General features: G+C 43.6%; 1 protein-coding gene and 1 long non-coding RNA gene across 2 annotated transcripts; one reads left to right on the top strand and one right to left on the bottom strand.

Moving 5' to 3' along the window:
• Window positions 1-587: 587 nt before the first annotated feature.
• FOXO3 (forkhead box O3) lies at window positions 588-88,972 on the top strand. The gene is made up of 3 exons (XM_088161934.1): window positions 588-1,558; window positions 72,129-73,560; window positions 84,831-88,972. Exons 1-2 carry the CDS (start codon window positions 965-967, stop codon window positions 73,524-73,526), a joined length of 1,992 nt encoding a protein of 663 aa, XP_088018060.1. The 5' UTR covers window positions 588-964; the 3' UTR covers window positions 73,527-73,560; window positions 84,831-88,972.
• Window positions 88,973-98,999: 10,027 nt separating this feature from the next.
• Window positions 99,000-109,338, bottom strand: LOC148224404 (uncharacterized). Its single transcript, XR_015802521.1, has 3 exons — window positions 104,728-109,338; window positions 103,523-103,716; window positions 99,000-102,444 (listed from the first exon to the last, which is right to left on the bottom strand). It is a non-coding gene; the product is annotated as an uncharacterized LOC148224404 (long non-coding RNA).
• Window positions 109,339-119,874: the final 10,536 nt, after the last annotated feature.

Genomic DNA, 119,874 nt, shown 5'->3' with positions numbered 1-119,874 from the left:
GGAAAAACTGTCAAGATGGCAGCAGCAGGAGCAAGGAGGTTATGAATGTGGTGTTGATGCTGGAACAAAACCTATTCTCTTTGGCAGCCCTAGGGAGGGCTTAAAGCTACTGGACCTGTTGGAAGACTGGCGATTTGATTTGTTCCCGTTGAGTTTGCTTTTTCCCTGCAAGAAGGAGGATTTATTACTATTTTTTTTTAAACGACCAGCCCCCGAGGTGGCCTTCTCCTGCCCCCTGCTCCGTCGACTGTAAGATTTTGGGGGGTTGCTTGCTTGTGGCTTGGGGGCATCGCAAAGTGACAGGTTTACGCTAGTGTGCAGTTGGATGTACTAAGACTTCGGCTCCCTTTAGGGCGTTTTGAAGAAGGAAAAAGTCTTCGGCATAACCCAAAGGACCCCTCTCCCTGCCCTCCTGCCGACGGAGGGCGCAAAGGACTACTCCCCCCCACCCCAAAAGGCAAGACATCTGCGGAAGCGACGAAGAGCGAGCTCGGAGGCGCTGGGGGCGTGGGGGGGTCCTCTCCCGGCTGGATACAGCGCGGTTCCCGCTGGAGCTACTTCTGCATCCGCATGGAGTGAAACATAAACAAACGCACACACGCACCGCGGGAGCAGCCGCCGCTCCGCCGGCGCGGAGGGCAGCGCCGCGGGCACCTCCGGCACCGCCCGGCCCGTGCTGCCGCCCTGCGCGGCCGCTCCGGCTCCTAATCTGATTTTTTTTTTTTCCCTCCCTCCCTTCTACCCCCGCCTCCCAGCTCCGGCGTGCGCATCGCCCGCGGGGAGCGGGGCTCGGGGCGCAGCGGAGAGCCGGCCAGCCCTTAGCGGAGCGCGGCATGCCCGCCCGGCGGCTCCCCGCCTGCTAGGCTCCCGTCGGCACCGAGGAGGCGGCGGAGGAGGAGCGGGGTCGGCGGCCGCCCGCCCGCCCCGTCGCAGCGCCCCGCAGCTGCCCGCGGGGGAGGCCAAGATGGCAGAGGCGTCGCCCCCCGCCCCGCTTTCGCCCCTGGACGTGGAGCTGGACCCCGAGTTCGAGCCGCAGAGCCGCCCCCGCTCCTGCACCTGGCCCCTGCAGAGGCCCGAGCTGCAGGCCAGCCCAGCCAAGCCTGCCGGCGAGTCGACCGCCGACGCCGCCTCCATGATCCCCGAGGAGGAGGACGACGAGGAGGAGGGGGCCGGCTCGGCCATGACCGTCGGCAGCGCGGCCCCCGCGGGCGGAGAAGCGGCGGCGGCGGCGGCGACCACCGCCGTGCCGGAGGAGGCGGCGCGGCTGCTGGCCCCGCTGTCCGGCGGCGGCCCGGAGGGGCCGAGCCTCTCGCCGGGGGGAGCGGCGGCGGCGGCGGCAGGCGGCGGGGGGCTGAGCGGGGGCCCGGCGGCGGCGCCGAGGAAGTGCTCGTCGCGGCGCAACGCGTGGGGCAACCTCTCCTACGCCGACCTCATCACCCGCGCCATCGAGAGCTCCCCGGAGAAGCGCCTCACTCTCTCCCAGATCTACGACTGGATGGTCCGCTGCGTGCCCTACTTCAAGGACAAGGGCGACAGCAACAGCTCGGCCGGGTGGAAGGTGAGGCGGGATCCCGGGGCCGCGGCGCTCCCGCCGCGCCGCCCCGACGGGCGGGCTGCCCGTGCAGGATGCGGAGCGGGGTTCTGGCGGCTGGCCCCGACAGCAGCCCGCCGGGCGATGGTGCTGGTGGTGGTCGCCCTGTCCGCTTTGCTTTTTTTTAAGGGAGGGATTAAGGAAAGTTTTGTCTCTTTCCTGTTGCTGTACAGTACAAGCGGTGAGGGCTGTTACTCTGGGGGCAGAGTACACGCTGGAGCGGAGCTGGCTTTTGTGATGCACAAGCGCATAAGCAGGGAAAGAGGGAGAGAGAGAAAGAAAAAATGAAAAAATATTTATAAGGTGTGTGGGGTTTGTTTTGCCTTTTTTTTTTTTAAGAGTTATGGAAACACCAGAGGTAACTCATGATGGAATTGAACAATTGCTTTTATGCATGGTCAGTCTGAGTCTCAAAGCTCAAATACAGAACGGCTTCATTATTCTTGTCAAGAAAACGCTCAGTTTTTTGCCCATGTGTTCCTCAAAGGCAGTGGAGGGAAATTCAGGTTTTGACATTTCTTCATGAAGTTAATCAAAGCATGGGGCTATTGGCTGATCAGCCACGGGAATGCCTGGTTTGCGATTCCTGCGTTGCCAGTGTATGAGAGCACCGTCTACTGATAGCCCAGCATTTTCTGTCCAGCACTGCGACAGTGAGCAGCTAAGAGTACTCCGTTTTAATAAGTGAGGGGGGAAAAAAATCTGGTGTTGTGGCTTGTTTACTCAGTGCGTGCAAAAGCACGTTGCAGGCAGGCAGGGTTTTACCCTCAAAAAAGAGTCTTATAAGGCCTACCAGGAGCCAGAGCTGCACGTAAAGCACATTTGAAGTGATTTCCAGAACATCTTTTTTTCCTTCTCGTTTTCCTGTTCATCTGTCAGCGTCTGTTGGACGCCGAAATGTCACGTACTTGAAGCTGTGCAGAAATGCAGGTGCTGCTTGATGCCGATACTGTTTGCAGAAGGAAATCCCGGCAAGGTTCAGTTGCTGCTTGGGGCCGATACTAGCAGCATCTGACACGGAGTTTTTGAATGGATGGCTGAAGGTAAATTTGCCAGCAAGTTCAATGCTTTTACGGAGAAATTAATTTTTCTCTTTGAATCTGTCTAGGTTTAGATCAGGTGATAACTTTCAGCATACAAATTGGTCAGAAATACCGTATAGATGAAACATTTCTGGCAGTTTCTGTACTAGCAGCCCTGTCTTGTATTTTGGTGCCTGATTAGGACTTGCTGCTAGGAATTGAAGTGCGGCTGTATGATTTTACCTTCCAAATGAAGCACAGTAGAGGAAGTATTTAGTTGACAGATTTATCTCAGACTGGGGAAAATACAAACACAAAGTTTATCACTGGCGTAGGTAGTTGAAGACAAGGCTTTTAAAACCACACGTCTTTTTTACAGCATTTGTGTCTGTATTAGGTGTTGGATTTTGATCTGACTTTATCTCACTCTGCGGCACACTTGTAAAGGGTTACATCTTCCAATGACAGCCTGTGCCTTCATAAGTTGTTCAATTTCACACAGAAGCAGTGAGTGGCCTTAGGTCTCAGCTGCTATGACAAATCCAGAATTTTTATCTGGTACTTTGAATTTTCAGTAAATTCTCAATATCTGATTCAAATGAAGACTTACCAAACATTAGGGCTGACCCTTTTTTGCCTGAATTTGGTGGCAAAACTCCTTCTCGCTTTAGCAGAAGCAGAATCTGGGCCATAACATGAAGTGCTTACATTGATTAGTATCCTTAATACCGTCACAATTTTTTCTGACGATTTATACTGTTAATTTGATATTGATTCCTTTGCTGAGCAGCATTAACTGGTACTTGGAGCTAATTAAAATGTTAAAAACTTGGATCTCTTGAGACTCTTCTGTTATAATTTAGTTCAGAAGTTTCTCACAAGCCTTTAGGATGACCTTTCTCGGGAGATGCAGGCACATTGGTAGTGGTAAATTCTGCCTCTAATGATTGTGAATTGTCTCTGAAGTTAGGGTAATTCCGTTGCATTAACGGTGGGTGCAGCTGTGAGTGGGTGGTAGGGGCATACTGGAAGGGGCAAAGGGGGGGTTAGGAGATAATAGTTTGCCAGGCATCTAAAACTGGAGAATGTAATTCCTTAGCAAGGCTAGGATTTCTTTTTCAAGTGCATATACATTCAGAAGGGGACTACTTCAATTCCTTGGCTGGAGAATAGCTTAGTTTGTGCTGAGGCAACACTCTTGATACGGGGTCTCCATCTTTAACATCCTGATGTTAAAACACATTATATGTTATTATCATCTTTGTTTCCTTCACAGGTGATGAATACAACTCTTCAGGAACTAATGTCAGCTTTTCACATTAGACTTCTTCAGATTGCTAGTTACACTGAAACTTTAAATGAACAGAAGATAGTTCTTTGTTAGGAGGCTTTTATCTTAATTTAGAGTATATTTGCACAGCTAAATTCATCGTTGAAGGTAGCAAGCCCACTTAACAATATTCTGCTCTGCCACTGAGTGGAAAAATTGTTTTTTTAAACAAAGGGAAGAAGTGAACTTGGTCTTATTACTTTATGTATTATTATATATGAAATATTAATACTGTTTCCAGTGAGATGTGCCGAATACCATAATCCATAAACATAGGCGGGATTATTCTCCTCAAACAATTATTTTAAGAGCTATAAATTAAAGTTACAACTATCACGGTTTTTTTTTTCTTTTTTTTTTTCCTGCCTAGGGCATTAAAGCAGAAGTGAATATTTCAGATGTGGTTAGGAAGGCATATATTACGTCTCCGGTAATTCGGATAAGGTTTGCCCAATACCGCCCCCCTCCCCCAAACAATCTCCTTTGCTTCCCCCTCCCCCTGGCCGCGGTGGGACGTTGGCTAAGCTAATAGTGCCTGCAGCTAACTAGGGCAGTAGTGTACAGTGCAGTGCTGCAGAGGTGCCACACTCTGGACACTCCCGTGTGCCACGGGTGGCCCCAGTTGGTGTGCAATCCCGTACACTTCCAAACCACTGGAGAGGATTTCCATGTATGTTCCAATATCTGCTTCTATCTTGAATATTTAGGGAAGGTCGGCATTTATCTTCGTCATCACTGGAGCAGGGAAGATGATCCCAGGGTGAGCTGGTTTCGCCCTTGTGAAATGCACTGTGCCAGGTGACTGTTCCAGGTACTTCTACAGATCTCCTCGATGACTAGATCTTTCCTCATTCAGGTATCTGTTACCTAATCAAATCCTGCAGTCACAAAACTAGTGTGCTGACTTAAAAACCAAGTTTACTTTGCAAGTATTTAGGGTGAAGCACTCACTTCCTTCAATAATCTTGAAATAGGAAACTGAAAAACCTTTTTGTCCTGTGTACGTAGTAGAGATGCCCAGTTTCACTACCGGTTAGATAATTCCATACCTCTTCCCACAACATTATTTTGTAATTTCTTGCAGCACTATCTTGTGAAACAGTCTTTTCTACATGGAGAGTACACTAGGGGGACTATTTTCCTCTTTGTTAAGGGGTATGGCAAGACTATGAATCTCGTCCTTTATACGGAGATACCAGCAATTCCCAAATTTAAATGCAGCTGATTTGTTTTGATTTGTTTTTCATATCAAAAGCCTATTCTGTTTTATACCTGTTGTAGTCATCTTCCCCATAAAAGATTAACACTAGCTACCAGGGTGTTTACTTTGAAGGGGATGTTTTGTACATGGACATGCCATCATTTCTTTCCATGTTTTATTGGCCAGTATGCACGAAAGGGCTGCAGTCCCTTCAGTGTGGCAAATGCATAAGTCCCATCTCTAATTACTGAGACTTGATAAGGCTTGAGAAATTTGCCAGTGATGTAGACAGATGTCTAAATCTGTTAGCCAGATGCTGATACACAAGATGTGTCGTACTCTTTTTATCATCTTCTTGCAAAGATGTGAGAAGAAAGTAACACCAGTCTCTTTCTTCTTATTTCTCCTTGGACTGACACACAATGTCTTTATCAGGAGTGGCAATGTAAAACTGGAGTCTGCATCAGTTTCTTTTTTTCCTCTGCTGACTTTTAAACTTTTTTTATTATTTGTTTAAAGGTTCTGTTTCCCAGTTAATTGCTAGCAAGAATATTTTTTTCCAGCCTTCTATTATATTTTTTAATATTCATCTGTACAGAAGAGTTTGAGTTATAAGCTGTAGCCTGATTATTTTAAGTTTTGACCTACCAAGGAGAGCATGGATTTAAGCACGTGAATGGATCCTTGGGACTTCACTGGGATTACTTGTGTGCTTAAACTTGCTGCTTAAGCATCTTACCTGATCAAAGCCTTACTGTGTTGTGCTTTAACAAAATAATCAGAAACATTTGTAAGTGACTTTTGTGCTGAGCAATGTAAAGAGATGTGTGGTTCCAGTGGTTGAAACCACTAGATAACAAATGTCTTGCATCAAAGAGGAGTATATACTTAAATATCACAGTAACAAATGACTTTTTAAACTTTTCAGTAGAAACCGTATGTAGATAATAGTGCACATTATATTTCGTATCTGTAATGTACATTAAAGATCTTACTTTTCCCCAGCTCGTGCAGGCAGGTGACATCTATTAGAACAGTGAGAAAGAGAACAAGTAAGTAGCTCTCCCAGAATTACTGACATTGCTTGATCTACAGTGTGACAGTGAGGACCACCTCTGCTGAAGGGCTTGTTAAATAAACAGACATAAACACATCACCTTGGTGAATGTCTTCAGCTGCAAAGAATCACAGGCTCTGATAAACTCAGCTTTTGATGTGAATGGGAAACTTCCAGTCAATGATTATGTGGTATTGCTGGATAGTATTGCTGCCAGGTAGACCTGCATGATGGAATGGTGATGAAATGCTGGAATCAATGTCCCTCCATTGTTTGGAGACAGGAGGTTACCTAAAACAGTCATGCAGCAATTGACGTTGTCTATAATAGGTTTATTAATGTCAATATTTATACGTATTTAAGATTTGAGCATATTTAAAATAGGAAGCTTGGGAGTCAGAGGCTGGCTTCTACTCTTACCTCTGTGTTTGAAAGTACACAGTTAACGCTAATAGAAATTAAATCACCTTAGTGGCAGCTATATCTGATGTATTGTACTGGCCTGAGCAAACACTGTCTGAGACTATTAAGGCTGGGGAGAAGAAATGTGGCACTGCTGCCCTGGGACATCCTGCCTCTGCTTGGTGTTGTCCTGGTGAAGCGAGCGGTGTCTTACTCTCGAGGCCATTTTGTATTCGGGTCATTTTGGTGGTGCTACACTACTTTGCTGTAATCCTGGGAGATTAGGGGAGGCTGGGCACGTGCTGGTGCATTTAGAAAAGCGAGTGATTAGGGTTAGCCGTGTGGTTTTGTGAAAGCTCTTTGTGCTGATGTGGACAAAGTAGCAGCCCAGAGTGGAAGGTAGGCAGCTCTGGGGCAGGCCCCCCACACTCTCCTGCAGTGGCTGGGTGGGTTTCAGCCAGGTCGCCTGGGGTGGACAGGGTGAGCAAGTGTGAAACCACCCCAGAAATTTACGGTGGGTGTGCTGGCTTCAAAGGGAGGCCGAAGGGATTGCCTTGGAGATAAGGGAAAACTGAGGATAAGCAGCCAAAGCATTTCTCTAGGTGGCAGCCTCCTAAAAGTGCCCTGCTAGATTTTGGCAGCCAGCTCTTTTGCGTGGAAGTATGGAAAATCTTTTGTGAAGATTGTTCCTTATTTGCAATGCAATTAAAGTGGGTCTTGGTGTAGTGGCGGCTTGCCAAAGGAGAAACTGAAAGTGTTTCCTAATGCAAGTTGCTACTTAGACTAAAGTCTCTACATGCTCTTGTTTCTCTCCCACTTTTTAAAAAAGCCTTACTACTATGTCTGTCATAGAAAATGTGCCCAAGGGCAGCATTGCAAAATGGCAATATTAGTTTGTTTTAAAAGCATTTGGAGGTACTCTGTCTGGAGAAGGGCAAGCTCTGAGCATCCCCCAGCTGCTGATTCGTTCCCCTTGCCATGGGAAACTGTGATTCTCGATTTGGCTCTGGACAGGGCCACAGCGTGGCCAGGTCCTGGAACAGGAGGTGCATCCAGATCCTGCACATAGCGACGATCCCGATAAAGGCCTGGCTGATCACACAGCACTTAGGGTGCTGCAGGGTTTTTTTTGATGTGGCTTTTCTTGGGACTGACAATATGTGCGTAGCGCAGCGGTTCAGGAGCAAAATGAAGTGTTCAAGTAATGTGCATAGTCATGCAGTTTTCTGTGCTGCTGGCTCAGCACACCGTGAGTTAAGTGAAGATTATGCTTAACCTTTTATTTGCTCTTTTTTTGTGCTTCTACAAACTTAGACTGTTCTGTTACAATTTCCTGAGCATTGCCACACACCAAGCTTGGAAAATGAGGTGCATTTAGCCAATTTATGGCCTGACATACGTTAATTAACATTAATTACCTGCTTGAATAGTCCATTTAGCACTTATTATTAAAAAGTGGCTTGTCTACAGAAGGGGATTTTCCTTCAGAGTGAGATGTTTGTTCTAACTTGCTTCAGACCAAGTCAGGTTGGGGTATCCCGTCCTCCTCTGCATTACTGTACCAATTTCCTGATGTTCCAGTTGTGTGTGTGGGATACAGTTGTACCACTGATAGACACCAACTCCTTACTCCTTATTTAGCATTTATTTGACAACAGCTTAGCTTCCCAAGCAAATTAGCATGCTTCCAAGCATTTTCTGTTAGTGGTGGGTACAGCTCTTGCTCGTCTGCTTGAGAAAGAGCAGAGAAAGAGCTGTGCTTCTCAGCCTGTCAGGAACTGCAGGGGCATCTGGAGTCCTGTGGTAATGTGACCCCAGCCCCTTTGGAGTGAAGCAGTAGGGAAAGCTCAGGTGTGCAAGGCTGGAGAGGGCGTGTAGGAGTTGCTGGAGCACACTGTGGTGCCCTGCAGGGAGGTCATCTTCAGCTATGTGTGGATGAGGATTATGGACCTTAGGGTTCCTGCAGCCATTGAGAGCAGGCCACTGTTGGAGTGTGATCAACTACATTACCTAAGTTATCTCCTGGGCAGTGTGTTGGGTAAGGGTTGTCACAGATCATTGGTCTAAAACCTGTGAGGGGAGTAAGAACCAGAGGGGACTTGTTTGATTTCCAAATACCAATATTAAAAAAAAAATAAATCCGTGCCTCAGTTCCCCATACCCCAGTTTCTCATTCTTGTCTTGGAGACTCCAGGGATGTTATGTCCTACTTCACCTTCTCCATCCTTCCCTTTGTAACAGGGTTGCATGGTGCACTTCCACGGGAGGTGGAGGGCTAGCTCATAGCTGTGCAGGGCATGTTGTGCAGTTTTGGCTGGGGATACAGCCATTGGAGACAATTAGGTTACAGGACTGATGAAAAACAATGGCAGTGCAGTGTGAGGAGCTGGAAACAAGTGAGTGATTGCATCAGTGCTCTGCCTCATCCCTGGTGTGAAATAGCAAGAGAGATGCCTTTTAGTAGGGCTAGAGAAGAGCAATGCTTTTTTCCAGAGTAGTTTCTCCTGGTGCTGTGCTTGGCTGTGAGGTTCAGGAGGAGCCCCTCGTGCCCTGCAAAGCCAGAGTCCTTTCTTTGTGCCACCCACCTTGCACCTTTGCTCAAGGATTGATATGCTTATAATTCTGCTTTGCAGGGAATTTGAGGCAGATTGGGAGTTAGCAGCATTGATGTGTTGTTAATAACTCTGTCTGTGTGTGACCTACCTGGACTTTGCTTACTAGAACAATTTTCTTTATCTATATGCTGGTACCTATTAAAAATAAAGGCTATTTAAATACTTTTTCAATACCTTCTTAGGATTTCACAGACAGAGAAATGCTGTTCTATGGATTTGTACTAGTAAAGAAATGCCTTGTGAAAATTAGTTCTTATAGCAGACTTGTGCTAACAAATTGGGTGGATTGCTTGCTCTATTCACATGCTACATACTTTGGAGTGGAATTATAGAATGCTGTGTTGTCACATGAACATGTTTATTTGGGAAGGTATTATCTTGCTTTTCCTTATTATTTTTCCCCTGATGGTGAAGTTTCTACTGGCTGCACATAAAGAGAGGTGTGAGGACGGTGCATGCTGGTACAGAAGGCTGGAGGCAGCCCATGGACCATTGTCAGTGGAACTGGTGGAAGAAGGACCACTTGAAGCACGGAGGCCATTCTGTGTGACACTGACAGCTTGTTGTCAGGGCTTTTGCATTGTGTACCTCCAGTTTTGGGGGTCAGGAGAGGCTGTGAGTGCAGGGCTCTGCTGTGCAGCCTGGGGCTCATGCACACCTGAGTGTGGTCAGGTGCATTTCTGTGGGTTGAGTCATTGGATCACTTCTGCGTCCCTTCACCCACTGCCTGTGCCGAGGTGAAGGGTGGGTCTGTGCTGACATCTCCATGCTAAAACCCGGTTGAGAGCTCTGGAATGAGGGCAGGAGGCAGGAGTGCTGCCAACTGAGCCATTTTTATTTTTCTCCTTTGACACTTAGCTCTCAGGCTGCATTCACATTCTGTGTTCTGCCTGGAGGCTCCTCATAACCCATCCCTCAGTCTTGCAGTGTCTTCAGGCCAGCCTGTCTCCCCATCCCTTTCCCAGATCTTAGCCTCTCTCTAGGGAGCAGCGGAGGCCATGGCACTCCTGGGATTGTGATCGGTCGGTAGGACTCAGTCCTAGGAAAAAGTTTTCAGTAGGTTTGCTGGCTCCTGAGTTAGGTGAGCAGAAAAGGGCAGGTCTGGGCTGCTTGCCAGGACTTGAGCAGGGAGGTAACATCTGCTTATCCCAGCCCTAGAGGGGTGGGAGACAGCAGATAAGTCGGAAGACTGATGAGGACAGACAGCCGTCTGCTGTGGAAGGACAGATAGAGGAACACCCAAAAACGTCAGATGTGTCTGCTGGGGCTTCACTCTACGTCCTGGCTGCTGTGACTGCTCGTTTTGGAGAGTTTGCATGGATATAGGTTTATGACAGTGCAACTTCCATGGGTGGATGAAGTAAAGAGGGCAGGTCTGAGTCTCATCCCTGCTAAAGGCCATGTTAAGGCAGGACCATGCATTTGCATTAGTGCTACACAGATTCAAGCCAGCAGTGCCAAAAATCTTGGTTGCAGCTGAGACTGAGACCTGTGTGAGGACTGAGTATGACCAGGGAGCGTTAGCAACAGTGTCATACTTAAGTAAACAAAGCTTTGTTTAGAAATGTTTAATTACCTAGCAATATCTAATACAAGCTGCTCTCCTAGTCTAGACAGTCAGCACCTCTGACTCTGGAGGCAATTTGCCATTATAACTTAATGTTTTCTCACAATGGTTTCTATGCTTTCTCCAAAATAGGATGCAAAAGAATAAATGTATTATTCTAAAGAAATGATTTTAGGACATGGGCCAAATTCCAGGGCCATATTTCTTTTATCTAGAATGTGGACTGAATTGTCTTGAATATGTACTCACATAGCAGTGCTTTTAAATCCTGCTGTATCTGGGTTTTTTTCTCTCCACACTATCTCTTCAAACACCTATTGCAGCTCTCCAAAGACACATTGTGACCAAGGTTAACTCCCCTTTCTTCCATGAAATTTGCAGTGTAAACATACCTTTAAATGTGAGACTTAATCCAGATCAGAAGTTTCCGACTTTCTGTGAACCCAAATCTTGTGTAAATATATTTGCTAATACTTCATGGAGGATTTATCAGTTTCACGTATTAAGTTCTAGGTATGCTTTAGTACATAAAATTTGGCATTTGACAAGTGAGAACGGTGCTCAAGAAAGAATGTCTTATTGTGAGTGTTTCACAGGCTCCCACATTATCACCTTTTTTGCTGATTGGTTTTGTGCAGAGAGCAGTGATGTTGTTTCCTGAAAGCCTATAACTTACTGTTTGTTCTGCACGACTGCTCTGGACCTTGACTAATTTTCAGAGAATGTTTTTTTCCAGGAATTTGTACAAGAAGGTGACACCAGTTCAAGTCGTGTCCTGAGATGCTTGTAAGCTGAGATGTGTAGAGCTGCTGTCCCTGTTTTTGTGCAACACGGTCTATTGTGCCTAAGAGTTTCACTGTGTGGAGGAACTCAAAACCATTTGTGTGAGATGTCAGGTTTCAGAGTGAATGGTGCTTCTTTAAGTATGCATCAAGACCTAGAATGCGAGGCTGCTGACCCTTCTATGCCATTGTAGGGCAAGAACTTTGGCACTAATAATGATGCTGTAAAAACACTGAAGCATTTTTTGAATTCGTAGCCTCAGCCATGGATGCGTCCCAGATAAGCGAGCTACATCTAAAATCTTCGATTTGCAAATGGAAGTCATGTCAGAGCTCTGCATGAATTGGGCCAGAGGTTTCCAGCCTAGTTTGTGCAGCAGCCAAAAGCTCCGACCTAGTATTATGTTAATCATGATGTTGACAGTGTGATTTTCACTTCTCATGGCATGTTGAGATTTATTTCTTGCCCCAGTGCTCTTGCATCCTGATTCATGCACGGCAAAAATACTTCTGATTAAAATGTGCTAGAAGGTTTGCATTCTTGGAGTAGGAGAGAAATCTTTTTTGAGGAACTGTTTTATATAAAGCTATAGGGAAGGGAGCTGTGGTGCTTAGGAAGGTACTTGAAAATCAATAGTGAGGCCATTTTCCATACAAAAAGAGGGGAAGTGTGTAGTCCATAAGGTAGTGGCATACGGGACTGGGAGGAGGAAGGAGTCTGTGAGCTAGCGGTAGGGTGTAAATCAACCTGATGTATGTTCATAGACATCTGATGTCTACTGGGCCTGGTGGGGTAGCTCAAAGCAGGTGGAAGAAGCATACTGTTTACCTAATTAGAAACATAAATAAAATCTTTCCAACATTCTTCTGAATTAAAATGCATTTGAAGCATATGTCAGACTTCTCACATCCAGGAAAGATCTCTTAAAACCCTGCCGTTCCTCATGAAGGCTGTTTCCAGCTCACTTTCTTCAGGGCTCTGCCAGGTAACGAGTCTTCTTGGTTGGAAGATGGAGTGGGATGTGCATTAGCAGCTGGAGATGGTGAGGTTCTTCTTGAGTGCACCTGTACTCCCTTTTAATCAGAGGGAAAAGGCCTATTGTTTGAGATGATAGACCAGGGAATTGGAATAACAAAAGAAAATTACTGTTGTTGAAATCATTGAAGACAGAATTTCACTTCTGTATTTATTGAGGAGTCAGTGATGGTGGGAAGCAGGGCCTGGGCTGCAGTACTGTCAGAGCAGCTTCATATCTCCAGTGTATTTTCGACACCAAGGAGACAAAGATGATGCTAATTGCAAAAGAAACTACTTAACTGCTTTGTATTATGTGTGAAATGAAAGGGGAATAACTCTGATTGAATGACCTATTTTGACTTTCTCAGTATAATATGTTTAATGTTTCAGTCTTTTTCTGGACAGTAAATTATAATTTTATCAAGTCCTACTGGAAATTAATATGTTGCTGGGCAAAGTTATTTTATCCTCTCAGTTTTAACTGCGAAGTTACATCTTGCCACTTGACTCGGTGGCAGGAGTTTTCTCTTTCAGCTGGAAAGGGCTTTTGCCGTGCAACACAGTGGCAGTAGTACTTCTTGTTTTATACAAAATAGGGACCTGTCAGGAGGAATATAAAATAGGGCACTGAAGTAGTCTAATTTAGAAGGAGAAAGGCCATAAATCTCCACCTCTCTCTGATGACAGAAGGCCAAAGTACAGCAGAAATGTTTCCCTGCTTGTAAAATGCCAGATGCCAAATGTAAAATACCAGAGAGGTTGTGCTGTTAAAGGCACAGCTGTATCTAGCCTCCTTACAAAATTTTCAGCCTTATTTTCGGTATGTAAGGGGGTTCTTAGACAATGAAGCAGCTCTGTTAGCGTCTTCTCTGCTTATTGTGCTCTTACAGAAATTGTTTGCTGTTTTGGACCAGTGTCAGGCAGAATAATACTGAATAAGTCCCAGATGAATGTGGGTGGTGAAAGGAGAAAAATAATTTCAAATAAAGAGGGGCATTATCAGCTGAGCAGCCAGTGTTGATCCTATGGTGCTGAAAAATGAAAGCAGGAAAAAGGCACTTTATTATTTTTTTTAAAGAATGGGAATTTTAGCTGAAAGATCTGTTCTGACCAGAGTCTGGTATTCTACTTAAACTTGCAGCAAATTGACATTGCTTTGGCAGTGCTGTGAAGCACTGAGAGGGAGAAGAGACGTAGGAACAAGCCTCCAAAACTTGAGAGGATCTTCAAATTCCTTGTCCATTTTGGACAACGTGACCTGTAGCTTGCAACTGACTTGCAGCTGCTGGGTCCAAGAGTATAAATAGTGAAAAGAACACTGATTTGGCCAGGATAAAATGTTCATTTTGGGTTTTTCCAACAGCTGTGTTGGGACTTAACCCCGGCAAAAGCTTCTCCCGTGTCATTTCTATTCAGGCTCATACAAAGTATGTGGAATGACAATGTTCTCTAATTGAAAGAAAGAAAAGAGGAAAAAGTAGTAAATTGAGAAATAGTGCATATTTGGTGTCTTCTCAGCCTGAAGGAAAAACACTGCTTGAACTGTATGATAGCAGTTGTTTGAGAAATTAAGTATGGATTTCCTTCAATTGTAGTTGAATCATGACATCTTACTAAATTTATCCAGTTTTAATTGCCTGCTTTCTGGTTTGACATTTTTGTTAGTGGCTGTTGGTTGTGTTTGGTTTAAAAAAAAAAAAAAAAAGCTTTTCATAGCCAGAGAGGTGGTACTTTCCTTATTTTTTGCAGGAAACTCTCAGGTATCAGATCACAAATTCTTCCAGGTGGTTACAGACTTGTGGGTCAGCAGCTTTCTCCCTAGAAGTATCACGATGCAGTGGGTGGGTTTGAGCAATGCCAGTGATGAGTTTTCCCCATTTTCTAGGAGCTGCCAGGAGATATTGCATGGTTGACCACAAACTGTAGATCACTGGAATATCTCTGTGGGTAGTTCTTACTGTTCAGTGAAGGGCCAAGCAGAAGTACTAAATAAGAGCATTCTTTATTTACCCAACAATCTACACTGAAAAATGTATCAGTATAAAAGTCAAGTGCTTGGGAAGTACAAAGTGCCAGAAATAAAGTTGCTTCTAACACTTGAATTTGCTTCTCATGCTGGCTATGACATTGTTATTAGTAAGGAGTTCACAGGCTCTATCCACCCCTACTCTCCTTGTTGGGCTGGATCCTTAAGGGGGTACTCAGGGTTTCAGCTCATCCCCTGTGCTCTCTGCGGGCCCTGTGCCATAGCTGTTGCACTTGGCTCTGAATAAAGAAATAAAGAAGCGCTTCCTGGTGTGCTTGTCTGTGTCATTTGCCTCCTCAGTATCCATAGGCTTCTCTGACGAGCGCTGTCCCAGCACCCAGTATCTTCTCCTGTCCCCAATCTCCTTACTATGTTCTCTCATCCCAGTCTCTTTTTCTGTGATTCCCAGTCTTGCTCCATGCATCCCTCCTTCCTTTTCCTGTGACCTTCTACATCTCTGCTTGCCCCCACTGGTTTTCGTATCTGTTCTGCTTGTCCAGCTTGTCTGTTTTTTTTGTCCAGCTCCCCATTCCACATTTCTCCTCTGCCCCAGGATTGTGTATTTCCTGTGCCTTGCTTGCCTATACTGGACCACTTATCCTGTTTCTAATCCCAGTTTCAGCTCAGGTTTGCAAATTTATTAGTGCTGAGGAACAAACAGGGTTTTGTAGTAGGAAGTGTTGGACAATACAAGGCGTAGGTGGGGCTCACAGCACTACCTATAATTTAGAGCACTGTTTATATTTTTAACTGATCCACCCTTAGGTAAGCAGTCCTGGTGCTGTCGGTGTGCAAATCCTTAGTCATTTGGATAATCCTGTTCCTTCTGCTGATACTGGGTACTGAGAGCTTGCTCATTTGTGTAAGAGATGGAGGGTCCTGTCTCAGAGAGACTCGGATGTCTTCCTTCTCTGTGGCCTGACCTAGGCATGAAACAGCATGTGAGATTCTACAATCCATAGGACTACCGAGCCCCTAAAGTATTTAATGGTATAGGTAGTAATTGCTCTTTTTTCCGTGGTGAGAGGGGCTGTTTCTTTTTCATTCTTTATCTGTGAAAAGAGAGGAGACATTCAAGTTCCTCACTGAAAAAATAGAAGTCATGACAGCATACAGTCCACAGTCATAGCATATTCTGTGTCCTCCAGTAAGGACCCTCTGACTTGGTGGATTTAGACTTGAAAGCATAATGATATAGCTTACCTTTTCTGCCATCACTTTATGGTTTCTTGTACCTTCTGCCTCTGAAGCTAACTTCACACCTACTCTTTAATGGTTCTGGTAAGATGTCTTCACATCTAGGGAAGCTGATGGCAGTGTTTGTGTTATCAGAATTAGATTGAGAAACTCATACTGAATTGTGGTGCTAGCTAGACCAAGTCATTTATTGGTGTGAATAACCTTGCATTGACCTATTAAAGAGTTTGTCATCTATGAGAACCTTGTTCCTTCATGATGAAAGTTCAAAACTTTAATCAGGTTAACAGCGTGTCCTGTCCTCTTTCCATTGCAATAAAGTGTATGCAAACACACACTGCAACAAATAGTGCAAAGGCAAATGTAGCACACCCTGCTTTTTCCCCTGCAAGAGTTTGCTCTCTGCTAGTGCTCTCCGATCTACTCTGGCAGCGTGGTTGGCTGAGGGATTTACTTGTGGTGGCTGATGCCTTTCAGGTGCGGTGCTTCAGTTTCCCAGGCTATTGATAACAGCTGTTTAGACACAGCTCTCTGGGTCACAACGGATGGGGATTTTCTGATGGTTGTGGTGACCTTGGGGGGAGAATTAGAGTGGATGTAATGTTTCCAAGAATTGGAGACGCCTGTGCCATTGAACTGGTCCACATTGCTGAATCGATTACTAACATTGGTGGGATTTTGCTTTAGGGAAACCTCACAGCTATATCACAGTCTTGTTATTAGTAACGTATTTTTAATTTGTTTTAATACAGTGCCAAATATTTGCAGGGAGAAGGAACCTCAGTAGTTGGTTTCTGTGAAGTATTTTCCCTATATGCAGCACTGTTGCAGTGAATACTCCATCACTGTGTCTCACTTTAGTTTCTAGGAAATTTTTATTAGCTCTTGTGCGGAAACGAATTTGGTTTGAGACTGTCATCCTCAGGCGAGGAATTGCAGCATGGTGCCCTTACCTCTTCCAAAGCCACTGATGACAACTAAAACTCTCAGCATGAAGATTTTCCAACTATTTTTTAATGTGTCACTTCGGTGATTCAGTCTGTGGTGGCATAGGCCCCTGGTGAGCTTTTGCAGAACCTGTGCAGCCCTTGATCTAAATCCATGTCACCAGCCTCTCCTGCACCCATTGCTGTCAGTTTACTGTGTTTGTAATTGATTCTCAAAGTGTTGCATTTAATTCAAGCACTGGTAGAGTTTTCCTCGAAATGCCTGTGTAGTGTTAAGCCAGTTAGGAGTTACAAATGTAAATATGTTTACAGAGAAAAGAGGAATGCATGAAAGATGGCATTGCCTAAACAGCCAAAAGCAGCATGATTTTATGCTAGAGGGACACTGGAAATGTAGGTTGCTGGAGTGTGCTTCCAGAAGTAAATCCCAACCAGAAGTGCCTGCAGTCCCTGCCTTCAAATGCACTGCCCATCTGCTGTAGCTGCTGACGCGACATGGGGGAGAGGGCTCAGGAGTCTGTGGGCATCCTGGTGGAGTTGTATAGGGAAGTTTGAAATGCCAGAGAGAAGCGTCGGCTGTATCTGAAGGGCTCCTTGTTCTGGATTTTCCCAGGCAGGAGCAGTACAGCTGGCAATGAAGTGACTCCTGACGCCGGTGTTTCATAACTGAAAGTTCAGCATTTTTCACAAGCTGTCTTATTTGGGGCTGTGAGTGTGGGCACATGCACACCCCTCGCACACCCCCCACACACCCCCCCAGCACATTGTTTACTTCCTCTGTAAGTTCTGGGACATTCAGTACTAAGGAGCATGATACGCTTGCATAAACACCCCAGCCAGATTTATCTCTCAAGCCTATCTTTCCTTTCCCATCTTGGAAAGTGATTAATCTGCAGCACACATTTTGTTCTTTGATTGCAGGGCATTATTCTGTAATCATTTACAGTTTTGCAGAGCTGTGGCGCTGCCTTGATGGAGAATTTCTGTCGTGTAGCCGGCGCTGCCGGCTGAAGCTTTAACTGCGTAATGTGGAGGGAGCATTACCCTGTGTCTCTGTGTTATGTTCAAACTGTTTTCTATTTACATTGCCTGGTTTCTGTGCATTCAAAAGCATTCAAATGTACACATTTAAAGTGCAGATAAGTGTCTGCAGCAACACATGCTGGAGACCGGTTTGTAGGTTTTAGGAGGAGTGTCACTACTGCAGCATGCTGACTGCCAGCTGAGGTTTTCCTTTGCATTTATGGAGAGTGGAGGTGTTTAAATAACTTTTCCGTGCTGCAGGTCTGTTGAAGCCTGCATCAGTCAGAAATGGGCAACTTTTGTAGATACAAGAATTGTACATATTTCTTAGTGTCTGTGGAAAACAAAAAAGTGAAGAGATTGAAGTTAAATCAGGAAATCTGTCCTGTCTGTACTGCACCGAGGCTTTCCCATGTGCCCTTTGTGCATTTCGTTTGTTTTCTAGCGTGCAAGGAAAGGAGGTGGAAGAGGTAACAACCTTGAATTAACATGTTGTGGGATTAAGATAAGGCTTTTGAACAGTGTTTTGTTTGATGCAACTCTCCATGCTGTTAACCTCTTCTTTCAGTAGAAAGATATGAGAAGTAGGTAGAAAAAAATCAAAGAAAACCATGTAACTTTGGGTTCTGACATGGTGGTAATTTTCTTTTTTGCAATATATGTGCACCTCTCTGGCCTACAAGGGGCCTGAAGTGGATGGGCCTGATTTAGTCACCCATGCCAATAAGCATCTTTTCCCAAAGTCTCTCAGAAATCTGGCCCACAGCATGTCAGATAAAGCATTTTTCTGTCACCTTTTGACAAACCAAAGTCTTATAGATGGATACCACAACAGCGATGTATTGCATGCAGATACCAGGAAAAACTGAAGGCACTGCAGTTGCAGCATGTCCGTTAAATGAAATATCCGGAGGATCCCATGCCAGAAGTCAAGACAAAAAGATCTTCCAACAGCCTTCCTTGTCGGTCTGATCTTGAGGGCAGGACAAAGAAGGGGGGTTTTCTCTGACTGCAAATCCAGCAATTGTTTTAAATGGGCAGGTGTCAAAAAGAGTACCGTGCTCTGCCTTGGGGATCTGACAGTGCTGGACCAGGGAGAGCAGCAGCTTCACTCCTCCAGCGGTGTGCTTTGCAGCAGGAAGAAGAGGCAGCACAGACCAGTAGTAGCATGGTATTTCAGTTTAAACTCCTGTCCCCTGATTTCTGATATATCAAGGTGTCTAGAACATCTAGTCACAAAATGTCCTTTTTCCATCCTAGAAATGTAAATGCCTGAATTCTAAATAAAAGGGAAGTTAAAAGCAAGGAGAAGGAGGGACAAGGATCTTTGGAAGCAGCAGCTGTTTAGGGAAACTACCAAATTGTGTGAGGAAACGACGGGTTCAGAGTGTGTGCATGTATGAAGGTATCCTACTTCTTGGGTTGTGCTAAAATCCAAGATTGAAGTTCACTTGGTGCAGCTGACTTTAAGCACTGGTTAAGTGAGGGGAGGTGACTCCAAACAGGAGGCAGAATGGAGTGCAGTGCTGCTGACGTGCAGCCTTGCAGCATTAGTGCCTGTGCCCTTCCGGGAGGGCTTGTGAGCCCAGCTTCAGGATCATTGGGAGCTTCCTCTTACTGCACTTGGATGCATGCCACAGGGTCATGGAGTCAGGGTTCAGCTTCGCTCACCCCAAATCCTTTATCACCTCGAAATGATTTGTAACAGTTGTATTTGTTTGTCTTTAACAGCGAGAGATGAACCCCTTTAATCTCTGTTGTTTATATTACTGTTTATACAGAGTACAGCTGCCCACAGAAAGATTTCTAGGACATACTAGGTTCAGTACAAAGGAAACTTCACACTGAAAACTTTAGGCCCCATTCCATGAGGCAGAAAGCAGCCTTTACCTCAATGTGGGTTAATTATTTAATAGTTGGCTGAGTAGACAGGGTGATCACAGGAATGAGGCTGGTCAACTATGTCCAGAGTAACATTTCAGAGAGTAGGAGGGATTTTGCTTAGCCCTCTAGAAGCATCAGAGCTAATGTCATGCTAAAGTTACAAATCATGCAAAAGCTTTGGGAGGAAAAGAAGCTTTGGGCTTCAACACATTAAATTATGGAAGAATACATGCACTGAAAGCAAAGTCCTCTTGACTGGAACACGTGCCTCTAAGGGAGGGTTTGGATAAGAACCAGGTGCTAAGAACATCTGTTGGAACATCAGAATATCCCAACCACTTGCCGAGCTTCTGCTTGGAGCTCAGTAAAAACTTAGTCTGCTCCTGTGTACAGCCTTCTCTGCACTGTAACTGTGGTGCTAATGCTTTACCTCCACTCTTGCCTGGTGCAAGGGTGGGTGAAAACAAGGTGCATTTTCTTTTCCAATCTGTGTGGGTGAGTTTAGAAGGTGATGCTGTGGATTTCAATGCAGAGAGGCATCTTCCAGATGCAGAGGAGCCACCAGCTCTTTTTCTTGCATCACATCAGCAGAGAACCCCTGAACCATGGAAGTGTCCCAGAAGAGTGGAAAAGTGTGCTAAATTACATGGCACTCTTTTATCCTATTTCAGTGCAACTGAAAAGCATGTGTGGTGTTCTTTACTCAATAAGTTTGTTTTTAGACAGAGTAAGATCCACCATTGCTAAGTGCCTTGCATAGCACCTGCACAATTTTTGACGGTGATGGCTGCAGTTGAGGCAGATCTTCAGAGAGGAAAGCCCCAGTAAGATATGTAACAAACCCAGCAGAGACTGGAATGGGCACTGGTGAAATCTGAAAGATCAGCAGATGACAGGCAGCTCCTCTTTAGCACCACCCCCTTAGCTAATTCCTGACTTTCAGTCCTTCCTGTTCCCTAAACTATGAGGCATCAAAGATAAGTCCTGCTTATAGGTCACCCACAAGGGAAACTGGACATTAAATTCTAAACTTCTAACCACGCTAACATTTTGCTTCTTTATTTCATGCTAGCGGCTAGTTCTGGTCTTGAAAGCACCTCCTGTGCAATGTAAAACAGGGCCCAGGGAAAGGAAATGAAATCAGAAATGGAGAAAAGTTATTTTAATCATAAATAGCTGTGGTAGGAAGGTAGATGTTTGTATGTGCAATAGTACAGTACCTACTGTGTGTATTTTAGGAGAACCTGAGAATAGCAGCTGTGCTGAAATATTTGACAGTGAAGTCAAATATAGTTTAGGTTAAAAAAAAAAAAAAAAGTGGCTGGGGAGGGTGGATTTGCAGCGTGAAGCCTGTCGGTGTTATCTCTGCTGCGTGGCACAGAACAGCCTGTGACTCTGGCACTTGTTTGTGAACGCACAGTTCCCGTAATGGGATATGTCCCGCTTCTATCAGTGTGCTATTGTGCCTGGGTAAACGCTCCCCACCTCCCAAATTTCCCCAAGAGCCACAGTCAGATGACAGCCCTGTTTCTCCAAAGGCTGCCTTTTCTGAAGCGTTGCTAGTTTTGCAGCCAGTGGACCTGTTGAGCTTTATATCTATAGAACTCAGAATCGAAGCTGCAGGCATTAAAACTAGAGCTCTTGCTAATGTGCCAAGGTCAAAAGGATCAAAACCTAAATTAAACTTGTCCCTGAAATTTGGCTGTGAATTACAAATTCAGGAAGTTGTACATGAAAATCGGTCTGGGCGCTGTTTCTTTCTTAAGAGTCCTTTAGCTAAAAATAATGTATTGCGCTATAGTTATAAATAATACGGGCTTTTTTTTTTTTTCTTCCCCTGTCTAATTAAATTGTTACTCTTGCCACAACGAAAGGAAAAGGATAAGATAATAACATGAATCTGGTTGAACAAGTACGTAGCTTGCAGGTTTCAGCTAGAGTGTTTGCAGCTGCAAACGATGCTGAGCCCTATGCTCATGTGTTTAATTGTCAAAATGAAAAGAGGGTGCTCTGGAGGGATCAGCAGTGTTTTCTATGTGTCCATCATTTGGGAACCCTTTCGAAAGCTTACACAAAGTGGGTTTTTCTTGCAATGTCAAAATACAGAAAAAAGGAATTTTTGTTTTATGGTGGTGGTTTTTTTTTTTTTTTTTTTTTTTGCTGGCAACCAAGTGAGTGGACATTGTAAAATTGTGGTTGAACCATATGGTAGGATGTTTTGATGGACTATGGTATCCTCCAAAAATGACAAGCAGTGGCTACAGAGCCAGTGTGACACTTTGGTAGGTTTGCTGTGGATAAGTAGTGGATAAAGCTGGATCAGTGAACTTTTTTGCATCTTGGTTATGGCATTGAGGTGCTCTTTGAAAGCCATGTGGGCAACCTGGCTGTGGCCTTGTGCCTGCTGAACAGCAGTGAAGGCCAGCCTGGTAAGACAGTACTTACCACACCTATTGCTGCTGCTGTGTTTACTCCAGGAAAGTTTTGTGTGTTTCGCTGCGAGATTTGTCAGTGACTTCTGGGGCATTTTTAGCAGTGTTCAGGTTTACGGTGGATTGTAGATGTTATTGCAGAGACCATGTAACTCACTTCTGGGAGGGCAATGATAATGGCCAGTGAAAGCAGTAATCCCAGGAGCCTAAGGGACAACGACAGGCAATAACATGGCTGCCAAACTTTAAGCTTAATCACGACATCTTTCAAGTAGTGAGAATGTTATTTTCCTCAAATGAGGCCATGCTGAAGGAGAAAGAAGGATCCTACAAAGCAGAGAAGCTGACCTGTGTGAGCATTAGAGCTGGGCACAGGCTCAGAGACTTATTGCACCGAAATTTGCTGTCACTTAAAAAAAAAGGAAAAGAAGCAGTGAGGCAGCTGCGTTATTTCACTGGCAGTGATGCAATGCTGATGACACACCAGGACGGGAGGGACCAGCACGCTCTGTGACAGCACAGCATGTACATGGTGTCACCCGAGAGTGCCCCACCAGCCAACAGATCCAACCAAGTGCCAGCACGTCGTATAGGGCTTCATTTTCAAGCCAGTATTTATACAGAACAGCTGGAAGTATGTTTTTGGAAGTAACACATTGTGACTGCACATGTACAATTTCCAAAACACCCCCTTTCGCCCCTCCTATATTCTGTGCTTTAGGGGGTTTTAGATTTTTTTCCTAGATTTATTTTATTGCAGTGCAGTCAAAGCATTTACTGATTTTTCATTCACTTGTCAGCTGCTCTGAAAGAGTGAAAATCTTACAGGAAAACACCATGCTCTGATAAGGTTGTAAACAGCAGAAATCTTGGTGTTAATGTTTACTGCATCATCCTGAAGATTTCTGCTGCCCCCAAAAGTTAGTGATGGCACAGTCAAAAAGAATATTGTAATATTGAAAAGAAAGACCCAAACAGAAGAAACTCAAGCATTTTTTGTAGAAAAATATGTGAAAGGGGTGAGGAAGAAAGCTGCTGGTGTATTAAGTGTGTGTGTTTGGTTAAGGAATTGAATGGGTGGCAAATACTTTTCCATGTGTGTGGAAAATCTGAGTTGGCTTTTGCAATAGCATTTTATGGGAAGAAAGATCAAGGGTTCAGGAGCTGAAATACTTATTCATAAAATGTAGGGAGCAAAGACAAGCTACTTGTTGTGCTTCTGCCCATTTGCTGTAAGTCCAATCTAGCTGAATCATTTCTAGGAATGGAGTGGGTAACTGGATTTCCAGCCTCCTCTCTGTCCTTGGCTCCTCTCCTGCATGGCTGCTCCTGATTAGTACTTGTTGTACTGAGCTTCATGTGAAGGGTGTGTTCCTGTCCACTGCATTGATAAAGCTTTTACCACCTTGGGATCTATGCACAGTCCACTCGAAACTGGATTAAAACAGCCAACTTGTTTCATTGAAGTTTTTTAACAGCTATCAGACAGAAGCTGACCCGGGTAGCATGTTGGTCTGATACTGGGGAAATGAAAGGCCTTTCCCCATCGCTGGTCCATTGCCACACTTTGTGAGTGGTTTCTGACAAAATCAAACCCAACCCAAGCATTTCCCCTGGTGTTTGAGATCTTCCGAAAGGCGGAAGACGGATGATCTGCCACATGAAGCCAAGCTTGCTGCAGGTGTAGCTTTTATTTGTTTAGTGAATGGGATTTTTGTAGTTGTGTATCTGAAGAAATTTGGTGTTAGCCTGTACAGACTGCTTTCCTGAAGGTTTTTGCTGTCTGTTCCCTGCACCCTGCAATGCCCAGACGATCTGAGCCCCACTCAGCTGCCGGGGCATGCAGATAGGTGTGTGCCAGGTCAGCACAGCAACCTGGGCTCGGCCCCTGCGCCGTCTCGTGCTTGCCCTTGTTTAATCTGGCACCTTCCCAGCTCACCTTAGACATTGCTGTGTGCCTCAGGGTGGTGTAGCTCTGCAAGGCTGTGCCGCACAGGGTGGTGGTTTTCCCCTCTTTCCACTAAGTGTAATGAGAGGGGGAATTAAGACAACTGCTCGAAACATTTTTAAGAACTTTTGAGAGCCTCTGTGCTTTCCATGGGTTTCAGGACAGGTTGATGGTGCATATGAAGGCTAAAGTTTGTTTGCCTGCCAGGAGGCAAAGGAGATGGGCTGTGCCACACAGGGTGAATTTGGATTGCTTTGGTTGGAAAAACAGCTGTGGTTATCTTGGTGATGAATATAAACCCTTCTGGTTGTTAACTGGCGAGTTTTAGTATTCTGTATTTTTAAACTTTGGTTCTGAAAAAGGCACAATTTGGATCTTGTGATCTTTTCCTACCAAAAGAAGGAAGTGTTTTTTTAGTGGTGGTCTTGATCCAAGGTGCAAATTGTTTTTTAGCAGCAAGTGAAGTGGCTTCCTAGACAAAAAAGGTTCTAGGTAAGACTGTCACCTCTCTGTCCTGCAGTTGCTGTGCATTTAATGAATATCTTGTGAGGGCTCAAAAAATTCATTAAAAGCAGTTTGTTTACCAAAGAAAATTTATGTGAAAATGCCATGTCTGAAGGAATTCAAAGCTCTCTAATGATGTAGTGGGGAGGAAGGAAAAGTTTTTTCATTTCTGTTGTTACTTTTAATCTTAACCATGATTGCCTTTCACCCCTGGCTTTTCTAGTTCTGCACCCAGTTGTGTGTGCACACTTGTGTGGTTATCAGCCCATGTGTGGTTCCAGGTCCCTCACGGCAGCAGCCTTTCCCTGCCTCTGTCTCTGTCTCTGAAAGGGCTGCACAGAGCCAGAAAGATCCCGGTTTTCCCAGAGGATTTACAGTTACCACCCTGTTTTTAACACATGGCTCTTGCAGGCCCTGCTGCCCAGGCAGTGCTGTGCCAGGTAGGAGACTACTCTGCTGCTTAGGAGCAGCTGTGGTACCCTGGGGGTGACCCTGCTGCCAGTGACTGTGCAGAGGATGCTGCCAGGCCAGGCAGAGCAGCTTTAGTCAGGATGCTGCCAACTTTCCATCTCCTCTGGTGGGGTGTTCTCACTTCTGTCAGGGGCAGCCCGAAGAAAAGGATCTGTACTCCCCAGCATGCTGTTGCAGACGCGAATAGGGGCACAGAGAAGGCCCTACATACATACAGCTCACTCCTGTATGTAGTGCTCCATTGTGGGGATATATGAAATATCCACCCCTATTACCAGTTCCATAGGCACTTCCTTCCCTTGCTGGCTGCCTCCTGGCTAGCCCTCTCATATGGGTATTTTGGCAGTCATAGGTTCAGCAAGGTTAGGGGAGCACTCACTAAGGCTGAGGGTCTGGCTGTCTCTTGCTGCAGGGGATGTTGAATTGTAAGGGGGAGATGATGATCAGCCTTTAGGGTGTGAGGAGAGACGCATCTTGGGCTGACACTCTCCATGCAGTTCCTTGTGAGGCCAGGTTTCTTCTTCAAAGCCAAGAAAATACTTCTCACTGCTCTTACTGCTCACCGTGCTGAACTTGAATCCTTCCCTGTTTAAAACATCCATTAATGTTAAAATTGGCCAAATCAGTGCCAGAATGTTGAAGATGGCAAAATGATAATTGGTGTCTGCTGTCTCTTTCCTTTTCATGGGCAAAGACGCACCACCCTGAGCTGTCAGGCGAGCCTGACCCCAGTGTATGAAACACATCAGTGCTGCTGTGCCAGAGTTAGGGTGCTTTCTTAGGATGTGTGGGTGCTTTGTGTGTCCACTGGGACTTCTGCATCCAATTGGAGGATCCAGTGGTAGGGATTTCCCCTCTTTCTCAGGACTCCCATTATCCTGTGAGATGTCCAAGTCAGAAGGTAGAGAGCCATAAAGGGAAGAGTGTAAATGCATGTGATATTTCAATCTGATGGCATGTCTGTGTTTAAATACCTTTTGGCTGCAAGAACTTGTCTTTCATACCTCATGCTGTCATTTAAAGAAATAAATAGCAAGAGATGGGACTGAATTGTTTTTTAAGTATCTTAAAGCTAGCCAAGATATAGATGTTTCCAAGACCTCTGGCAAAAAGAAATGAAATTGTTTTAATCTAGTGTATTAAGAGGATCAGAGGCAACCTGTCTTTAGGAACTTTCTGACTCTTCTTCTCCAACCACCTGGGGAAAGCAAGCCTCTTTCTTTAGGAAAAATAGTTCTTTACAGTGCTGGGACACAATTGTCCAGCCTTCCCATCTTTGCCGCCTCCAGTGAGTACTTTACTGAGGGAGTTATGTTTATTCTTTTCAGCCTGAGAGTTAATTTCAAATTAGTGCTGTGTTTCCACATAGAGTCAATTCAGATCCTTTGTTATTATCTGTAATATGTGAAGCAATTAAGATTGTTCAGTATTTTGCAAGATAAGCAAAATCCAAAGATGTTCCTCTTTCTTCCAGCCTCTTCCACCTTGTGCAAGTGGTTTCGCTATGAAGAGGTTGCACATTTCGGGAGCTTTTCTGACTTCCTTGTGTGTTGTGCCAGCAAAATTTTAATCCTAAAGGTTGCGAGGCAACTGCCTGTGTGCTCCTGGAAGTGTTGCCAGGTATGGGGTGATCCTGCCAGGCCATTTGAAGATGGAGGATGTTGACATGGTCTCGTGGGGTGTGATTTACAGCTGTCCTCCCTCAGGTGGGAAGTACCAGGGACAATCAAAGCCATGTGATCCAAAGGCTCTGTTCATTGCAGAGTGTAAGCGAGTAACTCAAAGACCTGAATGTTTCCTTTGCAAGATCTTAAAAATTTCATTCTGTTGTAGGTATGTAGGTGTATTCAGAGCAAACAAACAGACTGGGTGTTTTCTGCATCCTTTTCCTGTAGCAAATATTAGAGGATTGCAGTTATCATTGTTTTTGTCAGGACACTTTTCAGCTGCTTCTCCATACTAGGATGAAGATGTATTGATAATTATATTGGTGCATAATATGCTAGGTGAACTAATTCCTGCTCAGCAGACATAATTTCAGAATTCATATTTAATGGAATGGTCTTGAGAACAGTTTTGTTAATCCTTTGCTTATTTTAGGTACCTCTCAGTGGTTAGGTTTATTTTTCCTCCAGTAGCTTCTGTTTTGTCTTTGTCTTCAGTGATTATTTTTGTAGGAGGTTGTTTCATTAACCCAATGTGTGTGGTGGTCATAGAGTGCCACCCAACAGCAGTTACTTGGATTCTAAGCAGGAAAAAAGAGAAAATTAATTTGAAATGTCATACTTACCATTTTTATTTTATCTAAATACAGCTGCAGGATTATGCTAGAGAAGTCTTATATGTAGTTAATATTCCATATAGTTTTATTTCATGCAAGATGTTCTTCTGTGTCTTCTGACTCAGAAAGGAGGGAATGAAAGTTGATTTAATGTCATAATGTGACATCAGATTTGGACTACAATTTTTTTTTCACGGAAGAGTGAAAAGTTCTTAAGGAACAGTGTGAACAACTTTCCCAGACAATAAAAGTACATACTGAGATTTTTTTTTTTTTCGTTTACATCATTTAGGCATCATTTTACAAACTCTTGCTTTAGCATGACAATTGCTCCTTCAGTGTCAATGTGGCTGGGCATGGAGAGTGGTTTGGGCTGTGCTTTGAGGATGTTAAACACTTTCCCAACACCTTCTTGAGACAGAAAGGGGCAAGATGAGAGGACGTCACTGGGACATGGGGCAGTTTTACATCTGAGCCAGACAGTCTGCTCTGGCCAATGCTTGTGCTAAGGCAGCACAAAATCTGGCTCATTTGGTGTCAAAGGGCTCTGCCACTCTGCGTTGGGGGCTTCTGGGCTCGAAAAGAATGTCACTTGGGAGTCGGACTTCTATTATTATAGTTTTCAATCTGGCTTGGTAGGCTGCTGAAAAGCGGCTCAGACCTTCAGTGAATTATGACAAGCCGACTGAAATTAATACTGTATTTTACATTGTTTTAGAGAGTGACCTTTCCTCACTTGGGAAACATAAAGGAGCTCATCTTATTTCCCCAGCACTTCTTTCTGAGTCTGTGTTAATTTCTCCTTGGTTGGGCTGAATTTATAATGCTGGAAACAAAGACAGATGCAGAAGATTTAAAAGAGCTTGTTCGTGAACTTTAAAAGATCCTTTAAATAGACTGGGCACTTCTAAATGTCTCCTTATTTACAGTTAGTTTCTTTATTCTTTTTTTTTTTTCCCTCTCTTTTCCCTTTTGGAATTCCTGACTCAGATGAAGGAGATTTCCAGTATTACTGTGCTAGAAAATGCTGGAAATCTATCTGTGCTCTCCATAATATTTTAACAGAAAGGATTGCAAAAAACCACCCTATATCAAAGCTATATTTCTTTCCAATTGCATTGTTTATCTAATTGCTCAAGTGTAATCTTAAAACACCTGATAATCAGATAGAATACACAAACTTACTTTGTTGAATTTTTTAAATTGCACTGTATTTCTCAATCACTGGCACCTGAATAAGGACAAAAGGGCAGACACCAGAGCAGTCACCTTCCGTCTTCCTTTTTATGAAGGATGGGTGGCAGCTGTAACCTTGTACAGTGAATCTTCTTCTCTAGGGACTTGTTATGATAGAGTTGCAAGGTGCTCTTTATTTTCTAGTTTTTTGGGTTTTTTGGTTTTTTTTTTTAGAAATTGGAAGCAGGGGAGTAAAACTAAGATCTCGTATATTTAATCAGAGTTATTGCCTGTGGATTTAAATGTGTTAAACAGTGAGGAAGGAGGTTCTTTTGTTAATTCCTCCATTGCCTCTCTCAGAGCTTTGATCAAAAGTTTAGGGAGCAAGTTTTTCTTAAAAAAAGCACTGTATGTATCCTTCACGTGTAACCTGGTGTCTTTCTCATCAGCAATGTTTCTCAGTTAGAATTTGTGATGGATTAGATAATTGCAGTTTTTTTCTCTAGCAAGACTGACGCAGTGGAGATAACAACTTGGAGTTTTTTTTCCCGGAGGAGTCCAGGCCTTTGGACCCAAATCATCTTGATATGGATGCACTTTCTGGGAATCAAAATCAGAGTGATGTGAGGCTTTCAGGACCCCTGACAGCTGCTGGAGACCTCAAGTGTCTTTGTGATGTGCATGCCCCATGCAGTGTGTTGTACCCTTATTTGCAGGTTTGTAAGCGCTGTGAGTCCCGACTCTGAGGGACAGAAAGGTGAACTCTTGACTGATTTATATAAACCAGCTTTAGCTGTGGTCTTCATGGGAAGTGTTCTGTGGAGAGTTGAGATCTCTGTGTAGCTGGTCTAGCAGCTTTTTGAACAGTCAGCCTTTGCCTTTATTAGCAGACTAATGGTTATCACCTTACGATACCTTTCACGTTGTATTTTGTAATTCACTTTTAGTAGGAGGACCTGTTCAGCACGACCCAGCTCTATCATTGTCTCTCTGTACCCTTTGCATCTAACTGGGGAGGACAGCCCGAGCCTGGACCATGTGCTCTGACACATTTCTGCTAGCTCCAGGGTCTTCTCTAGGTGCTTTGAGTGACTGGACATCTTACTGTTTTACCTTCTTCTGATGTTCTCAAGATTTCCTGGATTCTAGGGCTTTTATTTTCCCTCTGTCTTTCAGTAATTCATATTAGAGCAGTGGTTGTAGATTGTGGACCCAGGCTCCTAGTCTCAAAAGAGTCCCATTAGTCAAAGAAAACAGAAATTGTGCTTCCCTTGCAGGACAGCAAAATGGCTGAGCTGAGCAATTCTACTCATTAGGTCTGGGACTTGCTTCATCTCCCTCCCATACAATTATTTGCAGAGAGAAAAACTCCCATTGCATATTTTTGTTCACATCAACCAAGCTTGAGGACTTGGTCTAGAAAGATTAAACTCGTGTTCTTGTGTTTCCTGCCAAGATGCTGCAATCCACTGGAGATAAAATTAATTCCCTTTTGCTGAGTGAGAATCCAAAGCTATTTATTAATAAGGAAAAGAAAGTGCCAGATCTTTCTCCTTCTCATCTCGTATATATGGGCGTGGAAAGGGTACTCATCCTGCTTTTGACTTTCCATTCCACCTTTCCTTTGTTTTGTACAAATCAGCATTAGAATCATCAAGTTTTTGAAACCAGGTGTGTCAGAAAATGCTTTAGTTTAAATGCCTTTTAATTTAAAGTCATTCATGCTTTCCAGTTTTCAATTTGAACAGTAATGAGGAGATTTTCAGGTATACCAGAAGAGTTAGTCTCTCAACTGCTGTTGGCTTTTACTGGTGGGATATGAAGAGAAAGCTCTGCTGTTGTCCTTGAAAGATCTCTTTGTGAATGTCTAGCATTTTGTGATGAGTTGGTGTTTCTCTCCAGGAGTCTTTGAAGCTAGTATTTTCCTGGATTGTTCTTACCAGAATTACCAAGCAAAGCTTTATATTCAAATATTTAAAAGATTGTAATTGCTTTAATTAAAAAAAAAACATGCACGTACCTGCATTTGATTTATATTACAAATACCTGTATTATCAGGTTGTATTTGCCAGAGTAAATACCTGAAAGGTTTTAAGAACCTCATTACATTGAAGCTCATGGACTGAGCTGGCCTGTTTCGCAGGTTTCACAAGGTTTTGTCCTATCTCCCTATGTGTGTGCATGTTTATATGGGTGTATATATGTCCTTGTGCTTACCCTACCAAAAAGCTAGCAGCTTGAAGAGCTGTAGTCATCTGTGGTGGGGATGAATACCCATTGCCAAATTTTCTGAAACTCCTGCAAACACTGGTGAAATTGCCTTGTATTGCAGGAAAAGGTTTGGTTCTGTTCCTATGGGTGCAATCTCAGTCTCTTCCGTGCAAACTAAAGCAAAGTTGAAAATTTCACTACAAGTGAGAACTAGGCTTGGAGTCACCATCCCTTTCTGCCCAGGTGTGTGTGTTCTCCTGGTTGTGTCACACGCTGTCACCTGAGAATTGCTGGCATGACTAAGTGTTGTGCAGGTGATCTTCTGCTACCTTGAGATTTAATTCCCCCCCCCCCCCCCCATATGAGGTTATACTGATTTCTTACACTCGCACTTAAAAATGCATGTTGGAAGAAAAACTAGGTAGGTGACAGCATTTTTGAACCTTTCTGTAAGGGATTTTATGCGCATTATTCTGTAAGGGTTGTAATGCACACTGTTGCCCAATGTATTGTATCACATATACACTTTATTTATACAGCTGTATGTAATGGTTTATCAAAATGCATTATGTTGGGGGCAGTTTCTGCTTGTGTTTCCAGATGAGTTGGGGACCACTATGAGCCAAACTAGTTTCAGGAGCTGAGGTCAAGGCAGGCACTTTTGAACTAAGCCTAACTTCAGAAAATCTCAAAAATTCAGAAGTTAAATTTTACTGAGATGTAAGTTAAGTAAATTTAATAAAGGGCAAATACTTTTTTCCTCAGAACAATACAACAGTCCAGCTGTTGTATGTGCTTTAAACGTGAAAATAGCAGGGGAGGCTCTAAATAGAAGGAGTGACATAAAGCAGGCTGGAGAGGAAAGGGAGTGGGAAGGTGGGAGCCTCTTTTTTTCCTCACCTTTGTCCAAGGAATGGCGTAGTAGTGGAGGGTCTCAGTGGATATGTGATGGAAGTTGGAAGGTACGTGTGTAAAATCTGGAAAGAGCCTTCAACTTTGAGCACAAAAAAAGCCATCTTTGGTTGGAAGTGGTCTTGAGAAGAAGCAGAGCAAACAACACTATCATAATGTGTCTTCTCTTCCTTGGCGTGCAGTTGTCACGAGAGATTTGTAACTCTTTTCTTGGTTCATTGTTCCCCAGCTAGTGTGTATTCTCCATTCAGTAGTGCCAGAATTAAGATGAAGCCTGCCTGTTTCAATAAGGCGGCTTTGTTGTCCAAATGGCAGCACTTGTATAGAAATTGGATTGACTCCAGCAGAGCTTGCACGATACACTGCAAAACTGTTGTCATATGATCCTTTTTATTACTAAGAAAAAGCCTGTTCTTAAAAAAAATGGACTAGACCTCTTTTTTTTTTTCTTGTTTTGTTAGGGGGGGGGGAAATCACCATAAAATTTTTTGTATTAATAAAATGCAAATTTGAAAACTATGCTTAATGCTTGAGTGAAATAAAGAGATTGGATTAAGTAAAGTGGCATTAATGTAGAAATATGATAGACCCCCATCTACTTCAATGAATGTATCAGGAGCTGTGATTAATCTACTCACGGGTCTAAGTAAGCATGTACTGTTCAACCTTAGCAAGAGGGAATGGGAGGTGATGGCACAACAGGGAATGAAACGATGTTGGAGTGACACAAAATACAGCTGCAGTGGCCAAAAAGTACGGTTCTCTCACCTACCTTCTGCATTTCCTAGAAATGTGGGGAAAAGGCAGCTTGCTCTAAACAAGCTGTTTGAAAGAGCAGACATTTCTTGATACTCTGTGTTCATGTAGCACCCAGCACTCTAAGTCTCTCATCCAGGCCAGCCACAAGGGAAGATGCATTCTTATGAGAAAGACATTAACTGTTAGTGTCTTTTAGTGCTAATGATGGAAATTGCTGTTGCAACTCAAAGTATTTTATTCTCTAAGAATCTTTTTTTCCTCCATTCTGGAATGAAGCGTCTGTAAAGAGAGCACTTCTTATCAACTAGGTGTTGGATTTGAAAAGAGACTTTTCCTCCCTTTATTCTTGGTTCTTTTCCAGTCAAGCAGCAGAAAATAGGTGAACACATTTCGTTATGATTATTGATACTATTTGTTAACCATGAAATTTTACTAAATAAGGTGTGTTTTAACAGTAGGGTAATGTGAGGAAGAATTGCCTTAGGTCTAGATGAGTTTTATAAAGCACCTTTAAAAAAAATTAGTTTATTAATACACTTTTGTTGTGATAAGAAGCCTCATTTTACAGTGTTTTGTGATTTATGAACTGTTTCTTGTTTAGCATGTCTTGCAGCAGTGTGATAATATTTATATAGGTTTTGATGGTTTACAAAATGTAATTGAGTTCCTAGCCCATGTAGAATAGAATTAATAGATTTTAAAGCTAGAGGGGCTGATTATGCTCATGGTCTGATGTCTGTGTCACATACAGGACATCAAATTTCATCAATAATACTTGCATAAAGGACATGAATTCTGGCTGAGCTTCAGGTTACTCTTAAGGCATCCAGTGATGACTTAAAGACTTAAGATGATAAAACTTCTGAAATTCTTTTTCCTAGTGGTTAATTACCTTCATTTTTTTTTATTTTGTTATAAGAAGTCTGTTACTTCTTTTCCTCTCCGAATTTGTTTAGACGTTTTGGTATTCCATTTTTGTGTGGTAACATCAGCTGACATCTGATATCAGAGACCTTTGCACAGGCAAGGTACAAATAACCAGGTGTTCTCTTAGATAACCTGAATCCTTGGACTCCTCCTGCTCGTCCTGAAAGTTGTATCTGTTAGGACTTTGCTCTCTTACTCCTTTACTTTCTTAGTAAAATTTATGTAAGTGTTGCTACTTCAGTGCTTCCTGAAATGTGCTTTCAAACACACTTCATAGTATTTGAGTCTCTTCACTTGCTCCAGCATCCAGCTGGAGTTTCCATTAAAGTTCAGTTCTATTAGAAGCTTTCTTCTACTAATAAATTTTTTAGTCAATATCAGGGGTTTTAGGTGGTTTGATTTTTTTCTTTTTTTAATTGAATTTAGTTTGTGGAATTTTGTTTGTTTAGCATTGTAATTGAATATATTGCTGATGCTAGAGTTCCAAAATCCCCACTTCCCTCTCTAGACCTCTTTATAGGGAAGGATAGCTTTCTTTGCCTACCTAAATAGGTTAAGTGTTTTGTTTTAAGTAGAAATAATGCAGGTCTTCCATTCTGTATTCTTGATCTATTTCCCTATTTTGTTCTGTGTGCGATGAAGAATTTGGGCTTTTGTAGATGCAGGAGCTGCAGTTTTTCTGAAGCCACTGGAGCTCCAGTCTCCGTTTTCTGCTGCTTTTTGTTTGCCTGTTACCTTGGATAGCAATTTGCAGGGAGAAGCAGCACTGGAGCTGCTACTTCTTGAAGGGAAGAAAGGAAACAGTGAGTTCCAGCATCTCAGAGCCACTTGCAGGAGCCTAAATGCCCTTTTACCACAGAGGTCAGCAGCATTTTTGGAACCTTTTTTGGCTGCGTGAGGGTGTAGAAAAAGGTAGTATAATGTCATTTTTTTTTCCCCAGACATTGAAAAGGGAGCTGCTATTTGTGTTGTACGTGGCTTCTGTTCCTTGAAGGTTAGCCATGGAGAGGGAGGTGCTTGTATCCACAAATGGTTACGGTACTGTCTCCACACAGGGAAGGGCACAGATGTCTTCTCTCAATGGCAGGCCGCTGGAAGCTCCATGACAATTTTGGTTTGCTTCTGTGTGAATTCAAATCCACAGCTTTCCAAGTATGTGGTGCAGGGAGGTTACTACGGGTCACTTGGCAGTTTCCAAGTTTGGTGAAGCTGCTGTGTAGTGCTTATTAAGGGGATGGGAATATAACAGGTAAGCCAAGTAAATGGATTAGCTGTAAGCAGTCCTATTGTTGGCAGTGCCTGGAGATAGGTTGTGAACCAGGCAGGCATGTCTTGCAAGCGATATTCTTTCATCCCCCGATTACAGAAGAGCAGCATAAATAGAGTGGCCTACATTGAAATGATTCCTGGAGGAAAAAGACGTTTAAAGCCAAGGATGGTTACGGGTACTCGGAGCAAACTGTTCAAACAAAATACCATTTCCAAGAAGGAGGGGAGGGGAGAGGGGAAGGAGCATTAAGCCAAGTGTCTCTCTGTCCATCTCTGTCTGAATGCCTGAAATGTTAGGGACAAATGATTCCTTCGAGGCATGCAGTACTGCTGTCGTCTTTAGAACCTTCATGGAGCAGCTTTTACCTTTATTTTTAGTGGTTGGTACTGTTGGCTTGAGGGGCAGTAAAACGAGGAAGGTCACTAAAGACGATGCCTTTGTATTTTATCAACAAGAATGGTTGAGGGAGGTAGAAGCATTGTCCACTTCCAGTGGTGCATATCGACATGTTTAGAGAAGGCATTTGCTCCAGCACGGGGATTGCTAGTAAAAGTCGTGGCTTGTGCTTTTGTGCCTGTAGTCCCCGTCCAAGAAGGGTATTTGACTTTTTTGTCTGCTTGCCCCAAGCACAAGAGAATATGGCTTTCCTGTGCCCACTGGGCAGGCGGGATGCCCACCCACGCAGTGCAGTGGCAGCTGTGGGGTGCACGGAATGGGAATGCCGGCTGGTGTTTGTCCCCGGGCAGAGCCCTGGCTCTGGGGAGTGAGCTCTCCTTTCCCCTGCTCTGTGGCTTCCCTTTCAGCAGAGCAGATAGCACTGATTAGTTCTCACTGAGGCGTGGTATTCTTGGTGATGTATTTCCCTTGTCTCCCTCCACCCTCCTGGCAAGGTTTAGCATTGCAAGTGCTTGACAGCATGGTTTGTTGGGATCAAAGGAGTTCAGGAGACTTAAGGTTGTATATTTATGTGGTTTTTTATTACCTGCTGTTGTCACTCATGTTATCTAAGATTGCTCAAACTGAAAAACTCAGGCAAAAGGGTTGCCTCCACAGTGTTCCTCACTGTGCCTGCTATGCTCCAGGCTTCTTTCAGGGTGAAGCAGTGTTACCTGGGGCTGCCTCCCCCCATCAGTTCCTCCAGGCGTTACTGCAATGGCTCTGTGTGTCCAAGGTGCTCTCTGCAGGCAAGGAGAACTCACAACACAGCTCACTCCTGCTGGGTTGAATCGTTCTCTTTTGGAAACTCACTCTACTCCCTGTCTTTCTATTATAGCACTTAGGTACCACTGGTATCTAAATTTGGTCTCTTTAGGTCAGATAAAGATGCTTTCCTAATCCTAGCATCAGTCTAGGCTTTCTACCTAGGTATAAACAAGCCCTTTCATGTGAGTTGAAGGGGACTCAGATACAGAAGAGGTTTTGGGCAGTTCCTGTCCTACCCTTGTTCTCGCCAACCTCACTCTGTCCTTTTTTTCCCCTCCTTTTATTTTATTAAGTTAATTGGATTTTGAGCTGATAGCAAGTCTCTGATGAAGATAGAAGGACATTTTCTATTGTGTGCATTAAAGTCACCTGTAAGGTAAATGTCTTACATGCAGACTACATTGTTTAAAGTGTCCTACTGTTTCTGCAGGTGGATTTGAAGTAATTAACACAGTTTTATCACTTAGAAACAATCTTTCACTACCTGCAGGCAAAAAAAATACACTGGGAGATAGAAGAAAAAATCAGGTAATTTATATCTGGAGACTAAGGCTGTTAAAAGAGCATTCTTCCCCTGTTCTTGGCATGGGTGATGCTGCACCTCAAATTCCGTGGCCAGTTCTGGTCCCCTCACTACAAGAAGGACGTTGAGGGGCTGGAGCGAGTCCAGAGAAGGGCAGTGAAGCTGGTGAAGGGTCTGGAGAGCAAATCTTGTGAGGAGCAGCTGAGGGAGCTGGGGTTGTTTATCCTGGAGAAAAGGAGGCTCAGGGGTGACCGCATTGCTCTCTATAACTTCCTGAAAGGAGATGGTAGCCAGATAGGGTTGGTGTCTTCTCCCAGGCAACCAGCAATAGGATAAGAGGAAATGACCTCAAGCTGTGCCAAGGGAGGTTTAGTTTGGACATCAGGAGGAATTTCTTCACAGAAGTGGTGGCTAGATATTGGAATGGGCTGCCCAAGGAGGTGATGGACTCACCACGCCTGGAGGTGTTTAAGCAAAGACTGGACATAGCACTTAGTGCCATGGTCTAGTTGACGTGGTGGTGTTAGGTCATAGGTTGGACTCGATTATCTCAAAAGTGTTTTACAACCTAATAGATTCTGTGTAACATGTTAAGTGTTAAAGGATTGCAGGGACTGCTTCCCTCTAGGACTTGTCATCTCCCCACTGTAAACCTGCTATATCACATGTGTATGTGTTGGAAATACAGCAATCTTTTAGAAAAAAAAATTGAATTTAAGCAATTGGTCTAAATAGGAATACTAATTTTCTGATGTGTTTCATTTTAAATCTTTGTAAATCTCCAAATGGATCATTTCCCCCTCAAAAGTAATGTTTTTCTTCCATGCGAAGTAGTCTACAGTTACATCAAACAGCATTAATATTTAGCATAGCATGGAGATCATGCAATTTGAGTATGTCCAATTTTCACTTGTGTTTTTTATTTAAAGGATTTCTATTAATGCAGCTCTTCAAATATCATGCAACACTGTCTGCAAATAGAGGCATGAAATCACTGTAATGCAGAGATCCCTGCAATTCTCCAGTGAGGCTGAAGAGCTTTCTCGGTGCCTTGCAGCAGGTCAGAGGAAACTACTTCAGCTGCATTCTTCCACTGCCATTTCTGTGATTGCTTCCACCGTAGGAACGATAAAGTGGTATTTCACATAACTTTGTTCTTTTGGCAGTTCTTCACATTGCAAGGCAGCAATGATCCATTTAAGCTCCACTTCAAGCACTGAGGGTGTCAAACAGTGGGTACATGCCATCACTTTTGGTCTCATTTTATGTGAAGAATTGATGAGTTTCATTTCAGGAATGTTAATTGAGCCATTTGAGTTCAGGTATGAAGTCTTTGCATAACTGCCTTCCATCGAGGGAGTGAATTCACGTGACTCTTGCCTGTCCTTCCTGCCTTCTGTTGTTTCATTTTTTTACCACAGCCCTGCTCCTAGTTTATTCCATAACCTAGATTATGGCCAAGGGCAAGACCTACATAAGCATATGGTGCACATTGCACGTTGCATTATCTGAAGTCATGAGGGTGTGATTAATGGGCTTAGGGTTTTAATTTGGTCTATCTTACTCTCGTGTCTCTTTCCAGTGAGGTTGCAAAGCCTGACCAATGACTGTGGCTGCGGGGTGTGTGCACAAAGTGGTGAGGTGACACTTACTTCCTTGAAGTGCTGGGCAGCTGCTGGAGGTAAACCTCTGCTGCCAGGAGCAGGGCTGAGCCTGCTTCACACTGGCTGACCTGGTTTGGATGGCACTGCTTTGCCAGATCCGAGCGTCTCAGGGCAGTGTGGGCTCAGCTGTCTGAGTGCCACTGGGAAGAGTGGGTGATCTCATTCATGGGCCACGCCAGTGATGTTTCAGGTGTTGCTTGGCCTTGTGCAGTGGTGTAGATGCCTCAGGTTTGTAGCAGGAAGCCGCTTCTGGTGCACTTTCTGTGATGGAGTTCAATAGATGGGCGGGTTCTGTTAGAGAAGAGCTCTTACAAGCTGGACTAGAACTCTCATCTGCCATGTGAATTTGTGATCTGGAGTGTGAAGGTTGTACCTTAGAGCATAAAATGGTTTGTTAATGCAATGCTTGGGTGTCCACGAAAAGTATGTTGGGTGTCTGTCCTGCATGCCCGGCAAGAGGCACTGGCTGGCCTGTCAGCTCTCCATGCCAGACAGACAGGGGCTTTATCTGCTGTATGGCACAGTGGGAGAAGATGAGTAGATCAAAGCAGTGAGTAAAGAGGCTCCTGTATCTACACTATATTCAAACTGAGCATTTTATTCCAGACTAGATTTTATCTGGTCCTTTGGACTAAATGTCCTTGCTGCATGTGTGGATAGAATCTGCCCAAAGCACTATTTGTTTCATATACTTCAGTCTTAATTCAAAGATATGAAGGCATTTGGTACGTTCCTGGACCTGAATTTCCTTTTAAGTTTTTTCTGAAAGGAATTTCATGTGTGTCCAGCAGAGCCACCCTGTGAAGAAATCCAGCTTGCAGTGGGAGGGATGACTAGGGGAGTTGCTTCAGAACTGCTTCAGACCACCCCCTTGTGTGGACACAGCCAGGGTGATCCTAGCTGGAGGTTTAAGAAACCCAGGTTTCCTTTGCATGTGTGATACCAAAGGGAGCCATGTGGCTTATGGGAAGCCACTGCACCTCAGGCTGCCCCATCTGCTTCGGGTAGGGTGATGTGAGCTCTCCAGGTGAAAGCTGCTTCATCACAGCCCAACACATCCTGGCTGCTGGGCTTCTCATAAACACTGCATGTGCTTTGTGGTAGGAGTTGGGGACCTTGCACTGCATTCATCATATATCTTGTTGCCTTTGCTACTTTTGCAACAACCCCCACACTTCATTCTTAAAATAATCTTGAATGTGTAGCAATGGGGCATGATTGTCAGCCTTGATGATAATTCAAAGGCTTGTATTTACTTGTAATAAGACATCTTAGAAGGAAAATGAGATGAAGCTTCAGTTTACAGCCAGCTTGCTTAAGGTAGTGAAATTAACTTAGAGATACAAAAATTGAAGTTGTATCTCTTTTATCAGTGGTGTTGTGTTGAAACAAACTAAATTAGAAGCTGTTTGTGGACTGATAGTCAGAATTCTAAGTTTTTATTTATCTTGGAAAAATCTAATAGTTTGTTTTTAGTAATAACAGTTCTGCTAATTTTTATGTTAGACAGTCAAATGTTGTTGGCTTAGATATCCATGTCCTTCAGAACTGCTGTTTTTAATTTTTGGATTTGGAACAAACCCAGCATCCTAAGTTAAAAGCAAAACTTTTCTCAGCAGGTTGAGACAAAAAATAAAGCGATTGTATCACAGAATATATGCACTTAACGGCCAAGGTTTTTGATTCCATGGTTACAACAACAAAACAAAAAAGCCTCACACATATAGCCAGTTGATGATTTTATTGTTCAAGTCAGATGGTCTTTCTTAAAATTAATTTTAATGGACAAGAAAGAAAGAATGTATTGCTGTACTTGTGCAACTGAAGTTTATGAAATAGGATTGGAAAAATACACAGAATAATTGGGCACATCCTGTACTTAATGAATCACCAAGCTAGTGCAATAAACATTGCTGCGTTTGGGAATTTAGATCTATACCGTGCTCTTGCCAAGAACAATGGGAATTGCTTGGGATCACAGGCTACCTAAACTATTTCTTGTGCAAAATTGTTCTTTTCTTTGGATATTCCGTGTTTTGAAGTAATTTCTGCTTTTGTAATGTAGGTGTTAGTCCAGTTCTATGACACCTTAGACTGACTTAGTGGAACCTGGGAGACAGACTAGGAGCTGTATGTGGTAGGACCTCTGCAGACATTGGTATTGGTAAAGGAAAAAGATTCCTGAGCAAGAAACTATGCAGTCTAACCAACATCTTCCTTCAGGGAAACAGTCTTTTGTCTTCAAAAGTAAAAACAAAAGCTACAGACTTTTGATAATTTCAATCTTGTTTGCCAGATAAGAAGGATAAACTTGTGAACATGTTTAAGAAATTACTAAGTTTCCAGAAAACAGACTGTTACTTATGAGGCATGAGAACCATTACAAAGCCAGAAACAAACGCAACATCCAAATCTGCTCTTGAATACACCCGTGACTCTTGCAAATTATGAGAGCTGCACATGCACAGGCTTAATGGAATCCTGATGGAAACCATCCAGGGCTGGAGTCTGGCTCCTGGTGAAATTAGGACTGCTGTCTGGCTAGGACTGAAGTTCGGGTCTCAGGAAAACTGATCGAGATATTTTCTTCCCTCAAGGAAATGTGTTTAGTCGTCGGCCAGAAAGACGGGATGGCCTGTGTGCAAGGTTTTTGTAGCATTGCTTAGTGTGAACTCTGGACTTCTTCCATCTTATTTACTTACCCAAAACATGATCATTCTCCTAAGGAGAGACTTTACTGTTTTTCCCAGTAGCAGAGGCAGTGAACCAAGTGTACACTGAACACTGTGCTCCTGTTGTTTCACCCTGTGAGGACAACAACCATCCAGCATTTCTGGTACCACTGAGCTGAATGGCAGAATTTATGTATTCAGCCAAACCAACCAATAGTTTCTTCAAGTGTCTGCTAATATGCATTGATAAGTCCCCAGAGGGTCTTTTACAGCTCTGCTCCATCTGAGGAACAAGAGCCAAGAAAGTAGGAATAGGCTGGAAAAGTCTCATTAGCCCCAGAGCAGTATTTTTAAGTAATATTTGAAGTGGTGGGAGAGACAGAAAGAAATAGTATTACTGAAATTTCTATGTTAGCACAGTTCATGAATGTTAAACTTTAAAACATGTTTTTAACAAAATGCGACCTTTTTTGCTAAAGATGTAGCTTCTCTTGAGGGAAGAGAGAAATGGATTCAACCAGCAGAAAGCATTCCCTGGTCTTCTCGCCCTCCTGGATAAACACCATTAAAGGTTCAGGACATTTCTCGGGAGGGGAAATCAATTTTCTGCGCTCCTCAGTTCAATGCAGATGCAGCTGTGGCCATACAGTAAGTGACTCACTCTGTAGCCATCTTTTTAATGATGAAACTATTATGTGCTGCACTGCCCATTCAGGCATTTTAGTTTCTAATTTTCTACCCCTGGCTCCCAGAAATATGAATAACAACACTTTTGCCAGAGAGGTGGAAATGCTCCCTGAGACACAGCACCAGGGCAGGACGTGCTGTTGGTTGATGCCATGGATAGTATTAGGGATATGGGAACATAATTGGCTTGAACTTTTGCTCACCCCTAGACTTAATTCCAGAGCTTTTTTATCAAGTTCAGATAAGGTCTCTACCTTTATTTGACTCCCGTTAGAGCTCTGTCCTTCTGTGTAGTTCCTGGTGGTGTCTCCTCCATTCTGTTTGGGGTTTCAGGTGGAAATGCCAGTGTCTTGTGGATGCAATAGTTGCACCCTGGCCTACAAGATCCATCCGGCTCAGATGGTAACAAAAGGCAGCTTATTACTTTAAGAGATGCCTTTCCCACATCAGGCATCAGGTAGATTTGCATCAGGCAATTGCATGAATCAGATGCTGATCTTTATTACCAAAAAATACAGCAAGGAAAATCCCATTTCTGAAAGTCTTTCTACTGTACGCAGATCCAGATGTATAGCACTGCTCTGTGCACAGCAAACAGGACTTGTATGTATTTTAATAATGTAAGTGTAATGTAATTATTCTCGTGTCCATCTGGCAGGTGGTGTTTTCATTAAGAAGTGAATAATCTAAGCTATAGGCTCTGTAGAGGGGGATGAGTATGGAGGAGATTCAGGTCATCTGCTGTGGGACCATAAATAGAAGCTAACAAGGGAGCCCTTGCTGTCCTTGTCCACTAAAACTGAAAATCTGTTGCTTTTATTTTTCCTTTAGCAGACTGCTTGCAGGCTTAGAATCTGGTCTATTAGTGAAAACTTTTCACCATCATGCAGTTTAATTCTCGTTTATGGTAGTGGCTGGAGGTACAGTGTGAAAAATAGGTGTTATATAAGAGAAAAAAACCTAAGTCCTTATATAAACCACTATGCATAGGAAGATAAGATTAAAATCACACTTGTGGAGGTGCCTGGTATGTCTCTGGGCATGATGTACTGGTTGAAAAAAGAAACTTAGATTACTTACATTACTTTTTATTCATGTAGAAGGTCCTGATTTAAAAAAAAAACAAACCAAAACACACACAGAAGAACAGCAAGCCTGAACCATCCTCCAAAAGAAAAAGTTTTGGGAGGAGTGTTGTGTGTAGCTTTCTAAAGGAAGTCTGGTTGCTCTCTGACCATCTGTGTGGCATCTTCTGTTTTCCAGACAAAGTTTTCTGATGTCCACATGGAAACAGGAGCAATTTCCTCTTTCCTTGTCCTAGCAGGACTTTTCTTGGCACAGCACAAGGCCTAGTTTGAGTTTTGCCCTGGAAAGATATAAATATCCTGGCCCTGTCCCAGGAACATTCAAGCAAGGATTAGGTTTTATTTTTTATCTGGTAACATTCAGAGAAACCTATCAGGTTGACCAGGCTGGGATGGATTTTCATTCAGTAAAGCTTGTAAGTAAAGAAACCTGACCCTTTAAAAAATTATTATTATTTTTAACCTATAATTTTAAATTTAGAAGGGAATGCTGAAATGGTGCTGAGCATCATTCATTCGTTCATGTGTTTTGTAGGCATCACCAGGCAGAAGGTTAGAGATTGTCGTTGGCCTTTTGCAAAGGCACAGATTTCCGTTCTCATGGGCTCATTCTTTCACGGAGGATCCTGCTTATTTTCCTTCCCAGTAAAACTCAGGTTTGGTTGCTGTTCAGCCAGGGTGGAACACAGAGGCTGTCACACCACCACTTCCAAGGAAACACCTCCTAGGGTGTTCATTACCCTGGCTGCAGATAATGGGAAACTAAAAACAAACCTGAGCAACAGGCCCTTGAAAACAGCTTTGGAGGCTGGGTGCCAAACTGTTCAGCGCTGTCTGGAGGTGCTAGTGTGTCTCTTCTCATTAAGGGTGCTGCTGAGCCTCTTTCTTTTGTGTGGGCACTGAGAATACTTGAAAGGAGATATTTAACTACTGCACATCTTACTCTGTACAAGGAGCAATGGGAGCAGGGACAGTAAATACAGCATCCCAGGCAAATGGTGAGCTAAAGCTTTGCTAGGCTGTAATAAAGCATGGGTGAGCCTTTGTCAGACATGCTTTTTTTCTCTCTATTTAAAGATGTTATTTACCCCCCCTGACTTCATGAAGCGTTAACTGGAAAGGTTTGCTGTGCAGATCAATCTTTGCCCTAAGTGTTCTTTGATACACTCTGCTTTAAAGGGGGTTCCTTGGGTTCTGCAGGAGTCAGTGAGCTCAGTGTTTTGTGGTTTCAAGCAAGTTTGTTTCTCTGAGTGCATCAAGCCTCAGTCATTTGTGTATGTGTGTGAAGGTCAGTGGGCTTGTCAGATACCCAATTGTAAATCCTGTCACTAAATCAATTTCTTTTAATTAAAAAAATGTGCTGCTCTTCAGAAGAAGCGCACCCTTTCAACTGGACAAAACCCATTATATCCCAACACAAATATGATAGCCGTAAGCTATCATCTGCTAGTCTCATGTTGGCTGCTTGTCTCAGCTGGTACATTGGAGGTTTGGAAATCTTGGTGTTCAGAGAGGGGCTGTGTTTTCCCTTCCTCTGAAGAAAATGACTGTCATTACTATTCTGACATCACCTAACTTTGCAGGCTTAGAGCCAGGCAGTGTTCATATCAGAAAACAAGTAGCCACACCAACAGGTGAGAGACATTCACACCCCGTTCCTGCTCCCTATGGTGCCTGCACCAGAAGCACGGAGAAGTCTGTCACAGGGGCTAAGAGCAGGACAGGATTTCACATTCATTTGGTAATTCCCTTGGGGTTATACTCTTAGATGACTTAATGACTTGGTGTATAGCCTGTCTGGAAGATAAGCAGGCATAATTCATTGCAGGCAGGTCGTTCATCCTTTGAGATAACCAGCAACTACACGCCATAGGGAGCAGGGAGATAAAGACACTAGGCATCAGCAGCTGTAGTTCAAGGTTTCAGCCCTTCCACCTCCTTCTGTGACCCAGAAGTCATTTACAGTTGATAATTCAGTCATTTGCTTTCTTTAGAGAGAAATACAGTGGCAGTGGTTGGCTGAAGTGAGTGCATTTTCCATTCTGCCCATGCCTTTCAACATAGCCACAGCACGTAGAGGCTTCAGGGCTGTGTTAAATGCTGGTTTTGAAAACTTACTGTAAATTGATTCCAGTTTTTCTGGTATTATTTAAATGGTGACTGTTGTTCATGTACTGCTTGAGATGCTTACATATTGTTAATTTTCAGTGCAAGTGAAACTTTAAGGGGTCCAGTTTATGTGTTAGGTCTAAACTGAGGCACAAAGAGAGAAAGAGTATATTACATAATATATTGTATTTGTTGACTTTCTTGTAAAAATACATTTACTTTCAGTATCAGCAGGTACATTTTAAAATTGAACAAGTCCCACACAACCATGCTGCTCCTAAGCCAAGAAGTATTAGGATCAAACATATGACATGACTTCTCCCTAGTTAATATTACCTCCTCCAAAAAAATCTGTGGTCTGTAAACAGCAATTTACATCTTGAGATCCCCTGCATGCAAAGATAAATGATTCTCTCAGTGGGTACTTCATGATGACTAGCTCTCAGTAAAACATTTTTATCTTGTCTGCATGCACAGCGAAAGAAATAACAAATACAAGGCTTTTGATATGGTCATATGATGGCCACAATGTGATTCACAGTCTGTGATGTTGCTCTATTTAAGGAGGAAGGGAGGGACAGAAGGAAAAGTCTATTTTTGTTTGTTTATTTTCGAATTACTTGGTCTATTTTTTCTTTGACTCAGCAACTCTGAAGAGTACATACAGTACTACAGTAACCAGCAGTCAGGGCTGGGAAGTGGAATGATGGTGATAATAGAAGTAAATATCCTGCATTCTTGGAGGGATTAGGAGGAGATGGAGGAATTAGTCTCGTTATGGTTTGGTGTGGTGTCACAATCCCTCTGCATCAGTGCTATCCTGTATGTAATCTTTCAATCTGTATTTCTCAAGTGAAGTATGGAGAAAACCAAGTAATCAGAATAGTTTTATTTTCACTTTAGGTTTTTTTTTTCCATTTATGAAACCCATGTGTGTAGATGATGAAACTATTCACCTTGCACAAGGAACCATGCAGCAAAAAAAATGGGTTTCTTGTTTTCATTACTTCACTTGACAAATACAGTGCTTATGGCCTGTCTTGAGTGTGTCTTAAGAACAGAAAGTGATTTTGACTGACATGAAATAATTTGATAATTGACATGAAAAAATTTGGGTGACAAGGAATGTGATGCTTTCCTGTCAGTCTGCATACTACACAGCAAGAGTTGTGGCATCATGGCTCATCATGGCACACCATGTCACTCAAAATAGTTTGAATCCTGCCTTCCAAGGTGAGCCCTTACTACTTTTAAAGGTGTTAAATTACATTTGTGATTTCAAATAATGAAAATGCTCAAGGCTGTAATGGATTGCAGGTGATTCTGTCTGCAAGGGTAAGAAGTGCAGCCTGTGGAGTGCTTTGTGCAGGAAGGGATCCTCACTAAAGCACTTGCCATCTTCTTGTCCTGTGTCAGCCTGCTCCGTTAATGCAGGACATTCACATGTCAGGGTACGTTAAATACAAGACTTTCTGGCTCCTTAGGGGAACAGCCTTGCTTTAGTGAGAGCTGTTCATTAGAGTTAGTTGGGTCTAAGTTTTAAGCAGGATGTGAATTTTAAGCAGGATATCCAGGCAGAAGAGCTGGTGTTGATGGTCGCTGGGGAGGAAATTCTGGAGACAGTCTTTCAGAGATGCATGGCCTCTCAAGAACTGGGATTTGAAAACTTTTTACTCTATCTCATGGTCTGCAAAGTGCATTTTTTTTTTAGCGCTGCAAAGTGCATTCTTCCCCTTTGCAATGTGCTCTTCTGAGAAGTTGCAAGTGATGAGGAGACTTTGTGGAAAGGGAGTGGGCTTCTTGCACAGGTAGCAGCTCCTGTCTGGTTCCTTTCCTGAGACTGCTGTTACAGATTTTTAATGATTTATTCCATGCTCTTGCTTCCAATGTTCATCACAGCACTGAAAAACCTAAATATGCCCTCTTGCAGCCTTTAATTATGTGATAAAAACTGTGTCCAATTTGAAGTCTGTTCTTTTACCAGAGAGGGTGACCTGATGGTGGCATTCTCTTGTGAAGGAACAGGACTTCACACTTGCTGTTGATGGCCTGCTCTACTTCTCTTTTTTTTACTGTATTTTTTTCATTTCTCTGGTGGTTGTAATTGCACTAAATGCATTTGATAATGCAGAAGTGACCTATTTTGTGCACAGTTCAGCTGATCCTGCAGTTGCCTGTAGGGCTTCCTAGCAATGTTCTTCAGCTGCTCCTTGGCTTACAAAAGCCTGATAAGTTAGGCATGGCCAGCACAACATATTTGAGGCAAGGAAAGTTCCAGGTAATGGAGGAGGATGAACCATACAGGTGTGAATGTGTTGGACCAAGTGTTAGTAAGGCAGGCTGGAGGAATAGATTGGGATGACTAGAATAGATGTCATTAAACACATTAAACTGTTGGAGGCCCTTTGTACAAGTTTGTTAATATCCAGTGACATGGCCAAACATTGTGCCCCTGTAGGCTCTGCAGTTAATGTATGGTACCTCTGGCATCTGCGGTACCTACTGAACTATAAAAAAAATAGATGAGCTGGGACCCATTACCATAAACACTGGCTGCAGCACTAACCCTGGTAACAGATTGTTCTGTGCCTCATTAAAAAGGAGATAGTGCTGTCAGAGGAGTCAGGGCTTCATTTTGCCATGTTTGCTACATAATCAGTTAATTTTGCTTAATAGTGCATTGCGTCGCAGATGTGCAAAAGGGCAGAGCTGCTTCCTTTTCTGCATAAAACCTCCACTCTGGTGCAGCTGCAGTTTTAACAGTGTTACAGCCAGACAGCTGACCTTAGGCACTGTCCCTGCCTTGACCTGTCCTGGGTTCTCCCAACAGTCCTCTGGACAAGGGGCGTGCATGTACAAGTTCCTCAGATGAGAAGTTAGACACAGATGTGTATGAGAGTGGTCATTCAATGTCTGCTGTGCTTGTGCCTTTTTTTTTAATCTTACATAAGGCACTGTCAAGGACTTCCACACATTTCATTGGAAAGTACATGGTGGCTGTCTTTCATCTAAGCATTTATTAGAATGTGAAAGTTAGCATTACTGATTTCCAATGAGATTAATCCAAATATGCCTATCTTAACAAGGATCTTTAAATTTTACTTTCCTTTGAGGGCAGCTTTTGGGCAGATAATTAACAAGTCAAATATAGTAAGACAAAACATACAGAGAAACCAAGTTTAGACCCCTGTTTAGGGACAGATTATTAAACATTACAGTTCGAGGTTTTAGAAGATCTGTGTAAAACAGCATATCCAACAATTAGTGCTAATCGTATACTGCTTAAATTTGTAGTGAAACTGGGTGTGTGTAAATGGTTTTATTCAGATTAGTTAATGTTAAAAGTTAATGCAAAGTTAATATATTCCAAGTAAGTAATTAAGTATATTCTGTATTCACATATCCCAGTCTGAGAATATTATAAGGATATAAATATAACTGAGTTTATAAGCTCTGTAGTGTGGTGTTTACATCTTGATTAAAAAAAAACAAAACTGAAAAAGTAATGCTAGATGTCCAGAGGGTCCTTGTTTAGAAGATAGATAAAGTTCATCTGCCTTCAGAAAAGCAAGCAGGCAAGTACCTACTTAAATCTAAATGAGCTTAAGTTGTGTTTACTTCAAGAAATACTTAAGTATTGTAGTTAACCATCCACATAAAAGATTTTCTCCAATAAAGACTTGTGCACACACAAAAGGAGAAAATTATTTCAAAACCTAGGTATGATTATAGGTGTAAGCACTGGGTTTGATTTTAGAAGAACCTGAAGGAAGTAAGCACATGAATCTAATTGAAATTCTATGAGTCTGTCTTGGGTTCCCCTGAAAGCTGTGGCCTCTTTTAAGTGCTAACAACTGAGGGAGGTTCTGGCCCTTAAAAACTGATTTCACTTCAGCACACCCAACACCTTGCTGGATGTTTCTCCCCAGATGCTCAGTATGAGGATGGAACTTTCTGCACATGATTTCTCCAGTATTGCCAAATGCGAGTCACTTTAAATATTTTTGAACTGAAAATCCACATCAAAATGCCAGTGTGTTTACAAACTTCACTGTTTATCACCCAGGGAGATTTGCAGAAGATAAAGGGTGGGATGGGGGGATGATGGTTCAATTGCAGTGCTGTGAAGTGAGAAGATCCTTTTGGAACCTAGCAGGTCCTGGTGAGAACTTGAATTCATAGGTGCCTGACTTTGCTCTCTACCTGAGTCCAGGCATCCCACATAAGAAGATTAGATCTAAATTTTGAATTTTGCTCTTTCTCTGCTTTTGAAAGATGAACCAAAACGTTTAAAAAAAATACTTGCAGTGCTTGGTTGATTTCATCTAAAGCCATGGCTGTGAATTCACAAGGTGCTCTCATGCTCACTGAGGCACGATGAAGAGCACAGAGAGGAGTGAAGAAGAATAAAAAAGAGACAAGTAGACTCTGGGAGCCCTGTTTGGCGCTGTGCCACCTAACATGAGCCTGCACTCACTGTGAAGCTGTGTGTAGGCAGGCAGCTCCCTAGACAAAGGAGCTACTAAGGGTAGAAGACTGATTTGGTGATTGCATGAGTGTACATCTCCAGAAAATCCAGGGGGACAGTCCAGGGCCAGGCCTGGGCAGTAGGTCTGTTTCACAGCTGTAGCCATGGAGTTGCCATGCTGCTCTAAACAGGTATAAAGAAAAGGAGGAAGATTTGGGGTTGGCTGGGGTTAGGTCTTAGGACAATAGGCTGAAAGTCTCATTGGTGTTCTGTGCCTGGCAAGTCCAGTTCTGATGATTGAGCTATGTGGCCCATGGTGTCCATGGCCATGGGCAGGCAGTGATGCATGCTACTTCCAAATTGCAGGTTGCTCAAATCAAATGGTCTTGCATAATGGGGCCTACAAGATCTCTGGGATGCTATTTTATTTTATTTTAAATTTTTATTTTATTTTTTATTAAAAATGACTGTCAGCAATATGCCCTTCTGAAGCTGGCATACTTCTCCATTAGCTCTTCCACTTGCACGTAGACACATACAGTCAAACTTGTGCAGCAGCTTGTCACATGCAATTTGTATTCTTTGTTTGAGAAGCAGCCTATAGACAAAACTCATTTGCTTCTCCCTTTTGTGGCATTAAGCTGTTACAGAGGGGATTTCGGAGGCGCGGATGGGTTAGGCACCTGATTTCTGCTGACTTGAATAGGAATCAAGGCATGTGCTGCTGCCTCTGGTGACTGAAAATCTCCCCACAGGTTTTGGCTTGCTGAAAGCTTCTTCATTTTGTTTAGAAAAGGATGAATAAGTCTTAAAATAAAGAGTGTGTGCTCTTTGGAGGTGAAGGCTTTGTCTTGTTAAAGCTCTTAGGACTGTACCTGTATTTTTTTTTCCAATTTCTTTTAATAGCTGCTTGTTTTCTGAGGTGCAACTTCAGCTTTCCCAGTGTTGATGGGGGGACTAATGGTCAGGATCCCAGTCGGTGCTGGGTTCTGTACCCGCTGCCTGGGAACAGTAGGTGCTGCCTGCTTTGGTCCTGCTCGAGACCTTCAAAATTAATCTGCTGTTAGGCTTGTTTGCACTCCCTTCTTGAACAATGTATGCTGTGTGCATTGTTTGCTTTTCAGGCTTTTAGTGAAGCAGAAAGGCAACTTTTGCACTTACTTTGTGCCAAAAACGATGGAAGTATTTTCCCCATGTTCATATTTGGACTCTGTAATGAGCTTAACCGTTTAGTAGCTGCTGTAAAATAAGCTCAGGGAAAGAGTTTAAAAATTACTGCAGTTTAAGCATGCACTGAAATGTACTTCAGCCTTACTTGGGAGGTGGGCAGGTATTCTGTAGGAAAGGGCAGCATGAAGGCTCTTTCTTTGGGATTGCTAATGACAGGGCACAATAGCCTCACTGCTGTCTTATTAGCTGAATATTACAAACATGTTTCATGGAGTCTCCATCAATAGCATTGCCAGCTTTCAATACATAGCAGGAGGAGCAAGGTCTCCATTAAGGCCTTGACTCACGGAGTTGTGGGGCAAAGCTCACAGCTCCTGCAGGCCAGGCAGGCGGCCGTGCTGTGCCATGCCAGCGGAGCAGGTTTGCCCTGGAGCAGAGCCAGGCAGCGTTGGTCCTGCAGCCCTGAGGGCTGTGTCCCACTTTGTCTTAGGGATAAGGCAGGAGACACAGCCTGATCCTGTGGGCGGGATTAGAGCCAGAGGCTGACAAAGGAGCATACTGAATGAGTTTATATCTTGGCCATGCACCTTGCTGGATAGTTGCACCCTTTTGGGAAGTGCTGGTGAACCTCCCATGCCAACAGTCCTGGGCTATACTTGTGGAGTGCTGTCTGCCCCTTCCAGGCTGGCTTTTCGTGACCTTTGCACACAGGTGATGCTGTTGAACCAGGGTCTTCCCTCAGCCTGTCCTCTTTTGGAAGCACTGGCAGAACCTTTCCCTTCCATCCTGTTAGACAGACAAGTTTCAGCATCCTCCTTCTCCTGCTGCAGCAGACTGAGGAGTGAGCCCTTTGGGGTGCTGGGGTAGCACCAGGGTGGTGGGTGCACAGCCTGAGCCCTTGCCCTGTGGGCAGCCCCCTGACATGGCATGAGCACAGTCAGGTGGCTGTTGTGGCTTGAATACTTGCTCACATCCCCTTGGGTCTGGGCTCTAATCCTGGCTTGAAATTTTATATTGACAGAGTTAATTCCTGAGTGCTTCAGACTGCAGGAACTGGTCTCTGATAAGGCTGTGTTTAATAAGGATATTCGTGGTAAAGAGCTTTGTTGGCTAGACAGAGCTTTACCTTGCTGAGCTCTGTTCTGTCAGACGAGAAAGAGAAGGTCCTCTCCCAGCACACTCCCTTCTTGCATCCTGGCAGTGTGGTGGAGTAGGAGACACAGCAGGGGTAGGGGGTGATACCTCTTTCTTCCTGACAAAGAAATAGCCACTAAATATCTTTACACGGTAGGCTGGAAGAAGCACACGGAGCCAGAGTAAATGTACTCCTGCAGTAAGCCTAAACTCTTAAGTAAATGCCAAAAATAAAGCAGTCTGCCTTACTTTTTCCACCTTACATAGCAGTTTCCAACCACATCAAGTGAAAAGTCAAGGTGGGTGTATAGTGTTTATCATCAGTGAGTAATACACATTGCATTAGCTGGGACGTTTATTTTGTACCTGACTACTGGTTTAAAAATAGTTTTAGTGAGGGCAGGAAAGATTATTTAAGTTTATATTACCACCTAAGAGATAGGAGTGTGTTCCTAATTTGGGGAGGAGAGCTGGGAATGTAAAGAATACTTTTAATTTTTTTTTTCCTTCCTCCTTCCACTACAGCTGTAAGTGGGTTGAAAGTCCAACTGTGGAAGTGCAGTATCCAGCATTGCAGTCTCACTTTCAGTAAGATTGTGTCAGAGTGGTTTCTATGCCTGCATTCATCTGCAGCAGCTGCATCCTCCAGTATTTGGAAGTTGTTTACATAGGAGGTAGCAAAATTTTATGTCCAGAGAAACAAAAAATTGTAAACAGTTTCACATCCAGAACTATACTGTCACTGGTACATGGCCAGAGATTGATTGAGGAGGTTCATGAAATTGGGGTGAGAGGTAAAGTTCAAGTCTACCATTTCTTTATGGCCTCTGAAAGTCAGAAATATACCAAACGCACACCCAGAGGATATATGTGAGAGTTAGCATAAGGGGAATGCTGGTGCATCTGGAAGTGCTGGACAAAGAAAACCTTGTTACCTTGCTCTGCCTTAGCCTTTGATGCATTCATTTCAGTCACAGGATGTTCAAGTTTAGCCAGGAGTTGGCAGCCAGATGGACCGCGAGGCAGTTCACAGAGTGACTCAGTCTAGGCGAGCTTGAAGAGTCATTCACATAAAGGTAACCTATTACAGTATCTTCATACAGTTTTTTTTTCCTTGGGTTTTCATGTTTTTGTGGTAGTGCTTGGGTTTTTGTTCATGGTAGTTTTCCAGTTGATCACTGCTTCCTGCCTTTTCTTCTACCTGGTCATGCCTCCACGTCGGTGGAATGGAGATAACAGGACTTTTGTTGGCCTGGTCCAATGCCTGGCTGTCGTTGGTCGCCAGGTGGCCTTGCCTTTTCCAGGACTTGTCAGGCAAAAGTACGATCAACATAAAAACTGTGACAGCAGCCCTGTATTTTCTCCCCACCTCCCCACTCCTTTGCTGTCCATGCTGGCACCATGGAGAATGGAGAAGCACCTGTGATGTGTGATTTAAGGCACTCGTCCTGCTGCTCATTGCTGGCTGCAATCCTGTTTCTGCAGTCAGGCAAGCTCTTTAGGAAGTGCTGCTTTGCTTGACCTTTCTTTCTTTCTAGAAAGCTGTGGTCTTGAGGCTGTATCACATGGTGGTGATGGTGTTTTTTTTTCCTAAATGAGGAAGGTAGGAAAAGCACTGTATTTATTTATGCCAGCTTTTCTCAAGAGGGAGCTGAACATGAAAGTTTCTCCTCTGAGTCAGGGTAGACAGATTTCTCCTTTGGACTGAGATTTATCAGTTTCTTATCTTGTCATTTAATGCCTGCTAAATCGCTGTGGAAGCACCAGAGTGAGGAGCTAGTGATCTTTTTTAGAAGTAAAAGAAATTTAAAAAATGAAAGATTAAATAGTTTATTCTCTGAGGTTGAAATTACAGATATTAAGTACGTTGTCTCTTTTATTGTTAGACAAACCTTAATTGTTTGTTACAAGTCATTTATTTAAGAAGAAAGTCTGTAGCACCTTTTTGTTGGTAGAGATGAATTATCATGTTGTTTCTACTACTAATTCCTTTTCCAATACCTTTCTGTCTGCCTGCTTTCCCCATCATTTGGGGCATAGGTGTTTACTTCCAGTCACCTTAATAGAAACACCATGATCTTGAGATAAATTTCTGTTTTTTCATATGCTAGTATTATGATTTGGTTTATTTCTCTGGGTATGCAAAGATGAGAACAGCTTGCACAGAGCTTGTAGTCCCAGCAATGAAAAGGGAGATACTCAAAGAAAAAATATCTTCAGGAAGAGAGGAGAAAATCATTATGGTCCCGCTTCAGATGTCTCTGTGTCTCACATGAGCAGCAGGGCATTTCTGATCTTGGGACCTCTGAAAGAAGCCTCATGTGCCAGGATGCTTCACTAGCCTCAACTCCCACCTTGGAAATCCAGGATGCCTAAAGGTGTGCAGTGGGGCTTGTCTCTCTCTTCCTTGCCTTCTGTCCCCAGCCTGACATGCATTTCCAGCTAGGGATGGAGAGGGTGTGTGCCCCAATACTGGGATGGTTGCTTCAGGGATGCGTACCTTGTTGGTTTGGTATCGAAGTAGTTTTAAAAACAACCAGGCAGACAAGACAGCTGCTTCTAGTAAAATAACTTTGGGAAGGTGCCTCAGGAGGGATTAAGATACAATGCCAAAGCTATTAACTGGGAAGATGCTACCTCCTCAGCTTCAGGTGTTTTTGCCAGTGTTAAGGAGGAACAGATCAAAGGAACTGCCAAGAGTTAAAAAACCAGGCAGGAAGTAGGCAGTTGTTCGAGAGCCACTCACCAGGATCAGACACCTGCCTGTAAGTGTGCAGGATTCTCAGCAGCTCCTGAAACATGCATTGGCATGGGACCAAGCTAGGAGAGACAAATACCCTCTTTTGAGTCAGTTTTAGAAAACATTACACTGCCTACCTTCTGTTACTAGTAAGTTATGCTTTGATTTGAGAAATCTGTTTCATGGGGTAACTGTCATCAGCAGCCAACAGGACTCGAGGTCCCTGAGTGCAGCTTCTCAGAGCTCTGGTCACTGAGCCTCAGTGGGCACTTCTGGACAGGGAGAAAGGATGCAGTCACACTAGGGAGCATGTCTGTAACAGCTTGATGCTCTGTTGTGCACTGACCCTTATTGCTTACTGAAAGGTTGGTAAGGCTGCCCAGGGAAGTGGTGGAATCATCACCCCTGGAAGCGTTAAAAAAATGTGTGGATGTGGCACTGAGGGACATGATTTAGTGCTGAACGTGTTTGGTTTAGTTTAGTGGTTGGACTTGATGATCTTAGGTTTTTTCCAACCTTAAGTATTCTGTGATTCTATGACCCCAGCATACCCCAGGGGAAGCAGTAAATCCTTGCTGGCCCTTGAGAAGGAGGGTGCAGTGAGACTTGGGCAGGTAAGGTCAGGCACCTCCCAGCCCTCCAGCAGCAGTGCTGCATCTTTTGTTCAAGGCAGTTATGGCCACAGGTACCTGCACAGCCTTCTGCTTAAGGCATGTAGCTCCAGGAAGCCTGAGCTTTTGCTGTCTACTTTGAAGTCTCTCCTGCCTTCACTGAGGGTTTTTTAAAATCTACTTTTCCAGTGAACAAAAGTCTTAGTCTTTGCCCTTGTGCTTCCTCTCCTATCCCACTCCAGACAAAAGAGTTGCTTGGCCTCACTGTCAGACAGTCTCTCATAAATCTCTGTGGGCCGGATGGTTCATCATTTATTACCTACTTTACCCCATCAAATATTTTCAAATTCCTCCTGTTACTTGCTGGTCTGATTCTGCTATCCATTTGCCCATTCTTACCCAAATATTCATCCAAGGCCTTTCACACATAAAAAAATTCTCAATTTAGATGCATCAGTTTTGAAGAAGTCTATATCCTCTGCTTTGGGTATGATTTGTCCTTCTTGACTTTGACTTCTCCCTAATAGAAATTGGTGTTGCAGAGGAATCTGTGGCTATTGGGTTGCTTCTTGCCTCTGCTCTCTTACTTGAAGCAAACAGCTTCTGAATTTAGGAGGCTTAAACCGTATCCTTTCCTGGATCTCTTCTGCCACATGTCATTTCTTGTATGTGAAGTTGTTTATTTGGGTAAATTATGGCAGTCTCTGGGTTTTACTATCTCTGCAGACACATATGGTCTTGCTGATAGAGTCGTGTGTGTCTGCCTCAGATTTGTGGGCGACAGTGGCATGTGCAGAAAGAAATGGGTGGAGTTGGCCGCACTGTACAGCGTGCAAGGCTCTGCAAAATCCCTATCTGTGGGAATTGCTAGTCAGCTCTTATCAGTCACGTCCCGATGCAGTGAGTTGTAGAAATCAAATTAGCAGACAAGTCAATTGCTTACGTCAGTCAGAAGTTTTGCAGTGGGGATGATGTGATAGCCCAGGGCCCCTCGCTGGGTCACTTTCCTGGATTTGATTGCAAGAAAGAGTGAAAACCTGACAGTGCAGTTTCGCTTCTGTTCTGCTTTTTGGTTTTCCTTCTTTCTTGCTCAAAAGACTTTTTCTCGCTGTCATTTGGGGCAAGCAGAGCAGAGACTCTGTCCTTGATATGAAAGTAGAGAAAGCTCTGCCCTGTTATTTTATAAAACAAGCTGTTGTGGCATACTACATGGTTCCTCACATCACTCAGTAGTTCATTAGTCTGTCACTGTACAAGCATACTAAATAACAAGTTAAAAAACAGAAAACAGTACAAGAGTCCATTAAAATTCATATAGGATATCAAATATTCAAAGTAAGGGATGTAAAAAGAAGCTGCTTGCTGTAAATACTAATACCTGTAATTGCATAAACATAATGAAGAAGTGCTGTGCACCACCAAGCAGTGGACTGCTGCTGACAATGCCACAGCTGCCTGGGAATCCCTGTAGTTATTTATTTCCAGAGAGTTGCTACCACTTCAGGAAAAGATCTCCTTCAGAAGCTCCAGCTTGTCATGTGAGCCTCTTCTCCTAAACAAACACCGTGGCTAGCTTGAAATTGGAGGCAGGATCAATTACTTTCAAGCTCTCAGTGTCATGGAGTAACGAGACATGATGTTATTCATTTCTTGTGTCCAGGGCAAAAGCAATGGACCTCAGGCTTAGCATTTTGGAGAGGTTCTATTTTCTTTTTTCCTGTACTGCTTTCTCTGGAGAGTTAACATCATATGTCATTATATCCTCTAGTAATTCTTAACTTTCTTTGAAACTGCAAATGCCTATATCAGCAAACTGGGACTTAACTTCCCAAGCACGGGCAAAAGGCAAGCTTTTAGGTTTTCAGGGCAGGACTTCTGAGTAAAAGTATCAGAGCTCCCATCAGATCTTTCAACGACAAATCCCAAATTCAGTTTCAGCTTCATCTCACCTTTTGTAAGAATATCCAGCCTTAAATGCAAAACCTTAAGGCAATGGAGAATCCACCCCACCTTCAAGTGTGTTTTTCAGACGGTTTATTACCTTCAGTGTTAATATGTGCACACTATTCCTGCTGTGGTTTTGGGTTCCAAATACTTGGGCCTTGTTAAGGCTTTGTCTGCTGTTAATATATCCCCAGCCTCCTCTACCCAAATCAGTAATAAATTAGTTTTTAAGGCTTTTGTCTGTAGCCATTCTAAAAATAATTTCTTATTGGAATCCAATTGAATCCAAGGGAAGCGAGGTGATAATCAAATGATGTCACTCTCACGTCTTGCACTGCATCTCGCTGCCTGCCAAAACTAGCAACTGTTGCTATGTACCCAGGGGAAGGTGATACTCCCAGCCTTTTCTTGGTGCTGGAAAGCTCTCCTTTCCAGTGCTTGTCAGGCCTCTGGGAGCTGCTGACGTCTGTTCCAGGCTTTTCGTTTTACCCTTATGTGTTGGGATAGTCATGGAGAAACATGGATCGTGTCCTGGAGGATGCTTGAATTTTTCCTCTTCCTGAGGAAGACCAGTTCTATCAACCACTGCAAGTCTGGAAGACTGATGTGATTTAGCCCATTAAGTGCCTGTTGTTGCAGTACTTGGACTGTGGGGTGGAAACCTTGCTGCAGCATGTGTGGCAATGTCCAAAAATCCATCTAGCAGGACAATGGCATGACACCATGACATTTCCCAGGCAGTTTTTTTTTTCTTTTTCTCAGTAGCTCCTCTGAAAACTTGGCTCATGGGACTCATTCCCCAGCTTTTCTCTAGGTACTTCCCAAAGTTGAAAATACATCACCAGAAGAGCAGAGCTCATTGTCATTTGATACATGGGGATCCAGGAGTTCTTCACTAGCAAACCCAACTGACCATGCACCTGGGACTCAGGGTGGAAACCTGTGAGTAAAACAAGTCAGATGTTCATAAGGTTCCATCCAGTTAGTGCCAGTGTGTCTTGGCAGTCACTCCCTGCTCTGTCTGCATTTAAAAGGGATTGCTTACAGTTTTAGTCTTCATTTTGCTATAGATATCTAAACATTCAAACACTGTGGTTTTGGACAGCAGAAGGAGGCCGAATCTCAGGGAGCCTGAGATACTATCCTGGACTTCATTTTTTATTTCAAACATGCATGGCTGCAAATAGCATTGTGCTGAGTTCCAGCAATGTCCTAATTCCATGGAGAGAGTGGGGGAGAGAGAGGGTCACAGCAGAAGAAAGCACTCTGTGTTCACTGGCTGGTGTACCAGAATGATGGGGTAGGGTTGAAGCACCGAGGCGTTCTCTGGCGTTACAATTCCCAGGGACACTTTCCCAAGCATATACATTGTCCCAGTATATAGCAGCAATCCAGAGCTAATTGACATGTAAGTGCCACGGGGGAGTAAAGTTATTTGAAGTTATTAAAGTTATTTTGTCTTTCACCAAGTGAAAAAATCCAAAGTTAACTAGGTGGAAAAAAAGGGAGGAGGAAAAAACCAGCAGACTACCAAACTGTGACTCGTTCAGACTAGCTTGGGAAAGTATCTTGAGGTCATCTATCCTGAAAGCCTTTGAAATTTGAAGACTGTGGACTTTTGGCACTCTGCCAATTCCTTGTCTTCCTCCTCGCAGATTCTGCCTAACAGTTGCCCTTTTTTTCTACTTCTAAATACCCTGAATCACAGAGCTTGCTCGTTTTCTTCATTCAGGTCTAAGGCCTTAAGAACTGTGTTGGAGTAACGAAAGGACAGCATGTACTAAATGTTGGAGCCAAGGGAGAAGGGGTGTGGGCAGAGGGAAGAGATTACCCTGCTTCCAGGCTTTGGTCCTAATCCTGCAAACTTTTTCTCATGTGAAGAGTCCTACAGAGGTCAGCCAGACATTTTGCATGAGCAGCGACTTATTTGCTATTTGGCATCATGCTTGAATTTTGCTTGAAGTAGTCATAAAAACACGGTCAGAGTTTGTGATAAGGCGTGGATGGGGGTGCTTTAAGCCAACTCAGCAGGGAGTCTGCTGAAGACATGCATGGGATTAATTAAATAGAAATTTTGTATGTTTGGCAAGCATGGCTGGGTTTGGCTGAGCTCTAGGACTCAGAGAAAGTGTCTCCCTAAAAAGAATATATAAATGCAGTGCCGCCAGTGTCCAATGTGCACTCCCTGGCATTGCCCTCAAGGAGGAAGGTTAGGCCAAGTGCACATGATCTTGCCGGGAATTATCTGCCCAGGTGGCCCAGTTCCCTGCATGCCAGTATCTTGTGCACTCCCGTGTTTGGCTGTCAGATCAGGAGGCTGCATTCTGAACTACCCCCTGATCGTGTTGCATTTGTGATTACTTTGTTGGCTCTTGCAGTGGGAACCATTTGTTGGGGCCTGAAGGTGCAAAAGCAGCTCCCCTGGTACAGCCTTGAGCCAGGGCTATTGCTGACAAACATGACCTTGGGTAAACAAGCAAAAATTTCATCCTGTTGTGCTCTAAAACCTTATGACTGTATATAGGGTCTCCTAATACAGAAGGCCTTGTCAGGTAGCTGCTGTTGATTTCCTGGAGAATCTGCTTCAGTCCTTACTTTTCTGCTGAACAGGTATTTTCTAGAGTATGCATATATTTCTTAGATACTTCACTAAAATGCAACTTGTAACATAGAGTCCAAAGTGTCCAACACTTCTGCAGTGATGGAAAAAAGATTCTCCTCTGTACACAGGGCTTTAAGGTTTCTTGCCATCCTGACTTTAATTGCTTTTGACACACTCATTTAAGGGCGGTGGGGTGGGGAGGGGACACAACTCTTCAGTGTGAGTTAACAAGAGAAACCCAAGTGCTGCCTGCTCCAGCTTGTGCAGGCAGAGTGCCACGGGGGCAGCAGCTGACAAAGATGGCAGCTGCTGCAGATGCAGGAAAAGACAAGTGCCCAGCTGCTCCCTCCTGCCGCCTTCCTCCTGTGTTGACAGCGTAGCTGTTTGTCCTGCTGAATCCGTGTGTGGCTATCACAACCCGTCGCCCCAAAGACCAGAGTATGGGGAAAGGCTGGGCTGCTCCCAGCCTCTTCCTCCTTATTTATGTGTCACAGAAGGAAAAAGCCTAGATGGAGATAGGCTGTTCAGGGTCATCCTGTTGTAGTTAGGATGATGGCAACAATTCACAGCTGAAGCATTTGGTTTGTTAACCTTATAAAAAGATGCCATTAAATACTGTATTTAGCTCCTCAGGGGAAGTAGCCTAGTTTCTTTTTCATTTTCCTTTTCTCATCCCTGTTTTAGCATTAGTGACTCAGCTGTCACTCTCCTGCGGAAGGGCTGCTGGTGTCATAGCTGTGATTAGATGGCACCAAAAACCCATTTCTGCTGAAAATAATTAATATGGTGCATTTTCACCTCAAAAAGAACCTGTTACAAAACTACTAGAAGGTTTTTCATTAACTTTTGCAAGCTTTGAAACTTGCCTGTGAGCAAAATTGGAAATTTCTGTATGTCTCCTCATGTTTATCCTTGTCAGCAAGGCAGAGTCTGGCAAAGGCTGGTGCACATCAACCCTACACATTGAGGGCATTCCTGTTCAAGCACACAGAGTAGTTCATGTGCATTTAGACATGCAAAAAAAAGCCTTTGCAGATGAGAATCTCACTTTGCAACAGGCACACAAGCAGATCCTCGTAAACAGAATTAGTTTCCACTAGCTCTGAAAAAAGTCAAATTGGAGATGAGTGTGGATTCTTCCATCTCATTTTTTTTTTTCATTCTTCCTTTTGTAACCTTAACCAGAAAGCAGCCTGGTTCTTTTTTTTTCTAGATATCCCATCACCTCTAAATTGCAATCATGTGGGGGAGGGGAGGGCAGAAAAAGAAGGAAATAAAAAGCACAAAGCTAGTAAGCCCATTTTATATTTTGCATGTCGTCTCATATTGCAAAAGTCTTTATCAGACATTTCATAATGTACGTACATCTCAGGGTTCTTGGTATGGGTCCTTTCCTTTGCCGAAGGAAGGAAGATATCCCCATAAGTATTTGCCATTACTCGTTCTTTTTGCCCTCACCTGTTCAACTGCAACTTGAAGGTGCTTGTTTCTTGTGTATTCTAGTTATGAAAATGATACCTGGCATACTTAGGAGGCCTTGCATTCTTGAGCTATGAATGCTGTAAACAGTGTCATAAGAAAAAGATGATGTACAAAGGCATCATCATTTTTGATATTGTCCTTTAAAGTTTGCCCTGTGTCTTGAATATGTAGGTGTTGAAGAAAAACTTACTTCAAGCAGTGTAGTTCCACTAATAAAACTCAAGTTTTCCACTAAAAACCAAATGTGGCCTGTGTCCACCCAACCCATGTGGGATCTGGGATAGTTTCTCTAAGAAGCTGAAAGTTATCTGAGAAAACATATCTGGAGGAATTGTAGGGCCATCTTGGAATCCATATGACTACTGCAACCCCAAAATGCATAAATTTTGATTCAGCAAGTCAAAACTTTGAATTTTCCAGTGTATAGTATTCTGTCTGTAAAGTTGCCTCAAGGCCTGTCCTGAAAGGCAGGGAAGGCAAGGCTGGTTTATGCTAGCAAATGAAAGCAAAACAGGTCTCTTGATTTTATTTTCCATAGCATCTTTATTGAGTTAGTGCATTTTTGTCTGCCTGTTGAGGCTGTAAACTTCCAGATGCAAGTGTCTTCTAGGGGTGCAGTCCTTCCCACACTTGGAGCTCTACCAGACTGCATCTTACAGGGTAGATGATTCTTGTCATAGCACCTGGTGATGGCTCTTGCTGTTGACACAGTCAAGGTGCTAAAACCCATTGCCTTGTGGCTCCACAGCTGCCTCTGAAAAAGGCATGCATGGAGCAATATAAGGACCCCATCATGGCCCAAGTGTTGGCCTCAGGAGGGATTACTCATATGTACAGGTTCAAATGCAGAACATTAAAAGGCTCCTCCACTCACCATTCTGCTATTCAGGCTCTGGTGTTAGGGTGGGGCTTTAACAAAGCATTGAGTGCTGAAGCATTTTGACACAGTCTAGCTTTAGGCACAACATTCAGCACTTGAGCTTATGATTGTATTGATGACAGTGGTCTTATTTTCTCAAATTAGGTAAACAGCTTAAAAAAAATAAATATTTTCATTCTTGTGCATTTAACTGGATTGTGAGGTTTCTGGGATGCTGCTGCTGTCAGTTACGTGTGAAACAGGAATGTCCTGCTTGCTGTAGCAAAGGGCTGATTCATTGGCATTGTAATAGGTGTCATATTCCCTTTTGTCAGCTCCTCGGGTATATTTTGCCCCGGCAGTAAACAGAAAATAAATTTTAAAAATCCAGTAGAACCAGTAACATGCAAGTCGTCTGAGTGAGGTGAGGTTCAATGAAAACTAAAACAGTTCATAAGTGGGGTTAGGTGAGGCTGGCCTGAATGCGGAGACAGAGTTTGGTTTGAGTGTGGAGGAGCTCTCTGAAGCTGCCATACCCTGGGAGGCACTGGGAGTCACCATCCCAAAACCTCCCTGCCAGAGGATGAGATCTACCCCCACCAGCAGAGAGGGTCAGGCACTCTCAGAGGAGAGCAGGAAGAGAGGCAGGCTGGTTGGCCTCTTTGGTGGAGGTGCCCATTTCTCCCCAGGACTCCCAAGGGTGGCTGGTGTCACTGGCTCCAGTAGACCTGTACCTGACCAGATTTTAAGTCTACAGGAAAACTTTTTCCACAGGGAGGGAAAAAAGAATCAAATGCTGTCAACTTGGAGATTACATCCAGGGCATCACAGCATGGAAACTAAAGCCACATGCCTTAGTGGTGAACTTCTGGGCAGACCTGATTTTGGGACTGAGTGCCCTGATGCAATATATCAGTGGAAGTCAGATCAAAGAATCGGCTGCGGACTTCTGGAGTAAACTCACCTTGCTACTGTTCTTGTAAAAATGGTATGGAGATGGATATTTTTGTCCACCCGTGTCATCTGGCACAGCATGAGCTGTGTTTGCATATACAGAAAGCAAGTCTGTATGACTCTTCAGATACACTCCTAAGTGCAGTGTTTAAAATATGTTCCCCAGTGCAGAGGGAAAATACAGGAATCTATGTAAGCAAGAGGCTAGGGAAGGACCCATGTGTTATTCTCAGGACAAAAGCAGAATGCACATCAGAATACATCAGAAGGAAAACTGATCGCTTTCTACTTTGAAAAGGCATTAATATTTTACAGCTGCCATTACGTTTTGAAGAGTGCTCAGGTATTTATTGGTAGCTATCCAGTCTGGAGTCGTGAAGGAGGAGATACCTGTTTTTCAAGTTGTTCTGTTCACTTATCCCTCGTCTCCTAATTCACACCCTGTCCACACCACTGCTGCAGTAACTCAGTGGATATCTGGAGTCACAGTTGTGTGTTCCCACACCAGCTGCACTTTGGGAGGCTCCCAAGGGTTTTTTGCTTGTAAAAGTCAGTGGGTCAGACCCACTGAGAGCCATGCTTAGGTGCATCCCCAGCTTCCCCCAGAGCTCAGGTCTGTGGAGCAAGACCGTTCCCTATGCCACTTCAGCTGCCAACTGAAGCACGTCATGTTTTAAAACTCTGTTGTTTTTTTTTTTTAAAAATCAGATAGTATCTTCTGGTTCAATAATAAAGTAATTATGTGCTTAAAATAGCACAGGAGAGTGGTCCTGTTTCAGATTAGTTGACAGAGCAGAAATGCTGGAGGCTGGTTTGGAGGTTGCTGGTGGGCTTTCTTGCAAGAAGGTCTCAGGTGCCTGTGCTGGCTTTTGAAGGGCTTGCTCAGGCCTGATCAAACTCAGTCAGATGACGGTGTATCAGATCTATTCCCCTCATCAGTCACATGTTTGTTGTAACTGTCACCAGATTCACAATTTAGTGTGTGCAGCTCAACACTTCCAATTAATCGAGGCTGGATGTTTAACAATCTATCATTTCGGAGCTAACACTTCGCAGAGCTGCATGCAGGGCAGCCTTGAGCTTGGGTTCCAGGAGCCCTGGAATGCTGTCTCCACACACACAGATTTTACTCTTCCCCTTCCAGTGCATGTTGGGAGTTATTACCGGTTTAGTTGCATTTCATAGGATTAGAAAGTGTTAAAAAAATCAACCCATGACTGAAAAAGACTTCAAAAAATAAAGATTTATAATAGGTGATTCAGCAGTGAGAGGCTTTTGTGATCTTCCATGGGAAGCTACTATTTTTAGTGAATTATTATAAGCAGTAGCATCACTCACATTTATTTATAAAGGCATGAAAGAACGCCCATACGTGTTTCTAAATAGTCAATGTATAGTAACAGCCATATGCTGAGAATGAGTAAAAATAGAATTGAGCACTCTGGCTTCCACAATACTGTGTGAGAGTTGTGCTGGGATCTTTGCATCTAAGAAATGAAAAACAAGGCTTTTTTTTTTTTTTTTCCTAGCTATTCTTTCTAGCAATACAAACCCAAAGCTTTCATGGTGAAAGTCTGCCTTGCAGTAAAATTGCATTGTTTTCATTGAGGTCTAACTGGGTGACCACTGAGGTTTGGGAGGACCCTTCCAGTAGCTTCAGCAACTGGTAGACTGGGGCTGTGCTGACAGGAGTAGCTGTTTTTGTGGAGTTACAGTGTTCAGGTTGATTAGCTGTGTGTGTGCCTGCCCTTCTCTGAGGACTCCGTGATGTGGAGGAGAAATGCAGCGATGCTGTGCTGAAGGAGCTCCACAAATAAAGCATGGTGTCATTTCCAAAGTTCCTACAGTGGAAACACTTGAAATGCTGGGGCTTGCAATTGAGAAGCCATAGGAGAAAAGAAAATTGTTATATGCTGGTGATACCACTCCTGAACAGAAATTACAGCTGGTTTGCTCTGGTTCTGCAAAGACCCAGCCTTGTGTGTCAGTTGCAGCCTTTTTGTATGTTACTCCTTGGATTTAAGTTCAATAAGGGGCAACATCTCCCATTTTCTTGCTGACTCTGTTCATGTCCCAGTCAAGCCTTGGGATGAGTCGCCTTGGGATTTCACCTTACAAGAGCAATGCCTCGCAGTAAATTCTTGCTCTTAATTGACTTAAATCCTTTTATTTAAAGCAGCTGTGTTTTTGAGTTTTGAGCAGCCACAATATGAAGCGAGTGGAAGGGACTGAAAAAGGTGCCTCTTTGGCAAGGTGCCCTAGCAACCTCTCAGTGAATGTGCCTGCCTCCTGATTCCCAAATCCTAGTCTAATGTCGAAAAGCATTGCCATAGCATGCTGAGGATAACACTTTTTTTTAGGGGACTTCCTGTCGCAAAGGGTGCTGAGGTACCTGGTTCCTGACACTGGGAGGGGTTGCTGGAGACCCTGACCTTCCTGTTCTGCAGCTGCATTAAAGTATCAGCATCTTCCTTGCACTCTGCTTCCCTTCTCCCAATAGCCAGTGTAAATGACAACCAGCGTGCTCTACTCACAGAAAAACAAATGTTATTTATTAGAGTCCTCATGTGGTCAGAGCATGTCTGACTGTAAAATAACTGGAGATTTTTCTGCTAACTGGAAGTGTGGTGCTCTGAGGCAATTTCCAGGCAGTGTATATTTTCAGCTAAGTTTTATTTACGTCACCGTAGCAATTTGCAGTATCACTGTTTGCAAAGAGCGAGGCAGTGGCTGTTTTAACTAGAATTAAATTTTTTTACTTTTCTTACTATTTTTTTTAGGAGAAACTTTCAAGTCATGACTCAATTCCCATCGGTCCATGCTTTGAGATGCTTTCCTTTTTGAAGAGGAAGGCATAAACGCCCTTGGTGGGCAGGTGGCTTACTGCCTGCCCTGGTGGCCAGCACAGCTGGGGAAGCATGGCATGCGTGTTGTGGAGAGTTTGTTTTCCCTGTACTAATCACTTTCTCCTGTTGTAATTTGGCACAGCCCGGTGCCCCGTGTGCAGGACAGAGGCTGATCCCTGTACTGCTCTCCTGTCCAAGCCAGCACATTTCAGGAGATAAACTTTTTCGGGACTTACTGTTCTCCCAAGGAGCTTAAATCCCTCAAGGCTCTGCTCTTCTGGGGTGGGGGACAATGGGCACAGGTGCAGGCAGAGCTAATCACAGTGGAGGCTTCTTCTGGTGTTCTTCCCCTACCACCAAGGTCAGAAAACTCCTTTGAAGAGAGGATGAGGAGGGGAAACCACAGAGCCACCTTTCAGATGGTGAGCTGACTTTCTTAAATCTGTGGGATACGTTTTCCCTCTTTTCCTGAAGCAGAGCTTGGGTAAGGCTGAGCCTTTGTCACCCCAGATATGCAGTAGTATGAGGATGGTGCCTTTGCCAGCTGGGTGTGAAGGGGTGTACCCTGCAGGACTCTGGTGTGCTCTGGCTGCCTGCTTGTGCTGAACATCTGGTGGGATTTTTAGGAGCTGCCTTGGGAACATGCAGATGATACCAAGCATCAGGCATCCAAACTACTTTGGGTGTCAGAAAAGATTTCTTTTTCTGTGTGTAATTTTCCTAAAGCTTTTTTTGTCCCAAGAGCTTCCATAATTTAGGGAAAATATAACAACTGGAAGCACATAATACTTGGTTTAATATGGAAAAAGAGGTATATCAACGGCTGGATAGATGATTACAGGAGAACTCTTTGTTTTAGTTCTTGCTTTTTCTGTGTCTGCAGAGCACCCTCACTACATTAAATTATATACATTTTTCTGATTTACAAAAACTCATGGGAAAGAAGAAGTTCTGAGATCTCTTTGGGATTTCCAAGTTCTTTGAGAAGAGTAGCACTGCAGCCTTATGGAGCTAGGCAACAAGGGATGGATGGTATGGAACCAATAAACTGGTATTTCCTAAAGACCAACTTCCCTAGGCTTGCAAATCTCTTTCACCAGGAATTGCTATGTACATGCACACAATTGGCAACTTTAGCCACTGCATCTGTTTTCTTGTTTAGTTGCAACTGAATCTCCTTGGGGACTTTAAAGCAAACAAAATGTAAAATATGTAAAATGTGATTGCACCACTCTGCTCTGCACTAGTGCAGCATCCCCTTTAGTCCTGTGTGCAGTTTTGGGCACCACAGTGTAGAAAGGACATTGAGCTATTAGAGAGTGTCCAAAGGAGGGCCACAAGGATGGTGAAGGGCCTTGAGAAGAAGCACTGAGGTCACTTAGTCTGTTAAGCCTGGAGAAAAAAGAGACTGAGGAGAGAACTCGTTGCAGTCTGCAACTTCCTCGTGAGAGGAGGAGAGGGTACTGATCTTTTCTTTGTGGTGAGCAGTGGCAGGACCTAAGAGAATGGCATGAAGCTGTGCCAGGGGAGGATTAGGTTGGATATCAGGAAAAGGTTTTTCCACACAGAGGGTGACGGGGCTCCCCAGGTGAGTGGTCACAGCATCACTTGTCTGAGTTCAAGTGTTTGGACAATGCTGTCAAGGCACATGGTGTGACTCTTGAGGTGTCCTGTGCAGGGCGGGGCCTTGGACTTGATAATTCTGATGTGTCCCTTCCAACTCGACATATTCTGTGATTCTGTGATTCTATGAAAACTGGTAGTTGAAGCAGGTCTTGAGTTTCCTCATGGAAAGGCACAGACACTGGTCTGGACAGGTGGAAAAATGTGTTGAATTATTAACAGACTCCAGTTTCATCAACCACTGAATGCAAAGAAAGTAGTGTTTTCTTAAAGAAAATAATTTTTTGGTGGAAGCTGTGTTTAGAGGTGTTCATCCCAAACAAGATTTGCATGACAACATTTTGAGCAAGATGACATAAGCTGAAAACTGAAATTCAAGTGAGCAAGCAGAGCTGTGTAGAAGGTGGACTGTCTCTGTTCAGCTGGAAGCTGATAACCTGGAGTTATTTTCATGGCTTCTTTTCAGTGGTGTTAGATCTGATGCCTTTCTCTACTACATAGCCACCAGACAACTTCTTATGGTGAATGAAAAACATTATGTATGTTAATACAGGATAAAATAAAGTGAGCATAAAAATAATTCTCCCAAGTGAGCATTAACAGCATTTATGGGTCTGCAGATAGTGTTTGTTTTTCTCCCACCAAGTCCTAATATCCCATTTGTTAAACTACTGCTTTTGATTTTTAGCTTTAACTTTACAGTTTAGGAGCCCATATCTAAAATAGCAAATTCGCTACTCACTACAAAACACTGAAAGAAAAACAGACCGGTGTGTAACTTGGACTCGTCAGCCAGCAGCTGCACCTCATCCTGCTAATCTTTAAGCCTTTTTTTTCTTAAAAAAAAAAAAAAAAAGAAAAAGAAAAAAAAAGGCAGGGACTTTTAAGAGTTAAGTTACACAACTCTCATTTTATTTTTAAAGCGAGTGGATTCCTTGTTGCGTTGTTGAGGATGATAAATTGATACCACATGTTCCTTCCAGACAAAAAAGACTCTGTACTGCAGTGGAAGCACTTGCAGCTGGTGTCTGAGTTAGTGGACAGGCTCCACAAGGTAAACATGGCTTGGAAGAGGCTGAAATGGGCACAGGGAGGGGGAATTTTCTCCATTTTAAAAGCTCAAGCATTTGCTGCTGTTGTCTGACTGGGTCTGAGTGTTGAAATAACACGCAATCCCAGCCTCCTTGGGAGACTCATTCAGTTGTTTGTATCAAATTAGGGATATGGCACTTTGGAAATGTTTGAGTGTCCTCTCTGTCAGCTTGCCTGTTTCCACTCTTATCAAAATATTGAGAGAGAGTTGTATAATTAGGACATGGTAGCTGATCTCGGGGGATTTTCTTGCGAGCAAAATGTAGCTGGATCCCTCCAGGAGTATTAACTGAATAAAACACAGTGCAGTGGATCAACATTTATTGAAGTTGAGAGCATGTCCCTTAGTTCGGGGAAAGTGATATAAGCCCTGGTGTTGCTGCCCTGGCTGTTCTGGGCACCCAGCTCACCCCTTCTCCTGGTGCCATCAGCCTAAGCCGAGGGAGAACAGCAACACTGCTTGCCTGTGGCACTGCACCACCCTCTGCTCACACCAGTTCTGCCTGGTCTCCCGTGTTCCTCTGCCCTGAGCCTTCCTTGTCTGCAGGGACAGTCCCTCTTCTTGCAGGACCACTTTCAAAGGGGACTTCAGCCCAGCTGGTCTGGCCTCAGGGCAGTACACGATGCTCTAGATGTTATCTGCCGGAACCTCAGTCTTCTGGCTTTCAGTAGAGTGCAGGACATTCTTCAAGTCCAGTATAAATAGTAACACTAATAAAGGGAGGAGCTCATCATATTTCTTTTTTGCTCTGCTCGAGTACAGTCCATATGCTGTACCCGTCGGTGGTATCTGAGCTGTCTGCCGTCTGGCTAGCATCTATCCCATCTACATATGGTCTCCAGGACAGATGATGGAAGTTCCTTTATGGATCTTTTAAAGTTTCTCATTGCGTTTTGGCATGGAAAAATGTTTCAAGTTTCCATCATCATGGCCTAATTCATCTCCTACATAAGTCAAAGACAAATCCCCATTAATTTCATCAGCAGTGGGTTCAAATGATAAACTGTATTTTTTTTGTTTCCCCACCTCCTTTGTGGTTTGTTGCATGGTCATATATTAGTAATGCACATGGTTGTGAGCAACAATTGTCCCTATATACTTTCCTATCTTTTAGGCAGATGGGAATATTTTTTGACAGCTCAGAAAACAGGTAGAAAATACAGTTATTTCCATCCAGATTGCCACCTGGTAGCACAGTGAACAGCCTTTACTGATGTGAGTTGTCAATCCTGGTGGCTTCTGTAGCAAAACTTACATGAGAAAGGATAATAGGATCCAGCCCTAATTTGATTTGGCAGGGGCTCCAACAGAAGGAGAAACCAAAAATCTCAGATGCTGTTGCTGAAGAGGTTAGTGGGGGAGGTTACGTGAAAGAAGTGGGTTTTAAGGCAGTGTTTGAACAGGGGGTGGAGATGGGGTACACAGAAATAAATTGGCCCATAATTATGCTTAAGAAAATCTTCCTGCAGAAGAAAAGCAAAGAAAAACAGAAGCAGGATTGTAAGTGACATAGTGTTTAATGTAAAAGAAAACAAACTGCTTGGATTTTTTATAACCACCAATTTTCAATGCAGAAAGATTATTACATTCTTTTATTATTTGTGTAAAACCGACACTGAGCAAAAAGATATAATAAGAAAATTACACATGTGCACATACATATCTACACATGCAGGAGTCCTCATCCTGAAAGGTGCCCCAGTCTCACAATTTTACCATTTAGAATTTTTCATGGTTTTAGGCCAAATACTTTCATACTGTGGATACCAGCAGCAGAAATAAGTGCTTTTATGAGAATACTATGGGCTGAAAACTGTTAGCTGCTGGCACTTCAGCTGAGTGTTTTTATATCTGAAGCTGTGCATGGCATGCTTCATATGCCACCTCAGGTGTTTCTTCTCTCTAAGATTTATTTTTCATTAGCAAGAGTCATGATGCCAAGTGTTCTTACACCCAACATTTTTAGGTGGGGAGCAGCATGGTTCGTATGGCTTTTGAAACCTGGTGTGGACTTTGCATGGAGAAATCCCCATGCAGATATTCTCACAAGTGGTTGTTCATGGAAGTTACAGGGAGTGAAGGGTGAGAGTTACTTGCCGAGATGCAGTACAAGCTGGAATATCAAGAAAGGTTATTTAAAAAAACCAAAACAGTTCTCCAGCCAGTTTTACAGGGAGAAACTTGAGTAAGTAAGGAGTGGAGCCTAGTTATTAGAAGTTAGACTGTTGCCAGACTCAAAATATGGTTAAAATGTCATCAGTTAAACAATAAAAAGCTTTTTCCCTCCTTAGACTGAAGAACTATTATGGTGCAACTCAGTCCACTATATTTTGATGGCATGATAGTCCCTCAGAAATGGACATGTTTATAGCTGAGGCACTGCCTCAAACTTCTCTTGAACATGTCAGCAAAGTCTGATCAGCTGCTTTGTGTAAATTGTTTAAAACATAACAGTTGCTGTTTTGAAGCGTGGTCCATATGATTTCTCTTTTCATTAAGTGATAATCACAACCACGTCTGCTGTCTGCGTGCGAGAACTTCAGGCATGTTTTCCATTTCACAATCTGACAAAAACCACAATGCTCAACAGTGGGGAAAGAAAGCCATTTTATACTGAAAATAATTTTTTTTTAAAAAAGCTGGGCTGTACTTCTTTATATGTATCTCCAGTTTATTTATGTCAAGCATCCATTTTTCCTAAGGATGCAAATGTTGAGGTGCGGGTAGATGATTTGTAGATTGATTCATTCTTTGCCCAATTAAATCTGGAGTTTCTTCAGTGTTTTGTAAACAAAGGACGCTTGTTCTGAATGGTTTGATTGTTTTACAGTCTTGCTGACTATGTGTTTTTAAAAGATGTTGATAGCACAAATGTGATTTTATCCTTTTCATAGATACACCCAGTAATTGCCAAAATTTAAGAAAAGAACTCTGCACTCTTTAAGCTTAGAGGAATACTACAAGGGGTTTTTCAAAGGAATATGGGATAGTTCCAAAAATCTTTTGACTTCCACATGGGAAAAAAATGTTGGTTTACCGAACCTGGAAGCATTCACACTAACAAATACTATTTGCTTTTCCTTTCTTTGATCCATATTTTAAGCACAAGATCAGCAGGATGAGCAGAGTGGGATTTTCATGTCAGTTATTTTGGTTTAAATCTGGTGCCATTCCTCTGGGAGTACCGTGGGCTGGTTTTCTCAGACTCTTTCCGATTCTGAGGGGGGATTATCATGGGTTTTGGCCAACGTGGTGTTTGGGCAGGTCAGTGCTGGTGACTAGTGCAAGCAGGTAAGATGCAAGAGCAGGCTGTGTGCAGGCTCCCCTGAGTATTTCACAGCATCCTGTACAGCACGGAGTATCCGGCTGAGTACAGCAGCTTTATACAACTCTGTATCCAGCAGCTTACGGGGACAGGGGTATCGTTGCATACTGTGTCACATCATGTTTTGAAGGCTGTGAGGATACTATAGCAAGGGGACAGCTGGCCAGCTACTGCCGTATGGGCATAATTCTGGTGCCTCTAATCAAGAGAGAAAGTACAGCTTAGTCATGCACAGAGTGCCTGTGGGAGAGGAGCAACAGCACTTGCAGTTTTCTCAGGAATTATTATAACAAATATACAGCACACATGCCCATGAAGAATTAAAAAGACATTTGCAGAGGCTGCAATGAGTGTGACTACCCCTCCAGCCAGATTTTTGCTGTGCCTTTGCAGTTTTTATTTCAAGGAACTGATGGCAAGATTACTGATAGTAATAGTTTGTCCTGAGTCAAAAGTAAGGGAGAAACATCTAGCTCCCTTCTAGCAGGAATGTCACACTCCTTTCCTTAAGATGAAGCTTTTAGGGATACAGACATGGGCACAAGGAATGCACAGCCAGTGTAAGCCTGGGGCTTGTTTTACAGCAGGATACTGCCATGCCACAGTCACACTCCAGCCCTCTCATATCCAGCACCAGAGAAATTCATGGAGATGTCCATGAGGGTCCAGTGATTTTTTTCATGTTGCTGTTATCATGGGATGTTGGTTTAATGATTGAGATTTGAGTTGTAAAAGAAGTGGGGTGCCAATCTTGATGCTTTATTTTGTTGCTTTCCTGCAGAATTCCATCCGGCACAACTTGTCACTCCACAGCCGATTCGTCAGGGTGCAGAATGAAGGCACCGGGAAAAGCTCTTGGTGGATGATCAATCCAGATGGTGGAAAAGGCGGCAAGGCGCCCCGGAGACGCGCTGTGTCAATGGACAACAGCAACAAGTACACCAAGAGCAGGGGGCGGGCAGCAAAGAAAAAGGCAGCCCTGCAGACAGCCCAGGAGACGAGTGAGGACAGCCCTTCCCAGCTCTCCAAGTGGCCAGGGAGTCCCACCTCCCGCAGCAGTGACGAGCTGGATGCATGGACAGATTTTCGCTCCCGTACAAATTCAAATGCCAGTACAATCAGTGGCCGCTTGTCACCAATTTTGGCAAGCACAGAGCTCGATGATGTTCAAGATGACGATGCTCCACTCTCTCCCATGCTGTACAGTAGTCCATCGAGCTTGTCCCCATCGGTAAACAAACCATGTACTGTGGAGTTGCCTAGGTTGACTGATATGGCTGGGACAATGAACTTGAATGATGGACTGACTGATAACCTCATGGATGATCTCTTGGACAATATAACACTCCCTCCCTCCCAGCAGTCACCCACAGGAGGGATGATGCAGAGAAGCTCCAGTTTTCCTTATGGTTCCAAAGGTTCAGGGCTGGGCTCCCCATCAAGCAGTTTCAACAACGCTGTGTTTGGGCCGTCGTCCCTGAATTCCCTCCGCCAGTCACCCATGCAGACAATTCAGGAGAACAAGCAGGCCACCTTCTCTTCCATTTCTCATTACAACAACCAGACGCTGCAGGATCTCCTCACCTCTGACGCACTTAGTCACAGCGATGTCATGATGACACAGTCTGACCCACTCATGTCACAAGCCAGCACAGCTGTGTCCGCCCAGAATTCCCGCAGGAATATAATGCTCCGCAACGACCCCATGATGTCGTTTGCTGCTCAGTCCAGCCAGGGCGGTCTGGTCAATCAGAACCTGTCCCATCACCAGCACCAGTCCCACAACTCCTCTCTCAGTGGCAGCCGTGCCTTGTCCAGTTCCATCAGTAACATAGGCTTGAGTGACTCCAACAGCTTGGGATCCACCAAACATCAGCAGTCACCTGTCAATCAGTCTATGCAAACACTTTCTGACCCGCTGTCAGGCTCCTCTTTGTACTCTAGCGTGAACCTCCCTGTCATGGGACATGAGAAATTCCCGAGTGACTTGGACCTGGACATTTTCAACGGGAGCCTGGAGTGTGACATGGAGTCCATTATCCGCAGTGAACTCATGGATGCCGATGGGCTGGATTTTAACTTTGATTCCCTCATCTCAGCTCAGAACGTTGTCAGTCTGAATGTGGGGAACTTCACTGGTGCTAAACAGGCTTCATCACAGAGTTGGGTACCAGGCTGAAGGATCTTTGAGAACAGGGAAAACGGGCAAACAGGTCAGTGCCCCATAGATGTGGTAAAATAATTGGTTCCTTAGTTTTATTGGAGTTTGCACCAAACCCTTAATAGTTAGTGCACACTAATAATAGTAATTTGGCTTGTGATGGCTTGCTGTGTGTTGGTATGCAACAGGTTCAACCAAGAAACGTGGAGGTGTGGAGGGAAACGAGGCTAAGCTATAAAAGCTGCTCAGCTGCAACACTGTCAGCACGCATCTGGTGCTCAGCGCCCTTCTTAATTTAGGCATGAGAAATGTTAATGACAAATCAGGCAGACCAAGGTGGAATATTTGTGGTTTTTAGGAATCGCAGAGCTCTAACTTGCCTTCTTTGAAGTCGCAACAGATGGATTCTTTCTTGCAGCCGATGCCACATGTAGCCAAGCTGTGTTACACAGGGATGAGGCGAGGGGCTCTGCTGTCAGTGGACCAGTGTTGCTGCAGGGGAGAAGGAAGAGTGAGTGTCTTTGCAAGATCAGAGCACTTGCTGGGAATCAGGTGTGTGGGACAGATCTAGACAGAGCCAGAGCCGTGCTGCTGCTGTGGCATAGCAACACTAGCAAAATTGTTTGGGTTTGCTTTTTCCTAAAATTATATTTCTTGGCCAAAAAAAGGTACCAAATGGAGGAATTATATATTGGTGGGATCCTGGTCTCAGGAATGTCCTGGCCTACTTCATGTTTTAAGTATGCAAAAACTGTTGTCCTTTTCCCCCCGCCCCTGAATGGACTCCTCCAAGAGAATATCTGTAGATTTGGGTTCTGACATAGGTGTTTTTTAAATATTAGCTTCTTCAGATTAATTTTTTTCAAGATTGGTATGTTTTTTTCCATCACTCATTTTCCACAGCTGGGGACTTGTAATCATAGTTTCTGTCATCCTTTTGTGATTCTGCAGGATCCTGCCCATACCTCTGCCTGCTCACGCATACATATTCCCTGACTCATAGGGCAGGTGCCACACAAAGTGCCCTTTCTCCTTTGTTTATTTGTTAGTATAAGGGAGTAAATTTCAAGATGTAGTAGGATAAAAGGTTAGCTATAAATTATTGAAAGTGTTCTATTAACTTCAGAATAGTATGTAGAGCATCTCAGTGGTGAGGTTAAATGAGGCATTCATTCAGTTTACAGCTTGCCTCCAGTTTTCTTATTTTCCAGGTGAAGGATGGAAAGAAGGAGTCAGTGTCCTTTGACTTTACAGTGCATAATTTTCTCCTTTCATCTTTAATTGCGTTTTCATTCACTGTTTCACAGTTAGATGTTCAAGGGGAAGCTTTGTGGTAGGTGAGCAGCAGTGGTGAACCTCGAGAATGTTTTCCTGTTTCCTGTGTGTACGGAGCACCTCAGGAGACGTGCTGAGATCTGCTCTCTGTGAGGGAGAACAAGGTTGCCCAGGCATCCTCCTTTCAATCGATCTGCAAAGCTGCCGTGCTCTGATGGAGTGGTTGATGTGCCCAGTCCTTTCTCTGTCAGTTGGAAGGATTTCCTCTGGTTTTTGCACATCTCACTCTTAGTGAGAGCATTGCAGTGCACAGCCAGGAGACAGGCTGTGGAGAAGAGCTGTAGAGGATACTGCATCCCACGGACCCTGAGCAAGGCAGCAACTTGGCAATGTCAGGGCCACAAATGAATTTTGGGGTTTCTTCAGTTCCAGTAATGGAGAATTTGGGAAAAGAAAGGAGGGAAAAAAAGATAATTGATTCAAGGCTGAGGAAGCAAAAGTTTGCAGCAGGTCATGCTGACCAGTTCTCTCTTCTTCAGGTGCATGAGCTTCTTGGATTTAAAAATCCTTTTTGCACGATGTAAAAAAAAGGCTGTAGGAACTTTACTGCTGTACAACATCCAGCAGCACAATCTTTCAAATGAGGCCTGAAAAATAGATGTTATTGACAGTTTTGCTTGATGCAGGAAAGCAGGGAAGCTTCCTGCTTCCACAGCTTTGCGTGCTGTGTGTAGGTAGCAGCTGCCACAGGGGGACTTACGTGGGCAGCGTGGAGGAGACACAGCACCCCACCTCCTCATTGATGCTCCCTGCTGCCTCTTCACCCCAGCCTCTGGCATCCAGGGAAAGCATAGCTGCCGTGATCTTTTTCAGGCTGCTCTCTCCGAATAAAGGAAGTGACACATCTGTGTGAGCAGAGTCTCATTGCAGAGGACAGATTTATTAATGAGACAGCTCTCCTCAGTGGATTACTGTCCAGTCATCTGTGGAAGCCTCTCTTGCTCTCCCTGACAAGTGGACCGGCTGCTGCGGGGTGCCTGCAGTATCAGGTGCAAGCACAGATGATTTCTGCTGAGCTGGTTCATCATGAGCCCTTCCTCATCTGTTAAGCACCACTGTTTAAGAGTTTGCCTCCCCATGAGCATCTCATATTTTGATTGGGGCTTCTCGCATGACATCAGATGCAATCATTCTGAATTGCTTTTCTTGGTTACTTCTCCACTGCAGCAATAAGGATCCCCTGAATTAAAATCTTCTCTCAGCAATGTTCATGACCCCAGTAATGAATCTTTACAAGCCCAAAGACCAGGGAACGCTTTCGGCAGAACAGCCTGGCAATTGCTTATTCTAAATCCATTTCACAAGGGTAGCCAGGTGTGTTTTGCAGGCAGGGAAAAGCAGTTACAATGGATTATTGGCATACCTAGGAATAGTGAGTGCTGTGTTTTCTATTAAAAATAAGAGAAACATTGGAGTCAGTTTTCAGGAAGAAAAGAAAGAAGGCAAATACACATACTTAGGTATAGAGGGAGGTTTACTTTGGAAGAAAATCAACTACAATTTCTTCATAGGGAAATTAAAAAACTCTGCAGGAGATGCCACTGTTACAGGTTTAGTGGCTGTGCACGTTTGCTGCACACAAGCCTGTGCATGGTCCCTGCAAAGAACCCTGCCCAATCTCAGCCCACCAACCAACCTGTGCCTGTGAGGCTGCCCATGCCCAGCCTTTCAGAGGGCCCTCATTGAGGCATATAAATGAATTTGGGTTTGGCTTGGTTTGGTTTTTTTGTCTCTCAGAAGAAGGAATGGAGAAAATATTTTTTTTTCTTGCTATATTCACTCAGCCATATTTTTTCCTCTTATACTGCCTGGGGCCTCTATTCCTCCATCTCTACCTGCTTTCCAAAAGCATTGGATAATGCCCTCCACCCACTCAGACAATCATCACCTTGGTATTTCAGTGCGTTTAGCAATAAATAGACATCACTATTCCCTCATCTGTCTCTAGAATACCTTTTTTTTGGAAATTAATGGGTCCTTCTCTTAGTCTGGGATTCCCACAGCTCTGCACTTTGCTCCGGGGTCTGTCTCACCTGGCAAGTCCAAAGGGTTTTGGCTTTTGCTGAAGAGGAATCCCAAAACAGCATCAGGGAAGGCTATTCAGGGCATGTGCTGCTGCCTGGAAGGTCAGGAGGTGGTGAGCAGTTGCTGCATGGGCAAACATTTTCTCCAGCACCAAAATTCATCCAAGAAGTTGCTTTTACCTGGATTGTTTCGGTGATCCAGTTTACAGTGGCATCATGCAGGCAGCAATGCTGGCAGGGTTGGGCATGGGGTGGAGAAAGGCTTAGCATGAGCAGGGCAGGAACTTCTTGAGTTGGTGTCATAGTCTGAAAAACTCATCTAAGCTGTATCTTCTGAAAGAGATTTCAATGTGTCATTTATCAGAGTCACGCTGGGCTCTGTAACAGAGCTGTGCTGGACTCACATTGACTTACTTGAAAATTGCATGTAAAATACTTGACAGATCAGTTAAAGTCACTCATTTCCCACTCGTATCATCTAGGTCCCACATTTCCTTATTGCAGAATACACAAGCTGCAAATAGCAACGTCATATAATGTTCACACTCGATGATTGACATCTCTGGTTATGAAAATCTTAGGAAACCTAACAAAAGGTCTGTTAGTCTTTCATTAGTCCATATCAGCTTGTACTACCTGCCAGTTTGTTAATTGGTGTTCAGCCTTTTTCTGTGTACAATTCATACCTAAGACAAATAGGTCTGAGGGTGACTTCATGTTTACAGCACCATCTTAAAAGGGAAAACAGGTAGTCAGAGATCTCCATTTGGATGGAGTTTTGAATCAAAGAGTTCTGTACAATTTGCCACAAAGAAGATGATTTTTATTTTCTGCCAGAAAACGTCTGCCCATGAAAGCTGTGTTACTGGACCTCTTACCTGATGACCTGTGACTGCCTCAGGACCATAGCTGCACTTGCTTCTCTCTTATTTTCAAAAATGAGGTCTTAGGGATAGGGCTGCCAGGTTTCTTACACAGAGCTAAGGTGGGGCTGTCTGCCTGTAAAAATCTAAAGGAAATTCAAGAGCAGCACATTCTTCTGCTCCATTTCTAGTAGGCTAGTGGTTAAGGTGGTGGCACTTGTAACATTTAAATGTTGTTTCTGCCACCCCAAGTTTTGAAAGGTGGTTTTGTGACTAAGTTGAACTCCATGCATGCCAAGTTTAATCTTTGAACAAAAATATCTATGTAAAAAATGTATTTTGTGGGGAACAGGGATCCCTTCAATTCCAAGGAGGCCCTGCCCTGACCACGCTCTTCGGTGGTTGGGGACCACATCAGTGTCACAGGAAAAAACTCTCTGCTCATGGCTGCTGGGGAGGAGGAGAGGGGAAATCTGGGCAAACCCCATTGGAACTGCCCCCCATGAGATCCCACTGAAGCTCATCAAAGCCCCTTTCATACAGGGGCCAGCCAGTCCTGGACTTGCAGGGATACTGTGACTTTTGCTGTGTGAAGACAGCAGGAACTGACACACAAACGCAATGAATTGCTCAGTCCTTTTTGGAGTAGGGCTTTTTTGTTCTGGTATGTTTTTAATCTGGGTTTATTGTTTTGGGTTTTATTAACCTAGGGAAAAGATCTGTAAAAACCAAGATTGTCTCCACAGGATTGTGTTGTGTTGTGAGTGTAAAGCAGCTGAAGCCAGGACAGTGGCCTTATCCTGTGGTTTGGGTGTTCTTCTGTTGGTTTTTTATATAGATGTATTTTTTAGAACCTCATGCTTTGTCATGTGATTCCGCAGCAATAATTAGGCAGAAACTTGCTGTCCCTGCAGATGCTAAGATTACAGGATGACATACTCTCACCAGATGACAGCACAAACTGATATTTTTAGAACAGCCCTCATCAACTGGTCTCCCCAGTGCTTTCCTCCTTGGATCAGCAGTGCACAGGTTTTGTTATAGAATGAGTCTTTGCAAATCGTCTGTCTCATGTGAATGAGCCATAATGATTGTTTAGAGCTGCAGATCAGTGTTGGTCCCTCGATATGTGGCTTGCCTGATAACTGGGCTGGTTACAGGTGGCATTTCTTTGTTCATTCCTTCCTTTGAGCCAGACTTTTAAATAGCTCTCATGAAAGCATATTTTCTTGAAGAAGTGCGTAATAAGAGCTCCATTTTAGAAACATTGCGTCATGCAGCTGAGGAAAGGTCAGGATCTTTTTTTCATAGCAATTGGGCACTCAGCCCAGGTGATGAACTGACAGCTGGAGAGGTTTAAGTCTTGTGTTGATGACAGCCAAAAAGCACAGGTACAGTGTGGGCAGTGGGAGTGCACGTTTGAATAGCACCGTGTGCCAATAGCCAGCCTTTCTGTCCTGGTCTGGGGGAGGGGGATGAAGGAAGAAGCCACCCTGGGTTCCTGGTGCTGTTAGTGAAGGATCTCCAGCAGGATGCTCCCATCAGCACTGTCCCCGATCAAGTCCCCAGTGGTGTGTGGGGACACTGATCCCGTTAAATCAGGTACCTGTGGCTGGGTGGTGGGAATGCCCCACTCTGGTCCCGTCTGCCAGAGCTGTTTAATCAGCTTTTCCACTTAGATTGCTGCACAGGGTGGCAGTTATTGGAGTCTGGCAGAGGGGACATCTGCTGAGCAGGAATGGGACAGGGACACAGCTCAGCTAGCGGAAGCTGCTATGCAGCCACGGCTGTCTGCCATCACTCCACGAAAAAGGCCACTTTTCCCAGATGATGCTGTGGAGAATTGCTTACACTAATCCACTTCTACAGCTGAGCTGAATGTCCTGCCCATTGTTTTTCCCTGGCACTGCCTACATCTCCTGGCTTTTATCTACACACAAATGTAGATAAAATCTGGGTTTGAGGTAGGACCTTTCCTCTCTTGCCTTTTCTGCCACTTGTAAGTTATGATAGAAGATGCCTGTGATAGAAGATGTCTTTTATCAACATAGTATTGGCCTCTCACTTTCAACTTACTGCAAAGTAAAACAAGAAGATTCCATAACAGGTAAGGTATTTTTAAAATAGATTTGGTACCTGACAAAGAAGCTGTCTATGAGCACATTCAGAATAGCATATTTCCATAGCACTTTAGACCCATAATTCAGGATGTCTCTAGCCATGCAGGTACCTTTCACTCTAAAAGGTGACTCTTTTTCTTCAGATTCAAAAATGCAAGCAAAATCCTTCTCTGGTCGTGCACAGGTGCAGTAGTTACACATCATTTTGTGATCCACAATAGACATCTCCTTCCGAGTGCTCTCGAGTGCCTAAATAGGCACAGTTATTCCAGCTGATGGGTTTTACCCCTAAAAAAAGATGTATTTTGTAAGTGTTTTTGCCTTCTTCCTCTAGTCCAGCAGCATCCTGCCTAAAAAGGGCTGTGTTGAACACCCAGGCTAATGTCTCAATCACTGGCAGTGTCACCCATAACTGTCAGGATTTCCATTCCACTCCTTAGACTACTGAACAAGATACAGGAGATAAAATTGACCAAAAGGTTTTCAAGTAAGAAACCTGATGACCTTGTGGAGAGAAATTGTCCTGTATCTAAGCTCTCCTGTGTTGGCCGGGGCAGAGGATTAAATCCAGCCAGATGTGATGGTTCTCAACAGCAATTGTGTATCAACAGTGCTTGTGCTCAGAGTTTGCTTTTCAACTGTAAAATGGGTGGAAGGGACTTTACACATCTTTGTGGGCAAAATGACCTGCTTAGGGGAGCAGTGGGTTCTCCTGTGCTGGAAATACTCCATACATGACAGAATCCTGAATAATCTAACCTAAAGTCTAGCCTTGAATAGAAAGTTGAACCAAGATGATGCTGATCCCTTCCAGCCTGGACTTTTATATGATTCTGCAGACCAGTGGGATATCAGAATAACCTGCTTATAAATAGTTGTAGCAGCCTCCTACAGCTCTGGCCTTCTTTCCCAGGGAGCTGGTATGGGATAAGAGAATGATCTGCTGTCTTAAGTTACATTTACTTCCAAAATACTTGGTTGTCTCCTATGGCTTGCAATGCTCCTTGGAAGAAGAGCAGCAACAGAAGGAGGAGACATTTTCGTGCTTTACGTGTTTGTGTAGCCACAAGCACTGCAACATTTTAGCTCCCATAAGTCCTGGTTATGTGCTGGCATTCTTCCTCTTCCCATCCTTCAACCCTTATTCTCTGTCCCCAGTTCTGAGCTGGGAAAGATCTATTTTTATGAGCTGAATTTAAAGGGAAAAAGCAAAGTTGCAACATGCCTGAAAGTTCAGGAAATAAAGTCACATTAAGTTGCCAACTCTTTTTTTCGTCCTTGAGCTTTGTCCCCAGACCTCAGTGCTGTCCCTCAGCACAGGGCTATCCTAGTGCAGCGTGTGCTAAGCCTGTGGGGTGTCACTGTGGCATTGGGATTTCCAATTTTTGTTGTGTTTGAAATACAAATCCCATGCTGTAATTTTGTCGTTACAGAAAGACTGACCACGGTAGTTATTTTCCTTACTTGTTTTTTAAAGAAATTCTGTGTATTTTTCAGTCTTTAACTGTGAAACCTCAGGCAGAATATTAACTTATAACTACACATAATCAAGTCTTACTTTTTGAGCCTACTCCCACTTTGGAGTAGAAGCTCCGTTGCTAGAGGCGATGACAAATCGAAGGGCAGAGGCACCAGAACAAATGCACATCTGTCACTAAAGGACACAAGTCTCCTTGAAAATGTTTGCATCCCAAGTGTCTAGACAGTAAAAGTAGTTACTGGGATTTCCTGTCCCTAGAGAGTTGTTGCAAAGTGGTACCCAGGGAGAATGCTTGTTTTACAGACCTCTAAAGGGTGATATGTTCCAAGATGAGATCCATTCAACAAGCCTTCCAGCCAAATCAGGAGATCAATGTTAGGCTGCTCATACCATAATTGTGTAAAGGAGCTCACAGCTTTTCTTCCAGCAGAAAACTTTATGTGCTGGTTGCTGTGTTGGCTCACTGGTAAAGCAGGGCACGTTATCTGTGCCCTCCTCTGGGGAGCATCGCCACGTCACCTTTCTGTTCTGAAGAAATTTCCAGTGCTTCATAATTCACACCATTGGGAATCAAGGGGAGAAAGCAATGGGTGGCAAATGATTCTTCAGGGCTGCTCTGGTGGTGCACAAGCTGGCATGGGGCTTGAGAGTCCAGTTAAGTGGTGGAATAATGTGAGACAGAAGTGAAGAAATGTTGTTGCTGGAGGGAAGTCAGAACCAGTGAGCTTGGCCACAGAGTAAAATTAGAATAGCATTTGTAACTGATCAGTAGCAAGATAGGGGAGGAGAGGGAAGAGAATAGGACAGAAGAAAGGGGCATCTCATCTCCTGTATGGCTGTTGGCAAAGCTTTCAGCATGGCCTTTTGCAATAGCACAAGGGTAATGGTTTTAAACCAGAAGAGGGTAGATTTAGATAAAATATAAGGAAAACGGTTTTTTACAATAAAGGTGGTAAAACAACACAACAGGTTGTGGTGCCTGGGCAATGAGGTGGTGGATGACCCATCTCTGAAACTGCTCAAGACCAGGTTGGATGGGGCTCTGAAGAACCTGATCTAGTTGAAGATGTTCTTGCTCACTTCAGGGGGATTGTACTAGACAGTCTTTAAGGTCCCTGCCACCTAAACCGTTCTAGGATTCTGTGATAAATGGAGATGTAACTGGAGCAATTGTTTCCCTATCTTGATACAGTTTTCGTCACTGTGGGGTATCGGGCTGCTAACTCAGGGTGAATAGGCTTTTTGTGGTGGGACAGAAAGCAAGACTGTGTGAGTCTGTTACAGATTTTAACAGGGTAATTTGAAGGCAGGCAGGCTAAGACTTTGATCTAGCTCTTTTCATTTTTAATCCATTTGCAGAATCCATGTAAGCCGAGCTGTGAAAATGGAACATAGTTTGGTTCTGCTTTGTGTTGCACACCTCAACTGTGCATCTGTCTCCAAAATGCTGGCACTGTCTGAAGTGCAGGTCCCACAGGAAAAAATATTTGGAGTGCCACTTCCACAAAAGATGCTCATCTTAACCCATCCTCCAGTTTTTTTCCTCATCACTTGGTTTTGTAGTATATTTCACATAGATTTTTAATTTAAACATTAAGCAATATTCTGGTGCTTTATTGGGAGTTTCTGTACTCTTTTAATCAGTAGCTTTATTCAAAGTCAGCAAGACTTCTCACACGTGCCACAGTTAAGCCTGTGCTCAGCATAACTAGCAGCTGCCTGAGAGGGAGCTGACTTGCTGGACTGTGGCATTTGTGATCTGAGCCTTGCCTTCAGAGGATGCTGTGCTTTGGGAAGTCACTCATTTCCAGCCCAGTCTGGTGCTCAGGCTTTAAGAAGTAGAGAAATGGGCTTGCACTTGTTTGAGCTGATTATGAGCCACTAGCCAGGCTTTACTGGGGGCTACCAGGCCTGTCTGGGTGTCTTCTGTGCTGACCTTGTTAGGGCCATCGGGGCACACCAAATGGAGTCCTTGCCAGGCAGGCACATTAACGAATGGCTAGTCTTAATTTGCCCTTTAAAAATGAAGAAATCAATATGTTGATCCAGTTGGAAATCCCTTTATTCACAAAACAGTCTACCCCAAACCTCTCCACATAATTAAGGCTAAAGCCAAATTTTGTTTGGGTAAAATGCACAATCCGTCTGCTCCCTAAGCTGTGCTGAATGAAGTTCTCCCCTAATGGTGAAGGGAGCAGCTGTCACGCTGTTGCTCTAATAACCATGAGACAAAATGATTAAATTTCCATCAATCATTTAGCATTATCAGAATAGGTCATTCTAATAAATTGTTATCAGAGGATCAGTGCCTGGCACCTTAGACAGGAGATAGTCTTTGAGTGATCCTCCTTGCAGGAGGTGCTCATCCTGGTTAAACCAGCAGTTCCACTAAATTCACCATTTTTCATGAGGGTGCCTGCTAGCAGGCTCTTTTGAAAGTAAAGACGTTCCTGTAATCAACTCAATGGCTTTTTGGTTTCAGCCAGTGTCCCCTTGTTCCCACACTGTATAAAAAAATCATAAATCTTTCACCCTAGGGAAAATCCTCAAAATATAGTAAATGGTGTGAGGGGACTAAATAATTTTTCAGAAGCCATTTTAGAGCCAGAAGCTACATGCTCAGCGACACAGAAGTCTACCAAGTGGACTTACTGAAAATGTGAAAGGATTTCATGGGAATATTTAAATGTACATGCTTTTCAAAACCCCATGTGGGTGCCTGCCTATGTCTTTAAGCCAGAGTACCTTTAAAACTCTGTCCCCTTTGTCCCCTTGGTTGAAATGTTCTCAGTGTTTTACCTACTTACCATGTTTCTTCACAGTCATCTCCATGCTGTATCCAATGTGTCTTCCCCATGCTTCTCTCTGCAGAGGAATTTCTTGGCTACAGAATAAGATAGACCCTAACCCAGTTTTTAAAACCAGCTGGACCCTGTCTGTTGCTGGTATGTTGTGTGAGCAGGAAAATGGAAAACTCCAAAGTCCACACTGAAATTTGTGGCTCCTTACTGTTTGTCTTGAGCATCCTCTTCATCTGTCCTTCAAGGGTGATGGTGGATGTCAAACATTTAGAGAAGATTTATTCAGCTCTTTGGTGATGCTGAGAAAAGGTGATAGTGAAAAATGAAGAAAAGCTGGAAGATGCTTCATTGCTTCTACCTGGAAATATGCTTAACAAATAGACAGTGCACTGGGTTTCTGTAAATCAGACTTGACCATCATTTTTCATCAGAGAGAGGGTTTTTTCTGTCCTGTTTGAGAGCAGCTAAGCCATCAAAGAAACACGTGAACCTTGACAAGGGAAAAGTATTTTCAGGTAGGGTCATCTCATTCCTTGCTATATGTTTGAAGCTCCTGGGTGCAAACACACCTGAATTGCTCTTCAGTGTAAGCTGTTGTTTTGTTTGGAGGTTTGCTTGGTTGCCTTTTTTGTTGTGTTTGCTGGGGTTTTTTTCCTACATGCAGTAATCTCACTGTCTTTTCTTCTTTTTCTTCTCCAGGCCCTCAAACTGACACGAGATGTAGAGAGAGAACCCTTTGCCAAATCTGCTGTCAGCAAGTGGACAGTGATACTGTTTACAGCTTACGACCTTTGTGAACCCTGCATTATTTTCCTAATGAAGCAGACTGTTAATAGGCCCCTTACTGGAGTGAAGAACCTACTTTTTTTTCCCCTCTTTTTCTTTTTTTTTTCTTGTTTTGTTGAAAATTGAACTCATTCTGAAGTATGCAGAATCTTCCTTTCCTGGGATGGCCAAGCACCTGCTGTGGAGACAATGTTCAGCACCATCCTGTTGAGAACACATTGTGTAGCCTTTACACTAGTTACTTGTCAATGAGTATGTGGTGTTTCAATATATTAATGGTTTATGGGATGTTTTAACTTGGCTTTTCTCTTTGGAGGTTTTTCCTATCTTCCCGCCCTCCCCCCTACAGCCACCAGTTTGATTTCAGTAGCTTTTTAATCATTTTTGCTTTCTCTCCCTGGGGAATCTGAGGCACTGTGCACATGCATGGAAGTGACCGTAACCCAGCACTGCTCAGGTGTCAGGGTTTTCTGAAGATACAGCGTTAGTTACTCCTGTCACCCGGCTGGATTCCAGAGAGGGGATGTGTGTGACCTGTTTGTTTGTTGGGTTGGTTGGTTGGTTGATTTCTTTCTTACTCTTTCTTTAAGTTTAATGGTACACCCCTGTTTTCCATAAGGGTCAACCCAGAGCTGGTTGCACACCAAGGGAAGCTGGTGAGTTTGCCTCTTGGCTCATGAGGATGGACTGACAGCAGATGCCATCGCCCTCGCATGCACTGAGGCAGGAGCCCCTTCCTGCCTGCTGGAGCAGGTTCCCCTCCTGCCTTATGTTAGCAAAGCTGCCCTCACTGCCACAATGAGCTGGTGAGGAGCTATAGGCTGAGCTTCCACACAAGGTGGACATAGTCACCTGTAGAGATGTGTTTGAAAACACAGAAATTAAAGGAAATGTAGCGGCTGGGCATCGGCAGGTGACTCGCAGTGACAATGCCAGGAGCTGAGGTACAGATCACTGCAGAGTGTGTTATGGCGTTAGTGATCCTGTTTATTTTTGTTGTTGTTGTTTTGGACATATCCTTGATTATTTTTTCCTTCTCATTATGTATAATCCATTGTGGCAGAAGAAGCAGGAGTGGGAATGGCAAGGTGACAGTATCATACAAATGGCTTTTCATATGAGCATAGATTGTAGCAGGATAAATGACACTGAAAGACAAGGCAGTTTTATATATTTTGCTTCTAAGATTTTCTTTTGTAAAATGAATAATAATTAATAATAATAATGAATAAAATGTATGGTGCTGTATAGATCCTCTCTATAATCTGGAAAGATTGATTACTTTTTATTAGTATCTTGGGGGGGAGGGATACAAAAAAGAGGGGAAAACACCACTGGTACATAGGAACTTGGTATGAAGAGGTTCTGAATGGGACAGTGTATACATAATTCTCCAAAGCGATATATTAAGTTTTTTTTTCCTTTGCATAAAAGCATTATGCATATAAATATATAAATATATTTTATTATGTACAGAAATGGATCATTATGCATGGATGTTAGGAAAACAAAACTAGCATTTTAACCCAAAGTCTCAGTGCATGAGTTCCCACCGACCCGTGTCCCATGCAATGTGGAGTGACTCCCTCTCGCCACTGCCACCGCACATGCACAGTCATGCACCGACACTCTCATGCATTCGTGGGCCCTTCCTCACTCCTTACTTTCCAGGTCCCTGAGGTGATTTTGGTGAAACAACAGCTCCTAGTGTGATGGAAGTTTTGGTTTTGTACCGTAGCCCCCATGCTGTTCTCTCATAAAGATGCACCTCTTGGTTTCTCCCCCCAGTTATGACTGTGTAGGCTCTGTTCAGTTGTGGTTAGCGTAGCCCTGTAACATATCAACTCTTCCAAGCAACCAAGGGTTTATCATTTGCCTTTTAAAAAAACTTCTCTTTTCTTTTTACACTGAGGGGTTTTGTTTGTTAGCCTACAGCCTGGTTTATTGCATTCACTGGAGCTGGCTGGTGCACATTGCCCATGTCTATCAGCAGCTGGCTTCCCAGATGTTTGTGTGGCACAGCTGGGCACTCCGCTTACTCAAACCCAGTTGCAGGCACCTTTTACTGAAATTGGTCAAGAGTTCATCACTGGCCTCCTCTGAGTGTTAGCTCTTAACTTCCTGGTACACCCCAAAATGTGAGTGTATGCTGAAGGACTTCCCTCTGGTGTTTCTTTTGCTGAGGTGTCTCTGCAGCTGCTGCCCTGTGGCTGGACTTGTGCCCCAGCCCCACATTTTGGCTGTCAGCAGAGCTCCCTCAGTGGCTCCCCATGCTGAGGTGCAGCTTTTGATCCCTACACAGATGAGCCTCCAGTGAGACCCGTGGTGCTGCCCAAAGACAGATCACCATCACTGACAGATGAGTAAAGCCTGGCTTGATGGTATGGCCAAAGTGACCAAACCCCATAATTTTTTTTTTTGGTACAGATTCAGTTCTTGTCAAAGGTAAGGAAAGGCCTGTTGAAAGCTTAAATGAAACGACTGCAAATTCTGCTCTGTTCCAGCACTTAGCCTGCTTGGGTTCAGAGGAACTGTTTTCCACTGCAGAAATGAGAGACAAAACCATGGCCTGCTCTGTTCAGAAAATGGAGGAAAAACGCTTGGTTTAGAGACAGCCCATCAATGGCAGAGAAGTTTTTTTAAAAGAAATAATAATAGCATTAGTGGCTGAAAGGCTTAACTTGCCTCTCAGCAATGTCAAGGGGAGCATTTCCATTGGCATGGCTGGGACAGCTTGGGCCCCTGCTTTGGAGAACATCCCAGCACTCACTGAAGAGGGATGGACTTGGCCAGCCTCTTCAGTTTGGTTTGCTTTCTGTTGCTCAGTTTTGGGGCCAAAATTTTCAAGCAGAAGTGCCTGGTGTCAGGCACCAAACCCTGGGGACTCCAGCATGGTTGCAGGGGGCAAGCTGCTCTGCCCTCATGGCTTCTTGAAGGAAGGGGAGGTGACAGGTCCCCCCAGCCCCAGGGGAAGGTCATCTCCTCTACACCTGCTGAGGTGCCCAGCAAAGGCCCTTCACTCCAGAGGTGCTAAATAAATCTCCCTGAATTCAAAGGGCCAGTTATTTAGGTGTCAAAATTAAGCCTTGAGTAGCTAGTTTGGGGAACCTACTTTTTGAAAATTTGGCCTTTGAGTCTTTGAACATGTTTATGCCTAGAAGTTTTCCTTGTGAAATCATGTAAAACAGATGAGGTCACAATTACATGGGTATCTTCTGAACAAAACAAAAGGTCTAAACAAAAGGTCTAAACAAAAGGTGTTACTTATGCAGTTTCTAGTCACATTTTCTAAAAAAAAAAAATCCTCTTAAGAACAATCGGATAGTTAAACGATGCTTACCTCCAGAAATTTTTGTGCCATTGCTTTAAAAAGTTACCTTTTAGGTCATGTATTTCTCCAAAATTATATCATTGCTTGGCAATTGGTGTCCTGTAAGTGTTTCAAGTACACAGTATACCTTTGGAATTGCCAACAGATGCGAAGGGGGACCAGATACATTTCGTAACTATGGGTTGGAAAAAATGGATTGTACATTTGGCTTCACATGTTTAACTTTTTTTTAAAAAAGTTGCATGATTGGAAAAAATATGTATACAGTATCTGTAAAACTGTTTTATCTGTTTCTGTTTCAAGCCATGTAAATTGGAAGAATATTAAATCCACAGCCTTATCGCGCATGGCCGTCTTTACATACCGAAGAGCTGAACAGTTTATACTTTTCATTTGGGCTATCTTGTACTTTCATTTGAAAGCAGACACTCTCACGTTGCAGTCTTACTGAGGATTTTATATTTAAAAAGAAAAGAAAAAAACCACAAAAAAAAAAAGAAAAAAGATGCTGCCCTGGAGGAATATATTACCTTACTACTCAGAGGTTGGAAGGAAGTTTGTTTTGGAGCAAAACCTGCCCCTTTCCAAATGAAGTAGAGACGCAGTGCTTACTCCACTTGGTGTTAGTAGATATTGCCTTGTGTATTCCATTTTAAATTGTAATCTAGTTTGTAAAAGAGATGGTGACGCATGTAAATAAAGCATAATGGATCTCTACATTGCACATTTGCCTTTGCTCTGTTTTATTGTGTCATAGACAGACATGTAAACACAGGACCTGGGGAAGGGGTGACTTTCAAGCAGCAAGTGAAAATGGCCTGGGGGGGGATTGGGGCTGGGGAGGAGTCCCCAGCCTGCATCCACTAATATCTGTCAATGCATATTGACATGGGCCTCGGCCCCTCAACCCTTCAGCCAAGCCAGTGTAGTTTTGGTGGTCAAATAACCCCCAGGGGGATCATTTACTGCTGCTGAAAAATCACAAAGTTCACTTGAATCTGGGGACAGAGAGGGGTTATCCCCAGGGGTGGCAGCTGCACTCTGCAGCTGCAGATCAGCTTGCCTGACCTGGGAGAGAACCAGTCCAGCTGCAGACCTGTTGGGAGAAGGGTTACACCCCTGCCATGGGCTTGGCTGCGTTTCAGACTGTCTTTGAAAAATGCCTGGAGTACTTGAAACCACCCGTTTGGGATTTGGGATAATAAAACCAGCAGCCTGACTAAGCAGAAAGTTATACTGAGGGCTCTGGCTGAGGCACTGGAGAGCGTGCTCAGAAATGAGAGACGTGTCAATAAAAAAACTCTTCTCCCACCCTTATGGGAAGCCAGAGATGTATCTGGTTTTTTTGAGTCTTTTTTTGGGAGGAAATTATATTTTCAAGAAAGAGGAGCCTTTCCTCACAGAAGGGAGGAGATTTTCATAACTCCAGGGGGACAAACCACCATGTGCAGAGCCCAAGGAACACTACACTGAAGTACTGCAGCAATAAAGAGCAGCTCGGGGATATCCCTTGGTAAACATAGCAAGGGCTGTTCGGGTTCTGTTCTTACTAGAGATAGCCTGAAACATGACAAGATCCAGACAGAATAAATAGCCTTTGACCAGGAGAAAGTGTGCATTAAACTTCCCAGAGTGAGAGTGCACTTGTCCTGCAGCAACTACGGCTTCCCCTCACCAACAAAGCTTCTTTTGCTGATTTTTTCAGTAGGCTTCTCCAACAAGGCTCTGCCAGGGAAGGACCTGTGTCCTCTGCCTTGGCATCACTCCACTGATATTTGGGACAAACTATTGTGGTGTTTGGCCCAGTGAGGTGCCATGTCAAAGAGACTCAGCTTTAACCTGAATTTAGGCCAGGGAGGCCGCAGCAATGAAGATGATCTGGTGAGATCCTGATCGAGTCTTGAGTTGAGCCTACTTGGATCTGTTGTGCAATGCCTCAGCTGTGACCTTCAGTTCACCTGGCCTTGGAATAGATCATTCTTATCTTTCACAGTACTTTCAAAATAAGTCCAAACATTTTAAAACTTCTCCAAGTTGTCCCAGAAGGCAAAAAACTTTTCAAGTTGCTGCTGAGGCTGGTGAGGCAACAGAGAGCTATTTTAGGAGCTCCCCACAACATATGCTGAGTTGTGAGTTCAGCCAGACCAAGGAAAACAGTATTTTACAGCTCTTGTTTGGTTACTGCTGCCAAGGAAGTTAGGGGTGCTTTCAAGAAGGCTGAGATAAGTAGATCTGAGAGGCTACCTCTTTTACTGGTTGGAGTCATCATGACTGGAATCTCTCCCTTCAAAAGGAAGTCTTCCTGGATGAAGTGGAGCCCAAGACAGATGGAGTAGATACTGCTCTTGCTGGTACACACGTTCATCCTACTGCCAGCCCTTCTGCACTGTCTCATGGCATCTCTGTTTGCTCAACCCAGCCCACAAAAGCTTTTTTTTCCCACTGGCTCTGCCTGTGGATTTTTTTTAAATGGAAATGTATTTATCACATAAGTACAAAGCACAGAAAATTCCACTTGAGCAACAACAACAAAAAGTAAGGGGTTTTTTTTAACTGATTTAAATCTTTGAGAGAAACTTTGGAATTGTCTGACAAAATTCAGAATCTACAAATTGAAATTTTTATTTTTGCACCTGGATTTTCTTTGCATACACATGACATGAGCAGTTTTGCATATGTCAAAACATTTACTTGCTAGAACAAAGCATCTCCTGCTTTTATTTTTTGATGGTTTGATGATATACCAAGGACCTGATTTTATCTAGAAAATGAGACATAATGTCCCAATTCAGTAGGAACAACTGGCCTAAATGAGGTTAACTGTTGTAACATTCTTTTAATGTTACATTATGCCATACAGGTTTAAAGATGCCTATATTCTATGAGTGACATGGTGAAAGGGGGAAAAACTGTAAAAATACATGACATCTCATAAAAATATTTCCAACTTCCAAGACAAATGCAATGCTGATCAGGAGTCTTTTCCCTCCATTTTCACTCTTTTTGAAGCAATACCTTAAAACCTCGTTTTTGCTGAAATTTAAAGCACACAACAATTCCCACATCTTGCCTTTCCCTGGGGATTAGCCTTCCAACAGTGCTCGCTGCGACGGGCATTGAGGCTGCTGCTGGCAGCTGTGGACTCTGGCACCACAGCAATGTCAGACTTTGGCTCTACATAGGAAGTAGAAGAAGTTTTGTCTCTGAGGGCCACTGTAAACCCTGAAAAATCCCATGGGTGGTGTGGCGAGGTCCAGTGTGGGAGGAAGGGGAGGACATCAGTGGAAGCAAACACAGCAGATGCCAGCACCCTGCTCTGGTGTCTGGTAACCTCTCTGAAGATTCACCTGCTGCATGGACAATGGTTCCTTCTGCTGTTCCTAACCACCTTGGAAAAGGATGGCATTGGTTAGAAAGTGCTAGTTAGGAAATACAGGTGTACTCTACCTCTGACCTCCAAAGCAAAGGATGGAGGAAAATTGTATCAGCAGAGTCACCTCAGAGTTGCTCCCTGGAGAGCAGCAGAAGAAGCTGATCCTGACCCCTTCCCCTACAGGAGGGAGAGGTCCAGCCTTTCCAAGCTCCTGCTGTGAATGACTGGCCTGGTGTTTGTCTGGCATTTGTTGTTTCAGTAGAAAATTTGTATTTCACCGGTGCTTTATCTTAAATCTCTAGTAGGCTCCTCCTACTTAAGGCTAACCAGGCTTGCACACCATTAACTAATTAATGGATGAATGTCCTGGAGAAAAGTCACTGCTTAGCAAGCAATAACGCAATTCATAAAAGACGTACAATTAAAAAAAAAGTAATTTTACTCATTAAATGAAACTCATTGTCATTCACACTTCTCTGGAGAGTAGTATTTGCAATATCAAATTGTGCTATCAACCTCAATGTGCATCTGTTAGTCAAAATTTATGGAGAGGCTGTCTCATTTATACAGAAGTTTTTGCCATGCACTGTCACTCAGCCTAGCAGACTCCCATGGAAAAGCCACAATTCAAGTTAAAATTCTACTCTGCCTGAGCAGTTATGAAATTATAGTGGCTTTCAGATTTGGATCTAAGTCTCTTCCTGGGGACAGCAGCTACCTTTGGGTGTCTTCTCTGGAGCTCCTGCCTCTGGAGAAGGTAGCAGAGGGGACGGCCAGACGTGGGTGTAGAGGGGATGTGCAGTGGAGCTGTGTCTGCTCTGCAGCCTGGGTACGGTGGCTGTCACCAAAGGGTCAGTGCTAACCAAGTGACACAGACAGGAGTGGGCACGTGGGAAGTTTCCCCGGAGTAGCACAGATGCAAAGCCTCTCTTCCCTTCTCCTCACCCATAGCAAGCACTTCAGGGTGAGCCCATTTCACTCGGTTTTTCATCAGAGGACGTCAAGGTGAGAAGTTGCCTGCAGAAAGTTCCCTGAATTGCTGGGTCCTGGGGGACGTGGCTGACACTCTGCAGCTGCATTTCCAGCCTCTTGAATCTCCTACCTGAACATCTTTGCTTTTGCACAATGTCTTCACCTTCCCTTGCCAAAACTTTGTTCCCTTATTAAGAAAGGGCCTCCGGGATGACAACCTGATATTGCTGTTAGCAGGAGACTCTTGAGGTTTGGTTTTCCCACACAAAGGGATGTGTAAGGAGCAGAGGGGTGGCCAGCTCCTGCCTTACAGATCTCATGGACCATACATCCAAGGGGGCTTCTCCTTGTGTGCAGAGAAAGTGTCAAGAGATGTGAGCACACAAGAATGAAAAATGAAGTAACAAGTGGAAATGGTTTCATAAAATGCTATTCTTTAAATAATTCAATGCCATGGGGGCATCTGAACCACTTTTTCATTCCCTTCAGTCATTCTTCAATCCATATCTAAAGTCACCAATGATTTCCATTGCTGTCAGCAATGATCTTCTTATCTTTTAATCCTCATGAATCTTTCTTTGGAAAAAGAATATTTCTTTCTTCCTTTTTTTTTTTCTTTTCTTCATTCTATTACTTTTTTTACTTTTTCTGTTTTTCTAAGGCCAGTTATTAAAACATTTTTGGGGTCAATTATGTAAGTTGTGGACATGGTTATTTTTTATGATGCTTTTATTGAAGCCCAGGTAACACAGTTACTTGGTTAGAAATAATTGCCAGCACAAGTCACACCATTCCAGCTACACTAGGAATAAACACTCCTTGTTTTGCTGCTCCAAGCTACACTTGAGTCTGAAGACACAGTTTGCTGTTCTAGCTGCATCTTTCCTGGCTGAATATGGGCTAAACCCTGAACATTGCTTCACTTGGAATAGTAAGTTTGCACCCAGTGTGGTCTGGTTGCTGAACTCACAGGTCTGCTGAAGTAAGGAGAGGTAGAGCTGAGAGTACAAATGGTCTGTGGACCTCTTAGCAGGTATGGCAGCTCAAAGGGACACGAGCCCACAGCTTCAGAGCAAGCTCCTACAGACAAAAAGCCATGGGAAAGTAATGAATGCCTTGTTCTTTTAGGAAGTATCTCTGTTCATGCTCTTGCAAGTTCTACTGTGAGAAAGTGAAGTAGTTTTGTACAGTTTAAGTGCGGCTCAGAACAACCAGCTACAGAGTTGACTGTGGTGTTTGCTCTCTGGCAGTGCTGGCACATGTGACCTGTGATTCTTCCCCGGGCCGTAATGTGTAAAATAAAATTGAAAAACTTTGATTCTCTCTATTTCAGTGAGTCAAGAATCTGCAAACTTTTCCAACTGAAGGTTACCAGAATTTGAACATTTTATACTGATCACCTCATCCATGAGCTAACAAAAGGCTTATCTGTTTCTTTTCCACTATAACTGACAGTGCACTGTAGGCCCATAATCAGCATTTCAAGAGTAACTTAAAGGTCAAATTTACCATATGGGCAGATTGGATGAGCTCATGGTTGAGGAAAGACCATCTAAAGGTGCCTTGTCTAACATCTGTACACACACACTCAGAGTTCACACACATTTCTATTTGGTCTAGCCTTGCCTCAGACATGACCCATGTGCTGAGAGCATCACGATGAAGCTGTACTAGAAATGTTAGATGTGGCTTGAATCTGGCACCTGAAACATAAGATAATAATAAGAGACTGACAAAAGAAATGTTTAAAGAAAGAGATGGAGCAGAATTACTTTGTTCTGACCCCTCTTATCTGAAACCTGAGTTTTGACAAACTGGTGAAGTACTTTGTGTTTAACCAGTTTACTCCCAAATTTTGGGTAGGCCATTATGGGATGCAGACTCTCATGCTGGGAAACAACGACCAATCCCTACATCCTGGGGATTTCTCCACCGTGTCCCACAGACTTTTTGGCCAATTGTCAGTTTCAGCCCCTCTACCTTCCATCTGGCCAAAAAACTGCAGGTGCTTGACCAGAGAAGAGGAATGTGGAGATAGCAACTGCTTTTTCACCAAGACATCTCAGTAACTATCAGCTTGCTTGTGTGCATTTCTAAAAGTAGAACTCGTGTGCTATCTCCCCTCCCAAATGTCCCTTCTCTCCTCCTTCTGTGAGCCCAATCTTGTGCCACACTTGTCCCCCTGGTCCTACTGCCACCTGCCCCACCCAGCCTTGGCTGGATGCCCATGGCTGTGGGCTCTGGAAACCCAAGAGTTGGCATCAGCCTCTGAGTGCTGGTGTGTCAGGCAGCCCAGCAGCTGGAGGACGTGTGCCCAGCACCCAGCAAGGCTCTTGTGCAGAATGAGGACTGGCACCATGTGCCAACATGAGGATCTGGGAGGGGAAATCAGCCAGGTGAGATTCAGCAGACAAAGGTGCTGTGCTGAGGAAAGAGATCAGCTGCCAAACGCCAAGTGGGGTGCAAGCAGCAGCCCTGGAAAAAAGGTTTTGTGGGCAGTAATGAGGTATAAACTGTCTGAGCTCCTGCTGTGCAGTTGTGGCACTGTTTAAGCCAGGCTGAAGAGGAGCAAGGATGAGCAGAGCTAGTGAGAATGAGGTCCAATGGGAGAAGGTTGATGTTATTTGTTAGAATAAGTTGAGAGGGGACACAAAATACGTGTAAAAAATTACTTAAACTCCCCTTCCTCCTTCATACCCGCTAAGGAGAGGACATTGCTGTGTTTCATATGCAGGAAATTTAGGTTATGTTCTCTTAGCTATGAGGATAATTAACACATTTCCTAGAGGTGTGGACTTTTCTTCATTAAGGGTGTATTTTGGGAGCAAAACGTTTGCCTGGATTTTCCATGGCCCTGGTTCAGAGCAGGAGGATGATCTCCTGAGGTTGCTTCTAACCTCATCCTCCTATGACTTGCCCTAAGGACCTAGAGCAGCTTTAAAACAAGATAGATTAAAAAAAAAAAAAAAAAAGCACAGAGACTTCTGTCCCTTCCTACCTGAGGCACAGGTCTCTATGTACAGTAGCAAACTCTTATCTTTTCTGCTGGTTTGACTGTAACAGGTATTGAGCAATGTTGTCCCACTGTGCTGATGCATGAGCCTGAGTGTGCCCCCGACCCCAGGGAGGTATTGGTGTAGTACAATCATAGAATCACAGAATATGCTGAGTTGGAAAGGACCCCTCAGGATCATCTGACTCCTTCTGGACCAGAAGTATAAATACAGCTATTTATAGGTATTTATAGGTATAGGTGTATATATATAGGTTTTTATTAGAAGTATAAATAATTTTATATAAAAATATTAATATAAATATTAATATAAATAATATAAATATAAATGTTCCTATGGTGGGTCAGGTTTGTTTCAAAGGTTGCCTCCTTTCCCTGCTGAGGGCACGTGTTGGCCCTCTTGGCAGGGACAGCAGGCCAGACCAGGAAAAGCTGAAAGCAGCAAAGCCCCACTTGCTGTGAGCAGCAGGACTGGGGTGGGCAGGGACATGTCAGGGAGAGGCAGCTTTGGGTGAGCACCTGCTTATCAGAAAACTCAGGCCCTGGTGAAAGATGCAGCCTAAAGCCTTTTGGGGTGTCCCCATCACTGTTGCCAGGCCACCAAGGCAGGTGTCTGGGAGGGTGTCTTTCTGGGGCAGGATCCAGACAGTCCATAATGGCAACTGTGAGCAAAGCTCCAGTGCCTGAGCAAGCAAATTATGCCAGAGGACAAGAAGATGCTCATGGCAGCACCAGCCTCCCCTCCTGCTGGCAAACAGGATGGTGGCTCCCTCCTTGCCCTGCAATATGGCCAGCAGTAACCTCACCAAAAAAAGGTCCCAGCACAGTCAGCCAATAAACTGTACCAGACTTGGGCTCCCAGACAGAAAAAACAACCCCCTGCCCGTTCGATGTTTACATTAGGAGTTTATTTTACAGTTCATTTCACAATCCGTTTCTCTTCTCCCTTTGCTGTGGGGTGATTTATGGTGCTGCAGATCCTATCTGCCTGCCCTGCCCAGGGCACAGACCTGGAGAAAAACCTGCCAGGGGTCTGTCCTTGTCCTTACTGCTCTTTCATCTACAACTGCCCTTACCTATGGGTAAAACTAGGGCAGTTCCTTCCACATAATGATAAATTAGTCTCTTGCTTCCTGGTGTTGGTGTTTTGAGGCTCAGGGTCTCCGAAGAGAATGTGCAAACAAGGTGCCAAGGGCTGCCCTAAACTTCCCTCTAGCTGCCTCCTCTCCTGGTGCCACTGGTGGGGTGTTGAGTATTGCTGGCATGCTGTGGGACTGCAGCCCCTGTGCCCCCAGGTGAGGAGGGGCCATTCCTGGCTCTGAAGCTGTTGCCATCATCCAGGGCTGCAGGACGTGGCTGCTCCCTGCCCGTCCTGTGCCGTAAGGGACTTTCAGGGGCTCTTGGGATTAACTGGGATTAGTTGCTCAACGGCACATTTAAATGCTGATTTTTATGTTTCCCTGTTTTAGTGATATTCAGTTTAGCTTCACTGGTTTAATCAAGAGCTCCAGAGCTGAACATGCAAAAATGATGTGCTGCATTTTACTGAGAAAATAAGGGATCTGATCAGAAGATGTGGTGAGAAATCCCTGAGTAATACTTGACCTTCCTCACTACCTGTGTGCTTTGAAGGCAAAGGATTTAGTGCTTCCTTGTGCAGAGCCAGGTGTTCCCTATGAATAACTGGACCCAACCTAAAAGCAGGAGGAAGTGTATTTAAAAAAACAGAGGTGTGGTAATGACACTATCAAGCTTTTTGTGTGTTGTGTAATCCGTGTGCGTGTGGCTCCTGAAGAGCCTGCTCCCCAGTCATGCCTAAATCACTTCATGAAAACAATGACAAAACCCTAATAAGCTGACTGGCAAGAGGGGTTTGCTCCTTTTCCCCGAGAAAATGGTGTTCACCTCACATAAATATAAAGTTTTGTGGACTGAATGCTCGTGTGACAGACACAGTGCCTTGTAAACATCAAAGCCAAAAGTTCTGAAAGAAGTTTTCTCTTACAGTTTTCTTTATCACCACTAATTGCCCTGATGATGACGATGTGTGCAGATAGTAAGAAACAGAAGAGTTTCACATAGAGGTCACTGAGAACCCGTGATTACCTATATTAACAGCTAAGTAAGTGTCTCTCCACAAACTTTAGCAATTTACACCTTTTGAATTGCAGTTGTGCCAAGTGTGAGGCGTTTAATGTTAAGAATATTAAGAAATTGTTTTCATGTTCAACCTAATGCAAACTAGAAGTCTAGAAAAAGGGAACCGATTTGGCAATACATGTGTTTGGGCTCTAGGTGACTGGTCCAAATTTAGTCCATTCCTACACTGGTAACATTTCTTAAAGGCAATATAAAAAGACCTGCTTTTTCCTCCTTTCCTACAAAAAGAACATATACTTTTATTTAGCTATGGAATGATTATTTCTGGTGTGTAGTAATTCTCCAGACATTGGAGAATGATGTTGGAAACAGAGAAACAAAATGGTCAGGGAAGTACAAACTTCTCTACTTTTGTGCACAACTAAATACTTGAAGGGAAGATTATTCCACCATTAATTTCACCATTTTATAAGTCAATAACTCCACCAAACAGTGAACTAAAGAATAATAAACTAACACTCTGGATATAGAAATTGACTTTAGATTAGCTAGAATTCTATCTGATAAGCCCCAGTAAAGCTTAAACCATTTGCAGCGATACTGTGAAGCTGAGATATGTGTTGAGGTTTACTTTCCTCTAATTGAAAGTGCACATTTTAGGAAAGGCAGCAAAGCTGGCACTGCTCTGCAGCCTCGTGTGGAGACATTCTCAAAAGCTTGTAAGGAAGTCAAAGGTAGAACTGAAAAGCTGAGGGATGGCAGCACTAGCAAGGACAAGGATGATTTCTGCAGGATGATCAGGAGGTGCATTTCGTAAGAGAGAAACCTTCTCCCTGGATAGTTTTTCATAGCTAGCAACCATGCATTGCAGTTTCTGTCTTGCAACACAAGTTGTCTGCAGAGATTGTGTCTCCCCACCTGACCTGCATGTCCTGAAAGAGGGCCATGAAGCCTCAGGGGAAAAACACGGCCCTGGGGTGTCCTGTGGACCCCAAATAACCTCTCAAGCCTGGTGTAAATAAACTCTGCCCAAGAGGCATTTGCAGAAGACAGTCTTCATCCTTGCAAGCCTGCCTTCACGTGGAGCAAAAGTGGAGAGGTTGTCCCCTTCACCTCCTGCCAACCTCTCTGGACAGACCAAACTCAAAACCCCAGGGGAAAAGATTCAACTGGTGTGTTGCAACATCCTTCCTCTGTTTTTGCCAATCCTGTTTCTCAGTCTGTTGGCTAAGGTCCAGTATAATATCTCAAGGACACCCCAGTTCCGTGGGGGGAAAGGAGACTCGCACACAATTTTAAAAACACTTGTTTACATTATTTTGTAATTTCTTGGGAATCTTAATTTAATACAACCACCTATAAAATGAAAATAACCCAAGGGAAAATGTTAGTAAAGGGCTTGCCAATATATCCAATAAGGACTACAACATGGTGAACATACTGCTGCTAAAAGGAACAGAGATATAGCTGCCAAAGACTGGGTTTCTCTGGTTTGTAAGCCAAATTTGGTGCCCATCGATGGTGTCCACTTCCCAGTTCCTGAACAGTTTGACTCCTGAAGCTCTGCTTCTTGCAGTAAGCTCTGTAGGTTTGGGTCTCCACAGTTCTGGCAGTTCATGAAGAATAGTTTTCTAACACTATATTCCATCACATCTCTCGAGAATGCAGTGTAGATTAAGGCAAATCTATGATATATTTTCAGAGCAGTTTGCATTTAGCAGTGCAATATATGTAATACTTACACAGGTAAACCTTCCCCTAAAAGTAGGTGCTGGAAAAAGGGCACAAGCACAGGGCTGTCATAGCCTTGCCCCTGGAAGGAACCAGTGGGACAGGGCTCCAGCAGCTGCATCCAGGGAAGGACAGCTTCATGTGAGACTGGCAGCTATGAGGTCTGCCATGGAGCAGCTGTGAGGGCTGTGGACCATGGGCATGCAGGCCAGATGTGAAGGAGCAAACTGCTGGCATTAAAAGAGCTCCTGCTCTTTATGTGGCATCCAGAAATGGCCTGTGATACTGGGAAGGGACAGATCAGAGATCTCTGGAGAGCTACGTTTTCATGCTGATTGAAGGGGACTGCATTAATAGGACTGCTGAATGTTGATAAGGGCTGCTGCAGCGAGAGAAGCCAACTGATATGATAAGACATGTATTTTTGTGTCGTATTTCAAGCCATTTAATAGCATTGGGTGGGGATGGGGTGAGCAGGAGCGAAAGTTGGGTTAAAATATGTCCTTTATGTTAGAGAAACCTACTTGAACGTGGTTTCCTGTAGTTGAAGTGAAAAACTGGGTTAAATTCGTTCTGATAAAGCATCAGCTGAGGAATTATTGTTCACAGGCAGGAAAAGTGAAAATTTCTATCACAATTCTGCCCATGCATCCTTTTGGGTTTGGGGTGGCTTTTCTATCATCCCCCCCCCACCAACAGGACAGTACTTGAGGCCTTTCCCAAATAATAGCATCAGTTGTAAGAAACTGCATGTGGGGATTCTGCATTACCACTAGCCCAGGGACAAGGATGCCAAACTTGCTTTCATTGTGGATGATTTGATTAATCTTTTATTGAGTCTGTGGAAGGCTATTGAACCGACTCGGACGTGTTTTCTCTGTTTCAAAGACCCAAGGTGGTTTTTGTTTATCCAGTCCCTCCTCTTTCTCTCTGAGCACAAAGAGCCTGCAAGTTACAGGCAGTTTTCAAGGATGGCAGCTTTTGCTGACAGCCAGGACTTGTTGGGACACAGAGTGGAGGAGCTGGATTGCACTTGGACCAGAATGAAAGATATTTCATATGGTGCCACTCAACCTCCCAGGGCTGGGACCTCCCCTCATTTCTGGATGTGCAGGCTTGGAAGCCAGGATTTGGTCTTGGAGCAGGCATGTCCCATGATTCCAGCTGTAATCACTTGCTCCTCTGCTGTGGGGAACAGACATGCAGTGAATCCATATGCACTTCCATGTCCTCTGCCAGCACCCTGACTCCTCTGGTCATGCCTTCCTGTGCAAACCAGGGAAGGGTAACGTTTGCACGAAAACTCCCAGGAACTGGGTGATTACAAAGATCCTCAGTCCTGCCATGCTTCACCAAAATCAGCCAATAGTTTCAAGAGCTGCTGTACAAAGAGTGTCTGACCTTGTACCACTTACTTGAATAGGAAAACCAAGCTTGAAGAAATCTTGAGCAGGCCTGAGTGCCTTTGGAGAAGATGAGATTTCTTCATTTGTCTCCTGTTGCCTGGAGCCCTTAGGAGTGGCATTTGAGTCTTTCCAAGACCTTTTCCAAGCCCCCCCCAAAGCCTTACCTGAAGCCCTTGAATGTACTGGCAGCTGGTGTTTTTCCATCACAAGGCTGTGGTAGTGTGAGCATGTGGCAACACAGACGAGGAGCACAAGAAGGGCATTGCCAGAGGGAAAGGGAGAGGCACCATCTATGAACTCTGGTCTCCTCAATGAACCTCAGGACTCTCCAGCAGGGGATGGTGACCTGCTCCTAAAACTTTGCACTGGTGAAGCAGCTCCTTTTGTAGGACTCACCACCCTGCTCTGATGTATCTCGACCTACATCCAAATCTAGGTGTCCTGGTGGGTGCTTCATGGTGTCACATTTGTCTCTGGATGGGATCTGTCTCTGTCACTGCAGACTGCTCTGCCCTCTCAGCCTGCAGTCGAGATACTGACATGATTTTTACAACAGTGCAGTATGCTTGTGGAGGCAAGGCAATTTTTCCTCCTCGCAGAGGCAGTTCTGGGTCTTTCTGGCAGCTTTCTTTCTTGGCTCACAGGGTCATTAATGCTGTTAATGGTTGTAAAATTACTGTACCCATTCCTAATATCAGTTGACTTTGGCCTTGAGAGACAGTGCTACCCTTTACACTTTAGCATTTCACAAAGACTTTAAATGCTGGCAGAGAGAGCTGGGCATGAACTAATCTGGGCAGCAAGTTACAGGTTGCTTCACTTAAGCTTTTCCACGTGTTGACTTCAGGATCATAGTTACTGTATGACTCTAATGTAAATGTGAGAGTTCATTTTTCCCCCTGCACTTGTGACTGAGCATGAAAAATTAGTTCCTCTGAAAGCCAGTGTGTTTTAGCATTTGCTAAAGTGAACCTTTCTTTGCAGAAAAGTGAAGTACTGGGCTAAGATTGAACTTCGTGATTCAATCCTTCAACTTGCAGCCACTGCTCACCCTTGGCATGAGGTTGAGGTGACACAAGGTACAGATCATTTCCTTCAAATAAAAAGCAAAATGTTCTTCTAAGAAGGCCTGAAATATCCATGGCCTGAAAGCTCCTTCAGGAATATAATTTATGGTGTCTGTTTTGAGATGGGACTATCGGGTAGATAATTTTTATCTGCACAATGTGCATGTTTCTTTCTATGATCCTTCACCCAGAATTGTATTTTAATGTTACAACTGAAGACGTGCATTTAATTATTGTGGTGCCTGTAAGAAACTCCAGGCTCCTCAGAAGTCCTCTGACAATGCAAAGTGTTTCACAACGTATGAAGAGGTAATTTGCATGGAGAATAAATATGCTAATTATTGTGTCAACGCTTATTGTTTTGGCATGTTTCTTGGCTCTTTGTCCCAGAGTATACAGCCACGTATAGTCCCAATTCCTCTGCGAGATGTAAGATGTGCCTTGGCTCTGCGACAGTCACAGGACTTGTTAAAAGAGATGCAAACCAAAGAAGACTGGCACAGCTTGTACTGTCTTATCCAGTCTAGCTTCATTCTGTCAGGGAACATCAATTAAATCAGATGAAGAAATTAGGGAGCTTTTGTCTAGCTGGCGAGTTAAATAAATATTGATTAAAATAAAATGATTGCTAAGCAGATGAGTCAAAATAACCACCATACCAATTCATATGTTTATATAAAGCCAAGTGGTGTGGGAATACAAGTGTCAAATATAGGCCCAGAGATGTTCTCTTTCTTTGTTTTATTTATTTCAAAGATGGTTGTGCTCTGAGTCAGGGACCAGGAATAGTTGTGCCAGGCACTGCTCTGCCTCAGAACAAAAAGACGAACTTTGCCTCTTGGCTTTGTTGGCAGCCTGGTGGCTCTTTGGGACACTGGGGAGGAGTGTGAGAAACAGGTGGAAAATATGGCTTTAAAAGTCATGGCTCCCAGCAGGAAATGTTATAAACACAGGGCTCGCACCACCTGTGACTGCAGAGCTTTGGGCCACTGAGTTTCTGACAGATAACACCATGAAGGGGCTGTGAGCCACCCAGGACAGCAGCCAAAATGGTCCTTGGACCATAGAGCTTGGGAAAAGCCACCAGAAAACACCAGGTCTCTCTGCTAAACCTGTTAGTTCCTAATTGCTCCACAGTAACTAATGACTGAGCTACCCAAGAAGAATTATAGTGCAAACTTGAATTACACTTCCAGTCTTAAAGTGCTTGCTTTAGGGGCTGTGTATACGTGTGGAGCATGGGGAAGGTTGGTGGAGAGGTGCTGTGGATCAGGATAAGCAGTCATAAGAGAAGAATGTGGCTCTTTTCTCACCCTTACTGTCCCTGGATGCAACAAAAAACAGCTCAGGCAAAAAGGGACAGGTGTGCACCTGGGAGCTGCCTGTTGTCAGAGCACAAATGAGAGTGGCTGAACTTCTTGCATTTGCCTTAATGTCCACTGCAAACTTTCTGTCAGATTGCTTTGCATGTCCTATTGTTTCCCCTCACCTGGGAAAAAGGCTGCTGGATTATTGTTTTGCCAGCCAGCTGCTAAGTTGCTGAACCAGCAGCACACAATCAAGTCTGACTCCCCACTTGACCCAAGTTTGCTTACCAAACCCTGTTACTCACCTCCCAAGGAACAGAATGGCTCTTACACCCACCCTGCATATGCCTTCCCTGGGACACGTGTATTTGTTGTGGATCTCAGACTTTGGGGGCCAGGCCAGGGGCTGGTGGTGGGTGATGCTGAGTCAGTCTTACACCTTCTCCATGCTTACTCCCCACCTCCAGCACGAGGAAAATAGTTATTTACTCTCTCTCTACTGCAAAGATAAAAAGAAAGAGCAGAGAATGGTTTATAACATACTTATATTTACTGATAATTTTCAGGTGTACTTTTTCTAAGTCTCTGTGATCAAGAGCTAGGAGAAAAATATTTGTAAATGGTGCTACTCCCCACCTCAGGCAACCATCAAAGTTTTCTTTTCACAAGTAGTTCTAGTTTTACTTTATCAAGGATTCCAAGGGCTTTCCGAGCCTAACAACAAGCCTTTTAATTTGAACAAGGACATCTTTGAGTGGGTTTTCTCCCAAAAGTTGAGAGGTGATGTACATGCAGGCTGAACCTAACCTAGCGATGACCTGCCCTGCTGCTGGCTAATCTCTCTCTTTTTTTTTTAGTCTCTGATTTGTTTTGGTTTTGTTTTACTAGAAAACTTCTGGGCTACATTTGTTAGGCTCATGTTCTAACACTTCATATTTCTGCTCTACAAGTCAGCTTTTAATTTTCAAATTGCCAGCTACTATCAGGTAACTGAGGTTAACAGAGTTCTCTTTCTTTAGCTGTAACTTAGAAAGCAGAGGGAGAGTAGAGACTGTTGAGAAGTCCCACTCGAAATCTGGCAGGGTGCTTTTGCTCCCTTACCTGCAGTAATTAAGCTGGCCCCCCACAGCCTCTGGAAAGCAGCTCTGCCAGCGGGACACCTCCGGCAGCCGCTCTCACAGGTGAGCACAAAGGCTCACAGAGCAGAAATGCCTTCGGGCCCCCGGCATGTCAATAGGTCTGCTCAGCTATGCCGGGTTTAGTCATGCATTTTAAGTTTCTTCCTGAACCAGGGTCTTAATTCTTGTGCCATTTTACTGGAACAAAGAGGTCAGATTATTTATAGGTCGGTCGCCTTTGTGTGCACGAAGCTAGCAATGCCTTCGGTGCTCCAATTTCTGGGACTCTTTGTCCCTCCGGCTCTTAAGTCCCAGCTATTCTCTGCTAATGCAATAACAGTAATTATCCTATCGCCGGCCACTGCAGCACCCGGCATTAGCGCCTGCCTTACCTAGTGCACAGCGAGGCTGGCAGCCAGGTAAAACCCCTGTAATTTATTGCTCATCACAGAAGCCAGCCAGCCCACGGTCTTCCTGTTTTGCAAAGAGTCAGACTTATCACCTAGACGCTGCTGCGATGGGTGCGCTGGAAAGGCAGGAAGATAAAAGTAGTGCACATGTAAGCTCTGGCCCCATCTCTGTTTGTGTTCTCTGTTGTTTCATCCAGGCATGCAGTCAAGCAAAATCATCATGGCTCGATGCAACCAGGAGACAGTATTGATATGTTTTTGCTTCTCAGTAGACCCATGACATTTCACAATGTAATTGTTGTTTCGTATCCGGCTGCTGAGTGCGGAATGAGAGATGCAGAGCTGGCCATACCAGGGTGTCTCTGCTAAGGCTTGGATTCAGATGGGAACATCTCAGATGACTATAAAACATCTCAGATGTTTTTTGTGTCCTATAGCACCCTAGAGGGTGTGCTATAAGATGCATGGACTGACTTCACTTCTTCAGTCATGTACGGTTTGATGACCAAAGGACTGGAGCACTTCTGCTGTGGACACAGGCTGAGAGAGTTGGGGTTGTTCAGTCTGGAGAGACCTTACAGGATGTTCCAGTGCCTAAAAGGGGCTACAAGAGACCTGCAGAGAGACTTTTTGAAGGGCATGAAGTGAAAGGACAAGGGGGAATGGCTTTGAGCTGAAAGAAGACAGGTTTAGATTATCAGGAAGAAATTCTTCACTATGAGGGTAGTGAGACGCTGGAACAAGTTTCCCAGAGGAGTTGTGGAAACCCCATCCCTGGAAGTGTTCAAGACCAGGCTGGATGGAGCTGTGAGCAATTTGGTCTAGTGGAACGTGTCCCTGGCCATGGCAGGGGTTGGAACCAGATGATCTCTAAGGTCCCTTCCAGCCCAAACCATTCTGTGATTCTATGAAATTCTTCATGACAGCACTTGTGGTGTGTCTGCTCTTGTGAGGAGAAGATCTTTACCTGCTAGGCTGACATATCCAACAGGATTTGGAGGACAACAGTATTTGATGAGGATAGATGAAATTAAGGGCAAATCTTCAAAGAATCACTGTTGACACATCCCAGTCTCATGCAGGCAAGGCCAGTCCTTTGTGCAGAGGGTGCAAACACACACACATCTGCACTGCAGAGAACAGTCAAGCAAAACCTTCTTCAATACCCTTTGGATCTGGTCTGCTGCTGTTCTTCAGGTAGCGAGGAGCATTTTTTCACATGCCTTAGAACACCTCAGGATGATAAGTACAAATTTACTAGCAAAGAAGTTTCTGGCAATGCTTTGCTGAGTATCTTTTGCACTTTTGATGGTCCCATGGCCTCTGAAACTCAGCAGGAGCAAATCTGCAGGGTCACAAGTACACTTTCTCTTCACTCCTTTAGCTGCTGTTCATGTTTTTGGCTGAGATAACTCTTGGAGATTATTCCTATCTTCATTCAGTGCTTTGGCAATCTGAGGAGACTCCATTACTCAATGATGCTTCAAGCTAGCAATGGTAGGGCCCAGATATCCTTGGATTTGACAACCAACAAACATCTTCATCAGTGAAGTCATACAAGGTGATGTTGTTTTGATGTGCAATTAAGTTACTAGAGATCTAGTCACAGAGCAGAGCTTTGAACTAAGTAGCTCTCTCTGTTTGAAGCAAATGGGGAGAATAAACACAAATATGTGTGTGTCTGAGGCTCAGTTTGCCAGCGGGCAAGCTGACAGTGGGAGTCAGCAAAGCTGACTCGAGTGGGGAAAGTGGAGGCTCCTGTGCAGGGGAGGCACAGGCAGAGGTGTGGAGGTGAGGCATCCTGCACCCTGCCTGCTCTCTCCACGTGACTGGGATGCTCAGTTCTCTGGTTATTCCTGGAGAGCCTTGCAGAAAGAGGACTTTATCATTTAGAGGCCTAAAAATTCTAGTGTAAGCATCAGAAGCAAACCTGCATTTCAGAAAAAAAAAAATGGGTAAAACTTCTTCAATGTAAGAAAGGAAGAAAAGTAAAGTCAGACTGTTGTGCAGTAAATGAGATTAAATATAATTTAGGCATGGCCTGTGATCAAAGGAGTATTTTACCTCTGTTCTGGTTTAAGGAAAGCAAATCCTAGAGGTAAAAGAAGGCTGGTTAATGGGAACAGGGGTATGGAAATAGAATTGTTACTGTGCTCGAAGAGCAGGTGGCATTCCTCTCGGGGATGCAGGTCATGCCTGTCCAGGAGCTCTGGAAAGACCAGCATGAGAGGTGGCACATTTACTAGCAACTGTTTTTATGAATCTGCCAAGTCAGAGAGGGACCCTGTGACTGCAGGATATCCATTACAACGTGTTCAGTTGTGCAGGGTTAAAAAATAATCCAGCCAACCATCGGCGTCCTTGTAACTCTGACCTCGCTGGTATGCGGGGCCTTGGAACATGCCTTGAAGGTTAATTAAAAATGCAAAGGCACATCAAAAATGGGATGAAATGCAACTAAAGGCACATCCTGCCAGACTAACCCGATGGTTCTCTTTGATAAAACAATTATTTTTCCAGACAGGTGATATCTGCCAGATTTCCTTTATCTAGACTACTTTAATGTATTTGCTATGATGTCAAGTGAGAAACCACTGATGTTGCTGGAGACAAAATAGATTATTAGAGAAATTGTGTTGATGGTATAAGAGGAGGAGACAATGAGTGCTCAGTCTGGAGATATCAGGTCAGAAGTTATCTGTGAGAGTTCTTCTAGCAGGAGTTTGGGACCAATTTGTTTCACTGTTTGCGTTAATGGCACAATGTGAGCACTGTGCTGATGAAATGTGCTGCACAAAGCCATGAGGCACTGATGGCATGGAGGGGGTTTGCTGGCCAGGCAGGATGAGCAGGGCACCTGGAGAATGGCTGTAATAAAAGGAGGGTGACATTCAAGTAAAAGACAAAGAGTCATGCAGGTGAAAGCTGATGTCAGAGGTGGCTTTTGCTATTAACAGAGAGTGAATCAGTTAGGAAAGGACTGAGGAAAAAGAAAAATCAGCATTAGATACCCACAGGGGAGTTAGGTGCTGCCACCTTGATTCTGATGTTGTGCCTGTTTCCAGCTAAGAAGAAGTATTAGTGTCCAGATCAACTCTCCTCCCTTCCTAACCCTCTTTTTGGGGAAGGTGTATTAACAGCAGAGCAGCAGAGAAGACCTGCAAGGGAGACCAGGAGACTGGAGGCCCTCTTTCCCAGGAGGCCATGGGAAGCTACTGGACCACATACATGTGGTGACAGGGATGGTGTTTGATGAAACAGGCACCCTCCTGCTGTCACAAGTACCCAAGTGCTCCCTGCTCCAGCCTAAAGCCAGCCCCCAGTTGTTGCCAGCCACTAGCACATCCACATATCTTTTCTTTGGATTAGGGTCAAAAGCAGCCCCTGGAACAAGGAGGATAAGTGGGGGTAGGGTGGGGGATGGAGAAAAGCTCAGTGGTGCCTCCCTGTGCTTTAGTACCAAATGAGCCTAGGAGCAACATTCCACTCCCTGTCCTGGGAGCTGCCAGCTCTTCCACCCCCAGTCTCTGGCAGCTGAGCTGTAGCATCAGGGGTCTGACTGTCACAGTGGCATTCTGTGAAGAGCAGTTGCAGTGGCATGCAATTGCATTTGTTTTAATGTTTTTCCTTAAAGCTTGGAAAAGCAATGAGAAAATGAATAAAAACAACTGCCTGTCTACGTGATTCATAGCCAAAGCAACCAACTATATCTTGCTCTGCCTAGCAATTACCAGAGTTTTCATACATGTGTTGTGGAGAAGGGAATTGGCAGGAGGGATCCAGGTGAAGCCTAACCAAACAGGTAGGAGCAGAACCTGACCCTCTGGCTATGCCTCAGGCCAGTCAGATATGGAGCAACCTGGGTCTGGAAGCTACATTGCTGCCTTTGCTGGAGATGCACTGGGAGAGGAGCTGTTGTAGTGAGCTGTCAGACACAACCCAGCAAGTGGCCAAGAAATGGTTTCCAGCCCAGGTTTGTTGCCCAAATACTCAGGTCAGCAAGGGGAGCGGAAGTGCTCGGGGTGGCAAGGTTGCATTCCAGAATTGCTTCAGCTCCTCTAGGAGTTAATATTGTCTCCATCACTGCTGCCTTTCTAAAGAGAGGGGTGAGACAGAAAGGCAAGAATGTGAAAAGTGAGACAGAGAAGAGCTGGGTGCTCATGCAAAACAGCAAGAATTAAAAGTGGTGGCTCTCAGTGCTTGTGTAAGACCCACATGGCATTTGCAGCCTTGGCAAAAGCAGCCAGGCAAGCTCAGGCTCCTCTCGTGAGAACAGTCGGGAGCAGAGTGGGACTCTCCCACCAGGGAGCCCTGGCAGGCTCTTGATTAACATGTTGGTGTTGAGAAGCTAAGTCAAATACAATTATTAAACTGATTATTCATATTCCATTCTGTTCACTGTGGGAAGATACTCCTTTTGGGGTTGTGTTTATGGGCCATACAGATTGTCAGAGTGAATCTAATTAGCAAGAGAAATCCAAATGGAACAATGACTGGTAATTGTTAATGATGCAAGTGTATATTATACTAGCTCAAATGAAATCTTGGGTTGCAAGCAGCACTGAAAGGCAAAAGAACATTTATAGTTGTGCATAAAACACTACAAGTCCTTACCTTGCTGCTCTCAGGCGTGGTTGAGCTGAGCTTCCACCTGTACAACAGCAGTGACTTGTGAAATGCTTCCTGGTCACCACCAAAGTAAAATGCTGCAAGAAATGAATGACCTGCAGAGCTTTGCTAGGAGAGGTGGTCTGTATCTGGGCTGAAAGCAATCCCTTGCTTTGCTTTCACCAGCACAAACCTCAGCTGCCTACAGAGCTGATTTAAAAAAACAGGACCCTTTTTCTTGCACAGTCTCTGGGTTGTGTCTCCAGCCCGGGGGTCAGAGCATCCTGGGCTGCCAGCTGTTGGTGCTGCTCTTGGCACGCCTCTCCAGCTCCACCAAGCAAATGTGGGGTGGGCCGCCATCCAAATATTTTGGATTCAGTTTGGATCGTGAATTATGCAATACACACAGACACACACACAAAACCTATTTTGTTGTTTCTGCCAAAACAGGTGGCAGAAACAACAGGAGGTAGGCACGTAGACCTTTCCAAATGTACAGTGAGCTGTGCGTCTGAATTTGTTCAAATGACCTGGTCCAGGGCCTGAATTTTGGTTAGCAGTCCCCAAACTGGAGCGCTGGTGACTGGCACTCTCACTCTACAGAAACTGCCGTGCTTAAACACGGCCAGTGTTAAGCCAGTGGAGCCAGGACAACTCGTAGTAGTCATGGATTTAGTCCAACACTGAGCCTCAGCTCTCACATGAGATGGCCCTGACCCCATGCCTTGCTTCTCTCTTTCCAGCCTTGAAAATGTTTCAGATGGGTCTTCAGTTCAAGACCTACTTATTCCTCTGTGTTTTCTGGACAGGATGTGTTTGTAAGAAGTGAACTGCATAGAAATGTTGTGAGAGATGGTTTAAGCTGCAACGTTTTGGTTTTCAGAGGTTAAACACAAGTTAGGTGTCTTTTTGGCAATACTATAAATGTATATGTGAAGGGAAGCCTGGACAGTTGAAATATTTTTTAGTTATTCATCCTTCCAAATGTGTGTGGGCAAGACAACATGATACAGAAAAAAATGCAGAATCTCCCTTGCAGTATTTACATTTTCTGTGTCATGAAAGATGGGAGAAATAACAGACAAGGGTAGGAAAGAAGGTATAGGGAATAACATGAGTGATAGTTATAAGACCAGAGCACTGGATAAGGCTTCTCAACCAGAATGTGCCAGCTGGCTGATAAATATCCTTTCATTCATATGGTGTTGGAGATGAAGTAGGACATTCAGCTAAAACGAAAATATTTTAGTTAACAGAGAAAAAATGTTTATATTAACAGTTGCAGAACTTGAATAAAAACAAACAAAAGAGCTGGAAAATCTAATTCAGATACTTCTGCTTTAATAGCATTGAAAAGAGGTCTAACATGGTTGGTGTCTTATAAAAACCCTCAAAATTTTAACAATGCCTTTTTTTAATAAAGGTTTGGCAAAATTGTTAAAAACACAGAGAAAGGAACCTTTCTTCTGTGTAGTCCTCTTCCTAATGCAGATTTGAGTCATCATAATGAATCCACTGAATGGCACTCAGTTTTGCCATGCACACGTGAGATTGAAAATTAAAAACCTGTGAAAGTACACAGTGCATTTAATATATTTTAAGGATTTTTGGTTTATTATTTTTTCCCAATGACTTTGCATAGATGTTTTTCCATGTAATTAGAGTTATACTCAGAAATTTATTTTTTTGCAGCTAAGAATGTCATCATCAGTTCAATTTTGCCTTAAAAATAATGATGATATTTGACTTTTTCTATGCTTTTTTTTCTTCAGGATTATAAACAGATTTTAAAATTTCTCTTTGCTATTGAGATCTGTCAAGGAATTTCAAAGGCAAACAAAATTTTACCACAGAAAGCAAAATTCCTACACTGCCAGGCAACTCTTGTTATACTTCAGAACCCTTGTTCATATTACGACTGGATTTTTATTTTGCAAATTATTTGAGTAAGAGAAAACATAAAAAACCCCAACCCAGTTATGTTCAAACTCAGTTGAACAAGGCACCATGGAGCCTGAACTAGTGTTAAAGCTGGTCCAGTTATGAGCAGGGGGTTTTATCATAAGAGGGCTCCAGAGGCCCCTTGCAATCCAAATTATTCTATGTTGCTAAAATAAAATCTTTTAACTTCACAATTTCCAGTATATTTTTTGTAGACTTATGTGAATTTAGACTTCTTCCAGCTTTGAACTTCTTTTTTTTTAAAAAAAATCAAAACTAGGCTCAGAGTTCATTTATCTTGTCATTATTATCAGTTGCAATAAATAAATCTGTTACCTTCAACTGGAGGACTAGAAAATAATTAAAAATTACAATGAGACCCCTTGGAATCACTTTAAAAAGGGTGAACAAATGCTCAAGAGGAATCTTCACAAGCAGTTTTGCTAACTCACTTACTGTGTAAGAAGGCATAACAGAACCAGCAAGACATCTCAGATCATATTATACCCAAGCTTTATTCTGTAACAGCTTCAATAAAAAAACCTTACATCTTTATTGCCCAAAACCACTGCACTGTGGCTAACTGGAATTGCCTGGTGTTTTAAACGTACTTGCACAGAGAAATCTCTGTAATGTGAGTTTCTCAGTTGATATTATCAATCAATGGAACATTTAAGAATGCAAAAAGAAGAGAAGTGTGGCAGAGCAGGTTGAGGTGGGCTCCCCAGTACAGAGCTGGGCTCTCCCTTTGGCCCACACTTAGGGAACACATCATTCCATATATACAGTCCCTAGAGTAGTCAAGAAGGATGCAAGTCTTATTTATTCTAGAATCCATGAACCTGCATAAGTGGAAATTGTTTGTTTTGTTAAGCCATAGATCAATCTTGCAAGCCTGTTTCTTCTAGCATGGCTCCTGTGGGTTTTCAGGAGCTGGAAGTATCCCACCTGTCACTGAGAGTGACCTAGAGTGACTGTTTCTGTCTCAGGCATAAAGAGGTGTTATCAGAAGATGAAAGGACAAAAATTGCAATAACATTAATTGATTAAATGACCTCATCACTTTTCATTTGAATGTACATCCAACACTATCCAAAGATGTCATCCAGTGCCAGTGTCCACTACTCCTTTTGGTCCACAGGACTTCTCCATTGATTTGCTCTCTTATGAGCTGAGGTTCTGTCTTGTCTACAAATACAGAACTAGAGGAGGAAACAGCAGGAGGAGAAAAACGAGCAGCTATCGAGACAGGATAGAAGAAGATGTATTCCCAGCCTGTGAACACGGAAAATTGACCAGGATGAGGTTTAGAGCATCTAAATTCCACAAAAGTCCTAACACTTAATGTTTACTGTTGGACACTTGTTCATCTTCTGAGAAACATTGGCTTAAAACCCCCACACCAATACTTTTAAACTCTATCTCCTTAATCCCTAATTATAAAATGTGATTATCAAAGAACAAAGAATTTGCCCTACTGTCTTTATGATGTACAATTTACATACTACCCCATCCTCCCAGTACAAGTTGGTAATTTTTAAAGGGTAATAAAATATGATAATAACAAGTATTATGCTTGCTGATGTATTATGAAATGTATCCCATTAGTCACTTTATATCTGAAAGGCAGAAAAAATTTCAACCTAGCAACAGAAAGGCTTTTAGGATTAAAAAAAATATTTGGCAGGCAGTAGGCGTGTTAACTATGCCAGGAGGAACCCAATTGGAGGTTTCTAGAGACAACAGGAGCATAAATAAGTTGCCATCCATGTCGCCCACCAGAGAGCTGGAAGAAAATTCAGAGCTTTGTAACCTGAAGGAGCAAAAGAAAAGCAAAGGACAGCCTGGTGGCAGCCATGGCCTGGCTCTGGGGTCCTTGGGAGGAACTACTGCCCTTCAAAGCCACAGGGAGAAATATGGCAGTAGATATTCCAGCTCACCTGATCCCCACTGTGCCATGCTCCTGCTCATCTTGTGGGCCACAATAAAGATACCTCACTTCCTTAGCTTAGAAGAACTGATCCACTACCAAAAATGCTCAATTAATGATGGTGCTGACGAGACAGATTGAGAGATTCTTGCCAACACTTCTTTTTTCCCTCCTACATAGGAAAATAGCTGGTGCAAGAGATTTTACTGGAAAGCAGAGCAAGTAGAACACTTCAGTTTTGGACACAAAGCAAGCCAGGCAAAGGACAAGAACTTTTCCTGCTGTTTATTTATATCAGTAACTACCTAGAAAAGTTTGGAGTTTTTTTGCTCTGATCTCTAACTTATTTGGGAACAGAAATGTCCTTGATTGGCCAGGCAAAGGCTTTTCCATGAGAAATGTGTTTTAATCACACTAAAACTTTCATTCAATCCTTTTTGTTTGGACAAGGAGCTCTTCCAGCAGAAGAGGAGCATGCAGCCAGCAAGACTCCCTGTATAGCTCAAGACTGACTTGCTAAAGAGAAATAGAAAACAGTACTTCATTTCCCAGATATGTCCAAGCTCAGGACCAGGCACTTCAGAAGACAGACAGGGAATTTCTACAGGCTTTATTGAAGATAAGAAATATCCCCCTGCCTCATCAGGACACCTATCTCAGCCACACAGTGCTATATTCCCCAAAGTCATCCTAAAATGGGATGGAAAAATTGCTCTTTCCACTTTTGAAGGGACACTGCTTTCATGTCTGAACACAGCAAGTAAAATAAGCAAAATGACTGTCAACTGGAAGTATATCAACTTGTTGGAGAGCATCCAGAGGAGGACCATCAAGGTACGTAGAGAGATGGAGCACCTCTCCTATGAGGAAAGGCTAGAAGAATTGGGATTTTACAGCCTGGACAAGAGAAGGCTTTGGGATGACCTAATTGTGACCTTCCATCACCTAAAACGTGCCTAGAGGAAAGATGGAGAGAGACTATTTACTAGAGAATGTAGTGACAGAGTAAAGGGAAATGGCTTTTAACTGAAGGGAATAAATTCAAGTTAGATATTAGGAAGAAATTATTTATTGTAAGGGTAGTGAGACACTGGAAAAGGTTGCCCAGAGAAACTGTGGATGCCCCATTCCTCAAAGTGTTCAAGGACAGGTTGGAGGGGGCTGGGAGCAGTTTGGTCTAGTGGAAGGTGCCCCTGCCCACAGCAAGGGGGTTGGAACTAAATCATCTTTAAGGTCCTTTCCAACCCAAACCATTCTGTGGATATACGATTCTATTGAATGAGCATAATGAATTATGTCACCCCTCAGTCCTGGAGAGAGCTGGCCTATCCACGAGACACTCTTTCTGCTGCACACTGCAGGCCAGCAGAGGAGGGAGGGCTGAGAAAGGACAAGCTACACCTGCAGGAGTCAATGTTCCTGCTCTCAGTGGGAGAGGAAGGTGTTTGCCTTATTTTGCTGGCAGTGAGCGACAGTATTTGTGCCAAACCTTTGGGAAGGGCTCTGTGCTACACAAGAGGGCAGCAGGGTCACTCTGAACTGAGTGTTTCACAACACTGGCAAACAAAGAAACACTGTCTGTGCCCCCTGCAACCTGGCCCCCAAGTGCCAAGCACAAGTGGCCCGGTGGCACCTCCGTGGAGGACACCAGTGGGCAAAACAGAGCTGGGCAGGGGCAAGTGGTCTGCTGCTGGTTATCTGAGAAGCCTTCAGATGTTTCCTCTCATTCTCACTTACTAAAGAGGGTGCTGGGACTTATAAACCTCTGCCTGGAGTGAAACCGTTCCCACTTTTTATGCTGAGCAGAACCCACTTTACTCTAGTTTGGAGACAAGTCCTAAGCAATAATTTGAGGATACCTGAAATGGCTGCGCACTTCCCTTCTGTTCAGCCCAGTCTTTGTGTTCCCTATCACGAATTAGGTAGGGCAAAGACAGCCAGATAAAACACGGGCTGAAACCTGCCATCAGAGCTTGGCCCCATCACACAACTAGTGCCCGAGGCTGGAATTCGATCATGAGAGAGCTAATAATAACATACAGCAAAGAGCAGAGTACCTTGCTGCTGTTGCTGAAAGCATGAAAAATACCATCTTCATTTCGAGACTTATTATGGCATATTACAGCAGGGCATGCTGACAAATGTGGAGCAAGCTAGAAGTGCTATGCTATGGTATGTACTCTTACTGCAATAATAATAATAATAATAATAATAATAATAATAATAATAATAATAATAATACCTGCTGAAAATACAATTAAAAAGAAAAGAAAGGACATTCTGCTGTTTATTCAACAATAAAGAGGAAAACTATGATATCCACAAAACACTCTCTCTTTAAAGTGGGCAAAAATAAACTAAAATGAGTCAAATTACTTTTCTGCTTCTGAAAACCTATTAAATGACCCCATGGTCTGAAGAATATTTCACACAAATTATTTTGGTGTTTTTCAGATTGGTTTTTCATCATTGTTAGTATATCCATTTAGTAAAATTTTATTCTTAAAACCAGTAAAGCTCACACTCAAAGAAACACAGGAACTTCAAAGCCTGGTGGCATTTAATGGCTTTCATTTTACCTGAATGTGAGAAAAAGCCCTAAAATCTCTAAGACATTGCTGTGAGCTCAGTTAGGATGCAGTGCTTGCATACATGTCAGAGGCAGCAGCACATGTGCAGGACCCATCAGTTTGCTAGGCTGCCTTCTAGTGCTGCTCCAGCTGGGGAAGCAGAGAGGGGCTGCACGTCTGCTGGAGGATCCCTTGGGTTGAAGCAGGATCTCAGCTTCAGGCGCCCTGAAATTCCTTGCTTCTCACTGCCCTCAGCTCCCAGCAAACGAGGAACAGGACAGGTGGAGAAATTTAGGCATACCATGGTGTTCCTGTCCTTGGACATCCCTCAGGGCCATCGCTGGTACTCTGCACGAGGGCTCCTCAGTGCCAAGCTGGATCCAGGCTGTTCTTTCTTTTTCACAGCATCTCCTATAAAGCCACTATAGTACAGGAGCAGGCTGCACCACCACCAGCACTGTCAGAGCTTTCCCCATGCACCCTAGGAGGTTACCTGCATTTCATTTAACAGCAGCTTATAATTATTATCTGGGGTTTTTTAGTGAAATACTAGAGAAATCCTAAATTCGGTCAGAAAAAGATCAGCCTTTTCTGTTTGCAGTTACTTGCTGGAGAGATTATTCTCAGGAGTTATAAACCATTCTCCAGCAAGGAAGGAGTGTTTGGGATTTCCAGCATTAATGCTCCTAAGAAATCATTTGGCTGTCACTAACGTTATGTAAATAGATGGTTCATGTGTATACTCCACAAAATGCATTTACAAGAAAAAGGCTGACTAATTCGGAGGTCAGCTTCTAATTCAAGGTTAGTGCTCAACAGTTTTTTTCCCCTGCCAAATAAAACCACTAAAGGCTAAATTAAAACCATGTGCTCTAACTTACCTTTATGTAGTTACTGATATAAAGAGGGTGGAAGCAATTTTGCTGTCAAATTTAATGCCTCTGTCTAAGGACTGAAGTAAAACATCCTAGAGGAGCTCTTGCACAAGGACACATGTCAAGGGTGCCTGACCTAGAACGTGTGAAGTGCTTGAATACATGAAAGCCACCTTTCAGTGACCTGTCACTGTTACAGACTAGAGGCTTTATTTCCCAGGAATACATTGAAATAAATAGCAATTTAATGAACAAATCATCTTGCTATTGGGGGAAATAAAAACCAACAAAAAAAAAGAGATCAGCATGAAGACATCTGACCTATAATAGATGGTAATATTGGAGATGGTTGCCAAATTTCTGAAAACTACCAGCTTCCAAAGTTTGTACCAGCATTTTATTCTCCTTTCTAGCCATTTAATTATTACTGCTTAAATGTTATACAGTCTTTGAAATTTCACTTAAAACTGAAATGAAAACTAAACTTCACTCCTTTTTATTAGCTTCTCCTGTGTAAATAAAACTTTAAATTCATCCAACACTTAAAACATTTTGCCTGAAGAGAGTGGGAGTGCTCACCTGAGGACTTGAGCAGAAAGTCAGTGATGCTGTTCAAGTTCTTCCAGACTAGAAGCAGGGTGCAATGTTTCTGTTCAGCCCCATGAACATGGTCCCAAATGGTTGAAGGACTGAGGTCTGTCTGGCCCCATCTCTCAATCCCATGTGGCCCAGGACTGTGAGTGTCAGGGTGACAAAAACCCAAGCAGATGTAGTGCTTTTTGAGTGGTGGGACTGAAGTGTGCAGGCAACTCCCATGCAGAGCCAGCCTGGTCAGGAGCTTCCCAGCTCCTTGGCTACTGAGCTATGGATCCTGCTTGGGGTCATGTAGCCTCTCCCGCAGATCCCAAACAACAGGTGCTTACAGTTGCAGAAGAAAATCTTTGGTTTATGAGCAGAGAATTCAGCTGTGTGGCATTTGTCTGTAGAGCCAGCCAGCTCAGAAAGGTTTCTTTCTGGCAAAATTATTGTGGTTATCTGACTTTGAAGTATAATTTACAAGTTAGATTATGAAATAAATAAAAAATGTTTGCAATTCATGGCCTCAGTAAAAACAACCACTTAGTTTGTATTACGGGGGTTTGCATCTGTTCCACAGCATCAAAAACGTCACCTTTCCAAGAGCTCAAGTTTCCCACTGTGTCCAGTTGTTATAACACACTTACACATCATAGTGGCCAAGTGCATACCACAGACTACAGGTGCTGAAGGAAATACAAATCACAGCCAACTGCAGGATGTGTCTCCAGTTCAGTGAAGGCCAGGAAATAAAGAACATCCATTTATTTAACTGCACTGGTCAGGGACAGCATGGGCATATGGTGGCCGGATGAGGGCTGGGTTTGCCATACTGGCTGCCTGCTTCCACCTGGGTCAGAGGAGCCCTTTCCTCTGCCCTTACAGGACTGGAAGGGTCCCTGCAGCCCACAGGCAGTACAAGGATGGATGTGTCAAATGAGTCTCCCAGGTGCTGGATATTTGTGTTACCTGGAGATGCACCCTACTTCAAATAGAAATAACAGGGATGGCTCCAGGTTCAATGCACTGGCTCAGACACTAAACTGATGCCACAGCCTGAAAATTACTGAACTGTTCAGAGCAAGACAAAGATCTCACATGTACTATGAGAAGTGCTAAGTATTCATCCTCCCAAATGGATTTCTCAGACGCTGAACCTCGTATGTCTCTGCTGAAGTCTCTCTTGTTTCCCAAACCCTCATCTCATTTCAGGCTTTATATTAATGTTTTACCTTTAAATCCAATGAATCCTAAATCTCTTTGCTAAAGTGAGCTATCATGAATGTAAAAAGATCCACTTTCAGTATGTGCCCAGACTAGATGTGGTGACACCAGAAGAACTGCTGTTACAGTCACCTCATATGCAATTTTTTTTGTCTCTAAAAATGGTGACCACATGCTTTTATTGTAGGCTCAGTACTGTCTGTAGGTCAAGCACAGTGTCCAGGGGTGGGACCCAGCACTGAAGGGGAATAATCAGAGGATTTATTATTTAACACTGAGCCTATATAACTTCAATAACTCCCATTGCATCTGTACCCAGGTTCTGACCATGACTATAGTAGTAGCATGCCTTCCATGAGGCAGGATATGCTGCCTGAAAAGAAAGAGCTTTAGGTTTTTGGATTAAGTAGAGAAACGGTTTTGAGTGGATCAGCCAAGATAGCAATAATTGTTATGAGGCTTAATGTAGCTTGTGCAGAAAATATTTCTCAATTGCTTATGGTGGATTGTCAGATGTAAGAGCAGGCAAATTGAGCAGACTGTGAAAATAATCCTAGCATAGCTTCCAACAACAGAAGTTAAACTTTTTTGTTGCTAAGAAATGTGAAATTACAGAAAGCAGTAATACCAGTTGCTGCAGTACCAACAAAACATAAAATATTGTTAGCTGCAGTCATTCATTATATATGTTCTGATTAAAAGAATCTGATAAGTAGCATTTTCCAAGGCTTGCCCTTAGATAAAATTATGTTTTGGCAGAAAAGATCTTCCATATTGACACATATTGCATACTGAGAAAGCAGTTGAAAAAAGTTTACTGAAGACAGCATATTCTTCCTGCTGCTCACTAAAGACTCACATCATATTAAAACACTTCCAAAGGTTTTTCATTATTTGAACAGGGACTGATCAGTTATTTGTCTGAGTGATTTCAATATGGTAATGTAGCAGTGATAGAAATTTTTTTGAAAAAAATCCCAAACCAATAAACTAGATTACAACCAAATTATTTGTATTTCAATACTATCCTTAGTTGTAGATGCCGGTATTAACTCTGGGAGATGCTACTTTCTAAAAATTTAATGAAAAATGAGAATGAATGATTGTTGCCAGCTAACTTTTGAAATCATATATATTGCATACATCCATAATAGATAATCATTTAATCTTCATTTAATCTTGAAGGTTATGCTTAGCTTTCAGTCATTTAGGAAGTTTAATCATTTCTCCAAATGTCAGAATTACCAACCTTTGTCAAACTTCAATTCCTGGGAGTGATAAGGCAAGCCTTCACATGGCAGTTTATCTCTATACCCTAAAGTTGAAAGATCTTAAAATGTTTTCCAGCTAATAGAAGTTATTTTTGTACAGTAGTTAAGAATTGCTCAATTGTAATTTTAAAAAT

Source organism: Sturnus vulgaris, chromosome 3, assembly GCF_052056855.1.
Source record: "Sturnus vulgaris isolate bStuVul1 chromosome 3, bStuVul1.hap1, whole genome shotgun sequence".
NCBI classification, from domain to species: domain Eukaryota; kingdom Metazoa; phylum Chordata; class Aves; order Passeriformes; family Sturnidae; genus Sturnus; species Sturnus vulgaris.
Note: the sequence above shows the minus strand (reverse complement) of the source record. Positions and strands in the feature narration are given on the sequence as shown.

What these genes read in the sequence shown, in the direction of transcription:
- FOXO3 (XM_088161934.1), top strand. Translation starts at nt 965, where the DNA reads ATGGCAGAGGCGTCGCCCCCCGCCCCGCTTTCGCCCCTGGACGTGGAG. An exon ending in ACAGCTCGGCCGGGTGGAAG is followed by an intron (nt 1,559 to 72,128) that starts GTGAGGCGGGAT and finishes GCTTTCCTGCAG; the next exon opens with AATTCCATCCGGCACAACTT.